At 35.5% G+C, this 144,179-nt stretch overlaps 1 protein-coding gene and 2 long non-coding RNA genes across 3 annotated transcripts; 1 reads left to right on the top strand and 2 right to left on the bottom strand.

Moving 5' to 3' along the window:
* Positions 1 to 48,037: 48,037 nt before the first annotated feature.
* Positions 48,038 to 48,754, top strand: LOC122489017 (60S ribosomal protein L39-like). Its single transcript, XM_043590530.1, has one exon. It carries the CDS (start codon positions 48,439 to 48,441, stop codon positions 48,592 to 48,594), a length of 156 nt encoding a protein of 51 aa, XP_043446465.1. The 5' UTR covers positions 48,038 to 48,438; the 3' UTR covers positions 48,595 to 48,754.
* A 1,021-nt stretch (positions 48,755 to 49,775) lies between these two features.
* On the bottom strand, positions 49,776 to 131,980 carry LOC122489933. Its single transcript, XR_006299045.1, has 3 exons — positions 131,834 to 131,980; positions 51,195 to 51,255; positions 49,776 to 49,900 (listed from the first exon to the last, which is right to left on the bottom strand). It is a non-coding gene; the product is annotated as an uncharacterized LOC122489933 (long non-coding RNA).
* LOC122489932 lies at positions 105,731 to 106,623 on the bottom strand. Its single transcript, XR_006299044.1, has 2 exons — positions 106,500 to 106,623; positions 105,731 to 106,279 (listed from the first exon to the last, which is right to left on the bottom strand). It is a non-coding gene; the product is annotated as an uncharacterized LOC122489932 (long non-coding RNA).
* Positions 131,981 to 144,179: the final 12,199 nt, after the last annotated feature.

Raw genomic sequence — 144,179 nt, 5'->3', positions numbered from 1 at the left:
CAAATTATTACTTGACTCTTTACAACAATATTCTTGTCCAAGTAATAAGAAATAGTAGGAAGAATTGGCTTTTTCTGGGTTCAAGGTCTTATTAAATAAAGGACACTTTCTTTTCTCTATAAAAGGAAAAAGAACAATTTTAGTATAAATCATAAATAATAAGGAGTCATGATTCAAAATTTAAAATAGAATTAATGATATAAAATTTTAAATTGTGAAGAATTGGTATATTCTTTTTTCATGGTCTATTTTTTTTTAGCCTCCCAGTGTTTAATGTCATGTAATTAAATAATTTTTCAGGCTTTCCCTTTCTTATCCACATTTGGACTAATGAGGATAATCCAAATTAGTATTTACATTTGGATACTGATTTAGTTCTTTGTTTTCTAGTTCTGAATTTTCCTATATACAGATCCAAAGTCTTAGTAATAAGAAATAAAATGTTTAGTGGAAACTCAGTTGAAGGTCATTTTGTCTTGTTCCATTATAGCAGAACCACAAAATACCACACTTGGTGAGATTTGACTTTCCATATAATTTTCTACCCAGTGATATAATTTCTTTATAATTTCCTTCTTTTCTGAGCCAGTTTCCTTATTAGCAAAGTGCCTATTTGGCAGTAATAAACTTGTCCTTTTTAAAATGTGGGAACTCCACCTACATTTCAGTTATCAGTGGATTTAGTACATAATGTATGGCAAAATGGCTGATGAGTCTGCAGTTTTGGACTTGTTTGACTCACCTAGTATTTGTCCAACTAAGAGACCTAAACAGGTGTGGGGAAATATAGTAGGTGTTGAAAGACATGCAGATAGAAAAAGGAAAAAATATCAAAAGCAAGGACAATAGGTGACAAACTTAAATTTTTCATGGTAGTGATTTACTGCATCCTGAAAGCTGGGCTCTTCAATGGTTTTCCTTTCTATGTGGAAATTATAAAGAGAAAGAATATGATATGCCAACAGTATGTCAAAAAATTGAGTTGAAAACAGAAGGTAATGAGACAAACTCATTTCATTTTCTATATAAAACAGCAAAGGAAGAGGAGGCTTCTCATCTTCTCCAAATGTCATCTTCTGTTATTTCCTTTTGGATGTTTTTTTCAAGGAAATCTAAACTTTTTTGCTCTGGATTTCTTTGTAGTTCTGAGTGTTACAGTTAAAATTTTTCATACTTTCTGGGAATTATCAGTGTAAACAAGATTTGAGTACCAGAAATTATAGACAGTAAACAGTGAATTGATGTGAGAAAAGGTATGAAAAGTATAATCTTTCGCACAAATGTAAATTATTCCATCTACATCTATATTTGATGATAATATTAAATACCTTTTGTCATTTACCTGAATATTATGATTTATTTTTTTCATGTTAAGGCTTTACAATTAAAAGAATTTCTAAGGCCTTCAATCTTTCTTACATTTTACAAATATTAAAATTGTACTTTTTGGAATGCAACTTTACTCCTTATCTGATGCAATGAATAAACCTGAATTTAATTCCCCAAGGTACAAGTGGAGAAAAATGGAGATAAGACATTTTTTCCTCATGTTTAACTGCTTTTTGAACTGTCTTGAAATATCCATGCTACATATCTGGTATTTAATAATTGCTATATAGCTTGATAACTATTTTTTACAGAAATCTGGCTTATTGGTTTTCAAAGAAGATTGTGTTTTTGAAATATTATGAACTTTGAATCCTTGAGATCAGATTACATGTGAATAGAAATAATAGTAAAAAAATTTAGAGAGGAAATGACACAGTAATATAGAAAAGTTATGTTTATTTTGGATTATGTTTTGTGCTTAGAGTTGAACAACATCATAATTGATATTCTAAGAACTACAGCAATTCCAACAAAATAATTGTCAAGACAGAGATTTATCTATTATTTATAATTTTATGGAGAATTCTTAAATTGGTTGCCTTTGTCACCTTATTTAATATAAAACATTGGCTATTTGCTCTCTCATCTCATTTCATTTAATATTATATTGTATTTCTCTGGGACTGGAAAAATAAATAAGTGAGAGGTTTATAATTTTTAAAACATGTAGTTTAGCAACTGAACTGCTGACTGTATATAGGTAACTAAATACAGATGGGAATAATGGTTCAATAATAACCATTGCAAAGAAAAGAGGTGATTGCCTAGCAGGAAAAGCTTAGGATATGTAGTGAAAAGACCTGAATTTACCAACGGATTTATAAGTAATTATCTATGACTTTTTCCAATTAGCTTCTCTGAGTCTTAGTTTTCTTATCTACAAAATGTGGCTTCGAATTTCTATTATTTCAAGTGTTTGCAAAAAAGAGGTAGTACATAAGCTACAATGCAACAGCCATAATAAAATAACCTTTTCCATAGATAGCTTACTGGATTATTGAATGAATCATGTTTAACAATATAGAGCTTTATAAACAGTAAAGCACTACACAAATACTATTTTTAAGATCAGAAAAAGGCAGCTAGGGAATGCTGAGAAAGTGCATTAGACTATAGGTTCAGACTGTAAACTCTAGTGAAGAGAATCATGACTCTAAACCTTGTTGAAGTACTATGAGAAAAGTACGGTGAGAGAATGAGGCACCTGTTCAAATAAGAAAGGGTTGGATATAATTGGGTATAATTTTGTAGGGTTAGTGTTTGATTTATGCCAGCATAATCATGTACCTTAAAAATTGCAGATTGCTTTCATAAACATGATTTAATTTAATTTGCTCAATCTTTGCATGGTGGGTATGTTTTAACCTATATGACGGGAGAAGAGACTGAGAGACCCACTGGTTAAATGCCTTAGCAAAGATCATAAAGCTAAATAATGTCAGGCCAGCATTAAAACCTTGGATTTTACCCTCTAAAGTAGTATAGTTTCAGCCATACTGTCAGTGATGGTTTGGGTATGGGATGATAAAGTAATGAATATGGAAAAAACTTTAAAATGCCTGGATCAAATATCTCTTTTTTGAATCCATTGTTTTCTGCCAAGAGAGCAATGAAGCCAGGAAACTCCTCCCTCAGTGGGACCTAGAGGATGAAACCATTTGAATCATATCTCAAACATTCAGCCCAATGAAAGCAACCATCAAGAGCTGACAAGTAACCACAGTTTTGAGAGTCCATGCAAGTAAGCTAATAAATCATGGTGTTTATTAAATGACATTAAAATGACATTAAGATCTAGCCCTTTGCCTATATGATTCCAAAGTTGCCAAATTTAAACATGATAAAGATGGTAACAAATAACAAAATACTCAGCACATCTAGGAAGGACAGGAAAAGCAATAGACCATTATTTCCCTCAAAAAAACTGTGCTATATTTACATTGGTAAATCCTATTTAGGAAAATATTACAAAGAAGTTTTTTGGATAAAGACAGATTTCAAGCTTCCTATTTTAGGAAGTATTTAATGCCATAAAATCATGGTTTAACAGAATAATTTGGATACCTTTAGAGGGTGTTGTATGTGCTTTGACCTGCATGTTAAAGTACTTGTATTCGAAGGCTTTAGATTTATTTTATACTTTTTATCTTTTCCATTTTTCATGTTTTTTTCATCTGTAAATATTCTTTGAATATTTATTGGCCATGTTCTAGTACATCAATTTATCACATTGAAAATTTATATTTGATAATTATTTATATAAAATAATAAATCACTTATCTAGTGTAGAAAATAATTTAAGTTAAAGAAGTGTGAAATAAATGATGGTGGCTAAAAGATGATCCAAATCTGTAGGCTCTGCTTCTTATGCTAGGATTTGGTAGACAGTAGAATCTCAGTAAATGTTATTTGAATGATTAAAAATAGATGGGGATTATCCCTGAGTCTTAGTTTTCTCATATATAGAAGAAAGATAAAAATACCTATAATAGTGTTGTTTCTAATGAGGAAATTTGTATATAATTTTTATAGTAGTGCCTGAAATACAACAGCTGCTTAAAATTGATAGGTGTTATATAAACATCAATTTCCTCTCCTAATTCTGTTTTTTTTTTGTTTGTTTCTTTTTGATTCATTTTAAGTGGAAATCTTTCTAGAGTACTGTTCAGACTTTTCTTAAATTGGAAGTATCTAAATTTTGATGTAGGAGACTAAGCACATAATAATAACATTTAGTGAGTTTTAACATGTTCTAAGACTCATAGTCATCATTCTCTTTTTAAATATGGGGGAACAAAAACTCAGATAAAGAAAACAACATCTGCAAAGCCATTTAATGATTAAATGGAGGAGCCAAGGTTTGAACCTAAGCATTTGGAACCCCCTAATTCCCATGCTTATCCCTAATGCCATAATATGAATTTCAAGTCCTATATTGGACTTGAACACAGAAAAACTATTAAAAATTACTAAATTTTTTTTTGGTCCTACACTGAATATTCTAAATAGACAGATACGATTGTGCTTTTACAAGTTCAGTCTGTGGTTCTTAATAATTTTTTGGTCTTATGTTTACTGACTGGCTCCTTGAGTCATTTTTCCCTTCATAATCCAAGAGAGTACTTTCATTTCACTCCACTCATATTCTGCAGGTTGAGAAATCATATAACCACATTTTTAAGAACTTTGGGTAAAACAAAATTAAATATGCCTGAGGAATTCTTCTCTCACCAAAAGGTATAATATTTAGAACCTGAGCTTCTGAGACAAATTTATTAATCCAACAAATGCACATTAAGCATTGGACACTAGGTGACATATATAAAAATGGGAGAAGACTTGTCCCTTAATTCATAGACCTTACAATCAAGTAATACAATGTGCAATATTATAAGTAGATAAAATTGTACAAAATGGGTCATGTGTTTAAATTTAAGAAACAAAACAGGTAAACATAGAGGAAGGGAGAGAAAATTTTTAAAAAACAGGGAGAAAACCATAAGAAACTCTTACAGACCAAGAACAAACTGAGGGTTGCTGGAGGGGAGGTGGGTGAGGGGATGGGCTAATTGGGTGATGGGCAGTAAGGAGGGAACTTACTGGGATGAGCCCTGGGGGTTATAGGTAAATGATGAATCACTGGGTTCTGCTCCAGAAACCAATACTATGCTATATGCTAACATGAATTTAAATACATAAATAAAAACTAATAAATCAGGGGGTACTCATTTTTGAGTGGAAGAGGAGGCAATATAAAAATTATGAGCTATTTGGAACAGAGTCAATATCAGTAAATATTCTTTAAGTTGGATTGAATACAGGAGTGAGCATTTTTTCCCAAGATTTTAAATGTCTTAAAGAATATAAAGAGGAGGGAATAAAGGGTAACAAATACATGGACAAAAATCAAATATTAGGAAAGCTTATGCTCTAAATAAATGTTTTTTAAATAAGCATGTTTTAACTCAACTCTTGAGTTGGGAATACAGAGGTGAAATGAGTTGTTTCTGTCTGTACCTCTCCCCTTACTCAATACCTCCTCCATTACATGCTTTGTTGAAACTGACTAGTAGCAATTTCAGTAGCATTGACTAATGTGGCAGATTGTATTTCCCAAAGATGGCTGCAATAATATTTCCCATCTCATATGCTCTTTAGCAAGGCAACAATGGAACACATTTCTGGACAGCAGAAGGCAGATGGAAGTGAAGGGATGACTAAACAGAATAAAAGAAACTATGGTCCAGATGACTCTATGTCAGGGCTGCAGGGAAGGAAGAACTTAATCTCCTAGTGAAAAACTTGAGGGTAAGGATTGCAGTTGAAATAAGAACAATTAAAGATGTTTTTCTAGAACTGTTTTTCTGGTCTTGCCTCTCCTCCTACCTGCCCATGTGTATGTACTAATGACAGTAAGTTGGGATTGAAGCGCATGCAAAAAATACAGCAAAGGGCTTTTTATAGAACAACTGAACAAAATTTCCAAAGAAGTGATAAGGTTGCCTGAGGTAGACTTCGGTGTTTAGATTAAAACTGTGTTTATGTTGACATCTGGGGACCCAAAACTCCAGGCAGACTTCTCATCTATACTCTCCAACTTGAAATGTGCCCTTTGACAGTCTCTGCCTAGTGACTGAGAGTTCTTTCTTCCTTCTCTTTCAACAAGGCATGTATAAATTCAACAGCGGAAGATACCATTCAACTACTTTGAATCATCAACCTATTATTTATTAGATACAGGTAGAGATACAGGTAGAGATCATTAGGCACGTGAGTCAAACCAGCAGCATGTAAGAGAAAGATCATAATTAACAAAACAAGACCCAGAGCAAGCAGAGATCATTTGGGGAACAGAAGAGAATATTAAAATTTATAATTTCTATTTTTAGAGAAATTCAGAAGTTATTATATTCATATAACCAGGAGAAAAATAATGAAAAAGAATGTTTAGAAAAAAACAGAAGGAGCTCATGGAAATTTAAAAAAAGTAAGGATTGCCAAAATATAGCTTAATGGAAGAGTTAGGAGATGGAATTGATGAATTCTTCCAATACATATGAAGAAAACAAAGAGAAAATATGAAAAAAAAAGAGAAATAGAGGAGTACTCCAATGGCCCAATGTCTGAACATCTTACTGGATAGGAGTCCCAGAAGACAACAAAAAACGTGAAAGGGAACAAATGATCTAAAGATAATAAAATGAAATTTCCCAGAGCTGAAGAACCAAAATGTCTTCTGATTGCAAATACTTACAATAGCCTGGCAATGTTACATGAAAATTCCACACAAAGAATAAAGGCAAGATTCCAATATTTACCAGAGTGATGACAAGGAGAAAGAATAGGAAGAGAAAATAGAGGCAAAAAAAAAAGGAGAAAGAGGAACCCTGTTTTGAACAGTGGGGGTAGTGGAGGGAGGCTTCTAAAGTTCTGAGGGGAAAAGATTTTGAGTTTATGATTCTGTACTCAACCAAAATTGTCAACTCAGTGTGAAAGCCAAATAGAAATATTTTGAGACATACAAGGATTGAGAAGCCTACCATCTATGGATTTTTTTCTCAAGAAATTATTTAAGATGTTACTCTAGTAAGTTGTGGGGGAAAAACATAGAAGTGGAAGATCTGAGATCCAAAAGAATCAAATTCAAGTACCAGGGAAGAGGAAGTGTTTGCATGTAAGCTGGGAAGACAGTTGAGAGCACAAGTAGTTCAGGTTGGAGAAGGGGACTAGTCTGTCTCCAGGAGAAAAAAAAATAGAGTTTCCATGCATCACATAACCAGATTAAAATAATGGAAACTCTAGAATATTGTGAAGACAGATTATTCTTTCACCAAGAGGGAAAAGAGCTGAAACTCTGGAAGAAAAAAAAATTGCATGAGTCTGTCATGGTTAAAATACAAAGAAAACTAGAATGTGGCAGAATATTGGAAAAGAAAATCCATAAAACCTTAGTTTGCAAGCATAATTTGTTCCGGAAACATGTTTGTAATCCAAAGCACTTGCATATCAAAGTGAATTTCAAGAACCATTGGCTCAGTTGCAATCATGTGACATTCGGCATCATGTTCTATTTGTATTGCAAGACACCACTCATTTATCAAGTTAAAGTTTATTCAAAATGTTTGCTCATCTTGCAGAACACTTGCAGAACAAGTTACTCATGACCCAAGGTTTTACTGTACACTTGATTTTGATGCTAGCAACATTCCTCCTTGAGTGGCACAGGGATTAGGGTACTGGACCTGTGAGGAAGTAGCATAATTCTAATATGTTACTTGGCTTTGAAATTTAAATGATTGTATAGACCTAGTAACAAAGCAACACATGTAGGTGTTCAACATTTAGAATAAGCCAATAGCCAGATATATGGATCATTTTCACTCATCTTTACATCACCCATGTCTAGCACAGTGACATGTTTCATGACAGAAGTCCAATATATATTTATCAAACTGACTCTGAGCAATGACATTATTTCCAAAATGAAAAAAAAAATCTAATTTATCAAAAGGCATTTTTCTTTAAGCAAAATTTATATACGGAAAATCTTAAAGTGATCTTAAAACATAAGTAAATATCACCCCCCAAAAAACATTTCCATGACTTCTAGTTACACTTAGAATCTAAGTTCTAAAACTTCTACACAAGAACCCGTATGACTGACCTTTTTTTTTTTTTAACTCTTATGTATAGGGTTTCACACTCCATTTTCAGCATCTCTCCTACTTGAAGGAGATTCCTTACCATTATCATGCATCCCTAACACTCTTTAACATTATTCTCTATTTCAGCTCAATGTTTGTTACATCATTCACTTTACTCATTACAGGTGTCTCAATTCTGCTTCTTAAAACTGGTGTTTGTTTCTCAATTACTGCTAGAATACAAGTTCAAGAGGCAAGAATGATCTCTGTCTTGGTCGCTGTTGTGTTATTGCTCTTTGTTTATTCTGGCTCTCACATGTTTGTTGACTCACTGAATAAACGCCCTGGTCTCTCCAGGTCCATGTGTGACTTGGGAAGGTAGGGTGACATATTTGTGTAAAAGAACTGAACAGAATTCCATCAATTATTGATCATTTAATATTTCTAGCAGGTTAGGCACCCAAGGCACGTGGTCATATGTGAGGCTGAAGGCTGAAACAGTACAAGTTTCAGTACACATGGAATCTACATTGTCAGCGACATCTTGATGAGTGTCTTAGCAATGTCTAAAATAATAACTTTGCTAAAGATCACAAAATTTGAAGGGATCTTGCTGCCTTTTGACAAAATTTCCTGAATTTGGACTGCCTTGTCGGCACAGGTGTAATACTTCGGCTCAGGCCCATGAAGAAGTGGCTTGGCTGTGACAGAGCATTGACTAATGAGGTTCCTCATATTTAAAAAGCCAAAACAGGTTATTAAGAATGATTTATGAAATGAGTAAAGAAAAGTGTGTGGAGTTCATGTACTTGAATTATAGCTGGACTCATTTTAATAAATATGCAAATCATCAGGATGCTACTCTGATACTATACTTCTTCTTTTATTGTACCCAAAATAGCTGAGAAAAAGAGTTTTAAAGAGGATAAAAACAGTGATCTCATTAGCACGATAACAAAGTGAATAACTAATAAAACAATAAAAACTGTCATTGAGTGTGTAAGGGACGTTGGGCACTGTGCTGAGCCATCAACATACGTTACTTCATTTAATTTTCCTAAAGAACTTCTGATCTCATCCCCATTGTACAGATGACACCCACATTCAGGTACATTAAATAACTTAACCAAAGTTACCAATTTAGTAAGTGATGGAGCCAAGCTTCAAGAGTGTGATGTTATAAAAGGTCAAAATCACAAGACAATGGAAAATCAAGGCAATTCAAATGAAGAGAGAGATAATCTTTTGTAAAGTATTTATTCTGTCTAGTCAAAATAATCTGAATTCACAGTTAAAAATTATAGTGTTTTTCATGGTTCCAAGAATAAATTAGCAAATTGTATGCTAAAGGCATTAAAAAAAGAGTGACATGGAGTTCAATGGATTTGATAATGAATTTTATAATGAGAAAGAAAATCCAAGAGCTTTAATAAATCCTTTTCCCTGATAGAACAAAGATTTTTTTTCTAAATCAAACACATAACAAATGCCTTTGCTGAATAGGAGTGTTATTATTAGAATAGGACTTAATGACATTAAATGCCTTGGCAAAAATTGTAAAGAAGTAACATTTGGATATGTTGTACTAAAATTCAAAGACTAAAGCAACCAAACTTTTGGTGATCAAACACTATTTTTAATGCTTAGTTCATAGGAAAAGCAAAAGAGTGTTCTATGTTTCATTGTTATTTTTTACAATTCAAAATAATTTGGATTATGCTGCAATGAGTAAAGTCAGCTTCCCAAGACTCCAATTATTTCTGGCTGTATAGGATATACTTGGAAATAACATAAAAAGTTCTTAGCTACCTTGTACCATGATCCCCAGTAATGCTATAGTTATCTAAAGTGACTGTTACTGATGCATAGGGCCACTTGTACCCCAATGTTCATAGCAGCACTCTCAGCAATAGCCAAATTATGGAAAGAGCCTAAATGTCCATCAACTGATGAATGGATAAAGAAATTGTGGTTTATATACACAATGGAATATTACGTGGCAATGAGAAAAAATGAAATATGGCCTTTTGTAGCAACGTGGATGGAACTGGAGAGTGTGATGCTAAGTGAAATAAGCCATACAGAGAAAGACAGATACCATATGGTTTCACTCTTATGTGGATCCTGAGAAACTTAACAGGAACCCATGGGGGAGGGGAAGGAAAAAAAAAAGAGGTTAGAATGGGAGAGAGCCAAAGCATAAGAGACTGTTAAAAACTGAGAACAAACTGAGGGTTGATGGGGGGTGGGAGGGAGGAGAGGGTGGGTGATGGGTATTGAGGAGGGCACCTTTTGGGATGAGCACTGGGTGTTGTATGGAAACCAATTTGTCAATAAATTTCATAAAAAAAAAATAGAAAAAAAAATAAAGTGACTGTTTAGTATAGCTGATCTCATAACAACTAGCTATTTCAATTTTTCAATAAATGAAGGACTCACAAGTCTTTTGTGTTATAAAAATCTAGCTTCATGATAGATAATATGCTAGCTATGGGTAAAATTTGAGAAGCACATAAATATATTTTTACCAAAAATGCCTTACAAAACATATGCATACATAGTACACACTCCCTGTTTCAATCATCAGTCACACAGCCTGGAAATCAGACTTTAGAGATTTGCTTCTGTATCACTCCCAAAGTCAAAACTTTCTGAAGTAATGTCAACCATGATTTGAAATAATGTCAGCCATGCCTGCATAGGGTTTCTAAGATATATATATATATATATATATATATATATATATATATATATATATCTTAGATATATAGATATATAGATATATATAGAGATATATAGATATAGATATATATGTGTATATATATATATATATATTTCTTAAAAATATTTGGGCTGAAAAATGTAAGGAATTATTACTATTTGTATTTTAGCAGTGAAATTAGTTGAGCTCTCTGACTGCAAAGAGCTCAGCATTGTTGGGGTCAACTTTTCCTTTGGTATTTAGTTAAGTGTTGTATTTGAGACAGAAACTGGATGGTGTCAGATGCATTGGGATGCTTAGTATATAGAAGCAAAGACTAAGAGGAGAAATGATAGTTAATTTCAAATACTATAAGTCTGAAGGAGAAAGAGTTGATATGCTATATGCTACTCAAGGCTAGAGAATTAGTGCTATCAGCTTAATGTTAAAGAGAAAAGGTTTGGGCTCAAAATAAAAGGTGTGTTTTATTAATCAGAGTTCACTAGTGGTGGATGATAATGCTTTGGCAGAAGGTAAGTTTTATCCTAAGTGTTCAAGAAGAGGCTAATTTGGTAGTTTCTCAAAAATGTTCTAGGAGGAGTTTCTTAACTTCAGAGATTTGGTTGGATCCACTAACTGTTAATATGCCTAATATTGTCCTAGAAAGGACCAGAACATGATACAAGGAAGACTTAAACAGTATGGATACACTATTGTCTCCCAGCCAAGGGGAGAGACCTCACCTATTTTCCAGGGGAATTTTTCCTGATTGGGAGCAATTTGATCATCAGATTTATACAGATAAAAAGAAAAGTTAAAATCTGACATTTAATGCATTCCATTTATTTATTCACCCATTCACCACTTCATCAATATAACAGTATTCTTGGAGTGCCCAATATGTGAAAACACTGTGATGACAGGAAGCTTGGAAAGAGTCCAGATGTAGCCTGAGTATTCATGGTATCTAGAAAAAGGCCACAGTGATAAGTCAATGGAGAGGAGAACTATAATGCGTTGGAGGCTGAAGGATGAGAAGGGCTGGTGATTTGGGAGAGATTCTATAAGAAAGAAATGTCACAGAACATTAGCCAATTTATTCTTTCCTCTCTCCCTTCTTCCTTCTCTCTCTTTCTCTTTTTTTTTCCTCTCTCCCTTCTCCCCTATATTCTGGCTTATGTCCAGTTGTAGCAATAACAGTTTTCATCAGTCTTTTCTTGTATACCAGCTGGTATGAACTATCTATTTTCCATGAACCCTGACTAACGGTAGCTTGGCTGTTCATTTATAATAGTACCTCTTTGGGGCGCCTGGGTGGCTCAGTCGGTTAAGCGTCCAACTTCAGCCAGGTCACGATCTCGCGGTCCGTGAGTTCGAGCCCCGCGTCCGGCTCTGGGCTGATGGCTCAGAGCCTGGAACCTGCTTCTGATTCTATGTCTCCCTCTCTCTCTGCCCCTGCCCCGTTCATGCTCTGTCTCTCTCTGTCTCAAAATAAATAAAACGTTAAAAAAATTATAATAGTACCTCTTTTCCATCTTATTAAAAACATTTATAGTAATATACCTCAAGATAGGATTTGGGTAAGGTTAATTGCTCTATTACTCAAAAAACCCACCACAGTAGTGGTTTACACAGAACAAATTCTCAATATTTGTTGAATATATTAATTAATGAATAAAGGGTACCAAATATTTACCATTTTTGTAATATTTTGTACTTTGATATATAGTGTCTCATCGAATGTCCTAATGCCCCTGTAAATTCTTCTTCTTTTTACTTTTAAATTTATTTTTATTATTTTATTGTGTGTGTGTATGATTTATTTTATTTCAAGCTAACATATAGTGTAATAATAATTTCAAGAGTAAGTTAATCTTTGCATAAATTAATTTTACTCTTTAACATAGATTTTTTTTGGGTGCCTGGGTGGCTCAGTTGGTTAAGCATCTGACTTAAGCTCAGGTCATGATCTCATGGCTCATAAGTTTGAGCCCTGCATCAGGCTGTGTGCTGATAGCTCAGAACCTGGAGCCTGCTTCAGATTCTGTGTCTCCCTCTGTCTCTGCTCCTATCCCACTCACTCCCTGTCTCTGTCTTTCTCTCAAAAATAAATAAACATTAAAAAATTAAAAAAAAAGAATTTTGCCCATAATAAGGTAAATGTATGCAGTCATGAATTGGGAATCATTCAATTTAAGGCTTAAATCCAGCCTTGAAGGACTTTGTAACAGGTCAGGAAGTATTAAATACATTTTACAATTTAGCAAAGTATGGCTTGGGTAGAATTGTATCTCATAGCAAATAGCCATAACTCTTTGGAATCTAACCTTTTTAACCTCGAAATCACTTCTTTTCCCATAATAAACTGTCTTAATGCCTTTTTGCTGAGGGCTTTGCTAATTGGGATGTCTGAGGAAGTTAGGATATAATGGATAAGCATATTCTCTCTTTTCCCAAGAATCACAGAGTATACCCCTCTGGTTTCCAAGTATGAAGCAGAGCTGGAAGTCTTCAATTTTCAGTCAACCTTGGTAGCACAGACATTCTGTAATCTTGACAGAAATAAAATTAAAAAAAAATTCTTAACAGAAAATTGAATGTTGTACGGAGTTTTAATAAAATGCGTTTTAAAAATACATATCACTTAGCTTTTCTGGGCTCAGTTTCCTTATTTGTAAAGAGAAGACAATTGGATTATATGGTATCTAAGTTCCTGCCAAGAGCAGGATTATTTCACTGTTATGAAGAAAGTTCTTACATTTTTTCCCAGCTATTAGTAGCTTTTCTTCTTTCTTTTCATCACTCTGATTGTAGACAATTTTCCAGCGTGATACATTCATATATGATGGCTGATAGGGATGGCTTCCAAAATACTTATAAGATTATACATCTTCCTATCTAATGACATTAATTTTGTTAACTGTTAGAAATTTTGGAGGAGGAGTTTTTAAAACCAAATGCATTAGTTACTCTACAGTCTGCTTCGTATTGGTGTGTCAATTTTAGGCGTTCATACTTATCTCTTTCTGAAGTGGACAGAAATTATATTCTCTTATTTGTATCTCTGAAACATATCACCTCATAGTGAAAGACATGTTGGTGATATCTTGCTGACAGGAAGAATGGTCTGTGTCAGCAGTAACAACCACGTTCCTTTTTCCTGACCCCACCATTTATCTGCTGGGTGCCACCTTTCATACCTTCTATAGGCTTGCTGGGGAAATTTTTAACTGACCACTGTGTCAATTTTCTCATGTGGTGAGGACATGCAGACTGCTACACTTGCCAAGTACAGAAAATGGCACTTGCAACAGCCCAGAAGTCACCTCTTCTGACTCCACGGTGGCCAGTGACACAGACCAAAACACGTGAGAACTGCTGCTTGTCCGGGGAAGATAGGCATTTTCTAAAGAAAGAAAACTATTTTGGAACTCCTGGATATGACAACCTTTTTTGTTCACACTCAGTAAACACATTAGCTGGATTCATCTGATTGTCAATTAGCAGTGCTTTTGCTGGGAATACTGGCATTGATGCTGTTTTTAGCACTGAAAACTCCTGTGGGAAAAATGAGGAATTTAGCGCTTTGTAGGTGTTATGATTCCCAAATGTCTGACAGCATTCTCAGGACCATTATAATTAACTTTTCAATCAGAAAAACTGACTTTTGCTGTTGGATTTCAAGAGGAGTTTCTTTTAAAAATAGTAAGGGCTTCTGTTGAATCTACTTTCTGAGGCAAATCACATCTCACATTATTGGGCACTTGGACTGAGGAGCTCATAGGGCAAATGAGGCCAAGGTCAGGAGGCTTCAGACATCATGGGACAAGTACCATGTTGTAAGAAATCATTCTCTCCTCAGTTATAGCCCACGCCTCTGGTCCTGACTTGCTCTCTCACCAGGAAATGATGTTTGTTCCTGACACAAGGCAGGCCATAAAAAAGATCATGAATGACAGTGAAAATCATCATAATACTGAAATAAAGCAGAGAGCTAGACTAAATATGGATTTGTAGCTTCCCCTTTATATTAAGTTGAGGCATACAAAATTGCCATTTTGTTACTCAAAAAGGTAAACTGATGGCAACTTCATATGAATTAAACTTACATTTTTTTTTCTGACTATAATACAGGAAAGAGAATTTAGAGAATCCTATAGTCAGCTAGTTGGATTCTTTTTCATGCAAACAACTTCCTCAGGCTAAATGATCAGATCTATAATATTTTTAATATGGGGTAATCTAAAATCAAATTTTAGTAGAAACAGGATGAAAAATCTGTTTAAAAAATCATTGGTCTTATTTAAACCCAGTTATTGGGGCCATACCATGTGGTTATTACTAACATTTAGAGTCAGGATGGAAGGGTTCAAATTGTAGCTCTGACAACACATTACCTTTCCCTTGAGCAGGTTACTTACTCCATCTGTGACTCAGTTGCCTTACATTTAAAACAGGAATGATAATAATACCCCTCTCATAAAAATGCTGGAAGGATTAAATGGGTTAATCCACATAAGACATTTCGGATGGCACTCAGGAAATGTTAGCTATTATAAATATAGCTAGCTACTTATAATTACCAATGCCAAACGACACTGTGAAAGAAATGAAATAGATAGGCAGATCTATGTTTTTTGAAATAGATTTTGAGTCTAGAGCAACAGAACCCAGGACTATATTTTAGTACAGACTAGTAGTGTTAAGTAAGCTCATGTGCTTGTTGGGTGATAACATTGTCAAAGATACTGAAACATTTCACATGGTGATCTTTAGAAGAGCCAAGAACTCCAGCAAGTTCTAAAGATAGATCATCAGTCTGCATAGAACTGATCTCTTGCTGGCTTACAGATCAAACGTGTAATGACCCCACAGTGAGCCTTTTAGAAGATAAGTAGGATTGTATGAGGACAATGTTATTGACTTCGGTGGTCATCATGTTCTAACTTGTATCCAATCTTTGATGTCTGAACTTTTGTCATACTGATTCCTGTCACCAGGAAAAAGGAGCCAGCTCTCTCTTCTGTTAAGAATTGTGTGAGGCTCAAGAAACACAGAACAACCAAGTTTTCATTTGAGCAGGGTGAGAGATAAATTCTCACTATGCCACTAGGGGATGAAATACCTGAGATAGCGGTGTTCATGGTTGGATGAGTGCTGAAAATACAGGGAGGCAGAATCCAAAAGCCAGGCAGATGTAAAGTGATATCTCATTGTGGTTTTAATTTGCATTTCTCTGATGATGAGTGATGTTGAACATACTTTTGTGTCTGTTTTACATCTGTATGGCTGCTTTGGAAAAATATCTGTTCAGGTCGTCTCCTCATTTTTAATTGGATTAATTGTTTTATTGGTATTGAATTGTATATGTTCTTTATATATTTTGGATATTAACTCTTTATCAGATATATCATTTGCAAATATCTTCTATTCATTAGGTTTTGTTTTCACTTTGTTGATGGTTTCCTTTACTGTGCGAAAGCTTTTTATTTTGGTGTAGTCCCAATAGTTTCATTTTGCTTAAATACAGAGAACAAACTGGTGGTTACCAGAGGGGAGGTGGGTGGGGGATGGATGAAACAGGTGAAGGGAATTAAGAGTACACTTATCTTGATGAGCACTGAGAAATGTATAGAATTGTTGAATCATTATATTGTACACCTGAAACTAACATAACACTGCCTGTTAATTATACTTGAATTAAAAAAAAATTTTTTTTAAAGACCAGACAGAATTATCAGGGCAGCAGGCCACTACCATTTCCTTTTTCCACTGAAAATTATGGAGGTCATGAACAAATGGTTACAGCTGTTAGAAAAATGGGTCCCTTTCATACCGTATTTATCAGTATGTCTGAAGCGAAAGGTCCCTGGTAATTGTTTTACTCTGATGATGTTAGGGGGAGTGGATGGTTGTGAAAATCCTGATAACCTCCCTAGTCTCTCTCACTGTTTCAAATGTTTGTTCTGACAGTTTCACACCCTAATTAATTATCTAATTATTCCTAGTTAAATCAAAGTAAAGTTAAATTACTGGAAAAGAAATACACAATTCAGCTAAGTCGTTTCACTTTAAATTCATAATATCTTTCAGATGGGCTCTTGATATTGCCTTATACTCCTATGAAATTTGCCTTTCTTTTAGGGTTTATAGAATCAGTTGTGATGAATTCCTTTTATCTTTGATTTTGGTAATTTATGTTTTTTCACCTTTTTTATTGATGAATCTAGTTAGGGGCTTCTCAATTTTATTGACCTTTACAAGGAGCTATCTGTTGGCCTTATTAGATTTCTCTGTTGTTCGCATTTTCTTATCTATATTATAGCTTGTGTCAGCTTATTTGGGTTTACCTTGTCCTTTTTTTTTTTTGTTTTTTTCTGACTTCCTAAGGAATCTCAGGTCACTGGTTTTTAAAGGTTCTCAAACCTTTTGGTCTCAGGACTAATTTGCATTTTTTAAAAACTATGGACAACACCAAAGAGCTTTTGATTTGTGAATTATATCTGTGACTATTAATATTATATACCATATAAAAATTAAAACAAATGTTATGTGTTAAAAAGGAAATAATACATGTTAACAAAGTAACATATTTATGAAAAATAACTATTTTCAAAAATAAAAATATCAATGAGGAGTGACATTGCTTTAAATTTCTGCAAAACTCTTCATATATATTGTCTGGCTTTATAGAAGATAGCTGGATTCTCATTCCTGCTTTTGTATTCAGTCTGTTGAAATACACTGTTTTGGTTGGAATTTATGAAGAAAATTCAGCCTCACACAAATATATAGTTGGAAAAGAGAGGATTTATTTTAATAGCTTCTTCAGATAATTATGGATATTCTCCTTTAATACTACCCCAAAACTCAACAAATGGTAGTTTTTCAAAAGTTAGGTGTAGTGTAGAATCCAAAACCATGTTTATTAACTTTTCATTCTTTCTTGTATTAAAATCTACTGACCTACCTTAAATTTAAATGGATCTTTAGATCTTTTGTGTGTGTGTGGTATGTGTGTATATGTATACATATAACACCATGCATTGGTTTTCAGAAGACTCAATTCATGGAGTTATGCAAATCTTCCAAAGATTGACACATTTTATACAATGTAAAAAGTCCCCCTTGTTAATATCACCACTGACCTCAGCTAAGTCTTTCAACATCTGGTATTTGGAATTGGTTAAATTCACTGTGGCACATAACTAGTTTCCCAACATTCTAAATTTTGTATGAAAGCTCAAATTCTTTATTACTAGCAACTCATAGTATCACTTGTTTTCCTTAAAGTGACAAGCTCACTTCCTTTACATTTGATAACATGTTTTCCAAACACCCAAGTCTGATTAATCATCCCTTGTCTGTCAGTCATTATTTAAGTAAGAACAATTGCATGAAAAATGCGGCTAGGTCATCTTACAACTCCACCACACAGGTGCTTTTCCTTAAGACTATCATTATATTTTGGTATGTGTCATATAGAATAATAAAAGCTGTGTACACCAGGGTTCATATTTAATAAAATTAATATTTCTACTGCCTTATTAATGATGTTCTTAAATGAAATTGGCATTTTTTTCCCTTGCTTCTAGTGATGGTGCAGAGTGTAATGACCACTATTAGAGTTTGGTGCCATTGCCTTGATTTGTCCTAAAACATCAGCAGTTTTACTCATTATTGCTTTTACACCATAAGTACAAATGTCAACCAAGTGAAAAAGACAAAAAATAGCATAGCATTATTATGAAAGTAGTTTTCTCAAAGTGTCTCAGATGATCCTATGTTTCTCGAAAATCTCTGGCCTACAGCAATAATAACAGGTACAAATATACACATTCGGTAATGCTTTTTCTACTAAAACTTTATTCTTTAATATACAGCATATTATTTTACTTACTGGATATTAATTTGGGGGGTACAATATAAGCAAGTGACAAATATCTAGAGAGAATTTAAGAACTTTTTTTTATAAGTCTTAATGGCTAATCTCCGTGTAAACTAACTTTATTAGCTATTTGCATTTATTAGAATGACAGTAACTGCCCTTCATTAAGCTATTAGTGTATGCCTGACACTCTGCTAAGTACTTTATATTTGCTAATTCACTTGACTTTCACAGTAATGATGTTATGATATGGGAATTATTATCTCTGTCAGATAGATGAATGCATGATAACTTCTCAGCAAAAATGTGCTGAATGCATGCAGTCACTGGTCTAAGTGACGAAGACTAAGTCAGTCTAAGACTTTTCTCTCCTATACTCACCTCCCTTACACTACTCAGTAAATAGTAGAACCAAGACTCAAACCTGGCTATCTCTGAAGGTTACTCTTGATACTTATGGAATTCTGTTAGGTATCCTGATAGAACAAATGTTCTACATTTACATCCTTAACGAATTAGTTCTAGAATTTAATTTTTCTGTATTTCTTGAGGCAGAGAAAGGTAGCTGCCATCTGAAAGATCCATTCCTCTTTAAGGGTCCCAAACCAATGTAGGCCAACACCATGCATGACATCGTAATCCCAGATAGAAACTTCCTTTATTAACTGTATCAGTCACCTTGCAGCTTACTTCTCTAATCATCCCCACTGATTATGTAGCTTAGTAAATATGTTTAATACAAATGATTAAGGATTTTTAAAGTTATATTTTTGTAACTAGAGGTTCACCTCAAAATTTTTTTATTAATCTTTCCCTTCTATTAGTTTATCCATACTTTGCACTGGACATTTTGCAACTTTCCCAGGTACTGTGAACACCACTAAAGGACATTTAGAACAGATTTAGAAAAGATTTTCTTCAGAGGCCTAAATGCACTTGCCAGTGTTGGGGGGGAATGCCATTAAAATTGTTTTGATTTTTGAAGTGCTTAAGGGTTCATAGGGAGAATTACTCAAAACATGCAGATAAAAATAAGATTTTATCCTAAACTACCTGAAAACGCTTTAGTAATATATTTTTTTCTCTTCTCCTTTTTCATATGGAAAAAAAATCCACACACAATGTATCTTTATCTTTTCTTCTTTCCTCTGATCAAAGTCCAAGACAGTTACAAAGAAATACTCCTCCCCAAATGAAAGAGCACAATTCTCAAAGAAAAGAACATAAAGCTTGACATCCATGTATCTCTCAGTAGACTGAAATTTATTTGAAACAGAATATGATAATGTGATTGAAAGTTCAACCTACTAAAACTAGTGACACTCCAATATTCCTTAATACCTAACTTTGGCATTTGGCTGATACCTATGAACTCACTATTTCAATAAAAACAAAACAAGATAAAACAAAAAACAAAACAAAAAAACGAGTTCAATTTCCTTGGTTGAGGCTTCACAAAAACTTAAGGTTTAACTGTGTTTCCTGCACATCTTTACTATGATATTTAATGAGATAAAAGTATGGTGCACTGTTGGGAAATAAACTAGGAAGAAGTCACATAAAAGCTGTTTGAAGTCTGAAAAATGTGGTACATTTGAGCCCATCAGAGAAAAGGTGACATTTTTTTTACTGCCCCATGAAAACTTCTGGTAGCGTAAGTCTGTTTCTTGTTATTTTGTGCCCATTATTTTTTAAGGCATTTTTGCTTTACTCTTCTTTCCTCTTCTGAAACAGATTACTACAAACATTACCTATCTTAAAACAGTTTTGCAATCCTCATGCCAGGGAGGTATTATTAAGGGCTGACAAGATCCTGAAGTTTATAGTTTAGCTTATTCCAAATATTCTTCACCAACAAGGCATTTAAATCTTTAGCACTTTGAATATAAAGAATTGTGTGTCTTTCCTTGTGATTGATCACATTCCTATTTGCTGTTGAAAAGGTATATTTTTTTTACTTGTCAGTCAAAAAAAATCCCTGATATATATGAGATTTATCTTATAATTGTCATCCTCTTGGAAAAATTAAAGCCTATAAATAAAATCAAGGTGAACATAAATCAAACCCAAGAATTTTAAACAGGTTTATTTTTTCAGGAGTATTAGTTTTTTAAAGGACATTGGTTTAATGATGAACTAAAACAACTCTAATTTACAGATTTTCAATCTATTTGTCAAAATCACTCAGGCTGATCCTGCACTCACTACTGGTCACTATTTATTTATTTAATTTTTTTTAATTTTTTTTTTTCAACGTTTATTTATTTTTGGGACAGAGAGAGACAGAGCATGAACGGGGGAGGGGCAGAGAGAGAGGGAGACACAGAATCGGAAACAGGCTCCAGGCTCCGAGCCATCAGCCCAGAGCCTGACGCGGGGCTCGAACTCACGGACCGCGAGATGGTGACCTGGCTGAAGTCGGACGTTTAACCGACTGCGCCACCCAGGCGCCCCTACTGGTCACTATTTAATTTCTTCTAAGATCATCAATGGGCCTTTGTAGGAGAGGTTTTATTTTTTATATTTTATAATATATTTATATTTTCTACAGGGTCTATTTTCTGAAAATATTTCTATATTTGCTATATATATTTCCTAGAATTTTATAATTGTGTTAAGATTTTCCCCTATACATTTCAATTTTTTTTTTAATCAGAAGGTTAAAATATCTGGTCAGAATTTAAAAGTTTATAACTATTTAATTGACCCTACCCTACTCAACTTTACTGTGTAAATAAAGCAAACACCTCATTCTGCATTTCACGTTGATAATTAGGCAAAGGAATCAATGATGGCTAGTGTATTATGAAAGGAAGTATGTTTAAAATAAATGAAAAAAATGCTTAGTTAGTCTGGAGAATATTTGGCTATCAGCATTCACCAAGACATGTAATGTGACTAAACTTAAATATAACCAAAGTTAATTTAGTAGCATGTTTTTATCTGAGGATAAACAACCATCAGGACACAGAGAGTCCTCTGATTTCTAAGAGATTTTAGTGTATCAAAATCATAAGGTATAGAGCTTTCACTTGCCTCAGGGAATGCATCAAAAATTTGTTTCATCAGACAGGAAGAATTCTGGATTTTTACCAAAAAGGTAATATTATTGCTATTTCAAACAGAAATTAAATTAATCCAAAATGGAAGAAACATTTTAATTTCATGGTTTAAAGTTCCATGAGGACTTAAGGAAATAAATAGGAAAAGAGAAAAGAATTAATAGTTTATCCAGAGTTCTGCACTTAACTTGCTATTGCCAATAACACTACTCAAAAAACAGCGTTAATGGGAATCTGGGATTATATAAATGAAATTAGTTATATATTAGAGTACAGACTAATCTAATATAATAAATACACCAATAACATAGCAGGTCAGACAAAAGGTAGATATATTTCATCATCACAAAGGTAAGTGGAAGATTCAAGGTAGGTAGGTGGCTCTGTCCCAGTGGGTCTTCCAGAAACCCAGGTTTCTTTTATCTTGCTCTATTACTTTTTAAGATGTTGATCTTATCCATATGGTAGAAGCTGGTTCATGGCTAAGTGCATTCTAGACACAGTGTGTGGTCTAAGAGAACAAACACTTGGTGGTGAGAAAGGAAACAAAGACTGAGCCAATATGGGGCACCTGGGTGGCTCAGCCAGTTGAATCCAACTCTTGATTTTGGCTCAGGTCAAGATCTCACAGTCATGGGATCAAGCTCTGCTTAAGATCTGCACTAAGCATGGAGTCTGCTTAAGATTCTCTCTCCCCGTCTCTGCCCCTCTGCCCCACTGGTGTTTTCACTCTCTAAAATTAAAAAAAAAAAAAAGATTGGGCCTATATGATTTAGGAGTATATGGATATAAAGGGGTGTATTAATAGAAAGAGAAAAAGAAGTGAGAGATTATGAACCATTTTAGGAAAAAAAGATTTATAGCAGAACTCTAAAAATAGGGTGATCTCATTAAATACTAGAAAAAGAAGACACTCTGGCACTTATCTTGAAGTTTGACTCAAGATTTGATAGTATGGTGTCTAAAGAAGAATGATAGTATGAGATGTCTAAAGAGGAAGATAGTGACATTTGTATGGTAGTTTTGTACATCACAGATCAGTAACTCAATATTAATGATGTGCAATGGCATTAGGTTGAATAGCTACTTTCTAATCACCAAGATGCCATATAGAATCCCACTGAGAAGGAAGGAGCGTGGACATGGATATACTTATATCTCTTATTGTTGAATTTCTGAGGGGCATGTTTTTTCCTAAGGATCTCCAAGAAGAATGAGCTGGGAAAAGAAGTATTCAGGCCCCAACAAATAGTAAGATTGAGCAGACAATGATTCTGTCAAGCAGAAATCACTGAACTTTTTTCTGAGAAGGGCCAGATAGTGAATATTTTAGGATTTGTGTGTCACACAGTTTCTGTCACAACCACTCCTTTCTGCCACTGTAGAGCACAAGTAGCGATAGGCAATATATAAAGAAATGAGCATAGTTGTGTTCCAATAAAACTTTATTTACAAATAAAAAGTGGAGGGCTGGATTAAGTCCCCAGGCAATACTTTATTGGCCTCTGTTCTAAAGCAATTAAGTGGAAGTAATTAAGTAAATTAGGCAAAGTTCTTTTGAATTGTAAGTTAGTAAAAGTTTATAAATAAATTACACTCCACTAGATATAAACTATTTGGAGAGATAGAGAATAACATAGGAATAGATTAAACAGTATTATTTACTAGACAATGAAGAAGATATTGATGCCCTTAGAAGGTGCAGATACTTCAGAACAGAAGATAATAAATGTTATTTTTGGGGGCACCTGGATGTCTCAGTTGGTTAAATGACCGACTTGGGCTCAGGTCATGATCTCATATATTTGTGAGTTCAAGCCCCGCATTGGGCCCTGTTCTAACAGCTCAGCTGAAGCTGGAGCCTGCTTCAGATTCTGTCTCCCTGTCTCTTTACCCCTCCCATTCCCTTGTTCATGCTCTGTCTATTGCTCTCAAAAATAATTAAACATTAAAAATGTTATTTTAATTACATATATAAATATTATTTCCTGTAAATATTTTGATCCTAAAACAGTATTGATAAATTAGCATGAGTTGTAAGAAAAAACTTCAGAACATTAAAAGTATATTTAAAGTAACTTTTAAAAACATGGACAAATGAGCAGTTATTGAGTACTTCATTCTAAGGGCTTCTTTCTTTCTTTCTTTCTTTCTTTCATTCATTCTTTTTTATAATTAATTTAGTCTGTCAGTCTAAAAAGAATTCATCCTGCATTTAGATAAACTTAATCTAAGTCTCATGCCAGACTTTCAAATACCTTCATAATCTGGAAAGTTTTATCAGGAAAAGGTATAGAATTTGAAGTAGAATAGCAACTGAAAGTTATTATTCCCTCCAAAGGATTTTAAACACTAAGTACAAGTAGTACAGTGCTTGTAAAGATTATAAAATAAATGCTATTTTAAAATATTACTTTAGAAAAGCATTTCCTATGTAACAATGCTTAAGGCCCAAACAATATTTTTTGTATAAGATGTAGCATCACCTATTTTTTCTCTTAGGTAGTAAAGGTCATCAGAAATAATTGCCTTCAGTACTTTGGAAATAGATGATCAAGTAAATAATAGCAGTTCACTCCAGTCTGAAAAGGGTAAAAACTTCTTCATTTGTGAAAGAGTATGATTGCCTGAGGGTTGTGCCCTAGGTGTGTTAACCATTTGGATTCTTGAAACTCCTGGGGAGTAGAACACTTGGGGCCAAATTTGCTTCTAACCAATGGCTTCATGTTAAGTATCTCTCCATACAAGTGTTCTCATCAGTTAAGAACCAAATGGGAAATCTTCAAAAAGTGAAATGGCATTGTGTGATGATAGCCTACAGTTGAGACACTTTACAGTTTATAAAATGTTTTAACCAAAATGATTGATCTTCATTCAGGTTTCTTACCACCCATGGAGGTAGATAAGGCAAACATGTGGTTCTTACTTTCTCAAGGAGAGCATAAACTCTAAAAGGTGAAGTTAGCTGCAGTCCACAGCTTTTAAGAAAGCTGAAACAAGGACAAAATCTCAAGTTTTCTGAGACTGCCTTGTTAGTCCATTTCTCTGTTTTAAGCCTCAACATTTGCACTCTAATACCTCCAAAGTCCATGCCCTCTTTTACTTCCCACTGAGAACTTTGAGATGAACTTTATATAGTTACTGGGGAAAGAATATCACAACTAAACACGTCAAAAAGTAAAACAGCACCTATACAATGGCTACCATTACAAATATCTACAATATCATTACAAGAAACTAGAGTTCTTGGCCCTCTAACTCTGCATATTAATTGTGTCCTTGGACAAATCAAACAACCCATCTGCACTCAGCTTCCTTATCTATTAGGGAAATGATTGTGCAAGATCCCTCCTACACACACAACTCAGAAATATTTGTAAAGGAATCCACCTTCTTAAAAAAAATCTTTCTGTGTTGCTCTCTCCTAGAATTGCTGGAATGAACTTCAGACTACAATATTTCAACTGCCAATTTTTTAACAGTTTGGACTGTGTAGCACTAACTTAAATCCACCTGTGGGAATAGAGTTGGAGGCAGTACACCATCTCAGCTTGCTCTGTTTGCGTTTTCAAAACCACTAAGGGAAGTCAGGCTGAAACTGGTTTTGGAAAAATACAGAAACTCTATATCAAACTTGACAAGAAAGATAACTCTATGCCATATTAATGACTTCTGATCATATTAGTAATTTCCTATTGCATTGTTTTGGGATTCAGTTGTGTTGGCACAAAATAAAAAACAATATGGTTACAATTTAATTTAATTTATTACCCTCTCCAACATGGGACACAGGTGCATGCGATTTGAATGTATTTAACTAGTACAGCTTAAAATTTACATAATTGACAAATTGCAGGCTTGATTAGACTGACATCAATAGGAGTGTCTGGCTAATCTGCATTTTCTGAATCTCTCCTGGGAGCCATCTTGCCTCTCTTATCTTCGTTCATTACCAGGCCCTGATTTTAGCTTGATGAATTTCCAAAGATAAAATGGTCAGTCTTACAATCAACAACATCAACCCCATGCCTCTTATTTCTTCTCTCCTCTACTCCTATTTTCTGAACTTTAAAAAGATGATTATAAAGGACACATAGTTCTCAAGAGTATCCAGCCCTGCTGCCCACAAACATATCTTTGGATCCAGCAGACAGGCCTGTGGTCAGTGCCTTTTTTGCCTTTCCTTTATAAGGTAGGGTTATCCAGTTCAATTCAGAGGTCACATGCTGAACTGCTGTTTCTCTTATTCCAGAAAGTAGCTTGCCATCCAAACACATAATTAAAGAGGGAAGAAGCATGTGTTCCAGAATGGTGATGCAATGTTTCGGGGAAGAGTCTTGTTAGTAAAATCAGTAGCACACCCACCTAGCCACTACCATATTTGTCTAACAGAGGCTATTTTTCTTCCTTTGTGAACATTTAAGGTCAAGTCTATTAACTGTTTCTATAAATGTAGTTTGAGTCCAAGATTTGTCCATATCAAAATTAATCATGCATATCGTAATGAATACAAAACTGTGTAAAATGCCAGAGAACTTGTGTGTCAGTTTCCATGGTGTAAAGAACTTGCCAATGACCTTTATCAAGTAATTAAATCTTTCTTTGCTTTAGAGTTCTGGACTCTAATCTGTAAAATAGAATGCATAACTCCTACTTACTTTACAGGGAATCATAATTAAAAATTTTTTTAATGAATCGTAAGCCTATTAGGAAAAAGTTCTCTATAAATACACAGTATCTTCCCACTAATTCACCTATAATTTGTCAATTTGAGCAGTTAATTTTTCTATGTTTAAATTGGATCTCCAGAAATGTTTCTAAAGTGCTTCATTTAAAGAAATGCCTTGACAATTTCCACTACCAATTACTTTTCTTCTTTGTATGTCTGTTGAAATTATAAAAGAACCGTAGAGACTGTTAATCAGAAATGGGCAAGAAATTCTGCCTTCTTTGTATTTAAATAGGGAGTGTGTTTTGGTACCTAAGCTTAGTTTTATTTATTGTGGAAGCTAAAAGCAATTTTTTAGAGAGGGACTTTTAAACCAATTACTGGTACACACATGAAATATTGTCTGTCTTCCCTTTACCTCCACATACAAAGCCATATGTCTTTTCTGGAAAGTATGGCATAAATAGGGAATATAGAAATATACCTCCTTTCCTGCACTTCCTAATTGCAGGGTTACATTAGCATTAGTAAGAAATTCTGTTTATTTTTAAAAATCTTTTTAATGTCTTATTTATTTTTTGAGAGAGAGAGAGAGACAGATAGAGACAGAGAGAGACAGAGAGACAGAACACTAGCAGGGAAGGAGCAGAGAGAGAGGGAGACACAATCCGAAGCAGGCTCCAGGCTCTGAGCTGTCAGCACAGAACCTAATGTGGGGTTCGAACCCATGAACCATGAGATTGTGACCTGAGCCAGAGTCGGATGCTTAACTGACTGAGCCACCCAGGTGCCCCAGAAATTCTGTTTATTTTTAATTTTGACTCCAAAGGAAAGCAAACCCTGGAGCAGATGAGTGACAGTTCAGGTCCAATTGGAAACTTTTGTGTGTGTCACTTTGTGAGAAATTTTGAGAGACTTTTCTGTACCAATCTTTCTGGTATAGGAGACCGGAGAGAAGACAGGAATGTGATGTGCTGATCTCTCATGCCATGTGTAGCCGTAAACACCCTGACCCTTGGAGAATCTAACTCTGGCAAGAGCATTCTGAATCTTACCATCTCCTTCCCTGTCTGCAGTGCTTCAAGAAGTTAAAGTAGTTTTTAAACAAATCCTGGGAGAATTAAGACCATCTAAACTTATTTTTCTAGACTTTTCTACACATGTACCAGGATGAACTCCCAGCAGACTAGACTTTTCTGAAGTGAATAGAACTTGTCATCTGCTGACAGAAGCTGAAGGACAGACTTTCACACCCTCTCTCTGCGTCTATACAGAGAAATTGTAGTTGGGAATTAATAACATCCATATGATTCTGTTCAAGTTTCTTTGGAAAGTATAAAAATGGATTTTGGACATTTCTGCATAAAAATCACCTTTGACATGTCACTGTTATGAAAGAGATGATTAGAGAGGAAAAATACTCAGGGAAGGGCATGAGCGGGATGGGGGGGGGGAATTGCATGGCTGATGTACCATTTCAGAGAAACCAGTTTCCCCAGAGAGTATCTTAACTTTCTACTTTATTTTGCTATGTAAATGTAGCCTCTGCAAGCTTTTATTCTTCTCCTTTCTCTTCTTTCTGCCCTCTGGAATGAAATTCTCATTTTTCTGTAGCTGAATTTCTGAATGTAGCAATTTGAGAATTTATTTTATATTCAATTTACTCAGCTAATCATACAGCTCTTCTTTATCTGGGTTTTCATTTTGGTAAATGTGAAGTAAACCATATTAAGATTCAAGGACAGGTATAATGGAGGGGCAACTTATCAATGTTTAACCATCTTCAAAAAAGGAGAACTTCCTGGCGTGTCTGGGTGGCTCAATCAATTAAGCGTCTGATTTTGGAATGATCTCGGAATTCGTGGATTTGAGCCCTGCATGAGGCTCTGTGCTGACAGCTCAGAGCCTGGAGCCTGCTTCAGATTCTGTGTCTCCCACTCTCTCTGCCCCTCCCATTCTCATGCCCATTCTATGCTCTGTCTCTCTCTCTCTCTCAAAAATGAATAAAAGTTTAAAAAAAAAAGAAAACTTCCTAAAAGTATTCTTTTCATTGCCTTCATCTGGCATTTTTCTTTTTATTAGGATAAAAGATTTGACAGAGATGAAAGACCCCCAACTTTACACAGAAATATATATCAACCAGGAAGAAGTCCGTAAGTGGAAACATTCCTACAATAGCTTTCTTTATTTCCATTTCTTTATCTAATGAATTTTCTCAGACACCTTAAAGATGGAATGGAAGAAAGGAAATATTCTTGGTAGGCAATTTAGATTATGGCTGCATTCAACAAGCAGATTGAAAAAATAAAGTCAACCCAGCTATTTTTTTTTCATCTGCAAGTTTGTGTCATGTAGACCAAATATTCAGATGACTAAGAAATATTCCATTGTTATTAAGATATTTGGCACCAAATTGAAGTAAAATTGGCACATAACTTATTGTTCAGACAATTTAAAGATGCTTTAGGTTTCTTTAAAGTTCCCAATGACCTTTCTGTACCACTGAGGACAAGCCATGTCCATATTTCCAATTCTGATCTAAACAGAAAATACATCTTTTATTTCTTTGAGACATATGGGTAGTTCTGTGTCATGTAGAGTAAAACATAATGCATATAATTGGTATCTTATTTCCAGGGAACACTAATAAACTCACATTTGCTTTGTCTTTCCAATCATTATAAACATTTTATTTTTATCACAAAAACAGTACATAATAATACAGAAAAGAAAAAATTTAAAATTACTTATAAGTTCCTGTTCTGCACCACTCAGAGACAGTCATCTGTTGCTGCTCCAGAGTGGTGGGAGATTCCATTCATGGGAATTGGGTTAAATGTTCATGGGAGGATTGAGGATTGGGCCTTGAATCTTCCTAGAAGAAGGAATATTTGAATAGAAGTCTTCTTTTAAAGCCTAGATTATTTACATAAAATGAAAACAAATCTGCATAGCAAAGGAAACAGTGAACAAAATGAAAAGGCAAAACAAAGAATGGGAGAAAATATTTGCAAATCGCATATACATACAACTCAGTAGCAAAAAACCAAATAACCTGATTAAAAAATGGGCAAGATAGGGTGCCTGGGTGTCTCAGTCAGTTAAGTGTCCAACTTTGGCTCACTCAGGTCATGATCTCACGGCTTCCATGAGCTTGAGCCCTGCGTCGGGCTCTGTGCTGACAGCTCAGAGCCTGGAGCCTGCTTCAGATTCTGTCTCCCTCTCTCTCTGCCCCTTCCCCACTTGTGCTCTGTCTCTTTCTCAAAAATAAATAAACATTTAAAAAATTTTTTTTAATGTGCAAGAAATTTATTGAATAGATACTTTCCCAAAGAAGATACAATGAAAAGGTGCTCAATATCATGAATCATGAGGGAAATGCAAATCAAAACCACAAAGATACCACATCAAGTGTGTTAGGATGGCTATTATCAAAAAGTCAAAAAGCAGCAGGTGTTGGCAAAGATGTGAAGAAACGGGAACTTTTATATACTGTTGGTAGGAATTTAATTAGTATAGGCATTATGGAAAACAGTATGGAACTTCCGCAAGAAAGTAAAAGTATAACTATAATATGATCCAGTAATCCCACTTCTAGGTGTATATCCAAAGGAAATAAAATCACTATTTCAAAGAGTTAATTGCAGCATTATTCATATTAGCGAAGATTCAAAAACAACCTAAATTTCTGATGATGGATGAATGAGTAAATAAAAATGTGGTGTGTATGTGTGTATATATCATATACATACATGATATATATGTGTGTGTGTATATCATATACATATATGATATATATGTATATGATGTATACTGTATACATATATATATATAATAAAATATAATTCCACCTTTAAAAAGGATATTCTGCCATTTGTGAAACCATGGATGAACCTGGAGGAAATAAGCTAGACAGAGAAAGACATATACCATATGATCTCATTTACATGTAAAATCTAAAACAGCCGAACGCATAGAATCAGAGTAGAATTCTGGTTACCATGAGCTGGGGGTGGCAGAATTGGAGAGATGTTTGTCAAAGAGTACAAACTTTTAGTGTAAGATGAGTAAGTTCTGGAGACCTAACATACAGCATAATGGCTACAATTAATAACAGTATGTTGTTTACTTGAAACTTGCTAAGAGAGTTCTCATCATGGGGGTAGAGGTAGGGGAAGCGTAGCTATGTGAGGAAATAGGTATATGAGTACGCTAATTACCTTGATTGTGGCAATCATTTCACAATATATGCATATACCAGAACCTGAAGTTGTTCTCCTTAAATATATACTATTTTTGACAATCATGCCTCAATAAAACTAGCATAAAAAGCCTAGTTTCTCCAAAGGTTTTGTGTTAAGAGATAAATTAAAAAATAAAACAATTTCATAGGAAACTTGTATGTTCCTGTCTGGGCTCAGGGTCAGCAGCCTCTCCTGGGGAAAATAAAACTCCCAGGCTGGGCGCCTGAGTGGCTCAGTTGGTTAAGCATCTGACTTCAGCTCAGGTCATGCTCTCCCAGTTCCTGGGTTTGAGCCCCACACTGGGCTTTGTGCTGACAGCTCAGAGCCTGGAGCCTGCTTCAAATTCTGTATCTTCCTCTCTCTGCCCCTCTCCTGCTTTCCCCCTCTCTCTCTCAAAAATAAATAAACATTAAAAAATTTAAAAAAAAATCCTGGGCTATTTTCCCCATGAAGTTGAGGTTTGAGATTCCACCCAAAGAGAAATCAACTAAAAAAATGAATATTTGTTTGGGTTATTTGGCAGAAACAAATACCCCACCAATTTTGGAAGGACTCTCCCATTGTAGAGTTGTTATCAAGAACTTCTGATATTAGGAAAATGAAGTGCAAGATAATATAAAAATGTATGTTTAGAATGATTAAGCATCAAAATAAGGAATCAAAACATAAAGAGAATAATAGCAAATAGCATCTGAGAAAGAACAAAATAGAAATTCTAGAAATGTTTTGTGTGTTTCCCAGAGACCTCTTAATATTGGAGACCCTGGAGATAGTTCTCTTCTGTATTCCCTCATGCTCTCTCTCTCTCTCTTTTTTTTTTTTTTGAAACTTGTAATTGAAGTATAGTTGACATGCATGTTATATTAGTTTCAGGTGTACAACATAGTGATACAGTAATTTTATACATTACAAAATGCTTACCACACTGTCACCATACAATGTTAGTACAGTATTATTGACCATATTCCCTATGCTGACTTTTTATCTCCATGCCTTATTTATTTTGTAACTGGAATTTTGTACCTCTTTATCTCCTTTACCAATTTTGCCCTTCCCCACCCTTCCTCCTCCTGGTAACACAAGTTTGTTCTCTATATTTATGAATCTTTCTGATTTTATTTGTTTGCTCATTTGAGTTTTTTTTTAATTACACATATGAGCAAATCATATGGTAATTGTCTTTCTCTGACTTATTTCATTTAGTACATAACCCTCTATGTACATACATGTTGTCATAAATTACAAGACTTCATTCTTTTTTATGGCTGAGTAATATCCCATTGTACATATATACTACATTTTTATTGATTCATCTATCAACGGACCCTTGGGTTGCTTCTATATCTTGGCTACTGTAAATAATGCTGTAATAAACATACGGGTGCATATATCTTTTCAAATTAGTGTTTTCATTTTCTTTGGGTAAATACCCATTGTATGGTATTTCTATTTTTTCATGTTTTGAAGAAACTCATACTGTGTTCCACAGTGGCTGTGCCAATTTACATTCCCACCAACAATGCACAAGGGTTCCTTTTTCTCTGCATCTTCGCCAACATTTGTTATTTCTTGTCTTTTTGATTTCAGCCATTCTGACAACTGTGAGGCAATATCTCATTGTAGTTTTGATTTGCATTTTCCTGATGATGAGTGATGTTGAACATCTTTTCATGTGTCTGTTTTTCATCTGCATGTTTTTGGAAAAATGTCTATCCAGGTCCTTTGTACATCTTTAATCAGATTATTTAAGGGTTTTTTTTTTTTTTTGGTGTTGTGTAAGTTTTTTATATATTTTGGATATTGACTTATTATATATGTGGTTTGGAAATATCTTGTCCCATTCAATAGGTTGTCTTTTTGTTTTGTTGATGGTTTCCTTTGCTGTGAAAACCCTTTTTATTTTGATGTATCCCCCATTTGTTTTTGTTTCTTTTACTTGAGGAGACTTAGCCAGAAAAGTATTGTTAAGATGGATGTCCAAGAGATTACTGCCTATGTTTTCTCTTAGGAGTTTTATAGTTTTAAATCTGACACCTTATGCTTTTAATGATCTCTCTAACCTAAACAGTTTCCTTCAGCAATCCATTTGAATATTTAATAGACCTCTCAAATTTAATATGTCCTTAACTGAACCAGATCTTATACCCAAATCTGTTTCACCCACAAATATCTCCATCTCAGTTAATGGTTCTACGCTTCCTCTCTTTTTGTAACTCCGTATCATCCAGTTGTCTCTGCTCTTACAATAGATCTAGAATTATGCCACTTCTCACCACCTTTATGCTCTCACTCTATTCTAACTCCCGATCATCATGACTCTCCTGGATTACTGGTCTCTTGGAATCCATCTTTGGGTCCTATAGAATGTACTCAATGTAGTGGTCAGAGGTAAACCAGATCTTGCTGTTCTTTGCTCAGAATCTTCCAGTGCCTGCCCATCTCACTCAGATTAAAATCCAAAGCTCCTTAAAGTTCCCACAAGGTTCTTCTAGTTTTGCCTCCCTTTACTTTCTCATCTGATCCTTGCTCCCTTACTCTTTGTTCTAGGCATGCTGGTCTCTCCGTTCCTCAAAACCCTGGGTCTTTGGATTAGCTATTTCTTTCTCCTGGAATCTCCTGCCCCAGGTTATCCTCATGGCTTCTCTCTCACTTTTTTCAGATCTTAGCTGACACTTAACCCCTTTGAGAGCCCTTTAGTAACCACCCTGTTTAAAATTGCTCCCCCTCCCCAACACTCAGTAACCCTTGTTCTTTATTTTTCTTTTCAGAAATTGATCCTTCTAATCTACTGTAATTTACTGATTTGTTTCTTGTCTCCCCAAAGAGAATACAAGTTCCATGTGAGTGTGGCTTTTGTAGGCTTTGTTCCCTGCTAATGGGATTTTAAACAACAACAACAACAACAACAACAACAAACAAAACCTTCATGGACTTGTTCCTGTATGTCTTAATGACATATTTCTCTGAATTCATGAGAACACAGAACTTTTATTTTATTTTATTTTATTTTATTTTATTTTATTTTATTTATTATTTTTTAAGTGTTTATTTATTTTGAGATAGAGAGTAAGGGAGGGACAGAGAGAGAAGGGGACAGAGGATCTGAAGCAAGCTCTGCACTGACAGCAGAAAGCCCAATTCAGGACTTGAACCCAAGAACCATGAGATCATGGCCTGAGCTGAAGTTGGATGCTTAACCAACTGAGCCACCCAGGCACCCCAAGAACACAGTATTTTAAGTAGAGTTTCTTATGCAGAGTTGCACTGAGAAAAAACATTTTCAAAAACATACTATGTGATTAGATAAAGGCTGATGAAAAGAGGAAAAGGAATAAAAAATGGTTGAATATTTTAAACTAGAGAACTGGAGCAGAGGGGTTTATTGATAAAGCCAGAAATACTAGCAATAGTTGTCACTTTGAATTAGAAGATGGCAAGTTTGTTCTTTATTTTGGAAAAATTGTCTTTTTTAGGCATTTAAAACAAAATGTCTTGTAAGCAATTTGGTTTTAGAGATGCAGTTAAATCTTAGATTGAAGATTTTCTCTTTTGGTTATCCTCAGATTAGTTATAAAAATTCTCAAGTTTAAGGGTAGTGTTTTAAAATTTTTTACATTTATGCATATTATAAAAACATTTGGACACTAGTGACTTTAGGAAAAATGAGTCTCTCACAATTCCTTCAAAACTAAGTTTTAAACACTTTCAGTTCAGCTTTTCCCTTGTCTGTTGTGAAATGCTTTTTATCACAGGACAAAGTACCAAAAATCTGATAGATTTTTTTTTAAATTTTTTTTTTCCAACGTTTATTTATTTTTTTTGGGACAGAGAGAGACAGAGCATGATCGGGGGGGTGGGGGGGCAGAGAGAGAGGGAGACACAGAATCGGAAACAGGCTCCAGGCTCTGAGCCATCAGCCCAGAGCCTGACGCGGGGCTCGAACTCACGGACCGCGAGATCGTGACCTGGCTGAAGTCGGATGCTTAACCGACTGCACCACCCAGGCGCCCCAAAAATCTGATAGATTTTTTAGTGGAAGTAATACTTATCCTCAATTAAAAAAAAAAGAAACGTTAAAGAAACAAAGAAATTATTTTTAAGGGAGATTTTAAGGTTGAGAATTTAAACTGTAAAGGCTTTATTGTTCTTCTGTTGATCTTTTTTACTTCAAAATATGGTCTTTGATTTTGTGCCAAAAGATTTCTATTTTTGCTTTACTAAGAAGTTGTCTGATGGATGATGATATTCTCCATACTCTGGCTAGTGATTCGTCTCGACATTGTCCTGGTGAATTTTATACAAATAATTTTACAAAGGTTTATTTTGTTTCTAACCACCTCCCATGGGAACTTGGGTTTGGCAGCCTTCTATTAGTGATTATAATATTTAGCTTAAGTTGAATCAGCACACAGGCTGCAATGTATTCTATTTAGAAATCCATTTGCAGGGGCATTAACAGAAAGTTTATGAGAGTATTGTCATGCTGTTTAAAGGAAGATAGGAGTGTCTTTAGCTGTGTGAATAAATAGAATTTGATTAGATTTCAAGCAGTGGTTTAAGGTTCACCATTTTCCTATGCATTTGACAAGGCAGCCAATATTTTAGTTTAAAAAAAAAAACTCAGGTGTTAATTTTTACAAACAAGTTAGAGGTGTATTCTTCTGGGTTAAATCTACATGAGGCAGAAATTTATCCTGAACTGGGTCAAAGGTCTTCTAACAGTATCCCCCTCCCACCTGCCCTTGGCGTGCCTTCGTGCTCCTGTCTTCTGAATATCAGTGGCTGAAGACTCAGACCATTGGCCTCTTCTCTTATCTTGTTATACACATTCCCTTTTTCTCTTATCCAGTCTTAAAGAAACTTAATAGTATTGGGACACCTGGGTGACTCAGTCAGTTAAGTGTTTGACTTCGGCTCAGGTCATGATCTCACGGTTCGTGGGTTCAAGCCCCGCATCAGGCTCTGTGCTGACAGCTTGGAACCTGGAGCCCGCTTCGGATTCTGTGCCTCCCTCTCTCTCTGCCCCTTCCCCACTCATGCTCTGTCTCTCTGTCTCTCAAAAATAAATAAACATTAGAAAAAATAAAAAGATATTTAAAAAAAGAAATTAAATAGTATCAGTGTACTGATGACACCAACATTTTTGTTTCCCATCCAGAACTCTCTGAACCCAGAAACATATATACAGTGACCTATATGCAATTAATTGCTCCTCTAGATATCCCATAGGCCTATGAAACTTACTATATCTAAAAGTTAGTTCCTAATGTTGAACACTCCTCACCCTCAATTCAGCTCCTCCTACAGGCTTCAACCGCATTAAATCCAGATACTGCAGTTTTGCCTTTCTCAGAATAATTATTAATAGCATCTGCTTTAACTTTCAAAAAGTTTCGTTAAGTCATGATATATTATATACTCACATTAGTTAATGATAACTGTTTCCCATGTTGCCTACACTCCCAAGGGATAGCTATACTGCCTTTCTTTCTTACATATCTCACATGTAGTTTATCAGAAAATCCTGTGGGCCTTATTGCAAATGATATACAGATGAAACCCACTTCTTACATGTCCCTTGTCACCACACTGATTCAAGCCAGTGTCATCTGTTACTTGGGTGATTGTTACGGTCTCTTACCCAGCCTTGTTGGTATGTAGAGTTCCCTACTAAAGTGTGTATCAGATGATGTTACTGTTCTGCTCTAGAACCTCAGCTAAGTGACTAACTTCTTATTACTACTTTCCAGACTTCCTGATGTCAACATTTTACATCCTGCTTGGACTTAGGAGAGGTAACCTCGTGTCCCAATTAAATTGCCTGTTGCTATACTCTTCTTACCTGTTTAGAACAGCTAAAACCTCTATCTTGCCCACTTGCCAAAACCAAACCCTGTTACCTGATTCCTGGTCAACAGGGCTATCAGACTGGACTTTAGTTCCTTATGGTGCATCTGTAACTGTGTCTCCTCTCTTCCTTTGCTCTTGCTTGCCCCAGCCATGTTAAGTAGGCCATGAATGGCCGTAATAATTCCCAGTATGCTCCATCTTGCTTTAAGTAACTGGGCCAGATCCCTTTAGTTGTTTAATTGAGAACATCAACACCTTCAAGTAGAAGAGAAAGACAAGTTCATTAGAAGGGTGGACTAATTTGATGACCAGTAGTAGGGATGTTCATGATATTTTACTCAAATGTGTCTATTGCCAAATTACCTATTCTTTGATTTGAAGAATATATTTAGACTTACATTTAGAATTCACGATATAATTTTATTTTCTTTTTTTAAAATTTTTTTGACGTTTATTTTTATTTTTGAGACAGAGAGACAGAGCATGAACGGGGGAGGGTCAGAGAGATGGAGACACAGAATCTGAAACAGGCTCCAGGCTCTGAGCTGTCAGCACAGAGCCCGACGCGGGGCTCGAACTCACAGACCGCGAGATCATGACCTGAGCCGAAGTCGGATGCTTAACCGACTGAGCCACCCAGGCACCCCAATAATTTTATTATTTTCAAACACTGACCTCCTTTTAGGTAAATATGTCTTGAGATGGCGAATTTCCACAAAGACTTTAAAGGAATTTTAAAAAGTTAACTTGGGAAGAAATACACAAATATTTCATCAGCATAGCCCTTGAGAAATATAGTCCTTTAAAAATGATAATAGGTAGTTTATTAACACCTCAAATTTTTATTCAAGCCCCTTACCCAGTACAACGTTTATGATGGCTTTTGCAGGAGTTGATGTCACATGCCTTTTTCTTAACCATGTCAAATTTTTGTTCTAACATTCAAAATGAAGTAAGAAATGGAAACATTTTGATATGCCTTTGTGTCTACACAATTACTTGCTGGAAATCAAGTGCCTCAGTCACTGATATTTTTGTTTTGTATCTTGCTAAATGCAAAATTACACTAAATGACTTCAAATTTAACTCAAATAGTTACTCTCTTATTCCTTTGTTAAGTGAGCAATTTGTAAAGATTTAAAAATAACCTAGAAAGTCCAATAACACAATGATAGGTCATAATCATCATTCTTGTATTAATTCTTACTGAAACCTACACTCCCTTTGCTTCTGTTTAACTATAAAGTCTACCTTTAGAAACTTACGGAGGCACTACTTAGGATCTTTGGTTTTTAACCAAAGTGGCTTAGTGCAATTCAGCCTTCTCTTTGCATCTAGTTTTCAGTTTTAAATTCTATTTTTAGTTTACTTTTGGGTCAGATATTTCCCATATAATTTGCTGTCACAAACACTTCTTTGTGGAAAAGATTAGGAACCATAAGCATGAGAACCTAATCCTTAGTTTCATGTTTTTATACAAGAAAGTGATGTTATAGAGTCATTTTAAGTCAATGTTGGAGGTCCATGAAAAATCACATAATCAATGCTGTATACAATTTTAAGTGTCTTGAGAAAGACAGTGTCTTCAAAGTTCTTAGTTAATATTTGAAAATATTCAATTGAATGAAAAAGTGAAGTATTGAACAAATACATGAATAAATGACACTTCTTTAAATTGCTTTTAATAAATGCATGCAAAAAATAGTTTAAAATGCAAAAAAAGTTTGTTGTTATTTTCAAAGACTAATTTATACTTTATTTTGTTTAGTTTTTTTCTCTCCAGTTTATTTAGTTTGCTTCAGTCTTCATATATTTTTAAATTAACTCTTAGTTTTAAAATAATTATAGATTCACATGCAGTTACAAGAAGTTATACAAAGAGATCTCATGCACTCTTTACTGTATTTTCCAATGGTAACATACTACAAAACTATAGTACTGTATCATAACCAAGATATTGATATTAATACAGTCAAAATACAAAACAGGTCACTAAAAAGATTCCTTATGTTCCCCTTTTATCACCACACTCACTTCTCTCCTCTCTTTGTTCCTTAATTTCTACAACCACTAATCTTCTCTCCAAATCTTCAATTTTGTCTTCTCATGAATATCATTAAAAAAAATTTTTTTGAGAGAGAGAGAGAGAGATAGAGTGTGAGTGGGGGAGAGGCAGAGAGAGAGGGGGGCAGAGAATCCCAAGCAGGCTCCATGCTGTCAGCACGGAGCCCAATGTAGGGCTCAAACACATAAACTGTGAGATCATAACCTGAGCCAAAACCAAGAGTTGGATGCTTAATTGACTGAACCTTTTAAGTGCCCCTCATGAATGTCATTTAAATGGAACTATATAGCATTTACCTTTTTGAAATTGGCTTTTTCCACTCATTAAATTCTCTGAATATTCATCCAGGTTCTTGTGTATATCAAAAGTTGTTGTTGTTGTTGTTGTTGTTGTTGTTTTCCAAGTCAAAACCACAATGAGATATCACCTCAACACCTGTCAGAATGACTAAACTCCAAAACAGGAGAAACAACAAGTGTTAGTGAGGATGTGGAGAAAATGAAACCCTCATGCACTGTTGATAGGAATTCAAACTGGTGGAATCATTGTAGAAAACAGTATGGAGGCTCCTCAAAAAATTAAAAATTGAACTACCATATGATTCAGTAATTCCACTGCTAGGCATTTACCCAAAGAATATGAAAACACTAATTCAAAAAAATATATGCACCCCTATGGTTATTGAAGCATTACTTACAATAGCCAAATTATGGAAACGGCCCAAGTGTCCATCAATAGATGAATAGATAAAGAAGATGTGGTACATATGTACAATTACTCAGCCATAAAGAGAGTGAATTCTGGACATTTGCAACGACATAGATGGATCTAGAGACTGTAATACTAAGTGAAATAAATTAGAGAAAGATAAATACCATATGATTTCACTCATATGTGAAGTTTAAGAAACAAAACAAAGGAAAAAAAAAGATAAACTAAAAAACAGACTCAACTGTAGAGAACAAACTGATGGTTACCAGAGGGAAGGTAGGTGGGGGGATGGGTGAAATAGGTGAAGGAAATTAATAGTATCTTAATAAGCTTATCTTTTTCAACGTTTATTTATTTTTGGGACAGAGAGAGACAGAGCATGAACGGGGGAGGCAGAGAGAGAGGGAGACACAGAATCGGAAACAGGCTCCAGGCTCTGAGCCATCAGCCCAGAGCCCGACGCGGGGCTCGAACTCACGGACCGCGAGATCGTGACCTGGCTGAAGTCGGACGCTTAACCGACTGCGCCACCCAGGCGCCCCTTAATAAGCTTATCTTAATAAGCACTGAGTAATGTATGGAATTGTTGCATCACTATACTGAACACCTGAAACTAATATAACACTGTATGTTAACTATTCTGGAATTTTAAAACAAAGTGATTTTTTATAGATGAGCAATATTCCATGTTTCATGTACCATAGCTTGTTAAGCCATTAATCTGTTGAAGGACATCTGGACAGTTTTTAGTTGCTGGTTATAATAAATAAAGTTTCAAGTAACATTCATGTGCAGGTTTTTGTGTGAACCTGGTTTCATCTTTTCCAAGATAAATAACCAGTAGTACAATTGCTAGGTTTATTAGTTGCATTTTAGGTTCTTAAAAACTTAAAAAAAAAAACCTGTCACACTGTTTTTCAGAGTAGCTGTACCATTTTATATTTCCAACTGCAATATACGCTAATTCAGTTTCTCCACATATTTGTCAGCATTTAGTGTTGTCACTATTTTTAAATTGTAGCCCTTTTGCTAAGTATATACTGATATCTCTTTGTGGTTTTAAATTGCATTTCCCTAATGAGTAATAATACTGAACATCTTTTAATGTACTTATCCACTACCTATATATCCTTTTTGATGAAATGTATGTTTACATTTTTTGTCCATCTTCTATTTGGATTTAGTTACATTTTATCTGTTAGATTTTGAGGGCTCTTTATATATTATAGATACAAGTCCTGTTAGATATATGGTTTGAAAATATTTTCTCTGGATCTGTAGCTTAGCTTTTTATAATCTTAACAGGATCTTTCCTAGATCAAATATTTTTGAAATTGATGTAACCCAATTTATCAATTTTTGCCTTTTTGGATTGGTGGGACACCTTGGTAGAGGTTTTTGTTTTTGTTTCCATTTGTTTGGCACCATTTACTGAAAAGGTTATCCTTTTATTGGTGGGTGAAATTGATGAAGGTGATCAAAATATGTAAATTTATTTGATTTTATTTCATCATTGGTTTCAGTTTTAAGCATATACATCATGTATTTTTATTAGAGTTATACTTAAGTATATAAATTTTTGAATGATTATAAATGGTACTGCATTTAAAATTTTAGTGTCTGGATGTTTATTATTACTGTGTAGAAATATAATTGATTTTTGTGTGCTTATCTTGTATCCTGAAATCTTGCTGAACTACTTTTTTAGTTCTAGAAAGTGTTTTGTGTATTCTTGGGATTATCTATGTAGACAATGATATCATAAGCATATCGGTCTGTTTTATTTCTTTCTTTTCAAGTTGTCCCCTGACTTTAATTCCCTTTTCTTGCATCATTGAATGCATAGAACTTCCAGCACTATGTTGAATAAAAGTGGTGAGAGCAGACATCTTTTATTGAATTTAATTCTATTTCTCTTTTTAGTTTATTGAGTTTACTTCAAAATTCAAATTGTTTTTAGTCTATAAGGGTTCTGACCAGTGATTTCTATTACACTTGTATTGTATGTTAACTTGCATACAAAGTTGCTCACCTGTAAAATGAACAAGCAAGCCTTCTATTCTTGTCTTTGAGTTCCTAAAGACAATATTAAGCATTAGTACAACAATATGACTTGAGAATCACCAATTGGAAATATCCTTGCCTTGGCAGAGACAATGCTAAATCTCTGTGTTGATACAGTAATAATATAATCGTCAAACAAGAAGATTCCAGTGGAGCTATAAGCAATTGTTTGTACCTCAACTGCTTCTACAAGCTGAGGCAGAAGAGAATAAGAAGAAATGCGATAAAACATAGAAGAGAATAACTGCAAAGCAAAGGTCTTCACTAGTAATGACAGGAAAATTTTTTAGGTTCCATAGAGCCTAGAAACTGTAATATAAAACAAGCTGAGGCCCAGAGATTATACATATTTGGCTCCACCAATAACTAGTATATGACCTGGGCATGTATCTTTGCCTACTGAAGTCTTTCTTGATGTCTTTAATTTTAATTTAAGGATAAAAATATCCACCTTAAAAAGTTAGTATAAGAATTAGACAAAATATAATGTTTCTATGGTATAATAGTCTTGCACATCGTAAGTAGTCAGTAACGGTTTTATTTTCCTCTTTCTCCCGTTGTTACGCTTACCTAAAGTGTTCCACAAAACCTATCTGATACTAAGGAACAGAAGGTAGCGTTTTATAGAAGGCACATTGCATCATGTGAAATGAAGATGGTAATGCTACATGTTGCATCTATAATTACAATCATTTGTTCACTGTAAAGTGCAAACACACATAGTTATTGATGTGGACATGTTTGTTTGAGACATTGTATTATATTTTAAAATATATAGAGTGAACATGTGCAGGGGCTGGTATTTCTTACATAGTATGGAAACAGTCTAACATGGAGGATGAGGAACCATAAGACAAGAGAAGGACCAGCTGGTAACTCAATTAGGTAATAACAGGAAACAATTGAAACCACAACAGGGCATATTTCCTAGTGACTTCTGTCTAAGGTTTACTGTAAAAAGAAAAATTGGTACTTTACTCCAGAACTGCATAAAATTATGCTTGATTAAATCTCTAGGTGACTATTCATTGTGCGGGTGTAGCTATATTGTTCCTGGATCTTGATAAATGGCAGTTATTGATAAAGAGAGATGTTTTGTTTTATTTTATTTTTATTTTAATTTTGAAAGCTTTATTAGTTGTTCTCTCTGTAAAGAGGAACTGTACCCTTTTAGGTGTGCCACTGATTATACAATTGTTCAAGAGCTGGTTTTATTAAAAACTGTGCCAGGGCATCTGGTTGGCTCAATTGGTTAAACATCTGACTCTTGATTTCAGCCCAGGTCATGGTCTCATGGTTCATGAGATGGAGCCCTGCATCAGGCTCTGGACTGAGCACAGGAGCATGCTTGGGATTCTCTCTGTCCCTCTCTGTCTGCACCTTCCCTGCTCACGCTCTCTCTCTCTCTCAAAATACATAAATAAGCTTAATTTTTTTTTCTAAAACAACAACAACAAAGAACCCCTATGCCATACAGGAAAGACTCAGAATTATTGAAAATAACAAAGAGGATTATAGCTGTGTAGTATCAGTGTGTTATAAAAAAGTATTCATATTTGATGGCTGAAATCACTGCTCCAAAAACATGGCTGAAAGGAGTGCATTTTTCTCGGTGGATTAATAACTGATCTTTGATGATTACCTCTTTCAAATTTAATAAAATATTTTTGAACATTCCTGTTAAAGAACTACATAGCAAATCAAGATGCTCCACCTGGCTGTTGCCCTTTTATTTGGCAGGAACTGATGAGCTGTGTAATTAGATAAGCGTTCCCACCATACCAGTGGTGCAGTAATGTTTTTCATCTTTTCCATTATTGTACATTTAACTATGAAGCATACACTCATTTGGTATTCTAAGCACTTTTGATTGATTTACAATGTCAGTAAAATTTACAGATTATGCATTCCAAAAAATAAGAGGGAATTAATGTCTTAGGAAAAGTTTTTAGCATAGCTCCTCTTGCCAACATTAATTTTTTTAGCATTAGTGCGTCTAAGTGTACAGAAGCAAGTAAACATGGATAGATGTAATCCAAATTAAATTGCTGAGAATATTATTTTCCATTTCATTTGCTCTGGGTTTATAAGTAATAGTTCTTGATGTATACTTTGAAGTATGTCCTGATTTTTATTAGAGATGTCAAAATAATGTTTAAAATGCTACATCAGATGCTGTCATATGACAACGTCTTTGGACATACTGTTCCCCGTCCTCCACAAAACACATGTACATTTAAAGCAAATGTGAATCCATACAAACAATAAAAGAAGTATAAAATGAATTTTGAAGATGGAATATAAAAGCTCTTCTTGGTATTTCATAAATTTTACATCGTCTAATAAGAAATAATCTAAGATTTTTCACAATCTATTTTAGCTTTACTTACAAATTTCATGTACCTTATTATAAAGGCTATTCAAACAACTGGGAAAGTAGATCTCTAAAATATAGTTGACTGAGAGATTTGACAGCTATATAAAATTCTTCCTACTGTTACTTAAATCACAATATGGATATATCAGTAGAGAAAATAGGTATTAAATGTAATGGTTATGTATTATTGAAAGTGAAAATCAATATTTTGAAGTCTGAGTTTAAATAAGCTCCACAGGACTTTATTTTATAAGATAATTGCTTTTAAGTTTTAGACCATTCTTTCATTTATGATTTATAAAAGGTGAATCTACTATTTTAGGAGCTAGGTGAGGTTTTAAAATAAATATTTAGAAGCTCCAAAAGGCATTTCGCTGTCAGGAAAGGAACCAGATTTTTAACTAACAAAAGAATCTATTTATAATCAAGTTCTGAGTATTTTTTTGTTCATGTTGCATTTTGCGTAAATGCAGACAGAATTGTTTCATGGAAATTCGGAAGTATGAGTGTGTGTCTGATACAAGACACGTAACTTGGCTTCTGAAAAAAATGAATATCCACATAATATTACGACACAGACATTCCTAATGTTGGAGTCAGTGAGCAGAGATTGTAAGGGACATGTGATTATGCCAAACTATGATCAAAGGTGATTTTTCTCTTTGGGTTTATAGCTGGCTGTTTATGTGACTCCTGAGAAGTCTAGATGAGAAGAGAATTTTCTTTGTTTTCTTTGTTGTTTTTATTTTGATTCATTTGAGTCATCATTTTGAATGCATTTTTCATCAGATCTTGACAAATCTCTTTGGGCTATCTTATGACTTTTGATTTTAGTATCTAAAGATTGAACTATTCATATTTTTCCTTTATAGATGTCCAAAGGGAAGAGCTACTAAAGCATTAGTTAATTAAGAAGCCACACTTCACTTACAAAGGATTATCAGGTATATTATGAGACTAGGCTCATGTTTAAGTGTTCTGATAAACTTTAGGGGATTCATAGAGCTTCTCCAAAGATTTTTGTGGTGGAGGGGTATTTAGGTTAGAAGGTGGAGACAGTGGGCAGTTATGATGTGGATCCCCTGTTTCAATCAATACAATTACACCTTTATCTCTTATTTTCCATGTGGACTTTCACTTAAGAAAAAGTTCCAATGAAATTTGTACTGGCTAAACTCAAAATTGCATGCTTTTTAAAATCAAACATTATTTAGAATTTAATTCAGTGCAATTCTTCAACAAATTTATCAATTTAAGTGTCTTCTATGTATCTAGCATTTTTTTCTGTGTATTTTAAATTATTCAGAGAAATAGAATCGTACAGTAGCTTCTATGATTTAGTTTCTTTAATTGAAATAAAATTAACATATAATATTACATTAATTTCAGGTGTATAACATGATTCACTATTTGTATATATTGTGAAATGCTCATCACAGTAAGTCTAGTTAACATTTCTCACAGTACTAGTTTTTTTCTTGTAATAAGAGCATTTAAGATCTATTCCCTTAACAATTCTCAAATGTACAATATAATGTTATTAACTATAGTCACCATACTGTACATTTCATCCCCATGACATTTAATTTATATCTGAATGTGTGTAGCTTTTGACTACCTTCACGCATCTGGCCTATTCCCTGGCCCCTGCCTCTGACAATCACTAGACTATTTTCTGTACTTAGGAGTTTGGCAGTTTTGCTTGTTTGTTTTCAGATTTTACATTTACTTTACATATAAGTGAAATCATATGGTATTTGTCTTTCTCTGTCTGACTTACTTCACTTGGTAAAATGACTTCAAGGTCCATCCATGTTGTCAGTTGGCAAGATTTTCTTTTTTATGGCTGAATAATACTCCATTGTATTTACATACCATATTGTCTTCATACATTCATGCATTGTTAGACACTTGCTTATATGTCTCGGCTATTGTTAAAAATGCTGCATAGAAAATGAGGGTGCATATATCTTTTTGAGTTAGTGTTTTTGTTTCCTTTGGATAAATATCTGGAAGTAAAATTGTTGAATCATATGATAGTTCCATTTTAAGTTTTTGAGGAATCTGCATAACTGTTTTTCATATTGGCTGCACCAGTTTACAGCCCTTACCCCTCACTGTAGATGAGCACAAAGTTTTCCTTATCTTCACTTCCTCGCCAACACAGTTATTTCTTGCCCCCCCTCCCCCTCCCCGTCTTTTGATAATAGTCATTCTGGGGGAGCCTGAGTGGCTTGGTCGGTTGAGCGCTTGACTTTAGCTCAGGTCATGATCTCACTGTTTGTGAGTTTGAGCCCCACATTGGGCTCTGTGCTGTCAGCTCAGAGCCTGGAGCCTGGTTCAGATTCTGTGTCTCCTTCTCTCTCTGCCCCTCCCCCACTTGTGCTCTGTCTCTCAAAAATAAATAAAAGTAAAAAAATTTAAAAAAAAAAGAATAAGAAAAAAAAAGAAAAAAAGTAACAAAAAAAGATAATAGTCATTCTGACAGGTGTGAGGTGACATCTCATTGTGGTTTTGATTTGCATTTTCCTGATGATTAGTGATGTCAAGCACCTTTTAATGTACCTGTTCACCATTTGTATATGTTATTTGGAAAAATACCTATTCAGATCCTCTGCCCATATCTCAATGGAATTGGTTGATTTTTGTTTGTTTTTGCCATTGAGTTGTATGAGTTCTTCAAATATTTTGGATATTAACCCCATATTGGATCTATGATTTGCAAATATTTTCTCCTATTCAGAATGCTGCTTTTTCATTTTGTTGATGTTTGCTGTGCAAAAGCCTTTAGTTTGATATAGTCTCACTTTTTATTTTTGCTTTTGTTGTCTTTGCTTTTGGAGTCAGATACAAAAAATCATTGCCAAGAATGATGTCAAGAAGCTCACTCCCTCTGTTTTCTTCTAAGAGTTTTATGGTTTGCAGGTCACGTTCAAGTCTTTAATCCATTTTGAGTTAGTTTTTGTGAATGGTATAAGATAGTGGTCCTCTTTTCTTTCTTCCTTTGTTTTTTTGTTTCTTTGTTTGTTTGTTTGTTTGTTTCTTTCTTTCTTTCTTTGGTTTAATTTGGTTCAGTTGGGTGGTTGGTTGGTCGGTTGGGGATTTTTTTGCATGTGACTGTCCACTTTTCCCAGCACCATTTATTGAAGAGACTATCTTTAGCCCCATTATATATTCTTGGCTGTTTTGTCATAAATTAGTTGATCATATATGCATGGCTTTACTTCTGGGCTCTATCTTGTTTCATTGATCTATATGTCTATTTTTAGGCCACTACCATAATGTTTTAATTACTATGGCTTTTTAATATAGTTTGAAATCAGGATGCGTGATGCCTCCAACCATGTTCTTTCTCAAGGTTGCTTTGGCTATTTGAGGTCTTTAATAATTTTCTTATGTTCAGTTTTTTAATGTTTATTTATTTTCAGAGAGAGAGTAGGGGAGGGGCAGAGAGAGAGAGAGAATCTTTAGCAGACTCTGCACTGTCAGCACAGAGCTCCATGTGGGGCTCAGTCTCATGGTTTGTGAGAATCAAGAATCAGAAAATTAAGTGACTGAGTCACCCAGTCATCTCATTTAATAATTTTGGGACTACATCAAAATAAAAAGCTCTTGTACATCAAAGGAAACCATCAACAAAACAAAACAAAAAAATCCTACTGAATGGGAGAAGATATTTGCAAATGATACATCTGATAAGAATTAATACCAAAATATATAAAGAACTTATACAACTCAACACCAAAAAACTAACAATCCAATTAAAAAATGGGCAGAGGACCTGAATAGACATTTTCCCAAGGAAGTCATATAGATGGCCAATAGACACATGAAAAGATGCTCAACATCACTAATCATCAGGAAAATGCAAATCAAAACAACAATGATATATTATCTTACACCAATTAGAAAGCTAAAATCAAAATGACAGGAAATAACAAGTGTTGATGAGGATGTTGAGAAAAGGGAGCCCTCATGCACTGTTGGTAGGAAGGTGAATTGGTGCAGCCACAGTGGAAAACAGTATGGAGCTTCCTCAAAAAATAAAAGTAGAAATAACATATAATTTAATAATTCCACTACTGGGTATTTACCCAAAGAAAATGAAAACACTAATTTGAAAATATATATGTACCCCTATGTTTTTTGCAGCATTATTTACAGTAGCCAAGATATAGAAGTAACCTACATGTCCATCAATACATGAATGGATAAAGAAAATGTGACATGTATACATATATACACAATGGAGTATTATGCAGCCATAAAAGGATCACATTGTGTCATTTGAGACAATGTGGATGGACCTAAAGGGTATTATGCTAAGTGAAATAAGTGAGACATAAAAAGACAAATACCATATTATTTCACTTATGAGTGGAATCTAAAAAAAAATGAATAAACAAAAAGCAGAATCAGATCTATTAATATAGAGAACAAACTGTGGTTGCCAGAAGGAAGAGGAGTAACATGTTGGGCAAAACAAGTAAGGGAGAGGGAGATACAGGCTTTCAGTTATGGAATGAATAATTCATGGAAATAAAAGGCAGAGTATAAGGAATCCAGTCAGTGATACTGTTAATAGCAGTGTAAGGTGGCAGATGTAGCTACACTTGAGGTGAACAGAGCATAATGTGCAAACCTGACAAATCACTAAGTCGATCATTGAAACTGCAATATTGTGTGTCAACTATACTCAAATAAATAAATAAATAAAAGTTCAGTCTTTGCTCTTCTCTGCCATCGTGGTGTATGTGGCTGACCGTTTCTCACCATGTCTTCTCACAAGTCTTTCAAGATCAAGCGATTCCTGGCCAAGAAACAAAAGCAGAATCGTCCCATTACCTGGTGGATTCAGATGAAAACTGGTAATAAAATCCGATACAACTCCAAGAGGCGGCTTTGGAGAAGAACGAAGCTGGGTCTGTAAGGGATCAAACATGAGATGGCACACGTTTATGCTTCCTGAAAGTCATGTGTTTCTACACCACCACATCCTTACTGCCTGACCAGTAGATCTGTTTTATCAGGAAATTGACTTTTCTCTGTTATGATGTTTCTGCACCTATAGGTTGGCTCAGTAATAAACATGTGAGACCTCTTGGTTGAGGAAAAAAAAGGTCTAACATGCCATTGGCAATTTAAAAGTTAAAAACATTATTTACAGGGGCGCCTGGGTGGCTCAGTTGGTTAAGCCTCTGACTTCAGCTCAGGTCATGATCTCGCAGGTTTGTGAGTTCGAGCCCCGCGTCGGGCTCTGTGCTGACAGCTCAGAGCCTGGAGCCTGCTTTGGACTCTGTGTCTCCCCCTCTCTCTCTCTACCCCTCCCCCACTTTCTCTTTGTCTCTCTGTCACTCTTAAAAATAACTGAACATTACAAAATTTATTTATTTATTTATTTATTTATTTATTTAATTTTAATTTTTTAAATGAAATTTATTGTCAAGTTGGTTTCCGTACAACACCCAGTGTTCATCCCAACAGGTGCCCTCCTCAATGCTCATCACCCACTTTCCCCTCCCTCCCACCCCCATCGACCCTCAGTTTATTCTCAGTTTTTAGGAGTCTCTTATGATTTGGCTCCCTCCCTAACTTTTTTTTTCCTTCCCCTCCCCCATGGTCTTCTGTTAAGTTTCTCAGGATCCACATAAGAGTGAAAACATATGGTATCTGTCTTTCTCTGTATGACTTATTTCACTTAGCATAACACTCTCCAGTTCCGTCCATGTTGCTACAAAAGGCCATATTTCATTCTTTCTCATTGCCAAGTAGTATTCCATTGTGTATATAAACCACAGTTTCTTTATCCATTCATCCGTTGATGGAGCACTGCTAGGAAAATTTTTTTAAATAAATTAAAAAAACACTATTTACAAACTATTTAAAAATAAATAATAATGAATGTGACCAAACTGATTCTCAGTTGAAGTTTTATAACTGTAAATGCTCAAAGGTAAAGAATGTAATCAATTAGAAAAATAACAAATATATGCAATAGCAAATTAAAAATAAAATAGTTATCAATAAATAAGCATTCATCAGAAAAATTAGGCATACTCAATAACCAACAAGGTGTGCTTTCAGAAAAATCAATGAAATGGAAAAGAGGGATCATTTTTGGAAGTCTATTTAATCAAAGAAAGGATACTGTAGAAATTGACATAAATGAGAATATCATAGTAGAATAGATGTATATTGAAAGAATCATCTGTCTCCGTGCTGCCTATAATCAAAAGCTAGATGGAGAGAAAATATAAGAAACAAATGATTTAATATAAGTGAGTCAAGTCTTTTAAATTAAAAAAATTAAATTGGTTTCTTTTTCTCAGCATCTTCTGATAGCAAATGATTCCAAAATTAAGAAATGGCTTCTGGTCAGAAATCATATTCAAGCCCAACACAAAGCCCTTGTGAAGACCTCAAAAAACTTTGAGATATTATCTCATAGATCCCTTCAAATACTCAAAAGATCCTATAAGTGCCTTAAGGACACAGTTTGAACACCCTTTCTGGTAAACATTAGGGCTTCTGAGAGTGTTAGGGGTGTTGTTCCTCCTGCAGGCTCACAGAGATCACAGGATGAAATTATTTACTTCAAAGAGATTTGTGAGTGGTATAATGGAGTGCATTACAAACTGACACAAAAAAGCCTATGATTTTTTTTTTTTTTAAGAATTATACCAACTTAGACTGAAAGGAACAGGGACAATACAAAAGGGAACGAGGGCTTTGAGTTCCTTAATTTCCATGGGCAGGAAAAAGACTTAAAACTGTATTCAACTGTACATTTAGGCTAAATTTTATTGAAAAGAAACAGTAAATACAGGGCCTTGATGGCAAGGCCAAGAGCCACAGTAAATAACTCCCAGGAAGTAGGACTGAGCTCCACTCAGGGAACTGGTAATATGTGCAGGCTGAATTTCAGAGTTGGTATGGACCATTAACTCCTTTTTGACTGGAAGTGTGTGTAATGATTATCTTTTGCCTTAAATTTGTCTCTTTATTTCAAAAATCATTAATTGAGTGGAATGTACTCAAACAGATATACCTGAGGAACTATATCTGAGCATCATTCATACTTCAATCTGATTTAATTGACAATTTCCTGGATTTTGAGCTTATTGTAATGAGATGGTATTTGTAGGTGTTGGAGAAGGGATGGATATTTTTATCATGTAGGAGGGATGTAAACTATGGCTGGAGAGTGAACTTTTGCAGACTGTATTTTCTCCAAATGGCCACATATTATGTTATCTATCATATGTTATATTATAATGCACTATATTGTGATGAGATGTGGTATTATACTTTGTTATACTGTGATGTTATATTATATTATATCCTATCACACAAGCCCTTCCCATGGAGTGATACTGATATTCTGACCATGATTGGGGAGGAGGGATCTACATTATTTCTCCTTGAATCTGGATAGGTCTGTGACTATGGTTGAAGTGACACTATGTGACTCCCATGACCATGTCATAAAGTCTCATAAAGCTTCTTCATAGTTCCTGTTGGAATACTTACTCTTGTATTGCCATGCTGTGAACAAGCCCAGGTCATATAGAGAGAAAGGAGAAGGAATACCCTAGTGACAAAAATATGGGGAAAAATAATGAATTATGTTTTTATAAAGAAATTTTAGAAAGTAGACCAAAGCATAGAATATTTAGGAGATGATGCCATCAAGAAAGAATATAGTACATGACATTTTCAATATGTGTGAATACTTTTTTTATGCAAACAGTTACAGGATTTCAATATCATGAATAGGAATAATATGTCAACAAATATGAGTTCAGTTATTCAATGGTAATTCAAATTATGCAGCCCAAGATCAGAGGCTCACAGTTGTTTTCTACAAGAGTAGGTAATAGAATCATTTTCCTTTCCTTCTAAACTGAGGCTCTACCCTGAATCACCTCAGAGCCTTTTTTTCTCAGCCTATACCATCTAATTCTTCCTTAGTGCTAACACAACCTCCCAATAAATAACACACAGAAATAAATGTTGATGAAAAGATGAATGAAACTCTTAGGAACATTGGTAGGGGCTCGCCTCTGTGCTAGGATTGACACAGTTAAATAACCAATGATTAATATATATGAGAAAGCACATTTCAACAGACTACATCAAAATATCCCATAATTTTAGTTGAATCTATTTTGGGTATTTTGTCTTTTTCTGTATTGACTGTTCATCTCTTTCAACTGTTTTGTTAACATAGGTTCACCAATTCATTACAACACAGTTTTCTTACCAAAAAAATCTTGTCAGAGGGACAGGCAGAGATTTCTTCTAAATCAACTTTATAAACTCATGCAAAGATTATTCACTTCCCTCTACCCAGATATACCTAGATACTAGATGGTAAATATCTTATGTGTTTTATATTTTCATACAAATTAAGTTTCTTTTAAAGTATCTATTTCATTACAGCTAAAAATAAGTAAATGAGTGATATAGTCATTAATGTTTATTAAAAGTAATTGATGAAATACTATGATGAATGAAAATGTCACTACAAAAAACTCAGATTATAAGATTTTAGCCTTATGATACTTAAGCCCTGTATATTAGTGAAATACTTTTATTTTAACCCATACCATATTAAAATGGTCAAGAAATGGAAACCCCAAATATAAAGGAAAATGTTTTATTTTTACTGCCTTTAAAGCTTTCTTTGAAGCAATTCTAGAATATAATAATTTATCTTCATAGGAATAATGATTTAGAAAGTTATAGAAGTGAAAAATCTCTCAAAATAGCAAAATAAATAGACTCTATAAATATAATATGGAAATAATCTACTCAGAGTGGGTGGGCTTTAAGCATGTAGTTTCCCCATGGCAAAATACCACTGCTTTGTTTTTTGCAGAAAACATAGAATTAAAAATGTTCAATAAATTGTTTTAAGATTTATTTTCATGTTGTAGAATGACAAAACAGATTAATAATTTCACCAGAACTGAGTAATAACTTGTGTTATGAGTTTAATCATAAAAAGAGTCAGTATAGTCTAGTGGCTGAGGCCCAGGTACTGGAGCCAGCCTTCTTGGATTCCAGTTCTGGCTCTGCTAGGTACCAGCTGAGGATTTGGGGCAAGTTATTAAACTCTGTAAATGGGATAACCACATGACGTACCTTAGAGTGTAGTCATGAAGATTAAATGTTAGTATATGTAAAACCCTTAAAATAGTATGTGACACATTGGAAGTGCCATTATTTGCTTTTTATACATTTTTTTAAAGTTTATTTATTTATTTGAGAGAGACAGAGACAGCATGAGTTGGGCAGGGGCAGAGAGAGAGGGAGAGAGAATCTCAAAAAGGCTCAGCACCATCAGCGCAGAGCCCGATCCAGGGCTTGAACTCATGAACTGTGACATCATGACCTGAGCTGAAGTTGGATGCCTAACCCACTGAGCCACCCAGGCACCCCTAGAGGTGTCATTTTGATGAATAAACTTTTTTTTTTTTGCTTATGATTATTGTAATATATTGAAACAAAATATAAGTACCGTTCAGTTGGCACATAGAAATCTCATTTCTATATATCCTCCAGAAAGATGTTAAGACTTTTATAGAGTTTTTCTTTTTAAATTTGTAATGCCTTTCCCCAGCTATAGCTACACCTATTCCTGTCTCTATCTCTGTGTCTCTATGTCTTTCTGTCTCTGTCTCTGTCTTTTTTTTCTCTTCATCTCTTTTCTGTCTCAACAGGGAGATATACTATAACCTCTTTTTTTTTTTCAACGTTTATTTATTTTTGGGACAGAGAGAGACAGAGCATGAACGGGGGAGGGGCAGAGAGAGAGGGAGACACAGAATGGGAAACAGGCTCCAGGCTCTGAGCCATCAGCCCAGAGCCTGACGCGGGGCTCGAACTCACGGACCGCGAGATCGTGACCTGGCTGAGCTCGGACGCTTAACCGACTGCGCCACCCAGGCGCCCCTATAACATCTTTTTTGTCTTAATTTATTATGGGCATGTATGCTCCATAGTCTTACATCTAAATATTTGTATATGGCCTTTAACTTGGTTGGCAATATGTTGGAAATGTTTTCTTAAATTTACTAGTTTATAATATTCTTGACATGCAGGTATTTTATAATGATTTTCTTAGTATATTCTTTAAGGAATGTGTAAAAAAGACTTTTGGCTGCCATAATTGTCCTCCAGATGTGGTGTTACTTTATCGTTTTTCCATTTCCTATGAGATATTTGGGGGGAAGCAATATGGTCAATTATTCCTAAAGATATTTAAATTGCTAAAGGTACACAACTTTGCAGTCTTGCATATGCAGTTGTGTGAAGCCACATATGAAAATGGGGGAGCCAGAGAGTATTCATGAGAAGGCTTTGGTCACCCTTTGTCAGGCTCTTCTCTACTGATGGTGAGTGGTGTTGCGAAAAATGTCAAAGTTTAAGCTACTCTTGTAAGGTGGCTGTGCTATAATTTATATGTATGTATGTGTGTGTGTGTACAGTTTTTCTTATGATACATATCTTTGAGTCAATTTTCTTTTTTTAAAGATTTTATTTTTAAGTCATCTATACACCCAATGTGGGGCTCAAACTTACAACCCTAAGATCAAGGGTTGCATATTCTACCGACTGAGCCAGTCAGGTGCCCCATGCATCAGTATTCTTAATTATCTCCTTGAGATGGTTATAAGACTTGTGTCAAAGGTTACAAATGTAAAGGATCTTGTATGTGGTTGATACCTGTTGTTTGGGCTGTGCAGCCTCTCCCAGCTGCTGCTTCTGGAAATTTCACTTCACCGGTTTCTAACATGCGATTTCCAAACGAACCTCCCATATGCTGATTTAACTCTGTTTCTAGAGCTACAGTTTGTTGGCTAGGGCCAGAGGCCCTCATTTCCACTCTGCAGAGCAAGTCAATGTGCGATGAAGGGGGAAATGAAGTTCACTTATGGAAACACAGATAGTGTCCTAATTGTAGTAGAGTTCCCAATTTCAGTGGTGCATGAGCTGTATCCTTGTCCTTTTTGTGGCCCGATTTTTTAACTCTTCCTTGGATATCAGGAGTTTCCCTCAGTCTCTCTCTTATTAAGGAAACTTGAAATGGAGTCATATTAGTAAACAGTTGTTCTGAAGCCTGTAACAATTAACTGCCACTAGAGCAGGAGATGAGGGCACTCTGATGGGAACTGGCTTTTTAATTCGCTCAGTTTAATAATCTGTAATTGTTTCAATTTGCATTTAATTACCAGCAAGGTGAGACTTTCTCCCACATGCTTATTAGACATTTATATATCTCTTTTATGTAGGCTGGTTCATATTTTTATTAAAATTCACATTTTTCTTTGTGTAGACTTATTCACATTTTTATATATAATTTCTAACATAAAATCAAGGTATAATTATTGTAGATAATTGCAGATCATTTATAAAATCTGGAAAAGTATAGAGAAAGGGTATTAGTATATGTCTTTCCAAATGTTTCTGTTCTAAGCCATGTCACTAGGCATCACAAAGTTGGGTTCATGCTGTACTTACTGAATTGTGATCTGCTTTGCCATCGACATGCACTTAGCCATTTTTCCCAGCACTAAGTCTTACTCTAAAGCATAATGTGTAAACTTTGCTTAAATAAACTCTCATTATTGGCCATTAGGCTCATTTGTACTTTTTATTCCAACTAAATATTATGCTCAGTAACCTTACACATAAATATTTGTAGATGACTTTTTTTGTTGTTTTTTATCTTAATTTCTTTATTGCGGTGAAATACAGAACATGATATTTACCATCTTCACTCTTTTCTGTGTACAGTTCAGTAGTACTAAGTACATGTTGTTGTACAGCCAATACCATCATCTCCAGAACTCTTTTCTTGCAAAACTCGGAATCCATAGGTATTAATAACTCTCTGTTCTCCTTTCCCTACAGCCCCTAACAACCACCATCCTACTTTCTGTCCTCGTAATTTTGACTATTCTAGGGTAACTCATGTAAGTGGTATCATACAGCATTTGTCTTTTCGTAACTGGTTTATTTCAGTTTCTTTCTAAGGCTGAAGAATATTTCATTGTGTGTATACATCACATTTTGTTTATCTGTTCTGTCAGTGGACACTTGTATTGCTTCTGTGTTTTAGCTATTGTGAAAATGCTGCTATGAACATAGGTGTATCTTGCCAAGACCCTGCTTGTGGTTCTTTTGGATATAAACTCAGGAGTAGAATTGTTGGATCTTATGGTAATTCTGTTTTTAATTTTTTGAAGAACCACCATACTGTTTCCCACAATGGTTACATTCCCACAACAGTGCATAGGATACTTGAAAATATACTGTTCAAAGGTCATTTCTCATTGCTCCTTGAATCCTCTCACTCCCACAGACCTGGTCTTTCTCCTGTACTGTGTATTGTCCCTGACACACAAACAATGTGTGTGTGAGAACCACATAAGTGTGTGGTCTGAGAACCACATAAATTTCTTATTAACTTTTCATCACATTTGCCAAGACTTCATCTCCATTTCTGCTTCTTCTGCCTTAGCCTAGGATCTCATTTTTTCTTACCTGAATTTCTTCGATGACTCCCTACAGATCTCTTACCTTTCGTTTCTCCTTTCTCTAATCTGCACATGATAGAGTAAGCAGCAGGATATATCAACTTAATGCTCTCCCTTCCCCATCCTCCAATATAATTTCCCAATTATAACATCTTTCTACCATGTCCATAGGCAGAGCATTGAGGATGGAAGCAACAACCCCCTGATGAACTGATAGTTTCTATTACATGGCTTGTGTTGTATAAGAATTGAGTACAAGATAGGGTCAGTAGTCTGCATGAAATGGTGGACAAAAAGCATTCATATTTGTTATTTCAATATTGAAGAGCAATTTGTGATGACTTTTTCAGTGCAAAAGAATACAAAGAAAAACAGTATTTAAAAATCAATTCTATAAATACGTTTGGAACACTTTCAGATAATTTGTGGGAGAGAGGGACATTTGTAACATGAAATGTTCACTATGTTTCCCTTCCTCTTTATATGCCATGGGAAACCCTACTTACTTTTTAGAGTAGTCTTTCAAAATGCAAATTTGATAATGCTACTCATTTGCTTTGAAATCTTTCAATGGCTTCCCATTGTCCCTGGGACAAAACGCCAACTACATATAACAGCAAGGAAAGTGCTCCAGGACTAGTCTCATGTCTTTTCATTTTACCATGTTCTGTGAGCATTAACTCTTTAACACCTTTTTGCAAGTCTTTGAATGATATAGATGATAGATAGATGATAGATGATAGATAGACAGATAGATAGATAGATAGATAGATAGATAGATAGATAGATATAACTCTGCTCTGCTCTGCCTTGTCCCTCTCTGGTTTTCCTTATGTACTTGTCTTCTAATCTTACCCAGAGAGTCCCTTCTAGAAGTGTCTCCTCAGTGCCTCACAGGCTGGAATTGGTGTAGCAGATGAACACAGTTTGGGAATTGAATACCACCTTTACTATTAATACAGAATCTTAGTTTTTTGGTCTCTGAAATTTGCACCTAATTGTCCAATTTAGGTCACTGGAACCCTAGGCAAAGACCTGTGTTTGGCAAACATTAGGTACTTTTGCAAGGAATGTGTGAATCAAGCGGTTTCTGTGTAAAGTTGGAGATTTTTGAGTAGTCTTTTATCATTTAATTCATTCTCCCCTTCAAAGTTTTTGAAAGTTTATGAAAACCCTATAGACTCCCAAGAAAAGTATTAACATCATACTCTAGGGAACAAATCCTCTTTGTTCATATGGAAACTATCTCTTCCTGACCTCTTTACTGAAACCTAATAAGGCAACATTACATCTGAGGCTGCTCTTTGTAAATCCATTTGGCTGCATAGTACAACCTAGAATGTTTTTATGGCTCACACTGAGAATGTTTTTACTGAATTTTTTTCCCCCTCCCTCCACCCGTTTTTACTGAATTCTTGTACAACACAAACCTTGTAATAAGTATTATCAGTTCATCAAGTGACTGCTGCTACATTCATGTTGTTGTTGTTGTTGTTTGGAACACATCATGGATGAGTTCTATATATGAGCTATAATTCTTTACTCCAGCACACTTAGAAAAAATAATGCTCAGAGTGATGGAGATCGGACTGTAGTTCAGTCTGCATAGGTTCAAAATTCAGTTCTGCCACTTACTAGCTTTTGACTGTATGCAAATCACTTTTATTTTCTAAGAATCCATTTCCTCCTACATAAAATAGAGATAATAACAGGATAGTAGGGGAGATTAAATAATATGGTTTGTATTAAATATTTAGTTCCAGTGCATGTTACTGAGTAATCAGCAATTGATACCAAGCTATTGTTTTACAATTAAATGTAAAAATCATTTTCCCCACTTAACTTAGCTTTACATATTTAACTAATGTACAACATCAAAAGTGAGATTTCAGTGACAGAGTTATTTCCATTTTTCTTTAGATCCAGACATTGCCATCTAAGTAGAGATAATTTTGGTTATTATTGTTAAACATATGTGTTGTTACTTGAGAACAATCTAACTTGACTTTTAATTCTCATTTACCTTTATTCCAGATTCAGGCATATATGTTTCATTTAAGAACAGCTAGGCAGGATTACTTTTGGTAGGTTTTTAAAAGAATTTCTCATGAAGAAAAAACAAAATAATGTCTGGACATTTGGTAAAATTCTAAGCCTACAAACACATATTTTAAACTTTTTTTTTTTTTTTCTGTAAGGAACTATAAAATTGCCACTCCCCCTCAATCCTCCCATTTCTCATGAATAAAGTATCAGTAACTTTCTTAAAATCTAATGCATTAAAGGCAGAGGAGGTGAATAATAAAGCACATAATGTAGTTAATTTAAAAAAAAAGAAAAAAGAAAAACAACATTAGGCTTTTCTTTTTCATTAGAGTTCCCATTCCCACCCCAAAAAAGTTCACACTATTATGCTTCCAGAAAATCATGAAGTCATGGGTTAAGATTTGGGGATCACATATCTTTAGCCCTGTTTGTATAAGAAAACATAATAAGGAATTGTGGGTGAAGAATATATACTCTGTAGAGAAGTACTTGTAGAGGCAGAGGGATCCCAAGAATTGTAACCTATAAGACCCTGGTTTGTGGATTGCATTCAGTGGGGAAAGTCTAAATGAAATCAATATAAAAATTTCTTTGAGACTTTTATTATTTTGATTAACTTCTTGTTTTTATCATATGTTTATGTTAACCACTAAAGTTTCACTTTCAAACTCAAAGTGACCACTCACAAAGCACTCACAGTGCTTTGAGTCTTAGGCACCAGTCCTTCTTGCTAGATCTATAAATGTTCTAACATCTCCCACATTTCTTCATTCTGTCTTCTGCTCAACTACCTTCATCATTCTCTTTCATTTTGATTTAACTATCTTGATAAAGTAGTACATATATTCCGTCTCCATTTTTTTTTGCTTCTCATTTTTACCTCACACCATTAGAATTTAATGTATTTTTTTGTCTTCATACTGAAATTGTTCTCTCAGAGAGTCAGTAAAATATCCTAAATATAATAACTAGTTAACTCATTATAATATAGTTGGTGGGTACATTCAAGTAGCTGTAGACTGGGAACTGTGTCTTTTCTTATTTTTTCAATTCAGATGCCTAGAACAGTATCTGGTACATGATAAACATTTAATAAATATTTATTGAATTAAATATTCAAACTTCTTGATAAATAATTCTGACACTCTGGAAAGAAAACAAAACTGAAATGATCTTTTTTAAATCCTCAACAGATCCTGTGGAGTAACTACTATTATCTCCATTAGTTAAGGACTAAAGAAACTTATTAAGAATAAATTAATATTTCTTGAGTGCATTTTTACAGGCATTACATTGTGGGATTAACATACACTATCTCATTTATCCTCTCAACCATCCTAGGTATTTAGAATTATGATTTTCATTTTACCATTAGAAACCTAAGACTCACGGTTTAATGTACTTAAATTCACACAAATTGTGAGCAGCCACAGTAGGATTCAAACCCACATCTGACTGATTCTAAAGTTGGTGTTCTTTCTACTCTTTTTTTTCAAACATATTTAATATCGTATGTCAGCAGCCTTCCAACTTGGGCATGAATATTCCTGGGGTCTCCAAACACCTGCCTAGGCATTCAATGGCACACACAGTTTTAGGTACTCAATTTCTAGTCAGGGTATCATATGGGTTCTACTTTCCACCTTTTACATCTACCATTCTTCCACTTTAAAAAGAAAGATATCCTGGGGCGCCTGGGTGGCTCAGTCGGTTAAGCGTATGCTTGGACTCAGGTCATGATCTCACCGCTCATGAGTTCGAGCCCTGCATGGGCTGTGTGCTGACAGCTCAGAGCCTGAAGCCTGCTTCAGATTCTGTGTTTCCCTTTCTCTCTGTCCCTCCGCCACGTGTGCTTTGTCTCTCTTGGTCTCTCAAAAATAAATAAATGTAAAACAAAAACAAAAACAAAAAAAAAAACTTTTAAAAAGAAAGACATCCTAATCCCTAATCTTGCCATGGAATATTGTCCCAGAGAGTTAAAAAAAAAAAAAAAAAAGGCAACTTCATGGTGACCAAAAGTCAGTTCATAATATCAGTGTCGAGGAGGTGTTATCAAGACACCATCTGTGTCTCAGTCATATATTTTTCATGGAAGAGGAGTTAAAAAGTTTCAAATTTAATTCTGATGAATCAGTGTTAAATCTTTAAGAAAAAGAAGTCAAACTAATAATTTATACTTAAAATTTATAACAGAATACTATTCTATATTTTCTTCAATATTTTTCCCACTTGTAAGCTACATTATTTATCATTTTTTCTTAACATGGGCGAAAGTCTTCTGCCCACTGTCACTCCTCACCACTTTTTTTGTTTATTAATTGATACTATATTTTGATTGATTCAATACAATGTCTGCGATGTAAGACTCAATAGCAGTGACTAATACACCTTTGGTAAGTCACACCCTGAAGTGGTCAAATACTTTCTCTTTTGTTTGCTATTTTCACAAAGTCCTTCTCATTCTAGCAACAAGTAATATTTATTCATGGGTGCATCAGCCAGTTGGAAAAAAGCTCCGTCTATATTATTAAACAATTTATTCCTCAGAATGTACTTTTATTGTAATAACTGTCAACATTTGGATTATACTTATATTGTTTTGGTCAATTATGTACAAATAATATTTGAAGAAACTGTTTTAATACTTAGACCCTGAAGTGACAGAAAGTTAAAAAAAGCATTCAAATGCATTTATATATATTTTTTATAGCAAAAAATGTAAGGGTGATTTTAAGGATAACAATATGTCAAAATAGGAAGTGATTATGTAGGGGAAGTAGAATGGAAATATGAATCTAAAGGGAAAAGGTAAGAAGTAAAACAGTAACTTAAAACAATTTGCTCATGTATCTTAAAAATGAATAATGATTGGCATTAAAACACTACAATATATGTTATATTGGATACATTAAAGGGATGAAGGAGTTTCATTTTAAAATATCTAATTTAAACTGCATCAGAAATCACCATATTTATAACTACTTAAACTTCGGAAACCTTGTTAACTTACAAATGTTCCAGGGGGTAGAAATGTTTTCAGAATTCCTTTAGGAGACATGTGAGCCAAAATTTTGAAGACAAGTTCGTGAAAGTGATAGAACGTGAGAGGGAGTGCCCTGAATATACACAGAAAACTCCGAAGTCTCTGGCAGCTTGTACTTTCCCGGAGGACTCACTAATCCTGTGGATTTGGGCAAATTACTTAACTTTTCTGGGTCTCTCTTTCCTCAGCTACAAAGTCAGTATAACCACGCCCACTTCACAGGTGGGTGGAAGAAGCGAGTTCATAATAATGCAGTTAGCAGTCTTCCCTCACAGAAACCTCTCAATTAAAAAAAATATATTGCTAGTATTTTTATTGATATTATTGTTATTGTCACATTTTAATGACCAGGCACTTAATGGCCCTGATATCAATTTGCAGTGAATTTGCCAGCACTTAGGAAGGGCGGGTCTGTGTCAGCTCTCCTATCCAAATTTCCTTTACTTAGTGAGGGCACAAATGTTCACATTTTGCTTGAGTGTGAATCTGTTTCTTGTTTAAAAATTTTCTGGCCTTTCCTGTAACTGCCTCTCCAGTGCTCTTCCTTCCCCTCCCCAAATATTGGCTCTAGGCCCACTCAAAGGTTTCTCTCTTCACTTTTGTCCAAAACTGTTGGTCTCAGCATGAACTCCTCTACCTTGTTGACTTCCTTCACCCCTCCCCACACCCAGCCCTGCTCCCCTCCAACACAGTTTAGTCTTCTTCCCACTGGGGCCAATAGAGCCCCATTCCACCTTAAGCAAACTGCTAATTCTTCTAGAGGAAGTCTATGCAAAATTATTTTGAGATTAAATGTTGTACATCGTATCATTTTAATTATTTGACATGTTAAAACTGTCAAAAGGAAATGCTGATAGGCTGAGTTATAAGTTGTTTTTCAGCAAAAATGCATTATGTCCGTAAAAGAGCAGGAAACCAGAAGAGGCTATTGTGTACTGAATTAACTTTCGGCAACTTTAGTTGTGAGCTACATATTATACTCAGTCATGTCTTAAAGCAGTAATGTCCAGAAATATGCTAAGGGATTGGTTAAGAGGGAGTCTTGAATTTCTAAGATGAAGGAAATTGTAGAAAATACAGCAACATCTTTCTTTTGCAGCTTTATTAATAACCTATTTGAAAATAAATTTATACCACTTTTTAAGTTCACAAGGACACTTGCAAAATGTTGTCAGAGAAATAGAGGAGATCGTTATCCCAGAAATATGAGATGAGAATTCTTTCCATTAAACATAAATGTAGGCATCTTTCTCCACTTGGCAATTTGACATGCCAATCCTTCTTCTCCAGCCCTTGACCATTAAATTCATATTTAATATATACAAATGGATATATATGCCATATATGTAAGTTATAAAGCATAATAATCATCATAATGATAATAAAACACTTTTGAATCCACCACCTAACTTTAAATGATAGAGTATTATTAATTCTGTGTTAGGTTCCTGTGCCCCACCCAACCTTTTCTACATTTTCCACCTTATTTCCTGCCACTTTCCATTTGCTTGAACCACAAATGATTTGTATAGCCTCATCCAAATGCTTCTACTGATCTTATTTTTTTTTTTATCTCTTCTCTTTCTTGTTCTTTATCTGTTTAAGTTGATCCCTTTCAACAAGGGCCAAGCAAACCCTAACTCTTCATTACAACAACATCCTATACCACACTTGGCTCAGATTTAATTCTTATGTCTGTAGCATTTACCTGCTACTTTCCTTCCTAAAATAGTAGCTTATCTTAGCTAATTATTGGGTGCTTTCTGTTCATTGGTTCAATAACTTATGGAGAACCCACCAGGTCTGTCATTGGTCTATGGTCTACGCAGTGAAGCAAGAGCGGAGCTGCACTGCTTAGAGGCATCATCTCAAACAGTCCTCCCAGTGATCTGTGTACTAACACTGGTGTTATCTGCAGCTTACAAGTGAGGACATTGAGGCTTGGAGAGACTAAGCAACTTGTTTGAGGTCACTGGTACATAAATAAGTGGGGACACTGAGATTGGCTTCAGAGCCCAAGTACTGCTAATCTGCTGTCCCCACTGCCAGACTTTTCACTGCCACGCTGGTGACCCCACTGGCTGAATATGCTTAGTACACATAGTCGTCCCTTGGTCTGCAGATAATTCCTAAGCCTCCTAAGTACAATCTGTTCTTGGTCAGAGTTCTCTAAAAACTTTTTTTTTTCTTTTTCTTCACAGGCAGCACTTTTCTTCCCATTTTGCTAGTTCCAACCTTTTGTTGAATGACTGCTTTAAAACTCTCACATTTTCTTTGATCCCTGTGGTCTAAATGGCTGCATTTTATAGACTCAGAGGCATTTAATGTCTGTTTAGGAAAATGCGAATAATCTCCAAATCCCTATTGCATTTCCCAAATTATTTACAGATTTCAGTTACTAACTGAACGGAAGGCCTTCATTCAAATATGAATAAAGGGAGCAATATGGCATTTATCAACATTTCATTTTTTCTTCTTGATTCTTTTTTATTTCCCAGCTGTTCCCATTGTCCTTTCTCTTACCTCCAGACCATGCCAGCCTTACCAATCTTGGCAGAGAAGGGATGTGTGTCCTAAGAGGAAAACTGAGCTTTCTCCTCTCATTTGCTTTAAATTTACCTACCCTATGCTCCTTTTCCTAAAACATTGGCCTTTCCATACTGAACTGATGGTGGGTGCTAGAGGGTTCAGAGATTTTCTCTTTGAGATACATTAGTACATTAAAAACATGTTACATTTATAACTTATTCTAAGAATAATACATTTTAACTAAAAACAAGTTTGGAAAATTTGAGAAGTACAATTTCCTTCCATCTTATCTTTCTATTTATTTTATTTTTACAAAATTAAGATCCATATTATTTACATAATGTTAAATTTTAATATTTTCTACTTAATATTTTTATTAAAAATGCCAAAAGAATATGAAAGGAAGAATCCTGTAAGAAAATATTAGGAAGTTTGGTCATGTAAAATTGAAATTCTTCAAATAGAAAAAATGCTATATAAAAACAAGTAAACATCAGAAAACATTTAAAATCTATGATAGATAAAAGAACTGTAAAACAAATAGACAAAGAGCTTCCACAAATAAAGATCAATGACCTAATTAAAAGCAATCAAAAAACACAATCAGTTCATAATAGAACAACACCCTAACAACATTACATATTTCCAGTCTTTTAAATCACTGTCTATCAGTTAGGCCTAAAAGATACATTATTATTTCACTGGTAACTCTCTAATGAGTATTAAGTCACTTTTACTACAACCTTTACAAAGAGAGTTGCAGTAATGACTGGAATTTTGGAATGAATATAGAGAAACTATGTTTTGGTGATAATTAATTTTCAATTATACCATGTGAGTGCTTATGCTGCCTCTTAGTCTGCAAGTTTCTTGATGTCAGGGACCATTTCTTTTTGTCTTCAGCATCTGGTTCAGAGCATGGGGATAGTACATGTCCAATACATATTTTTTAAGAAAGCCTGATGTTATCGAGGTTTTTAGAATCTCTAAAAATCTCTATTAGTATTATAAATTAAAGTGTGCATTAAAAAAATATTATCTAATGGTGTCACCATGGAAATAGTTGCTGTTTTACTCTTTGCTGAAGGGAATTTAATATCTATCTCAGCTTCAGCACATGAGGCCTAGGGGTGTGATTAGCAATATATGGGAGTAGGGCACAATCAACATGATGCTCCTTAAATTTATCAAATTAAATGTTTTGCTGAGTCATTGTAAGTGACCTGTAAAAGAAGAATTGGCAATAGGACACTTATGAAATAAGGCAGGGTAAAAAAAGAATGATGGAAAGAGGGAGAATGACCAGAAATTAATTTAAAAGTGGGAGTAAATTTAGCAAACTAAGCAAAAGGAAAGAACTAAAGTTGAGAAAGTAGAACTAATGAGTTGTACAATTTTGGCATCTATTCTGTTTTATGGACTCATTCAGTACATTCATGTCCCTTTGGGCCCAGATCCTGAGGTCACAGCTGTTCTTAGAAGCCATGTGGGTGGGAGCTGGGATGGTACCCAAATATGACAGCATTGACTAACGTGTGATTACCTCTGTGTCAAAGGTGATGGCTAGTGCTGAGGTGCTACCATTATGCTGCTGCAGCTTCCTAGGAAATTTGTGATCAGATTTTAGGATGATTTGGGCAACAAAGCATAACTCCCCACTCCTTTAAGTGTGGTCTGGACATAGTGACTTCTTTTCAAAACAATGTAAAGAGGGGGGAAAAGAGTAATTCTAAATGGAGAAACTCGACAGACTGTCTCAGCTGTATAATTAAAGTTAACATTCAAGGCGATAAGTCATGTTGATGGTATATACCCTTGATATGATATGGTAAGAATTGCACTTTACCCCTGTGTTATTCCTCATAATCCTGGTCTAACCATGGAAAATATATCAGACAAATCTCAGTGGAAGGGCTCTCTCAAAAATACCTGACCAGTACTTCTCAAAATGGTTAAGGTCACCAAAAACATGGAAGCAGGTGGTGGGATCTCCCATCACGGGGGATTGGCAGTCTTGCTGCTCAAATGGAGGATGGATTGGAACTCTGTTAAAAATCAAATTTGAAAAATGTGAAAAAAAATTTGAAACAAAAAATCAAAATTGGAGCCACTCCTATGAGTAGAAAATTTGCTAGCAATTTCAGAGTTGTGTTTGACTTTTTTTGAGATCTAGTATTATCTGATCTTAATTTTTATTTGTGCTTAAAAGATGTCTTTAAATATCACAAGTGTTGTCAAATACACTTTTTATTTTCTAGCCAAATTGTATTTTCAGATACTACATGATTCTGGAGGATAATATTAATTTTATTTGAACTGGCAATTTTTTGCCTTTATAAATAAAGCACAGGTAGAAGTTTGATTTTCTTAGAATATGTTTTCTGTTAATAAATAGTAAATGAAATGTAGTCAACAAATTTTCTAAAGAAAGAAACTTCTCATACATGTTCTTCCTCTCAGTGTGCCTCTGGGTGTGCTAAAAGCACTCCCTAATGAAAACTTGCAAAGTTTTCTTTTCATTCTGCAGTGTAATATGGAAGAGCCATTAATCAGGCTCTGTTGATTTAGTTACATGCACTGGCCACAGTGTAATTTATCACCACGAGCCTGTGCTATGGTCCCCTTTCCTGTGTTTCCTGGATGTTTCCTTGCCTGTGTCAGCATGGTGATTGATTTTTTAAAATTTTCTCTAGTGTAAAAGTAGTAGACACATGTTTTTGTTGCCTATGCTTTCATATTTTATGGACAATATTGAGCATGAACATGAAACTAACAAAAAATTGAAGAAAACATTGTTTTGCTAAAAATGTTGAGAAATGAGAAATACAATTTGTGACATAAACTATTAATATGTCATCATTGTCCTTGAAATTAAAGTCACCAATGAGAAAACCAAATCGCCATTTCTATACCTTTACTGCTATGTGTATGTTTAACAGAGAAGGAAGGTTAAATACAGATTTATCCCATTGGTTGTATTAACTCACCCAAAGCACATATATTTGTAGTTAATAATTTCTATCTCCTGGGATTTATATGTTAAGATGAAGATTCTGGAGTTCATTTTAAATTTGGTAAGATATGCTTTTGGAACTAAAAATAAAATCAATGCTATTTGATCGAAACATATAATGAATAACGAATTTAAATAAAACAATGGGACAAAAGCAGTTAAAAAAACTCCTCCATATGATCTTGTCACAAAAAAATAATAATAAGGTTTAAAAGTAGATAGTGGATTTTTTTGGTCAATAGAAAGAACATAAATGAAGCTCACAAAGTACAGAAACAATTTTGCCCAACATGTTAAGTACTCAGCATTATTGATATGCCACAAAAGCATAGACTTCCAAGATCTCTAGGACTGGAAAGAAACCCCAAGGTCAATCACTGTGTCATTGATTAAGCTCATGAAGGGCTTAAGACATGGCCATCCAGTTTTTGCTCGAACTCTTCCAGTGAAAAGGTTGGTTACTTGTTAGAGCAGTTCTTTCATCTTTAACAACATGATGGATAGAAATTCATTATGTTAAATAAAAATCTGTCTTCTTGCAATTCCCATCAGTTTTTCCTGGTTTTGCTTCATGTGGCTAAATCTCACAGCCACAACACAGTGAGGATCACATGGACTAATGAGTAAATTCCTGGGTATTTGTTTCTCTTTTCTTTCTTTAAGCACAGCTTTGATTACCTCATTCCCCAAAACAAACATTTCCAATGGCTGCCCCACTGCCAACAGAATGAAGACCAACTTCTTTGATTTCTACAAGTGATAGTGACCAATATCTATCCCAAACATCTGCATTATTTTTTTATTGCTATCTTCATTGAGACATTTATCTCTTTCTCCCTTGTGTGTTAGTTATTTATGTATATGTCAGCTCCCTCCTACTCTACTGTGACATCCTTAAGAGTAGGATCTGTGCTTGATATAATTTTGTATTCCTACATTCTCAACCTTACATGAAACATTGTAACTCTTCAGTAATAAAAGAATAAATCATGGCCTCACAAAATGGACATGCTCCAGATGGCTTTGAGAGAACAGAACACAATAGAACCATTCCTTCTCTTGTCCTTGACACTCAACTTCTACTAATGAAGCCTCAAGTTGTCTTTACTATTTTAACAGCTAAGTCATGCTGCAAGTTCATTCTGACCTTGTAGTCAACTCCAACTGCCAAATCCTTTCACATGAATTGCTGCTAATCCTGTAAGTATGAGGTTAAAAAAAATTTTTAACAGAAATTTAGAACTTCATGTTTCTAGGTCTTAAATTTCTCCTTGTTTTTTCTGGCCCATGCTGGCAGCTTGTTGAGAACTATTTTGAGTCCTGATTCCAACATCTCTCCTATTAATTCTATCATCTAGTCTTATATCATCTAAAACATTGGTAGTCATGTCTTCTCTTTCTTCATCCAAGTATTAACCAAATGTTGAACACTTGACTGGCCAATGGTGGAAGCATGAGCATGTTAGCAGAGAGAGAACACTATCCTTCCAGATGGCAACAGTCCAGTCATCAATGCTTGTTTGGTACAGTCAGTCAATCAGATATGACCACATATAATGACTATCACTAGGTTTAGGAATTTTTCGCTCTTTCACCGAGTATCAGAAGAGATTTTATTAAATGTCTTGCAAAAGTCACAATGAACTCCATAATAAATTATAGGGTTTTTTTTGTTGTTTTTTTTTTTAATTTTTTTTTTTCAACGTTTATTTATTTTTGGGACAGAGAGAGACAGAGCATGAACAGGGGAGGGGCAGAGAGAGAGGGAGACACAGAATCGGAAACAGGCTCCAGGCTCTGAGTCATCAGCCCAGAGCCTGACGCGGGGCTCGAACTCACGGACCGCGAGATCGTGACCTGGCTGAAGTCGGACGCTTAACCGACTGCGCCACCCAGGCGCCCCTATAGTTTTTAAAATATTTATTAAAGTCCTTTAAAGTAACATATTTGTTAAATACCTAGTGAGTTTGAAGCACTCTGCTAGCCATGGAACAAAACATACCTTTCTGAACACTGCCAGTTCCAGACATTAGTATCCTGATTTTAAAGATGAGAAACAAAGTCTCAGAATGGTAAAATACCCAAGAGATTTCACAGCTGGCAAGTGTCAGGACAAAGCTTCCTACCTAAAATCCAGCTAATGGAATACCAAGTCTATCCTTAATTCTTCTCTTTGCTATAGTTCTTACAACCAATCCATCAGCAGCAAGTCTTGCCAACCCCATCTCCAATATCTATTATCCAAATTCAATCTTTCCTTCTATCTCCATAATATTCTGGTCCTGGGGGACCATCATTTCTTCCCTGGATTCTATGATGGTTTTCTATCTGATCTCTCTGTTTGTCCTATTGCCCCTTATGGTCAATTCTTAAGAACAACCAGAATCATCTTTTAATCCTAAATCAGATTATGTCATTCCTCCACTTAAAAACTCTCCAATGGCCTCCACTGCACCAGCAAAAATTTTAAATGCATTTTATACGCCCTTAAAAAATTAGAATCTGATTATCCCTCAATTATTTGCTACATTGCTTTCCATTTCTCATATTGTGGCCACAGTGGGTTTTCTTGACATTCCTTACATATCACCAAGCTTACTTTTTCTTGCTAGAAAGTTATTCTAGCATATACTTGTACATCTGGTCTTATCTTACATCAAGGGCTCTGTTCACATATTCTCTCTTCAGTTCTTTCCCTCCCACGTATCTATTTGTTTCTTCCCAGCTCTTTGTTATTTTGGTGTGTTATTTTATTCACTTCTTGTGTGTTTAATTAAAATTATATTTATTGATATCTTAAAATTTTTTTAATTTATTTATTTTGAGAGAAAGCAAGCAGGGGAGGGGCAGAGAGGGAGAGAGAGAGAGAGAGAGAATCTCAAGCAAGTTCTGCACCATCAGTGCAGAGCCTGATGCGGAGCTTCAGCTCATGAACCATGAGATCATGACCTGAGCCTAAATCAAGAGTCGAATGTTTAATGAACTGAGCCATCCAGGTGCCCCTGTAGATATTTTTTTAATAAAAAACATTTTTTCCCTATTAAATATAAGCTCCATGAGGGTCAGAGACTTCTATTGTATTTTTCACTACTATATCCCCCAAACCTAGCTGATAGTAGACTCTTGGGAAATACTGCTTAAATCAATGAAATAATTTTCTGATTTCATAATACTAAAGAAAGGAGTCTTCTAAAAAATCAAGCATTTTCCTAGCCATTATATAGCAACTTAGATTAGAAAGAAAGGGAACAATTGAGTAGGGCAGAATTGAAAAAAAGAAAGGAAGAACACATTTCATACTAACGACTCAGGAATACAAATGAAAGTAAAAGCACATTGAGAAGGAATGTACTTTCACATCCTGACAGTATTTTTCAATTTATGATCTATCATTTCTGGCACACAAATTAGAGGAAATAAGTGCAAGGGAGAGTGATGCATACTAGGAGAAATGTAGGCAAAGGTGTTGGTGGATATTGCTTTATTTCTTATAAGAGAACATTTAAAATCTTTCTTCATTAAACTATGCAAATTTATCTATTAAGGTTGTATAACTTAACAGGCATTAATGTCAATGATAACTCTCAAGTGAATTTTTATTTAAGCTAACTAAAAAAAATCTACACTTAACAAAATCATGTTCTATAATTCCAGGAATTAAGGAGAAAATTACTTTTATTAGACATATAAAAGGCTTAAATATATGTAAATGTGCATAAATCTTAAACATAATTTTATAACCAATTATTTGGTAAGCTTATTTATATTACTGACTATATTATTATGTTTAAGAATTTATGTTGATAAAATAGTTTTACTTTCACTGGAAGGATTTTAGGGGAAAACTTGAACACTTTTTCCCAAATATATATTTTATTATTCAAAATCAAGTATAGAGATGTTTGCTTCCCAACATTTGCTCAGGTTATTGTCTTTTTTTCTTTTTTTTTTTCTTAAATGTCCTACCCTTCTTGGCAAAACTATATAAATACCCCAAGATCCAATTCAATGGAGAATTGATAGAATCTCCTTCTCTGTGGAGATTTTTTGATCCCTCTCCCAACATATATATAATGTCATGATCAGTTGTTCCCTCTCTGATATCCCCAAAGTCGTTTCCTATATCTCTATTGTAGCACTTATACTTCATTTTCATTCTCAAAGGATGTGTAATTTAATGTGAGATGACAAATTAACGACTTGTATTCCTCATGTTGTACTCTTCAGGATCTGTAACAGTCTAAAAAATGGTAGATTTTCAAGATTCCTTCTTCCCTCCCTTGTTTTTCTCCTTCCTTCCTTCCTTCTTCCTTCCTTCCTTCCTTCCTTCCTTCCTTCCTTCCTTCCTTCCTTCCTACTTTTCTTCAAATATTTATCCAACAAATACTTATCAAGTGCCTACTATTTACTAGTTACTATTTTTAGTGGTAAAAACATAGCTGTGATTAAGACAAACCTTCCTATATTCTAGTGAAGTAGAGAATATAAATGTCAAAAAATAATGTCAGCAGTGATAAGTGCTGAGCATAGGAAATAAATAAATAAAATAGGCTAAAAGAGTAAAAAAAATGACTGGGACAGAGGTTCCCATTTTTAGGGTCAGGGAAGGCTCTTTGGGAAGTTGCTATTTGAGTTTAAACCTCAATGGCAAGAAGAAACCAATTATATCAACTTCCTGGAGAAGAATCTTTCAGCTAGTAGACCAATGAGTGACAAATGCTAAGGGGAGAACAAATTTCATTTGTTTTAGGGATAAAGGGAAAATTGAAGGGATTCTTTTGGTATCAGTCAATATGGATTTCTGAGCAAAAATTATTTCTAAGGATAAAGTCATTTTACAATAACAAAGTGTCATTCATCAAGAGAACATAACAATCCTAAATGTGTAGATACCTAATATAGAATGTTCAAAATAAGTGAAGTACAAAATAATAATAATAATAATAATACAGCTAAAATGAAAAATAAATAAATCTATAATTGTATTGGAAAACTCTAACTCTTCTTTCTCAATAATAGATGAACATGTAGACAGAAAACCAACAAGGTTGGAAAAGACCTGAAAAACTACTAATTTTAACTACTTGACATTATCCACTCAACAACAGCAGAATACACTTTTTTTTTCAAGTGTCAATGGGACATTTACCAAGGTAAACCACATTCTGGTCCATAAGACAAGTCTTAATAGACTCCAAAGGATCCAAGTCATATAAACCATGTTCCTCACCAGCACTGAATTAAATTAGAAATCAATAACAAATATATATGGAAAATCCTAAGTATTTGTAAATTAAACAAAAAATTACTAAATAACCCATAAACCAAAAAAGATATTACAAAAGAAATTAGAGAATGTTCTGAATTAAATGAAAAATTTAAAAAATATTATGAGATGCAGCTAAATTAGTGTTTAGGAGGGAACTTTATAGCTTTAAACTTTATATTAGATATGAAGGAAGCATGATTAAAATTAATGACCTTAGCTTCCTCCTAAAGAAACTGAAAAAATGAAAAAATTCAATCCAAATTAAACAGAAAGGAGGAAATAAAAAAGATAATAGCAGATATCAATGAAGTAAAATTGAAGAAACAGTAAAAAATTAATAAAAATTAATGAGACAAAGTGTAGTTCTTTGAAAAGATCAATAAATTGATATATCTCAGGCCAAAGTAATCAAGAAGAGAGAGAGAAGATAACAAAATACCAGTATCAGGAATCAGGGAATGAACATCATTTCAGATCTTACAGACATTAAAAGGTGAGTAAGGGGAAATTTTTGCGAAGTTTATGACCATAGATTTGACAAATTATTTGAAATGGGAAATTTCCCTAAAATATAAAAGCTATCAAAACTGACTCAGGTGTATTCTTCTTTGGTTTTGGCTTTATTTTCTCCTATTGTAGAAGAGTTTCCATTACAGGGTGATGATGCTGAGTATTTGTGTTTCTCTTTTCTTTCTTTCATGAAATGAAACACAGCTTTTTGTATGTCCATATGAAAAGAAAAAAAAAAAGAAAGAAATCCCAGAGAAATTTTCTGATTAACTTTTCTTAGATCAGGTACCCAACCTTTGGCAATTACAATGGCCATTCCTAGACCATATATTTACTCTTTTGACCAGTAGGTTAATACAGTGATCGGCAGACTCTCAGAGACACATGGAGTAGGGGAGGGTGTCCCTCCCAAAGGGACTGATATTATCAAAAGAAAGGGGAGAGGTATGTTTGGTTGGCAAAACCAACATATGTTCCAAGATCTATAATTAAGGAACTTCTGTGGGAAAGTGTAGAAGACCACAGAGATCAAGTCTGAACAATATCAGTTTGAAATTGAGTGGTTTGTTTGGAAGTCAGACAAAAAGCATCTTACTTCTCTAGTGAACAAAATTGAAAAAGGAAGCCTACTTCCTTTGTCCATTATTGAGGTGTATGAGGGTGAGCCATAATAAAATGTCTCTGTTTTATTTATTACAGTAATAATTTGGACTGCAAGAAACCACACAAACAAGCAAATATGGCCCTTGAAACTTACATGGCCCCTGAAATAGATAAATGGTTATAAAAACATAATAATTGTACTGTGTATACAAGTATATACAAGTAAAATAATGGTTATAATACTACTGCCCCTTCTCATTTCTGCCATCTACTAATGCTTTGACCTGTTGTCACTGATTTTTAGTCCTTGATTCACTGCTACTTTCTCTAAATGCTACTACTATTTTAATTCTTGGCTATTTTAATAAATGTGACAGTAATCCCTTCAGTACCTCACATTGTGGATATCTGAGTAGGATCTGATGGATGCTGACTACAGCATCCACTGAATGTATTTCCTCAGTGTCACTTTAAAATATTGAAACCAGATAGGGAGTAAGCTTTTTTGTTACTGCCCATTCTGAAAATATCATTGCAGTATCCATGAGATGGCTTTTTGCCTTTCTCAGGTCTTAGAAGTTGTGCTTCTTTAAAGATGTTGAAAAGTTTCTAATATAATCTATAATCCATAACTCCTAATACAGGAAAAGAAACACATGCATTAATGTTGCATGAATAGGTTACAAGAAATTTTCATAATTTCTTTTTTTACAAGTGGTGACACGGAAGCTCAGAGATATAGTAGGTGACTTTATCTAGATGGGCTCTTCTCAATCTCAGCACTATAAACATTTGGGGCCAGGTGATTTTTTGTTGTAGGGAGCTTTCCAGCACACTGTAGGATGTTTAGTAGATTCCCTGGCCTATACCCACTAATGGCACACCACTGTCCCACTTGTGACAAGCAAAAATGTGTTGGTCATTGCCAAATGTCTTCCAGGGGTCTAAATCGCCCCTCAGTTGAGAACCACTGGTCTCGAAGCTGATACAGCAGTAACGAAAATGATCTTTAACTATTTATTAGTAGGGACTGAAATGTGTCTTATAAAAATTATTTCCTGAACATGAAATAAATTTGCGCTTGATCTTAGCCAAAAGGCCGAGAAGCGATAAACATGAAATAAATTTGATGTAAACATATGGACACAGAGACTACATATTTCTTAGCAACACTCCAGTGATATAAGCCTCTGAAAATAATGGCATGGTTCTGTAACCCAAAGGCCAATGCTCAATAACTTTGCCGAAGTCCTGGATCCAAATATGTGCGTATTTTCACTAAACAATAGAATGGCATCTTGAAACAAATTATTTAAAGCTTTGTACACTCAGTCCAATGACAAGTTAGATTCTCCCCAAGAATTAAAAAATGCATTTCCTGTCTGCAGTGAAGTGCACGGTGAAAGTCATCAGAGAAAATGCGAGGACTGGACCATTTAGCCCAGCCCAAATAAACAGTTTTATTTCCTCTCCTTTTCTGAAACAAATACAACTCAACCAAAAGTTTATCTTTCCTTTATTTGGAATTCTATTGTGGCACTCACATCACACAGAAAAAGTGAAATGTTAGTGAACAAGCATGCCTCAGTAGAGGAACATAAGGCATTTATTACAAACGAATTCCAAATAATTAGTGGAGGAGATCATGAAATGTGCAGAGGGGAAAAAGGGGGCTGAATTTCAAACAGGAGGGGGTCTGAGCCATTAATGGGTAATCTGCACGACTTTTGTTGATCCCCTGGGGCTCCTGTTACAGGTGGTTCATATTTCTAAGCAGTGAAGTATGTGAGATGAATGGAAAATTTCTCCTTAACATTTTCCACTTCCCAACCTTAGCATGAAAAGCCCTATACCAGATCAGGCAGCTGGTTTATTATAACTTCTAATTCAGAAACATATCACCATTCAGTATTCTCACTCTTTGCTACTCACCAGAGATTTTCCTTTCTGCATTTTTCTGGTATAGAATTTCTTTTGGAGAAAGTTTGCAGTTAACTTTTAATATGGACTAGAAGTATTATTTAGTTTCGAAAAGACTGGAGCACTTGAGTCAATGTCCATATATTTATTGGGTCTGAGAAGGGGATTTCATGTTTTAAAAAAATTACATATATTGTACATATGAAATGGCTCTAACCTCCAACAATAGTTGCAGGAAGACAAATTAGAAAAATATGGATTACTTTTCCTATAAATATCATATAAGTTTAAAAAGGAGGTAGACTGACAAATGTGCAAATACACGGAGAAAAAAACTAAAAACAAACCAAAACACAAGTGCTGTGTTGCCTGACCCTGAACTAAGGAAAGAAAATACTACACTGGCACTTTTATCTTTCATATTGAAATTATTCTTATATTTATTCCCGTGAGCCCCTGCCACAGTCTCTATTTCTAGTGAAGCTGGTCTTACTTCATTAAACTTCCAGCTCTCTTTCTCTCCCTGTGCCTTCTTCTTACTTCTCCTTCCTAAAGGCATTCCACTCACACTTTGCAACTTATCCTATACAGCATTCTTGATGTTAATTAATCAAAAGCTATTTCTGTCAGTTTCTAACTATATTTAAATCTACAGCCTTGCCCAGTTCTCTGGAGTTTTTAATGAGGTGCAGCCCTGGCTCTAGGCTTGGAATCATCAGAGACCTCAAGGAGGTGAGATGCAAATAGGACTTTAAAGATATGTGGGATATTTTATAAGAAAGGAGAAGGAATTGATACGTCTGTTTCTTATGTTGTTTGTCCTCTCCTCCCGTCTTGTGTTGGTAACATCCATTTTGAAACTTTTAAGCTTTTCATTAAAAACTGGAAAATGCAGTCAGGGCTTTCTTAGTGCTGTTAATACGTGATTGCTGTAGCAATTTGTTTGTGAACTATTATCCCCTCCTCCAATCCCCTTTCCTTCTAATGATTCATACTCCATTGCTACCAAAAGTCTTTTGCTGATATTCAGATTCTATTACGTCACTTGTCTACCTTGAAGATTTTATTGGTTCTTGTTTGTCTATAGTATAAAGTCCAAACTCCTTATCATAGGATGTAATTAAGGTTGTTCATGATTTGACCCCACTCTCTCTACAGCCACATTTTCTGCAACTTCTCAGCTCTTTCTCTGCACTCAAGGACCCAAATACTTGGCAGTTCCTCAAATACATCCAGACACAACATGCCTCAGATGTATTGCAGGTTCAGTTCCAGACCACTGCAATAAAGCAAATATCACACTAAAGCTAGTCAAATGAATTTTTTGGTTTCTCAGTGCACATAAAAGTTTCTATACTGTAGTCTATTAAGTTTGCAAGAGCATTATGTCTAAAAAGATAGTGTATATACCTTGATTTTAAAAATTACTTTGTTGCTAAAAAATTCTAACCATCATCTGAGTTTTTAGGGAGTTGCAATCACTGGTCGCAGATCACCATAACAAATATAATAACAATGAAAAAATTTGAAATATTGCGAGAATTACCAAAATGTGGCACAGAGACATAATGTGAGCAATGGTGTTGGAAAAATGGTACCAATGGATTTGCTCCATGCAGGGCCACCACAAACCTTGAATTCACAAAAAACACAATAATATCCGCAAAGCAAAATAAAGCGAAGCACAACAACAGAATGAGGTATGTCTGTATTTCCTATATCTTTATAATAGTAGCTAATGCTGTTCTAGGTACTGTATGTAGATTAAGTCATCCCCGGATCCACATAAGAATGAAAACATATGGTATCTGTCTTTCTCTGTATGACTTATTTCACTTAGCATAGCACTCTCCAGTTCCGTCCACGTTGCTACAAAAGGCCATATTTCATTCTTTCTCATTGAAGACCATGGGGGAGGGAAAGGAAAAAAAAAAGTTAGAGAGGGAGGGAGCCAAAACATAAGAGACTCCTAAAAACAGAACAAACTGAGGGTTGATGGGGGGTTGGGGGGGTGGGTGGGTGATGGGCATTGAAGAGGGCACCTGTTGGGATGAGCACTGGGTGTTGTATGGAAACCAGTTTGACAATAAATTTCATATTTAAAAAAAAGATAGCTATTATGAGAGTTCCTAAAAAGTTACCAATCTTAAATTGATTCAATCTTCAGTATTTTCATATTAAAAAAAAAAAGTCATCCCCATATGAGAGAACTGAGGAACAGAGTATTGAGTAACTCATAGAAGGTATGTGTTGACACTCAGTATGTGTCAAGGCAGAGTCAGGATTTGAACCCAGGCAGTCTAGTTCCAGAGTTAGCGATTTTCCTCGTCTTTCCATCTATGTTTTCCTGACACAGTTCAATTCATTTCTCAAGGTCTAGCTTTAGTTTCATTGTTTTCTTAGTTTTACTCTGATCCCCCTACCCCAGACTGGGTTAATTATTATCCTTTGGGCCACTACTGTTCTTTAAATATTCTTCAAAAATATAATTATAAGACTATAATGTATATACTTCAATTAATTATTTACATGATTCATCTTAATTTATATCAGATTCCAAATCTTATGTGTTTTTTAACTCAGTGTGCAGCACTATGTTTTACTTGATGAATAAATGAATGAATAAATGAAAAATATCTTAATGTTTATTTATATAAGCTATCTCTGCCCCCAACATGGGGTTCAAACTCATGACCCTAAGATCAAGAGCTATATACTCTACTGACTGAGACAGCCAGGTGCCCTGAATATCTTTTAATTTAGTTAATGGTAGGCACATTGCCCTTTGTTTAATTCAGTGCCATTTTACACCTTCTAGAATATCTGGGTGGTGGAATGATGGGTGATTTTAATTATTATTATTATTGTTGTTGTTGTTGCTTATCTGCAAGTAATCACACCTTTTCTAAATAAAAAGAAAACATGGATTACTTAGATCAATTTTAAAAATTGGGGAATCTAAGATAGTGATAATAAAACCTTGTGCATATAAAACAATATCTCAAATTTAAAAAGATGTTCTATTTCCTTTTTTTATTTTTTTAAAAAATTTTAATGTTTATTTATTTTTTGAGAAAGAGAGAGAGAGAGAGAGAGAGAGAGAGAGAGAACAAGAAGGGGAGGGGCAGAGGAAGAGGGAGACACAGAAACTGACACTCCAGGCTCCCAGCTATCAGCACAGAGCCTGATGCGGGACTCAAACCCACAAACTGTGAGATCATGACCTGAGTCGAAGTCAGACACTTAACCGATTGAGCCACCCAAGCACCCCTCCTTTTTTTTCCTGAATGATATACCTCAATCAAGGTGTATAAGATACTTAAATTAAGTGCACAGTAAAAATACCAAAATATTTCACTCTATTTTTAAAATACGTTGAATATTATGTTATGAAAGAGTTATACCTTTATCTTCTACATTAGGCCATCCATCTAGTCAAGAGCGGACTAGGAGTTCAGCTGAATTTCCCAGGTAATGGCAAGTTGGTGGACTTGACTGAGAAAGGTACTGGCTTTGAATTATGATGCAGTTTCAACAATGGTTCCCTGTTTCATCTTGCCCACTACGGGTGATTGTAGGATAAATAGTTTCTGGCTTAAAATGTATACAGCTTCATAGATCAAAGGCAACCCCTTTGAACTGCATCCAGAAACACCCTGGTAGCCAGTGCAAGCCACAGTGCACAGACGTTAATATGATCCATCTGGCAGAGACCCTTAAGCAGGGAAGCTGCTGCTGCATTTTGTAGTAGCTAAAATGATCCAGCGGCTTTCACAATAGCCCCTGCTCTATCACACTCTTACAATATGCTGGAAATCACAAAAATTATGGGTGAGACATTCTGAATAAAAAGGGAAATTGTAATGTCTGTGTAAATTGGTGAAAAAAGTTATTCTGGGTTTTTGTTGTATTGATTTGCAGGTATCACAGGATTTAACATTAAGCAGTGTGATACATGCTAGACATGTGTTAATGCACCAAAGAATGGCTTACAGTCTAAGAAAGAAACTGCATTTCTTTCTTGAGATTCATTTTTGGCATTTGGTATTAAAGGCAAAAAATATGTACCAAAGGTAGTTGATATCCACCACAGAAATTTAATTGCACAGTTTAAGTATTATGGCATTTCTAAGCTAATACAAAATAAATTATTACTCTTTTAGTAGATACCACCAGCACACAACGTGGGTGTTCAGAAATCAATTAAAAATAAAATGTGTCCTATTTTAGGGGGATTCCAGCTCCTCACTACAAAATACACACACACACACACACACACGCACACACACACACGCACACACGTGTATGCACTGTTCTCCTCAAAACCAGTTCCTCACTACAAAATACACACACACACACACACACACACACACACACATATGCGCACATGTGTATACACATTTTGGATTGTATAATATATTGTTTTCCTCAAAACCGAAGTGTCAAGCTTTTCTAAGTTAAAGCAGGATATTTCTAAATGGGAAAGGCAATATGTAAGCAAATACTTTAACAATACATTATTTATTTTTTGTAGAATTTTCTCAGGTAACATTTTCCCAACTTCTTTCCCCTTCTTTTTACCATGCTGCTAAAGAGGATTAGTAAATTTATCTGGTGGAGAAGAATTTTATACTGAACTATGAATTTTTAAATAAGTGGATATACAAGTCGATGCTCAAAATCAGAGAAGCAAGAAAAACAAAACAAAAAATATTAATGTATTTTTACTAGTTTGCAAAAAGCAGAAAAGAAAATAATGTCTTTAAAGATGTTGTGTGTTTTCTAACTTATCATATTTTAAAATAACCATTAAAGAAGAATGAAGAACTTTAGCACAAAGGCAGTTCTCAGTTGAAGGAGTGGGTGGAACCCATCAGAACTGTCAAACTGCCTCAGAATTTTCCCCAACTGTCCATGCCTTCACTTTGCTCACCACCCATTCCTTATTACCTGAAATGATGTGGACAACAGAGGTATTCTGGAAACTAGACAAAGGAAAGGGGATTCCTCATCCAAGAGCAAGAGGAGGAGAGTTGAAGAGTTTCTCACATTGGGTGTGCCCTGGGCACTGAGTACTATACTAGTATCTTCTCTGGTTTTCATCCCAATGCTTCTTTATGTTGTATCTTTTTCTTTACCCCAACCCAAACTTCAGGCCTAGGGTAGAATGAGACAAACTCTTAAGACGTTAACACTGATGCAGCTAAGTTTCCTAGAAGGAAATTGTTTAGTTAAGATCATGTTTACTGGAACAGGAACCTTTCTCTTTTTCTGTTGCTTCTGTCTAGAATGTTATTCCCTTTCTCTGTCTTCTAGTAAATTTCTGTTTATTCTTTAAAGGCTCACCTAAATGCACCTCCTTACTGAAACCTTCCCTTATTTTTTAAAGCCTAGTTAACCATTTCCTCCATTGAGTTTGTATTCACAATGTGGAAACTTAACATTCTGATACAGCCGTATAGATGTATACCTGTTCTCCTAAAGTGTGAGTACCTTGAAAGGAGGGTTTCTTCTTATTTGTGCGTCTTCAGTACCTGTCTGGGTCAGAGTAGAAACTCATTTGATAACTTGTTGTATTTACCTGTATGGAACAAATGTACTGACCTTCCCTGCTCATTTGTGTTTATATACAAATTCTCATGGATATTTTACTGTTGTTCACAGTTGAGTAATCTGGAGGAAGAATGAACAAATGCATCATTAACAGTATGGTTCCACTGTGGCGTTCAGTCGATAAACATGATCTTAGCACTAAGGTCACACTTGTGCCATTTTTTTAACCACATTCATTTCATACATACATATACGGTTCATATGGAGTGTACTTGGCATTGCTCTAAATATTAAGAACATTTCTGATAAGAAGGTTCCAAGGCAGTACCTTAACATTATAGCACAAGTATGATCGAATGACATTCATCCCAGTAAAACTCGGAAACTATTTAATAGAATTTCGCTTTTCAGCCAGCCCTTCATCCAAGAACTCTAGCAACTTTGGCCAAAGTATCAGATACCTCCTCAGCTCTACCTTTGGTTCTCTTGGTCTCACTGTTTTTGGGGTCCTAGGCTACCTGTTTCTCCTCAGCTGATGTTATGGTGACTAGTTCTGTGAGGGCTCCAGTCAACTTGCTTTTTATCTGTGGCTGGCAGGTATGAGGTGCTGTAGACATACTCAGAGCATGGGCACATGCAGCTTAGAAGTGCGGGGAAATTAATGGCATTGGGGCTATTCACCTTTGGCCAATGAGAGACAAGAAATATTGAAAAAGTCCTGTGAGGTGCTAGTTCATATGCAGACAAGTCTCTCCAAAGACAGTTCTGTAAGGTCAAACAGTAGTGTTAGCACATAATATTTTGTAACTGGCTACTTTTTTCTCTTAGGGAATCCAGGATAAGATACTCAATGAATGTTTCTTAAACATTTATTAGGAACTAGGTAGTATTATAAGTGTTTTAAAGGGTGTAACGTGAATAAGGCACACTCCTCTTAAGGACCAGATAATCAATTGGGTAGGAAAGTAGCATAGCTTGACATAGGTACATTCAAAATCATAATAGAAGGCAGTTATAATAGCCTATAGGGTTCCAGGGAGGAAGAAGATTATCAAGGGATTCAACCAGCTACTCCCATATATGGATCCTAATATGGGAGTCCTACACTTTCATTTCTTTTTTTCCTCTCCTTAGAGCTGTGTATTGCAAGCCAGCTATCTGAAGGTAAAAGGACTTTTTCTTTTCCAAATAACAAAGAAGTTTCCAGAGAGATAGGAAGCCATATTGTCATCTGGAGGAAAACAAAACAAAACAAAACAAAACAGTAAAGTAACAAACACAAATGTTGCATATTCTTCATAGATAAGGAGCTGTATGAGCACAGAAGGCGAGTAAAAGAAGATAAGACTTGGTCCTACCCTTGGTTTACTTACAGCCCAACACTCTTACGTAGGAATTCATTCAGTAATAGTGTTGTTTTGCTGCAGACTACTTTCCCACCAGGAGTCTGAAGTGTTCTTTTTGAGAAATGTGTTTTATGACATGCTTTCTCCTCCCTTTGTCACTGAAAATGACAATGCAGGCAAGTTTTTTCCCCCCAGAAAAGCTCTGCGTTAGGTTAATATCACCTTCTCTAAACAGTAAAATGATCATACAGGCTTAGAGATTGAGGAGAAGATTGTAGGGAGGGGGCGATACTGTGATTTTATTCAACCTATCCTGGATTCCACATGAGTGAACTTTAAAGGGAACAGTGAAATCAGAAAGAATTTAAAGCTTTTATTTATCAAATGTGAAAGAGACAAAATGTTCTGTTTAGACCAATGGCTCTTGCTGATAGGTAATCAAAATATCCAATCTAAAACATGAAAAAAAACATCCCCTGGTTTATTGCAGCTGTCTTAATGTAGTAGTTCTCCACCCCTCTCTTCCCTGCCTGGCTGCCAATGTACTCCACTGACTGTGGCACCCCTGGGATCGGAGGGGGTCAGGGATACAGGTGGAAGAGAGAACTCATCTTTCTGGACCATCATATGATTAATTATATGAAATGTTGCTATGGCAGCTCATAGCACATCTATTTTGGGGGTTAGACTTGTTCTTAAATATTTAAACATTTTTATTTAGAGCACTGGGAGTTTTATGAATGGGAATGATTAACCACATCTAAGCCCCTGTGTCTGTACCTAGAGGAACCAGAACCAGCTTTTCTGACTGTCACTGATAAAACACTAGTTCTGTGTCTCTTCAGTGGGAACTTGCAAACACTCTGACCCAGGTGGGACACATTGCTCAGAAAGACTTCCCATACCTGGTCCTGCCTGAAGGAGGAATTCACATGACAATGAGTTGGGTGAATGAGAGGATCCATCACCTCCATAATATCCTTGTAGCACTGGACCCTAAGGAATTTATTCTTAACTAGCAGCTAAGGTGTTCAGTTTAGACTTGGTCTAGAAAAAGAGGATGATGAAGGTGAGGAGGAGAGGAGAAAGAGGAAGTGGGGAGAGAGAGGGAAGCAGGAAAAGGAGGACGATTCTAGAAATCAATGCTATGCAAAGGTCAGCTCAGTACTTCTCAGGGTGACTTTCCCGTCTTCTGTATTCTGGTGACTGTCGAGATAAGCATCTTAGAATTATGCTCTGTTAGAAGTCAAGCAAAGGCCCAACCTTGGAGCCTGAAGTGCCTCCAAAATCCTCTGCCATTACCCCCTCATTAGTTGTATAAGGAAAGTCCATTCATTTTCCTGAACCTCAGTTTTCTCAACCCACAAAGTGGGATAACTACAGAATTATTGAGAGGATCAAATGCTATATTACTTATAAAAATGATTCACAATCCAAAAAGCATTGACTGCATGTAATTATAATAATAACATATTGGGAAAGATTCACATTGATGACTTTCATGCATTTGGTAAAAGCACTTTGAGGATATATTTCAACTTCCTAGAAAAATGCAATGACATGACATTGTCTTCCTGTGGTGTGTGACCTAAGAGACTTGGAGGCATTGCTCAAAATAAAGAATAATTCTTGCCACGAGATTGGGCCTCCAGGGTAGAAATCTAAAGGTATTTCCAAATTGAAGCTGATAGGTACTGGAAAGAGAAATTAATCCCATTTTAGATTTATAGCCCCATAATAACAATATTATGACTGAAGTACCAAAGTTTTGAAGGTGAAATGTTTATGCTCTTGAAATGCTTAATGATCTTTCCTGAATAAAATGGAAAGGGGAGCAGCTTAGAGAAAAATAACAAAATGTCCAAAAAGGGATGTGTTAAATATTTCTTGCAGGTGCAATGTTCATGATGTTTCCTGTCATTCATTCAAATATTTCTTATGGAGAAATAATCAGAGAATAAGAGATGACAGTGAAGAATAATAAATGACAATGGGATTCCCAGTCACAGCTTCTTTACTTTACCCTGGATCGGGAAGAAGTTGAATCTTTATTAAAGTTTACAGAGAAAGAAAATAGTATAGGAAATTTTTAAAAGGTATAACTGACACTTCTTTCTTTTAAGACTTCTTGAACAAGCCCAAGACTCAGAGATATTCATGCAGTCCCAAAGTGTTACATGTTTTTTTTTATTCAAATAGTTTTAAAGTGTTATGAATACTCTCATTTCCTATTGATTATACTTTTCTGAAGAGGTCTTGAGAGCATCAGCTAACCTCTTTTCTTGAGAGTTTTCTCTTACCCTCAAAAAAATCAGCCTGACCCACTGAAAGCCACAGCAGTCACCCCCTCTATGGTCAGGAGATCAGGGAGCAGCAGGAACATGGAAGCAGTCTTCTGTCAGTGTGGACTCAGAATAAGGCAAGCTAGTCTTACGTGTCTTTGTATCTTCCCTCAAGTCTTTTCAGAAGCAGCTTTGGTTGATAGTCAATTCAGATATCCAAACTAAAGTATGAAAAAGTCACCCACCTGGTTAATTGCGGCTGTCTTGATGTAGCTAGCATCACCATCCCTCTGTTCCCTACCTTTCTGCCAACACACCCCATTGGCTATTGCACCCTGGGATCTTAAGGATGCAGTTGGAAGAGAGAACTCATCTTTTGGGCCCATCTTATCCCACACCTCCCAGAAATAGTAGCCATATCACTCTGGCTGCCCATTCCCTCCTGCCCATCCTGTCTTTATCTACCCTGGGCTCTGGACTTACATTGTCCCCGCATCAGCTGTGACCTGGACTGCCTCCCACCCACTCCTGTATTCTCCCCTGTTCAGTAAACTGAAAAGTCAATCATTGCTTTTCAGCAATTTTTGAAAAAAATTATTGAAAAATTACTGGATAATTTTTTGCACTTGGACAAAGGAAATGTTAAGAGAAAGCTCCTTACTATGTAGGAATAAATCTTGCTTAGAAGAATTGCAGGAAGTTTGAGAGTTAGGAGAGATACTGAGTCCTTGAAGTGACACTTTTGGGTGACCATGGAGGCAGGAAGGGCTACCAGAGCCGGGAATTGGAGATAGATTGTGCATGTTCTGGCCTGTGCCACTTCGTCCAGTTTTATTTTTTATTTTTTTAAATTTTTTTTCAACGTTTATTTATTTTTTGGGACAGAGAGAGACAGAGCATGAACTGGGGAGGGGCAGAGAGAGAGGGAGACACAGAATCGGAAACAGGCTCCAGGCTCTGAGCCATCAGCCCAGAGCCCGACGCGGGGCTCGAACTCAGGGACCGCGAGATCGTGACCTGGCTGAAGTCGGACACTTAACCGACTGCGCCACCCAGGCGCCCCCACTTCGTCCAGTTTTAAAGGAGAGCTCTCTCTGGTGTGGGAAGGACTAAAAATGAGGAAGGAAAAAATATCAAATTTAACTTCCTATTTGTAGTCCCAGATCATATATGATGTGAACAGTGGTGGCTGATACACAGACCTCCTACACAGAAGTCTCAGGCCCAGAAAACAACCCTCCGGTGGATGGGCTGTAGTGGCCATTCTCAAAGATGGTCCCAGACCAGCAACATCAGCATCACCTGCAAAGCTGCGAGATGCAGATTCTTGGGCCTTAGCTCAGAACTCTTGTAGCAGAGACTTTGGGGATGGAGCCCAGCAATCTTGTGTTTTGATAAGGCTTCCAGGTTAGCCTGGGAATCATTGACAAAGAGGTAAAGCCCTGTACTTTGCATAGGAAGATATGGTGAAAATCACAGCTGCACCACAACTTATACTCTGAGTTGTTTTAGAAAGATTTTAAGGTGGCTGTCCTGATTTCGAATTGCCTTAGGTTACATTTTGAATCTCTTTATTTAGTTATAAAATAGGCTCATGATATCAGATGCAGAGCTGTGAGGGAATGTGAGGTAATATAGGCAAAAAGACGGACATTGAAAAGCAATATTGAAATGATAAATGTTTCCTTCGTAGCTTCCTTCCTTCCTTTCCCCTCTCTTTTCTTCCACTTCTCTCTCCCTTCCTTTCTCCATTCTTTGATTCATTTCATCTTCTCTTTTCCCCTTTCTTCCTTACTTCTGTGATTTTGCTATACATGTCTGTTACCTGTAGTTCCTTGGTTTTAAATTAACCCTAAACCCTCCAAGTATTGAATTTATACTCCATTAATGTATTCATGAAAAAAAATTTAATGTATTCAGTCTTCAAAATATGTTTATTCACAATAACCCTTAGCAAAGAATATTTTTAATTTTTTTAAATATTTTATTTATTCTTGGGGGGGAAGGCGCATGAGTGGGGGTGGGGGAGGGGCAGAGAGAGAGGGAAACACAGAATCTGAAACAGGCTCCAGGCTCTGAGCTGTCATCACAGAGCCCAACACGGGGCTCGAACTCACAAGCTGTGAGATTATAACCTGAGCCAAAGTTGGATACTCAACCGACTGAACTACCCAGGCGTCCCACCAAAGAATTTTTTTAATAAGCTTGAGTGTAAGTGAGTCAGAAATATTTGGATTAAATTGCCCTATTATCTTTTAAACAAAACATGGTTTTTAAATTATGGGAAACATTCCTTGGAAAAATAAATTTTAGGTTTGGGGGAAAGTGTTGGATGTTCCAATTCCAAACACTGCGGAGTTTATATCACTGTGCTTTTTTGATTTCAGAATACAAATAATATAAAAGAATATCCATAAACTGCTTTTTTGGTTTATGAAATAGGTAATGCCTGTTTGATACCTTAAAATTTAATGTTATGCCTAACCAAAAAAGAAGAGACAGAACAATGATAAATGAATCCCATATATAACTTATACATATATATGTGTATGTGTGTGTTTATATATAAAACACTACAATTTGACAATTAGTGTCTCACTTCACAAGCCTTTCTTTTCTTTCAGAAAGACACTGTAATATAAGGGAAAGAATATGTAGTTTGGAATTTAATAGGCTCTCATTTGAGTAGCAGCCATGCTTGTGGGCAACTAGCTTGTGGGGAAATTAATTTACCTTAATGACCATCAGTTTTCTCATAAATAATAAGGCTGGTAATATGACTCTATAAAACTATAGTAAAAATTAATTTAAAAGTATGTGAATTCTTGTGGCAGCCACATATTAATTTATAGCTTCCTTTTATAGTGATGCAAGTCGCTTCTCCCCCCATGAGTAAATGGAATAAATGTAGGTTCAGATACAATCCCAATATATTTCAGAGCAGTGGAGTCACACATATGAAATACAATTCCTGTATTAATAAATATTTATAGATTAGTTATGATTCCTAGTTAATAACAAAAATGTTGATAGAAAAAGGATAATACTGCTGAGAAAATTGGGACTTCCAATTCTATAAAATGCCAAGAAATTTACCTCTCTGAATAAACAAATTATTTAGTACAGTACAGACATCACTCATATACATTTCATGAATGAAGCAGTAATGACCCATTGGGATATTGCTTGCTCAGTTAGGTTACATTTTAAATTATTACATATACAGAAAAGAAAGTATTCAGTTTCAAAAATACATAAAGCAATAAAATCAGTTCTAAGTAATGCCATTAACTTATATTGATGTTGAATGCTTCACTGAACTGAGTTAAGGAGCTGCATCCAGTCATGTGAAAGAGATTTTCATTTTTAATTGTTAATGAGCAGTTGTAATCATGGCAAAGCAAGCTTGCTCCTCGTTTAATTGGCTCAAGTCTTGTTTGAGAAATGAAAGTACGACGTCTCTAATTCTATTCCTTATCCTTAGCTTGCCATTAAATTCTCAGCCCCTGAGACCTCTTCATCCTGAGTTTCCTGCCTCAACTTCTATACTCTCACCACCAGTTGAAATCCCCTATAGTCTTGAGAGACTCCTTCAAGAAATCCTTTTATCTCCTCACCCCCTTAAGTTGGGCAGAATGTCTCTGATCTTTGAATCCCCATGAATTTCATAAATGATGCTTTACTCTATTTTGTTTTGTAACTCCTTATGCCTGCTGCCCCGCGAGGCTTCTGAGGAATCTTTCTTTGGCGTCACCTGCAGTGTCTAGAACAGAGCCTCGCATAGTACCAGCTACGTGGAAGTGTGCAGGGTTAAACTGCTCTAGCAAAGTTGGGAGGTGTTGTGAGCAATATGACATGGTTGGGATAATTTCTAGAGCAAGAGCCAGATTCAGCTCACATGTTTGACTGAGTAAGCCATTTTGGCTATAAAGATAAAGCCACACATGCAAACAATTTGCTTCATCACAGATCTGTTTCATTTGTTCCATGTATATTTATGCAAAACCTACGCACTTCCTCCTCTATTTTATTTTTTTAATGTTAGGGCCAACTATACATTGGCCTGGGAAGTATATCTTTCATGTAATTTTTGTTCTGGTATGGACACACTGCTACTGATAGGTTACAAAAAAGGCAATTGATAAGATACAAACCATGAAATATGGCATTTTTAAAATGCTGAAATAGAACAATACCACTGTTAATGTGCACCCTTATTATTTTAGTTTTTTCATTTCTATACTTATGAGACAGTTCTAGAATGAAATACTTAATATGATAATCTAATATTTCTCACACTACACACATAGATGTTACTTCATTATGACACAAAGTTGAAATAGTTTGATGAGTAATGGTCTTCACAGAACAAATGTTGATTTGAATTGATCCCAGTTTATTATCTGAATAACTAAGTTTTCATTGCTTTCAACCAAGAAAGTCTGAATAAAATTCTTATCTAATGGCTATAAATTCCTCAAAAACATCATCAGAGAAATTCTCAAATTTGATGCAAGTATGTAGTTGAGTGATATTACTTAACCACTCATGAATGCAACCAAGCAGTAAAGAAAAAAAAAAAAACCTTTCCAGTTAGTGTTTTCATTTTCCTTGGGTAGGGGCACCTGGGTGGCTCAGTCGGTTAAGTGTCCGATTTTGGATCAGGTCATGGTCTCCCTGTGAGTGGGAGCCCCGCCCATCAGGCTCTGTGCTGACAGCTCATGGAGCCTGCTTCAGATTCTGTCTCCCTCGCTCTCTGGCCCTCCAGCACCTGCTCTGTCTCCATCTCTCTCTCTCTCTCTCTCTCTCTCTCTCTCTCTCTCTCTCTCTCTCTCTCCAAAATAGATAAATATTTTAAAAATGTTTTTAAATTATAGAAGGTGAATAAAAATTATTTTTATGTATGAATTGCATTTAATAAAATTACCACTCTTTTAAAATATCTTTTTTCTTTCTTTCTTTCTTTTCTTTTTTTTTTTTTTTTTAGTTTTTCTTTTAATTTTCCAGTCTCGGTTATCCTGATACTAAAGCATTATGATAATTAATTCCAGGAAGATACTGTGGGGTTTTAGATGAGATGCTCTTTTAAAAAGGTCTAACATAGAGAGAATTCTGAGTAGTAAAGGGGAGGGCTGTGACCTGATTTTTTATGCTACTAAAATATGGTTTGCTGCTGAGAGATTTACGAGAGTGAACAAGAGATCAAAGATTCCTTCTGAATGTTTGAGGTTCAGTAAACACCAAATTATTACTTTCCAAACAAATTTCTATTTTTAAAAAAGCCCTTAAGATTAGAAAGTGAAATTTAATCTATGTTTGAATTATTGTCATTTGTGTCAGCAAAACATTATTTTACAAAGCTAGTTCATGTTCTTGAAGCAATTTGGGTTGCAGTTTGGGGAAAGGAAAAAGGATGAAAGGAGAGACAACACTGAAATTTTTAAAATAATGTTTAATCTCAGTTTAACAAATGAAAACCAAAAAAAACCACCCATAATAATTTGGTATTATTCTTAATGTAATTCCTTTATTAAAAATGCAAATAATATTAACTACATTTTATACTACCTTATTTCACCAAGTGTAAATTTATCAACTAGGTGAAACTTTAAACATATGTTCTCCCTTTCTGTAAATTGATGATAAAATGCTAAGTATTTAGAGTTATATAAAGGAATTAGTCTTTATGTATTTCTTGAATACTTTGGAATCAGTGATAAAGACATATTGACTTGGGATAATAAACTTTAATTTTTGGTGTATTTGAGATATATTGATGAATATTTTTTCTTTTCTTAAAAAAATGTTTATTTATTTTGAGAGAGGGAGAGAGAGAGTGAGCAGGAAAAAGGCAGAGAAAGAGGGAGAGAGGATCCCAAGCCAATTCTGCACTGTCAGCACAGAGCCCCGCGCAGGTCTCCGTCCCACAAACCATGAGATCATGACCTGAGCTGTAAGAGTTAGACACTTAACCCACTAAGCCACCCGGGGTGCCCCTTGATGAATATTTTTTTCATTCCTCATCTTTATTTACCAGGTGAACAGCAATGTCTATGCATTTAACAACTGCAGAGATGTGATATTGGCATATCAACATAGATAGTTATGTTTTTATACTGCCTGCAAAATCAAGAACATCATTTCACCATCTAATTTTTTTAAAAAACTTTACTGAAACTAAACAGTGAATCACTCAGTGAATCAGTAACTTCAGTTAAATTAAGACTACTGGATATCTTGATGTACCTTGCTCTGCTTTATAACTGTTCTTGTTAGATAATGTCAGCCACATATATTATACCTATTTTAATACACATCTGGATGAGTGTTCTTTTTTTAAAAAAAATTTTTTTAACGTTTATTTATTTTTGGGACAGAGAGAGACAGAGCATGAACGGGGGAGGGGCAGAGAGAGAGGGGGACACAGAATCGGAAGCAGGCTCCAGGCTCTGAGTGGTCAGCACAGAGCCTGACACGGGGCTCGAACTCACGGACCGCGAGATTGTGACCTGAGCTGAAGTCGGATGCTTAACCGACTGAGCCACCCAGGAGCCCCTGGATGAGTATTTTTCTTACTAAGCAAAGGTCTTTTCTCTTTTCTTTTCTTTTCTTTTCTTTTCTTTTCTTTTCTTTTCTTTTCTTTTCTTTTCTTTTCCTCTTCTCTCTCTTTTCTTTTCTTTTCTTTTCTTCTCTTTTCTTTTTTTGGCAGGAAAACTGGACAGTTCTTTTGAAATAGCTGTTCTTCTGAGTTGGCACTACCACTTTGGATTTATGGCACCCAAAGTAAACACATGTGATCTTCATATTTTTACATTTCACTTCTCGAAATGTTACTGGGACTGCTGTCAAATTTGACTCACTCTGTAGTTGCAAATCTTAGAATTATTGATTTTCAAGAACCACAGTGAGAGTCAACTATAGAGCTGGGATTAGAACGATGGCATATCTTGGCTCCAGTCTGGCCCTCAGACCACATTATCTTCCTTGTAAGTTAATGAATTTACAAGAGTTTCATGAAAGTTCAGACTGAAACCAATAAAAGCAAGGAAATGCCAATTATATCAGTGGGTAATGTAGTACATGTGTCATATAACACATACTGTTTCCAGAAGACATTTTGTACATGATGAGCTGCAGGTTTCATCTCAGCCTTTGTTTTAAAACCATGTTCTGAATATAATAATGCATTTGATTTCATACTTAAATATTAGGAATTTAAGAAGTATTTAAAGTTTCCAGATTAGGGTAAGTAGCATGTGAATGATAATAAAATTATATTTTGTTAATGAAATATTTATATGCAGAATCAGTGGAGAGCCTTTAAACAAAAATGATGCTTGTGGCCCATCCTTTTATTAATTCAAAGAGAATCTCTTGTCAAGAAGCTTCCAAGGTGATTTTAAGGTTTGGAAAGCATTTGGTACACCTGATATGTCTTACTAGCTTGTTAAAGACTATTAAATAAGATACATTATTCACACACTTGGGTGACTCAGTTGGTTAAGTGCTTGACTTTTGATTTCAGCTCAGGTCATGGTCTCATGGTCATGAGAGAGAGCCCTGTGTTGGGCTCTGAAGTGAGTGTGGAGCCTCCTTGGGATTCTCTCTCTCTCTCTCTCTCTCTCTCTCTCTCTCTCTTTGCCCTTCCCCCACTTGTGCTCTCTTTCTCTCTCTCTCAAAATAAATAAATAAACATTGAAAAAAGATTTATTATTTATATTCAAAGAACTTATTGTAGTGTCCACATAGTAGTTGTTCAGTAAAAGTTCTTTATTGATTTTTATGGTATGTTGTTGAGAATACCTATGTTCTCTCAATGAGAACTGTGGCATACAAGACACAATTACTGTACAAATAAGTAGAATTCAAACAAGCATTGATCCTTAGAGTACTAACCCCACTTCAACCATGCCAGTATACTCAATGCTAGAGGGTCCAAACATTGAAATTACAGATTCGACCTTTGACCTTTAAAAATTCATTATCAGTTGGGCAGACAGTGCATTTTGATTAGAATGAGCTTGAATTAACTCAGGATTTGTGGTAATGAAGGTAACTATTCATGTTGTTTTCACTAGTATTTTATTTTATTTTATTTTATTTTATTTTTTATTTTATTTTATTTATTTTTTTATTTTTTGAAAGAGAGAGAGAGAGCACAAGCAGGGGAGAGGGAGAGGGAGAAAGAGAATATTAAGTAGGCTCCACACCAAGCACAGACCCTGACACTGGGCTCGATCTCACAAACCATGAGATCATGACCTGAGCCGAAGTCAAGAGTTACATGCTTAACTGACTGATCCACCAAGGCATCCCTCACTAGTTTTTTTTAAAACCCTTTAGATAATGATTCTTTTAAGATTTTTTAATTTATTTTAAATTGTTCTAGTAATACATTCCCATTACAAGTCAAATAATACTAAAAAGAATTATATCCTTTTCCCTATGACCAATCTATTTCCCTCCCCAGATGTGTACCCTTTCAGGCTCTTTCAGACCCTCTTCAATGCATTTACATACACATGGGTGTAATTTTGCTTTTGCTTAATTTATACATAAATTATAAAATATAGGCTATGCTCTGTAACTTGCTTTCTTCATTGTGTCATTGACAGTTCAGATGGAGCTACCTTATTCTTCTTAACTTCTGCATAGTATTCCATATATGCATAAGCTATAGTTTGTTTATTTAATTACTGTCTGATTGATGACCATTCGTGTTGTTACCATGGATTATAATTCTTAGGAAAAGGTAGCAAGAAGGCTGGTCAAAGTGTTAACATATTTTGCATGTAAAAATAGGAACAATGGAAAAGTTAAATGAGAACATCAAATTAGGTTAATATTTTTTCTTAAAATAATATAAAGTAAATCTCCTAGTAAGATTGTATGAGTCCATTATTTTAACTCACATGAAGCTAATAAAAACAGAACTTTGAAAAGTTCTGGGTCGGGGTGGAGTGACTGATGGCACTTGATTTCCCTAGTGGCTTTCAATGAGGAGTTTGCAAATGCATCCCATGTGTTACTTGCCTTTGAGGAAAACTGAAGATGGGCCTTTTTTCATTAACTCTGTAGTGATGAAGAAAAATCTTCACTAAATGACCTACTGTTTATTGTTGCCATTAACCCACTGTAAGTATTAAGTTTGGGGTTGTAAAACATGTAAAAGGGGAAAAATAGATACAGACTACACAATGAAAGAGTGTTACCAAAGTAAGTTTCAAGAGTATTTTCCATGACACAAAGTCATACTTCAACGTTTTCTTTCAAAAAACAATAGATATATTTTTTTTATTTTCTTTGTTTCAAATAGTTGTGTGCCAGGAATTTGCGGCAGTGCCTTGAGCTACAAACTAAACATCTTTTGAACTTCTTGACATTTCAAATTATTCATTTTTTCTCTCTCTTCTTCCCTCCCCCTGCTTCACAACCTCCTTTTCTCTGTTGCACTTCGTTTGTTATCATGATAGAAAACATAAGCAGTTTTGGGAGTGTCAGCTCCCAAATTATAATGTGTTCATCTGTTTTTTATCTTCTTGATATCCCTTCTTTGGGTGTATGTCTGACCCTCTCCAACACCACCTGAATTTGCTGGGATGGTAATTGTAGGAATCCCTCCCCCTTCATTCCCATCCCTCAGCCCACCCTATGGAAGTTGATGTGTTATTCAGGCTACACCATTCACACTTTCAATGTAGAGATCAGTGTCCTTAGGGGAGAGGAATGAAGGAAAGTAATTGGATTGGGGTCTCCCATCATGCGATCGTAGCACTCTAAAGAGATGGTCTCTGAGATCTTGATACTAGATCCAAAGATTTGGGTTCCTAGGTTTCCCAAAGTTTGTTTATCTTCTGTTAATGTCCTCAGTATCTTTCTGATAAATTTCGTTCTTTACTTAATAGAACCATGTCAGTTTTTTTTTTTGCACAGAACTCTTAATGATACATGAATTTTGCATTTTATAGACCAGGAACTGAAAGAAGAGTCTTGTTTATTTCTCCACTCTCATCCAAAAATTTTAGCAAAAGAACTCAGCTCGTCTTAGAGCAGGAAGAGATGACTGGATTTATCAACTGGGACCAAGGAGCGGAGTTACACTGCAACCATGTTGAAAAGAGAAAAATATACAAAATACCTGTCATCCACACCAAGTCTCCTTGCCTCTACCCTAGACCACCTAAACCTCCTCCTCTTTCACCATATTCCCAACACCACCACATACACATTGTTTCCCAACAAAAACTATTTAGTGTGTACTTCATCCTCTTGTCTTTTCTTCTGATTGGCATATCTACTTCCTTCCCATCTATCAAATTTACATCATCTTTGAGTCCTGTATTCCAATGAAGTTGTTCTTCACTCAACAGGCCATTTCATTGTCTCATTTATTTACCCTAACCTGTTAGCATCTTAGCTAACGTAGAAAACCAGAGACAAATAAAGATTTAGGAGTAGGATGCAAGTACAAAGTCAAATAAGAAAGGAACACATGGAAAGCAAGAGAAATAGAAATTTAGGATTTCTGACATCCAATTATACTGTTGTCTTGGTTACATGCTCTGAACTTTTAATTCCATTTGAGTCCATGCAAAGCTCTTTTGGCCCCAGTCATTCATTTCTTGGCTGTGGATGGATGGAGTGTCATTCTAAGTCCTATATTCTTCTTCTACTTGCAGGGCAGCTGCTGAAGACTTTACTGCCTTTACATGAACCCCAACTATTCTCCAGCTCATCTTAGGGCCCTTGAGTGTATATCAAAGGGGCCTTACTCTGCCCTCAAAGAAAGATAAGGTTTCTATGCTTCTCTTTATGGAAGAGAGATGGGGAGAGAACAGTGTTACAGTGCATACTTTACCAACTTTCAGGGAGACGAATATATTGGTTGGTAAGAAATTATGTCCAGTTCTTAATTCATTTCAACCTTATGTAATATTCCCCTCATTTTCTACTGCTTTCCTTATCTCTAGTTAAATGAGAGTGAGTCTAAGTTTCCATTAGCCTTGGTGTAGATTCTGAAAGCAAAACAGGAGAAGAAGTCACCATCTTTCTGGGGGCTATCAGGAAAATTGAATACTCAGTTGTGTACTCAGATGCTGAAGAAGCTGTTCCAGCTGAGGTTGGCTCATGTTTGCTCTTGTTGTGCTGCTATAGGTATTGGGGGCTGGGTGTTGGACTCTGCAATTCAGTGGGTTAGTTTCCTCTGGGCCCTGAGGCTACCTGATCTCACCCCATTCTCAGTCCTTTCTTCTCTTGACTAATCCAAGTTGAAGATTACAAAGTTGATCTTGTTTGCCTATCTCTTTTGTGATGCATAATGGCTTACATATGTTAAAGTAGAATATTTATGAATATAAAGCCACCTGGTTTCTCTAAAAATACTAGGAAGAATGCCTCATTTCCACCCCTGATTAGAATGCATAGCATGGCCTTTTTTGTTTGGGTTTTGTTTAGCCATAGTTCTGCTATAGTGACAAATTTTATGGGGTATTGTGTACCAGGCTAATGTTACATCTATCTCAAATAACCAATACTAAGAATATAAAGAAAAAGCAAGTAAAACTAAAACTTCTTAAAAGAGGAGAAATCCTCCAAGGAAAGGAAAATGAGATGTAAAATATTAATTCAGCACACAGATGCATCTAAAACCTCTCTCAGGAAAGTGGAAAACAGCAAACATCTGGGAGATTTCAGCTGTTGAAATAAAATTACAACCATTGGTTACAGAGACTTTTCTTGCCCCTTGCTTGTAAACAGCCAAATAAGTCCATGGAACAACATATAAATAGGAGAAATCATCAAATCCCAAACTAAATATCCCATGTCAGGATAAAAGACTAACTTTTGGGCAGAAAGTCAGAGAAGTACTGAAAAAACTCGTAAGTTTCCAAAGTTTGAGCTTTAGAATACAACTCATAAATCAGCCCCCACCTACTTCACTGATCTCATACCCTACCCCCCTCCCACGTGGGCCCCCCTGCTGCTGCATGAATTCACTAGCACTTCCCATTTGATGCTCCTTCTCCTGGTGGACTCTTTGTCCAAATACATACGTGACTTTCTCCCTGACTTCCTTCAGATGTCAGCTAAAATACCACTTCCTCACCTTAACCTGAAGTAGTTCTCCTTATAACGTTTACAATTTCCTAAGTTACTATACGTGTTTAGCTTCCCTTTCTAGAATGTTGGCCCCTGGAGGTTAAGGGCTCTGTTTTGTTCATTGTTAAATTCCCAGAACTTGCGACGGTGCCTGGCACATAGAAAACACACAGTAAGGTTTTTGAATGATAGAGTGAAAAGTCTAAAAGAAAAAATGAGAAAGACAGAGTGAGAGGTGCAAGATGCAACACCCAGATTTCTCTTTCAGCCTTGAGCCTGTCCAGGATCCCCTCAGCTGCAGACAGCCCCCTTGCCAAGGTCATGCCCTTTTGTGTGTGATCCACAGACAATGGCTGACTGAGACAGATGTATTAAGTCATGGCTGTTTCAATACAACACGGGAAAACTGATGAGCCATTTCAGTTCCAAAGCTCACATGAGGAGTTGGCTGGGGCTCCCGGGGCCCACATCACAGCTGCGTTTCTCTCTTGGGCAATCCTATGTCTCCCCTCCATCTCCACAGGTATGGATTCCAAAGACACTCCCTGAAAAAAAAACCCAAACACAAAGTCTACTTCCTGGAAAACCCAAAGTCCTACAAGATGGAAAAATGGGGAATATCTCTTCTTTACAAGCAACTGCTGTATTTCACAAAACTTCATTTCTACCTAAAAATAAATTTCTTGATTTGGCAGATATTTGTGGAGAAACTAGCATGTGCTTAGCACTGTTTTGTGATGATATAGCAAAGAAAACATGGACAAGTTTTATGAGTTCCATGATCCTTGTATTTTAGTATTATAGTAAGTAAGTAAACAAAGGAAGAGATAATTTGCTGTATTGATAAGAGATGTGAGGAAAGTAAAGTAGATTCTGGGCTAAGAGTGGTAAGTGAGGAGCTGCTTGTAACTGGTTCCGGGAGGAGTCTCTGGGGCAAACGCTTGAGGCTGAGATTGGATGGTGAGAGGAGTTAGGCATGCCTAAGGCTTGGAGAGGATCACTCATACGTATTCATCATGTGAGGACGATATGCCAGGCACTAATAAGGGTACCAGGGTGACAAAGATTGATCTGGCACAGCCCTGCCTCTGAGAAGGTCATGCTCTATTTCATAGTCAGAAATAATTCTAATGTTTTCAGGTAAGGGAATCTGGGTATTTATTGCTCTCTTGATTTGACTAATTATTAAGTCATCATTACCTGATAACAGCTTATATTGAGTACTTATGTGCCAAGTCTTCTTCTAAACAGTTTTCACATGCAGAAGCCTTATTAGGCCGTTATGTTGTTGTTTCTATTATTATTATTATTATTATTATTATTATTAGATGATTAAAACCAAGGCATAGAGTAAATAATTTCCCCAAATCATAGTTATCAGGCAGGAGAGGCAGAAACAAAACCCCAATAATCTGATGTCAAATCTAACACTCTTGACTTTTTGTGTTGTATTCAAATTGTCCCTTAGTGTGTTAGTAGATATTCCTTCCTATATGGAGTTCAGAATACGTATATGTAAAAAAATAATAATAATAAAGTAGATGTTTTCATTCTGAGCAACAAGTATTTTTCTATGCCAATATTCAGTTCAACTGTTTTGCAAATGGAAAGTAGTATAGTCCTCATTAAAATAATGTATAACTCAATGATACCATGTGTTTTTTACATTGTTTCTATTAACAATCTCAGAAACTTGAAACCATCATAATCAGTTATTCCTGAAGGCACAAAAGAGATTTTCCTAGATTTTATTCCATCTCTAAAACTTGAGGATGGAGCAAAAAATTGAGCAGTATTTGCCAGGATAAAAACCAAAGTACAAGAAAACATAAAATGCACCATTTTTAAATTTAAAAGTAGAGTACACAACACATAGTGAAATATATGTACAAATGTTCACTTAATCCACAGGGAAGCGAAATGTTCTCATGGTCATGGTTCATGGTTCTCCAGTGTCAGAGTGACTGGTATAATTTTCCATTGGATGAGATACTGTATCATTTGCAATTTAAAGAGCGGTTTTTACATTTTCATCCTCACTCATCACTGATTGAATCACATGGCAACTGGACACTAAAGTTTCAGTCTCATTAACAAACATTTGCTTGCTTCCCCTATGCCTGCCTGAAATCTATTGCTAGAGGAAAGACGCATCAAGCTATGGCAGCCTGCATCTGATGTTTTTAAAAGTAGGGGTAATAAAAACAGCAAATTTGGTGATTATATGCCAAGAGCATTTCTGTTATACAACAACAACTTACAAAGTGTGTATTATTTTAGAGATGATGAGACTGGGGCTTGGAGAGGTGAAGTACATTGCCTTGGGTCACACAGCTATTAAATTACAGAGGATTCAAACCCAAACTGCTTTAAATCTTGCACTCATAAATACTATCTTAAATTGAGGTAACACTAAGTGCATATGTGAATACTCATTAGCAGCTATTATATTTTTCAACTATTATTTCTGCCTTTGGCTTAATGGACAATCTCTGTCAAGAATAAATCTAGTAGGGTTTGCCCAGTTATAATAATACATCAGAGTTGTGGCAATTTATCTTCCTATCACCACTCAAGTGGGATTTTATTTTTTATTATTATTTTTTTATTTTTCAATATATGAAATTTATTGTCAAATTGGTTTCCATACAACACCCAGTGCTCATCCCAAAAGGTGCCCTCCTCAATACGCATCACCCACCCTCCCCTCCCTCCCACCCCCCATCAACCCTCAGTTTGTTCTCAGTTTTTAAGACTCTCTTATGCTTTGGCTCTCTCCCACTCTAACCTCTTTTTTTTTTTTTCCTTCCCCTCCTCCATGGGTTTCTGTTAGGTTTCTCAGGATCCACATAAGAGTGAAAACATATGGTATCTGTCTTTCTCTGTATGGCTCATTTCACTTAGCATCACACTCTCCAGTTCCATCCATGTTGCTACAAAGGGCCATATTTCGTTCTTTCTCATTGCCATGTAGTACTCCATTGTGTATATAAACCACAATTTCTTTATCCATTCATCAGTTGATGGACATTTCAGCTCTTTCCATAATTTGGCTATTGTTGAGAGTGCTGCTATCAACATTGGGGTACAAGTGCCCCTATGCATCAGTACTCCTGTATCCCTTGGGTAAATTCCTAGCAGTGCTATTGCTGGGTCATAGGGTAGGTCTATTTTTAATTTTCTGAGGAACCTCCACACTGCTTTCCAGAGTGGCTGCACCAATTTGCATTCCCACCAACAGTGCAAGAGGGTTCCCGTTTCTCCACATCCTCTCCAGCATCTATAGTCTCCTGATTTGTTCATTTTGGCCACTCTGACTGGCGTGAGGTGATATCTGAGTGTGGTTTTGATTTGTATTTCCCTGATAAGGAGCGACGTTGAGCATCTTTTCATGTGCCTGTTGGCCATCCGGATGTCTTCTTTTTTTTTTTTTTTTTTTTTCAACGTTTATTTATTTTTGGGACAGAGAGAGACAGAGCATGAATGGGGGAGGGGCAGAGAGAGAGGGAGACACAGAATCGGAAACAGGCTCCAGGCTCTGAGCCATCAGCCCAGAGCCCGACGCGGGGCTTGAACTCGCCGACCGCGAGATCGTGACCTGGCTGAAGCCGGACGCCCAACCGACTGCGCCACCCAGGCGCCCCACGGATGTCTTCTTTAGAGAAGTGTCTATTCATGTTTTCTGCCCATTTCTTCTCTGGATTATTTGTTTTTCGGGTGTGGAGTTTGGTGAGCTCTTTATAGATTTTGGATACTAGCCCTTTGTCCGATATGTCATTTGCAAATATCTTTTCCCATTCCGTTGGTTGCCTTTTAGTTTTGTTGGTTGTTTCCTTTGCTGTGCAGAAGCTTTTTATCTTCATAAGGTCCCAGTAATTCATTTTTGCTTTTAATTCCCTTGCCTTTGGGGATGTGTTGAGTAAGAGATTGCTACGGCTGAGGTTAGAGAAGTCTTTTCCTGCTTTCTCCTCTAGGGTTTTGATGGTTTCCTGTCTCCCATTCAGGTCCTTTATCCATTTTGAGTTTATTTTTGTGAATGGTGTGAGAAAGTGGTCTAGTTTCAACCTTCTGCATGTTGCTGTCCAGTTCTCCTAGCACCATTTGTTAAAGAGACTGTCTTTTTTCCATTGGATGTTCTTTCCTGCTTTGTCAAAGATTAGTTGGCCATACGTTTGTGGATCTAGTTCTGGGGTTTCTATTCTATTTCATTGGTCTATGTGTCTGTCAAGCGGGATTTTAAATTCTAAGAACTGGGCCATTCTTTCTATCTGGGTCTTTTAGAAATCTCCCCATACTGGGTTTATGTTGCATGATTTAATTAGTAATTGGCTTAACTGCCTATGCACTTCTATTTTAATTTTATGTCATTTTTGGTACACATCTTTTAATCATGATTATATCCTTGACATATTATTCTGCAAGACCAAATATTTTAGCTACCTTATTCTAAAACAACTTTATTTAGATATAATTCATATATCATATAAACCACTGGCTTTTAGTATATAATTTACTGGCTTTCAAAGTACACAAGTCACTGGCTCTTACTATATTCAGAGTCATGCATCCATTACCACAATCAGCTTTAAAACGTTTTCTTTACCCCAAAAAGTAATCTGTACTCCTTAATAGTCATTCCCTAACTTCCCCACACCCTCAGTCCAAGGCAACCATGAATCTGCTTTTTGTTTGCATGTATTTGCTTGTCTGCACATTTCACATAAATGTGTTTTTTGGTGACTGCCTTCTTTCATTTAGCACCGTGCTTTCAAGGTTCATATGTGTTGTAGCATATATCAATACTTTATTTTCTTTTATTGCCAAATATTATTCCACCTTATGTGTGTGTGTGTGTGTGTGTGTGTGTGTGTGTGTGTATAGCTAGATCAAATGGTAACTCTATGTTTAACTTTTTGAGTAACTACCAGACCATGTTCCAAACTAGATGCACAATTTTACTTTCCCACAAGCAGTATATGAGGTTTTTAATTACTCCACATTCTTGTCAACACTTGTTATTATCTGTCTTTTTGATTATAGCCATCTTCATAGGTGTGAAGTGGTATCTCATTGTGGTTTTGATTTTCATTTCTTTGTTAAAACATAACCTCCTAAGATGATAAAAGTACTTATTAAAAGAAGTTCAAAATGTCGTTGTAAGTGGCAACTAACCATTACAAACTAAAGAAAAAATTGCACAGTGGAAAATGTAGCCATATTTCTACATTTTATTTATTTTTATTTTTAAAATATTGTTTGTTTATTTTGAGACAGAGAGAGCATGTGCACACATGCACAATAGGGAAAAGGCAGACAGAGAGAGAAAAAGAAAGAGAGAATCTCAAGCAGGCTCCACACTATCAGCACAGAGCCCCTTGCAGGGCTCAATCCCACAAACCAGGAGATCATGATCTGGGCTGAAATTGGATGTTTAACCAACTGAACCACCCAGGCACCCCCAAAATCGACCTTTTAAAAATCAGAATGGAAAATATTAGAGTAGAAGATTTATATCTGAAATACAGTCAAGCCCAAAGAAACAAATACCACATGGTAAACTGGAGTGATAATGATGATAATTCTCTGAATGAACCACATGCTAATCATTCATTAGTTCGTATAAGACACTTTGCCAGAAAGATTACAAAGGACACTGTCAAATAAATTGTGATAATAATTCCAAGCAAACTTGACCTTGGTAAATGTTTTGAATTTATATTACTCTGGCAAATCAGCAGTATCACTCTATTGTTCATTTATTCCTGTTATGTCTTCCCACTCTGTATAAGATAGTATATGTATAATGTACATGTGGTAAATGTAAGATAAATGTATTGCAAAGCTGAGAACTGGCAAGAACTTTGCCAGGGAGCATTTGAAATAAAAAGTAAGGAACAATCATAAAGGAATGAGCTTTAAGTATTGGTAAAGTGTCCACCAAACAGCACTGGACCCAACAGTAAACTTCTTTTCATTTTTTTCCCTAAAACCCTAGAGGCTTATAATAGGACACTCATACGCATTAATTGGCTCATCCAGTCTTTGTTTATGCCTGGTATCCTGGTGTTGTCATTAGTATCTTTCATTTTCACTCTCAAAAGGCTCAGAAGAAAGATGCTAAAATATATTTTCACCCTACTTATAAAGGACCTCCTATTGCAATGAGAGATATATGAAGGAGATACAGCCCCTTTCAAGAATTAAGCAGCTCTTCAAACCAGGGCTCTGTTTCAGATGGGACGACTAAAGAACTAAGGAGAGAAAAACTGCTGATGCCCTCTCCTGAATGCTGTCAGATTTTTCCCAGAATGGGCTTCCTTTGCGTGTCTCTGACTCTATTCGAGGTGTGCTTGGAAACACAGGTGCAGCCACCTGATAGGTAGCATGGAGGTGGTACATGGGAGCATAGCCATCCTAACTGGATCACTGACTCCTGTATGTTGAAACTTATTTCCAAGCTCTGCCTATCATAATTGAAGACATTGTTAATATCTACCTACCTCTATCAAGATCTGCTCAAAACTGTGGCTGGGCCCAGATATATGGATAAGTCAGTGGATTGGGCTCTAAAGAACTAGAATGGCTCAAGTAGCAGCTGACCTTGTTCTTTCCTCCTCAGGACACTAGAAAAGCACTTACTTAGAAGGGGTTTTCTGGTGGGCAGAACACTGATTTTTCTTTTCCCTAATCAGTGGGGATTAGAACTAATGGGTCCAGGGGCACCTGGGTGGCTCAGTCAGTTGAGCTTCTGACTTCAGGTCAGGTCAGGATCTCGCAGTTCACGAGTTCAAGCCTCGCATGAGACTCTGTGCTGACATCTCAGAGCCTGGAGCCTGTTTTGGATTCTGAGTCTCCCTCTCTCTCTGCCCCTCCCCGACTTGCACTCCGTCTCTTTCTCAAAAAATAAATAAACATAAAAAAAAAAAACTAATGGATCCATAGGACTGCTTCTTGATCATATTTAGTGGCAAGTTCCTAGTTGTAATTTTGAACACCTTTCAACATTTCCTCTAAAAAGTGAGTCTTCTAAAAGTTGAGGCACATGAATCAAATGGAGAATTTACATTTTAGAGCTTTGCTGTCTGCTGCTTAGATAATTGGCTAGAGCCCATTATATGTCACAAATTTAGTCACCTGGTATACAAACAGAAAATAATTGTACATATTTTAACTTCACTTTGAGTTTCCTTCATGGGTTGCATTTGCTAATTTCAGACATGACCCTGAACAATTACAGAGAATTTGTCTAATAAAGAAGTTATTCCATAAGGAAAAACAAGCATATTAAGAATCCCATCTCTCTCTAAATTTTCACCTGTGTGAAGTTAAACAGAGTCCTCCATATATTTGACTTTGGATTTAGTAAAACTCATCTTTTAGGAGTAATATCAAATAGGAAAAATAGGACTTCTCTTTCTCAGTCAATGTGCTTTTAAAACCATGAGTGATTGTGTACCACATGAAATGGATAGTTGGTATTGCTACTCTTTCTGGAATGACATAGGCACACTCTTTGATGACATTTTTTTCACTAATGGGGCAAGATTTTCCAAATATATACTAAGTTTTCACCTGTTATTTTAAGAAAAAGTCAGAGCTTTAATGGTGGAAAAACGCTTCTGCCTGTATATTAGAGAGCTACTGTCTGAATGTGAAAATGGATTTCTTCAACCCTGGTGTCAAGTCCCAGAAAACGGCAAATGCTCTGCTTTTATGGAAAATTGTATCTTGTATTCTAAATTTTAAATTTTCCTGGCAAACCATTTGTGCTTAAAAACAAAACAACAAGCTAATCAGTGAAATGTCTTACTTTCTCAGAGTGAATATTCTGCATTGGTTGTCGCTGTTGTTTCTATAAATGTATGTATGATCCAATCTCTCTTTGTTTTTCTCTTTTACTCTCCTTTACCCTTTCTCTCTCTTTTTCCCTAAAATTTAGAACCGATCAAATCTAAAGTCAATTTATTAACTACCAGACTTATAGGAAGCAGTTTATAAATAGCCCACAGATATTGGTTAATCACATAGTAAATGTCTCAGTTTGGGATGCCTGAGGATTGGAAAAGTTCACTGTAGTAGAGAGAATGCAGGAAGAACTGGGAGCATTTTCATACTGGGTTATTCTGATTTTACCAGTCACCTGCAAGTGGATAGCATCTAAATGGGTCTAAAACTTCTCACAGTATGTGGTTTAAAAAAAAAGGCCACAGAACATAAATGCAACCACATAGATGGCAAATAGAGCATTAAACTTAATTCTGAGGTGAAGAGAAAAATGAAGCAGAAAGAGTCATGCTTTCCAAACCTTCTGATCAAATAATGGAAAGAGAAGGGGTCATCAAATAAGATCCTGGAAACAGAAGATGCTGAGTGTGAACTATTTTGAAATCCGATACAAACCCCATATACAAGTACAGAGAACAAGTATCTGTGTGTTCTGTTGAATGGTAGTGTGGTTTCGGGATTTGCTCCAGTTGCTGCAGTCAGCTTCTCTGGGATCTATCCTGACTTTGTGACAAGAGGACATCTCTGTGGAGGCTAGCACTATGCCCTCAGCACGGGTTTCTGTCTTCAGTCCCCAAATCACTTTCAGTGCCATGTACATCCTGAGCACAGCACAACACTTATGAAAGCTCTTTTCTCTGGTGTTTTTGTTATGTTATTACCATTGACATCTTAGTGCTGGTGGATTCTGCTTCCTTAGAACACTAGTTTGACTCATGGAAAAGTGTTGGGGGTATGAGTAGCAGAGAAAACAAGCCATGTTCTGAAACCCTATATGCTCTCATGGTCTCAAGTTAAAGTCAAAGTTGGGTTTTCAGTGCTTTTAGTTTTTTTCCAATTTTAGAAGATGGGAGATGTCAGGACAAAATTTGAGTATGATGATTGGAAATATTTTCCAAAGTGATTTGTTTTACTACCGGTTAACACTAAGGTTCTTATTTTGATGTATATTTTTAATATTCTCATATATTTTGTATGAGCTTGTGTTATCCAAAAAACAACAACAGTAAAATACCTGGGACCGTTGTAATAATCAAAAGTATCAACCTGACAACTTCCTGCCTTAAATAAGAAGATAGAATGTTCGGGATTCCATCCCATAAATATTTGAATCCTTTGCTTGAGTAGGACACACTGCACTAAAATGCTACAAAGAATGCAACTATAAACCCATTTGAAAGTAGCATTTAGATGTGATCTAATAGTTGTAGATACACCTTATGTCTTGGGCACAGATACAAACCAACCATGCCTCAGTTCTTAATAATGAAAAAATGAAATAATGAAAAATAATGAAAAAATGAAACAATTAAAAAACTCATTTTCATTGAGTTGACTGTTTCATCCTAATTGCCATAAAGCTAAAGATTACATATAATATGGATATATTTCTTTTAGTTGTTGATCCAAAAGTTGGTATTGGTGGGAGACATTTTAAAGCAAAATGAGTTGATTTTATATATCATACATTTTTGAGAACAAATCAAGCTTCTGTAACAATCCACAAATAGTTTCAACCTTCTGTTAAAAAGAGAAGAACAAAATAACCTTAATTTAGTATTTCCTCTTTCATTTTTTTAACTTAAAACTACATGTGAGCATTTCCTTCTCCTAAAACTTTATATCAGCTATTTCTCAACTTGCCTTGCTATATGGATTTCATACTTTTGTCATTAATCATATTTGTCACATATTTCCCCCAATGGATGGACAACTTTACAGATTGATTTCCACCTCCAAAGTGTTAAATTTCTTTCTATTCCCAGGGTTTAGTTCATGGTGGTGCTCACTGAAAAACACCTGTCAAAATTTTGGGCAAATTGATTGATCTTTTTGGATCTCAACCTTCTCATCTGTAAAACAAAAACAAAAAACAGGAAGATCAAGATAGATGATATATACATTCCTGGAAGCTTTAAATAAGTATAATATAACACGTGACTCATGTAAACATAGATAACAAACATGAGTATTTACTATTCTGAGAGGTAGTCAATTATAGAATTTAGTCAGTAGATGGCACTGTTTATTGTGGTATTAGCATTAAGAAAGCAATCACAGAATGCCAATTACCTTGCCTGATCAGGATGGAGGTAAGAGAGAAGGAGGCTCTGTTCTTACTGAAGAGAAGACATAGATTCCTTAGAGGTTAGAATGACCTTGAGAAGGAATCCAGCCCATTTTCCTGGCTAATTAGACTTATAAAAGGAAAATTCTATTTCAGGTATTTTTCAGAGTGGTGGATATTTTTAACACACTTCGTCTATCCCTTTCAAATTTGAAGCATTTAAGAAATCTTCTATCCAAATAGCGTCTTTTCTTTCATGTCTCTGTATTCAGTCCTGAGTGGAATTGGAAACAATTCTTCCCATTATTTTCCTGTAAAATCCCTCCAGGTCTATAGAGAGTACTTTATGCATGTACTTTTTTTTTTTTCTTGGAGTCTTCAGTTCTGGGAAACACTATCAAATTTATGAGAAATGACCATTCATATTCTCATACATGAATTCTACTATTAGGATACTATGTCACATTTTAATGTGTGACTATATTAGCTCACATGTACAGTCTGGAGTTTATACAGTATTTAATTATTAAATAATGGAAATATGTAAATATTTATAGTATACAACAGATATACATAGCATTTCCATTAGCCAGAACCAAATCAAACCTTTTGGATTAATTAATAGAGTGAAAATAAATAATACAATTCATAACTATTAGGTACAGAATGTTGCTATCAACTCTCATATTTTCATCTCTCTCCCATTTTTCTATGTAATTTTCATGAATTTGAAATTTCTAAGTGAAAATAAATTAGAAGTTAAAGTGCTATGTAAGTAAATTCTATCAAATAAATATTCAGAATAGTTTTATTGTAAGTTCAGAGAGTTAACTATCTTGGACCATAAGATCTCATTCCTTTTTCTTTTAGCATTTCAAGGAAATATTAGTGCACTTAAGTTTTTTGTAATTCTGTTTCTCCCTACTATATTTTAAGCCTCTTAAAATCAGAGAATATTTATTTCCCATGAATTCCAAGAGCCTTACACAGTACTTGCTTAATAAAGGTATGCAGTTGGTGCTTAATAAATGTTGGTAGAATGAATATTTTCACCCAAGTAAATTCAATAATTCAGGAGAATTATCAACTGCATTCAAAATATAGCTTCAATAACTATCATGTCGACACTTATTTCCCCTGTGATAAGTCTACTTATCATAAAGCTACTTAAAAATAATCCTATTTAGAAATATATATTAAATAATTATCCTTTCTCACCTTCTGATTATTATGAATATGTACATTATATCATATAATTCTGTACAAATGCTTTTTTTTCAGACAAAGAATCATTATAAGCCTTTCCTTTGTTCTCTTACAATTATAAGCTTATGTACTGTTTTTAAATTATTTTGAAAACATTGAGTATTTGATTATTTTCTTTGATTCATTTTGTTTGGGGATTTTATATTTTTGTACTTTTTTACTGCTTGGAAAGTATTTTTAAACTTTAATGTTTATTAATTATAGGATGGTATATGCACTGTAATTTTATTCTATACAATACCTTGGATTATGTCACACAGGAGCCTTAGTCAGAAAATTAGCCTTTTTGATTAATAACGACATTTACTATTTGAAGAAATTACTTGGTATCGTGTAATATCGTTTGGTGTCCTATGAATACATTAAAATAAATAGACTTAGGCCTTTTGGTGAAATATACGGATGGAAATAAATGCATGAAAAGGTGTTAAAAATCATTAGCATTAGGGAAATGCAGTTTAAGACCCTGATGAGATATAACCACACATCTATTTGTACAGTTACAGTAAAAATAGTGACAATACCAAATGCAGGAGGGGAAACTGGATCTTGCACAATTACTAGTGAGAATGTACAGCCAGTCCGGAAAGCAGCTTAGTTTTCTTAAAAACTAATACTCTTATCATACAACCAGCACTGGCAGTTCTGCATATTTGTTCTAATAAAAAGGAATGAACTATTCATAATGCAACAATTTGGATGAATCTTGAGGGCATCATGCTAAGTGAAAAGAAGAAGAAGGAGAAGAAGAAGAAGAAACCCCAATCTCTAAGTATCACATACTGTATGATTCCATTTATATAACATTCTTGAGATGACAAAATTATAGAGGTGGAGAACAAATTAGTGGTTGTCAGAGATTATGGATGGTGGCAGAAGGGTGCTATAAAAGGATAGCAAGAGAAAGAGATCTTTGTGGTGAAGGCATAGTTCTGTGTCTTGATGATGGTGGTCATTACACAAATCTACACATGTGATTAAATGTTATAGAACTACACACACATTGTGCTCAAGTCAATTTTTCTGGTTTTCATATTATACTACAGTTATGTAAGTTATAACCATTGGGGGAACTGAGTGAAGGGTACATGATACTTCTCTATTCTATCTTTGCAACTTCCTGTTTCTCTATAACTTTTCAAAATCAAAAGCTTTAAAAAGTCATTTCCCATCTTATCTTAAATTTCAGAACAGACAATATTTTTCCTTTCTTTACTCAATGTAATTTTTAATTATCTTACACTTTACACTTATTCTGGTGGATTTGTTTCAAACTTGCTAGATTAAGCTATTATCACAATTTCTTCTTCTCTTTAGGTTTTTTAATTTTTTTTTGTTTTTTTGTTTTTTGAGGGGGAGAGAGAGAGAGAGAGAATGTGAGCAGGGAAGGGGTAGAGAGAAAAGGAGACACAGATTCCGAAGCAGGCTCCAGGCTCTGAGGTGTCAGCACAGAGCCCTACATGGGGCCTGAACTGACAATCCGTGAGATCATGATCTGAACTGAAGTCAGACACTTAACTGCCTGAGCCACCCAGGAGCCCCTCTTCTTCTCTTTAAATGGTGGTAAAGATTAAGGTATGTAGGAGAAATTTTGCAAGTTTTCTACTCAACAGCAAGGATGGTTAGTATACAGAATAAGACAAAGTTCACTGGGAAAGACATATACTCATGTAAGAGTGTTCATTTTTAAGATAAAAATTTTAATTTCTTTTTTAAAAATATTTATTCTTGAGAGAAAGAGAGGGAGAAAGAGAGAGCAAGTGGGGGAGGGACAGAGAGAGGGAGAGAATCTGAAGCAGGCTCCAGGCTCTGAACTGTCAGCACAGAGCCTGATGCAGGGCTCAAACCCATCAACTGTGAGATCATGACCTGAGCCAAAGTCGGATGCTTAAGCGACTGAGCCACCCAGGTGCCCCTAAGATAAACATTTTAAATGTTTATCTACTATTAGCTGAAGGAGTGAGGACTTCTTCTTCTTCTTCTTCTTCTTCTTCTTCTTTTGGGGGGAACTATAGATCACTGCTTTTGGCAATTGTAATGAAAGCAGTACCAAACCAGAACTTCCTTTCCATTTTATCTTATGTATTTAAATGTGAACAGCAAAAAAAAACTATTAGGAATAAATCTTCCATTTATCCCCAATCAAATGATGTACTACGCAATGAAATGCTTTGCATTTTCATTTGGTGCACAGATGTGTCTGGAAATAACCTGACTTGAAATTTGGGATGTCTAGGCATGAATTATTTTCTGCCTCGTAAGTGTGACACAGAGAGTATGAATTTTAACTACTGAGTCTACTGCTATAAGATCCTTTAAAGCACTACTATGAAGGACTTTGAAATAAAGTGAGAGACTTATCTGGCACTCTTAGATACATGGCTTAGGCTTTAAGTTTGGAAAACACTATCAATTATGTCATAAAACCTGTAATAATTTGTAGTTATTCCTTACTATCATCCTTAACTTGTCAAAGTGGTCCTGGAAATCACTCACAGAAACTAAAATAACATTAATATTTCCAGCCCAAATTCTAATACCTGGTTTATTAAACTTTTTTGTTCATGAACATTTGGCCTAAAAATAGGTTTTATATTTCTCTTCAAACATGTATAAAATAACTTCATAAGCTTAGATGTAAAAAACAACAACAACTATGTCTTACAAGCCTTTTGCAAAACCCGTTGATGCTCTTTTCTATATGTCGATGTAATTTTTTTATATTTTCACTTTTATCTTCTAATTGTCAATACATAATTTCAGAAGTACCTTTATATATGAAGAAATATTTCTTCTTCTTGCTTCAGGTCTATTATACACTTTGCATCAGGCCAAAGGTGCTTAATTGCATTTGTACATGTCTAGACCTTAGTCTTCATTTCCATCATATTCTGTGTTGTTTTTTTTTAAATTTCTTGAATATTTATTTTTGAGAAAGAGACAGAATATGAGTGGGGGAGGGGCAGAGAGAGAGGGAGACACAGAATTTGAAGCAGACTCCAGGCTCTGAGCTGCCCACACAGAGCCCAATGTGGGGCTCAAAGTCACAAACTGTGAGATCATGACCTGAGCTGAAGTCGGACGATCCACCGACTGAGCCACCCAGTGCCCCTCATATTCTGTGTTTTTTTGATAAGCTTCATGAGGACAAAGCTCAGGAGCACTGTCCGCAGCCCTGAATGTGAAGTGAACTGTGTAGTAGGTGCTGAAGATAATTTTGGTAGTTATAATTCTCTACTTAAGATTTTAATTTATTTCAATTGAATACTTGCAAAGGAATTGAATTTACTTTAATGAACTTCTTTTAAGGGTGCTTTGCTGGCTAAGTTGGTGGATCATGCGACTCTTGATCTCGGGGTTGTGAGTTGGAACCCCACATCGGGGGTAGAGTTAACTTAAAAATATTCTTCCAGAAGTATCAGTCCCATACATGAAAGGAGCAGTATGATAGTGTGCAACAATATTCTACTAGTGACCAAGATGACCTAAGAAGCACAGCCAGGAGACCAGTGTGGCTTAGCTTAACTCACTGTTGGTTCAGCCTTCCTCACTGTAACTCCCGGTCACCAGCTCTGTGCACTGCAACAATCTGTGCTCCACCTCCACTCCGCCTTGTAGACTGGAAAAAATCTGCACTTGGTACTATGGTTCTATAAAATGGGAAGTGTGTTCCTCAACTTTTCAACACATGTCCCTTTCAGTAGGTATAAAAAACCTCATTCCCTTTTTTGAAGTTAATTAAAATAGCCAAATAAATTAAGTGTGATCACACACACACACACACAAACTCAAATGTCATTAACTACTGAACATGTTTCAACTTTATCCATCACCATTACTCATTGATTCTGATATAGATATAGATATAGATATAGATATAGATATAGAAAAGTTAGAGTCACAGGAAGTTGCAAAGATAGAATAGAGAAGTGTCATGTACCCTTCACTCAGTTCCCCCAATGGTTATACCTTACATAACTGTATAATACTGTAGTATAATACAGTTAGGTGTCCGACTTCAGCTCAGGTCATGATCTTGAGGTTTGTGAGTTCAAGCCCCACATCAGGCTCTGTACTGACAGCTGGTAACCTGTAGCCAGCTTCAGATTCTGTGTCTCCCTCTCTCTGCCCCTTCCCTGCTCATGATCTTTCTCTCTCTCTCTCTCTCTCTCTCTCTCAAGAATAAATAAACAATTTTTTAAAATCTGTTAGAGCTAATAAATTCAGTAAAGCTACAGGATACAAAATCAATACGCAAAAATCTATTGCATTTCTTTACACTGATACCAAACCATAAGAAAAAGAAATTAAGAAAACAATTCATTTATACTTGCTTTAACAAGAATAAAATACCTAGGAATAAGCTTATCTAACAAAGGAGAAGACCTGTGTATTGAAAATTATAAGACATTATTGAAAGAAATTGAGGAATACACAAATAATGGGAAAGATATTGCATGCTCATGGAATAGAAGAATTAATATTGTTAAAATATCCACACTACCAAAGAAATCTATAGATTTAATGCACTCCCTATCAGTATTTCAATGCTATGTTTCACAGAAATAGAACAAATAATCTTAAAATTTTTGTGAAACCACAAAGTATTTGAATAGCCAAAGAAGTCTTATGAAAAAAGAGCAATGCAGGAGACATCATACTCCCTGATTTAGAACTATATTACAACCCATAATAATAATTAAAAAAAAACCCAATATTAGCATAAAAACAGGCACACAGATCAGTGGAAAAGAATAGAAAGCCCAGGTGTAAACTCATGTATATACGGTCAATTAATTCATGATAACAGATGCAATAATGTATAATGATGAAAAGACAGTCTTCTCAGTAAATGATGTTGGAAAAATTGGACAGCCACATGTGAAAGAATGAAATTGGACTGTTACCCATTTCAAAAGTTAACTCATGTATTAAAAACATGAATGTAAGACCTGAAACTATAAAAATCCTGGAAGAAAACATAGGTGAAAAGCCCCTTTGACATAGGTTTTGGCAGTGATATTTTTGGATCTGCTGAAAACAAAAGCAATAAAAGTAAAAATAAACAAGTGGGCCTACTTGAAACTAAAAGGCGTCTGGGCAGCAAAGAAAGCCATCAACAAAAATAAAAAGGCAACCTAGTGAATGATAGAAAATAATTGCACATCATAAATCTGATAAGGGGTTAATATCCAAAATATACAAAGAACTCAGAGTAGCAAAAAAGTCAATAATCTGACTTAAAAATGGATAGAAAATCTAAATAGACAGTGTTCCTAAGAAGACATACAGATGGCCAATGGGTGCATGAAAAGATGCTCAACCTCAGGAATCATCAAGGACGGCCAAATCAAAATCACAATGAAATATCGCATCATACCTATTAGAATGGCTAGTATCAAAAGACAAGAAATGCCAAGTATTGGTGAAGATATGGAGAAAGGAGAAACCTTGTGCACTGTTGGTGGGAATGTAAACTGGTGCAACCACTATGGAAAAAAGTATGGAGTTTTCTCAAAAAATTAAAAATAGAGCTACCATTTATCCAGCAATCCCCCTTCTGGATAGTTATGCAAAGAAAACAAAAATGTTAATTTGAAAAGATATATGCACCCCATGTTCAATGAAGCATTATTTGCATTAGCCAAGAAATAGAAACAATCTAAGTATCTATCAATGGATGAATGGATAAAGAAGATGTGGTATATATATACGTGTATAATATACATATATAATGTACTATTATTCAGTCATAAAAAAGAAAGAAATCTTGCCATTTGTGACAACACAGATGGACCTTAAGGGCATTATGCTAAGTGAAATAAGTCTGATAAAGACAAATACCGTAAAAAAAAAAAGACAAATACTGTATATCTCCTATATGTGGAATCTGGGGTGGGGGGGACCAGATTTATAGATAGAGAAAACAGATTGGTGTATGTAAAAGGTGGGGTGGGGGTGGGGAAAATGGGTGAACTATTTTTTTAGATTAAATAAATTTAAAATAAAAATTTTCAAAAATCCATATAATTTTCTAAGTGTATAACATATTCTTTCAAGAATTCAGCGAGATTGCTGTTTCTAAAAGCTCTTAAACTCTGAAATATAAGAAGACTACTTCTCAGCATTGAAACGCTCAGCATTGAAACTCAAAGGCCACCTAGGTACAACATGATGAGTAGATGTATGATAATCTCTTATGTCAAATCTGAAGTACACTTTTCCCAGCCATATTAAGTCTGTTAGAAAAAAACTTTCAAGTGATCTGGCAACTTAAAGTGAAACATATGCTTTGATATTATGTTATTTTTCTTAGGAGTAAGTAATGCCATGTTGCAAGAAGGTGGGTTTTCATACTGCATTTCTAATTACACTCCTGAAAAAGTTATTCCATACATATTATGCAAGAATCTAACCTCAAAAGAAAAAAAAATCCAATTTAAGAAAGCTGGATAACATTTACATGGTTATGCATTTCACCACACCCCATACCTTCTTATTTCCTCCTTCCTCTAATTTAGAGCATGTGCTTTCTTTATTCATTTTTGGCTTAAAATTTTATGACTTAATAATAATTTGATAAATTTACTTAGAAGAAGAAATTTATCTAATGACTCATGTAACGAATGCTTACAAAATAAAAGTGTGCATTTTATACCGTCTAAGTGTTTCCAGAGTTACTTAGTCTTGTCCCAAATGATGCTATAAGCTTTGAAATAAAGCAGAAGGCAGAACTTCTGTGGTTTGTGACCCTTTCCAAACTATAGTTTATAGTCATTGCATGTGAATAAATAACTATACATTATTATAATTTTTTCTTGTAACAAAGTTATGAATGAGCCCAAACACAGAATTGTGAGTCCATTTCTCTATAATACAAGAAAAATAAGAATTCTTAGAGAATAAAGTTGTGTATAATCTGTTCCTCCATTCTATAATCTGTTCCTCCTCTCTCCTCCTCTCCCTTCCTCTCTCTGTTTCTCTCACTTTGTTTCTTTCTTTCCTGATTCAGCTGTGGCAGGACCAAATCCTGGAGGGGGGCTGGCCATGTATAAAATTTCTCATTGTGTATCTTAGTGTTCCAAGGAATCTTAACTTTTAAAAGTAGGTTAGAACTGCTGCTCACTATCGTAGGATTTTTGGGAGCTTTCCTTTTGGAGCTCGTCAATTCTAAGACACTTATATATTTTTAATACTAACAAATCTCGAATTGGGATGTATCCTACAATGATGCTACTTAGTATTTTGTTATAGTTTAATTGGTAGGTTTTCTTCCCCCATGCTTTACAACTGACAGCATCCTGAGTTTTGGTGAAATATTGTAGTTGAGATGGAAAAATTGATTTGACTCATTAATTCATTTACATTTATGTTTCTAGTAATCTTTTGTAGTCTGCTCTGTATCTTTCCCTGGTCTCAGCCCATTGTACCTCACCCCTGGGGCCACAGTTTTCCTGCCTATAGATTAAAGAAGGTACATCAAGTGGTTTACAAGGCTGCTGTCATCTTGAATGTGTTCTGATTTACTTCTTACTGCCTAGTTGATATCTTTGCCTTCCTGAAGCAGAAAATCACTCAAGACTACAGTGGATCTCTCCATTTCCTTAACTGAATAAAAACAAAAGATAGCAATACAGATTGCAGTGGGGGTTGGTGGTAATAATTAAAGAGTAAGCTCTCACTTGAGTGAAAGAGCTTTTATCAGGAGGCACCTTATAATTGCTTAAAGTTAGGTCTGATAGTTTTTTTTTAAAAATTTGTTTTTAATGTTTATTTATTTTTGAGAGAGAGAGAGAGAGAAACAACACGAGCAGAGGAAGAGCAGAGAGAGAGGGAGACAGAATCTGAAGCAGGCTCCAGGCTCTGAGCTGTCAGGCCCCAGGCTCTGAACTCATGAACTGTGAGATCATGACCTGAGCAGAAGTTGGACGCTTAACCAACAGAACCACCCAGGTGCCCCTAGGTCTCATAGTTTTAAAGTCTACCTGATCCAGAATTCTGGAAAGACCTGTGGGACTTTGTGAAGAAGGTAAAAGTTATTCCATTATTTTTCTGATCAGTGAAAAAAATGTCAAAGAGGCTGACAGTCTTCTTAGTGTCTTTGAGACTTAGTGTCTTTGAGACAGTGTTCCTTAGTGTCTTTGAGAGAACCAGACACTTGAGGATGAAGAGGGTAAGGACTAGTGACAATGTAGTTCTACCCCATATTCAGGTAACAGACTGCTCTTTATAGGGACTGTTGCCAATTTTTAGTACTCAAGCCAGAAACCTTGATTTCCCCCCTCCTTCTTCATGACTCCTCCCATCAAATCAATACAAAATTCTATTGATTCTAATTAATAAATATCTCCCAAAGCTTCCTGCTTTTCTCTATCACCATGGTCACTATCTTTATTCAGACTACATCATCTCGCTCCTGGTTTATTGCAACAACTTTCCAAATAGTTTCCATTTGTCTAGTCTTGCCTTTTCTTGTTCATTGCAAGGAGGCAATCCTATCTGAAAGCTTTTAAAGTCTGAAGAATATCTAAAGTACTTCCTGCTACAGAATGCAAAGCCACGTAGGTGCAATTTGATGAGCAGAATCTCTAATGCCCTTTGGTTTTATAAAGTTTAATGATTATTGCCATTAGAAAAAAATCCAGTTCTATTTTTTTCTTTTCAACAGTGCTTCCAACTTTTTTCATATTATGACACATCACAAATCATAATATTTAGTGACTTACAGGGATAAATTGGAGAGGGTGTTGGGGAGTCTACATTGATCTTGATTTTTAAAAAAATGACATTTTTAGGTCATATAATTACAGTAAAAAGTAAAATACAGAGTGTTAGGAAAGAAACTAAATAGTTTTGTGTTATACTTTCAAATAAAACATTTTTAAGTTTTTTCCAGCTAAGGAATTTGAATTTGCAAACGTGGATATAACTTTTATTTTAGAACTTGTGTTTGAAGTGTCTTCACCAAATTTCTAATCAAAAACTTAAATGACCACCTCTCTGAAATCTTGATAGTTACCAATCTGTAAAGAACTTTGATCTCATAAAAAGTAGCAAATGATAGAAGTGTATTAATCACTCTTTTTATATTTGATGGAAACTCCTTTGTCACCATTAACCAGAATTTGAATAACTTGAACTACTTAAATGGTCCTTAAAAATGCAATCTTTTCTGCATCTAACAGCTCTCATTTTGTCTCTTTCTTTCTTTCTGTTCTTTCAATGACCAGTATCATCTCAACATTTTGATGGTAATGCAGAGATTTCAAAATTTCAAAATAGTGATGAAACTTTTCCTCAAGTATAACTGGTATTGCTCTAACAGAATATACTGAGAACAGTTCCCCAGAGAGACAGAACCAACAGGAGAGAGAGAAATAGAGACAGAAACAGAGATAGAGAGAGATTTTTATTATGACTGGAGGTTTGGGTGAGTCTAAAATCTGATAGGGAAGGACAGCAGGCTGGAAACTCAGGAAATAGTTGCAATTCAAGTCCTGTAGAACCAGGAGGACAATCTGATAGAGAATTCTTTCTTGCTAGAGTAGATTGACATTTTCTATTCAAGCCTTCAACTGATTGGATGAGGCCCACCCACCTAATGGTGGACAATCTGAATGTAATTCCATCCAAAGATACCCTCACAGAGACATTCAGAATGATATTTGACCAGATATCTTGGCACATAGGCCAAGAAAAGTCAACATTAACTATCACATACACAGTTTTAATAATTCTTAGGATTCAAATTATAACTAACTAAATATCTCTAATTAACCATTTACCTTTCCCAAAGGAAAATTTTTCTTTGTGAGTACACATTACTATAATATTTATATGGTCTTTGCAAGTTTTGATTAAAATTAAGTACTCCAAATTTTTACTTAAGTAACCTTTTTAGAGGAGCCAATAACTTGCATTTCATTTTACTTTTGTTATTGCTCATGAGTATCAAATACAATCCAGGTCTAATCAGTACAGAGTGAAGTAAATAATTCTCTAATGGAGTAAAATATGCACAAAATTGAGGATTACAGTAGGACTTATGGCTAGACCCTGCTTACCAATGTGATTGAAGTTCATAGAGGTTAATTAAGGTACAGCAGTGTAGAGCCAGAGGGACAAACCACAGGGATGAGGAACACAGGCTCTGCAGTCACAATATTGGAACCGAAGCTTTTCTGAAGCTTAAGTTTCTTGCCTTACAAGCCTGATTGTTATAAAGAGTAAAGGAGAAAAAATAAATAAAACACAGTTCTCACATAGTGGCTGTTGCAGAGTAAGTGTTCAACAAATAGAAGCTACTGTAATTTTTGTTTTTATTTATTTTTTATTTTGTTTATAGTTATGTTATCCTAAAGAAGGAGCTGGGGATTTGAGTTTAGGACTTATTTTTTTTTTTTTTTTTTGCTAAAACTCCTATTCAATAAACTATTTCTCAACCTGTTATTTTTGTAGAACTGGCCAGGGACTAAATACCCAAGGAGAATAAAAAGGGAAGAAAATGGAAAAAATAAATCCTAAAAAAATGAATTGTCAATCACCTCATAAAAGCTTCTTATCACCAAGATAAGAGCGAGTGGAGACATTTCCCCAGATTGCTATCAAAACACAGCGACAGCATTTGTATTCAATGTGCCAGAAAATGGAAATCTTCTTTCCCGTTTACTTACTTGTATTCATCTCTAAAATTATGGGGGGGAAGTATTAGTGGATCCCTTCTTGAAAGGCTGACATGAATATTTAAGCCCCTATCAACACTAGCTGCAGTTCAGAATCCCCCACATTCCATCCGCTGATGAAGAAGTCATCAGCAGCACTAAGTGACTCTTTTCTCCTCTCCAACCATTTCTTTTATTGGCCTATTTAGATTTTTTTTTTTAATCACAAGTGCTGAGTTTTTTTGAGGGCAAGACCTATCATATTTTGCTCCAATCTGGTTGTGGTTACAGTGGTTCCTGCTCCTGTTGCTGAAATTGCATTTCTGATCATTCAAATTAGGCCTCTGGAAATGGCTCCTTCTGACCACGCTAGTGGTTATTTCATATTTCAATCTGAGAGATATAACTATCTGCTCTCTTCAAAACCAACAACCAAAATAAAATCACATTTATTTCCTTTCTTTTAGGTGTTTCTGGAATATTCTGGGAACTGTGGAGAAACGAAACATGAAATATAAGACAAAGCCCCTTCTCTCGAAGGGCTTTATTCTAGAACACAGTGATAGCATACATATATGCTTAAGGACAAATATGTCCCTACACTCATCAGATATATTTTACTTACAAGATGCGGAGCATTACGGTAGAGACTTTAAACAACAAAAAGCTGTGTTATATATGTTTCCTGTTGTTGAAGCCTTAGAATTGAATAGGGTCACTCATTTAAGAAAATGATACATACTCTGAGTCTTACATTATAGGTTCAATGACAATCAGCAATGACTGTGGGGGAAAAAAATCTCATATGGAAGGAGACAGGGTAAGAAAGGACAAAGCAGAAGCAGGGAGCTCTTAGTCATGTAGCTTTGCTATAACACAGAGTAAGAATTAAAATCATTAGAGATAAGTCTACAAACATAAATTGATAACTACTACAAAAGGTATTGAGTTTGAATATGGGAGAATGTTTAAAGTGTTTTTTTATTTTTTTTAACGTTTTTTTTTTTTTTGAGACAGAGAGAGACAGAGCATGAATGGGGGAGGGGCAGAGAGAGAGGGAGACACAGAATTGGAAGCAGGCCCAGGCTCTGAGCCATCAGCCCAGAGCCCGACGCGGGGCTCGAACTCACGGACCGCGAGATCATGACCTGAGCTGAAGTCGTCCTCCCAACCGACTGAGCCACCCAGGAGCCCCTAAAGTGTTGTTTTAAAAAGAATTATCATAATCAAATAAATACTCCAGGCACGTTTATAGAAAGATTAATGTATCATTAGTGACAACAAAATATTGGGAGTAGAGATTTGGAATGAGATGTTCTTCAGTCTGTTAAATTGCCTGAGTGTGAATGCTTACAGTCAAACTAGTAAGGTGATATTGAGAATTTAGAAAAGGACATGAGTGTGTTAGATATTTTGAATATAGATCCTCTAAGACCCAGTGACTTTTAAAAGTGAGAACAAAAAATTATCTCTGATATTTTGAGAATGATCAAAATAAATGACCCGGACAATAAAAAGTTGGAGGATTTGCGCAGAAGTTGGGGGTAGTGATATGTGGATAAGAGCAGGGAAAGGAAGAATTGAGATTAATAGCTGGTCATTCAGCAGGTAGGTAGGAACAGAAAAGTAGATCTGAGGAGAGAAGTCAGTAGAAAACAGAAATTTAAGCCTCATCTATATGGAAGTGATTACTGAAGTCAGGAACACTGATGACATCACTGGGAAAAGAAGTGTCAGGGAACAAAGGGAACTTACATTTGTTGACCACTTTTCATATATCAGATACTGGGGTTGGTGTTTCACAGTATTGCATTTATCTAGTGTAAAAAAACCTTGGAAAATGTCCAAGAAGCGGTGCGGAAGAAAGAAAAAAAAATACCATGCAAGGAGAAAGAAGAGTGGGAGGAGAAATGAATAAAGGAAAAAAATCCATATGCTGTCATACTCTCTAAGCAAAAGGAATGGAGAGAGGTGGAGGTCAAACTATTTTGTCAAATACTGAATGGGAAAGAAGGAGAGGGGGACATTGAAGATGAAACCAGAGAAAGGGTTGATTTGTAATGATCATTGAGTTTCATGACATAAGTGTGGGGGAAAAAACAAGATATCAAGGCATGAAGATCAAGTTTGTAAAATGTTCAGGGCAGCACATCACAAAGATTAGTGTTTTTTCCTTTTTTTTTTTTTTTTTTTTTTTTTTTTTGCCCTTAGCACTACAGAAAAAAATACAATTTCCTGTTCTTTATTCCTTGCATCTTCTTCCTTGTGGTCTTTTGCTTAAATTCCTTCCATTCTTGTCTCTGTGAAAGAGATGGCTCTACGTACACTGGAATTTTCAGTATATGTTTATAAAGCCCAATTTACAAAACTATTACTAGAAATACACCAGTGAATTATTTTCCTTCCTGATGGCTTTGTGCATTTTCTCACTGTCAGGTACTATTGCTTTGTGTATACTACCTAATTTAATTTCTAAATGACCTTATTGTGTTATTGTTATATCGTTATTTTTATTTGTCAGTGAGGCACACAGAGGCACAGATAGATTAACTAACTTTTCTGATAGAAAGAAACTCTCCAAATAGAAATTAGAGGCATCTTTTATGCATGGATTATATGTCTTTTGCATGTGTGATTTAAATAGATAAATATTTAACTGCAGACCCATGATCTTAATTGCCATTTTATGCTTGTTTCTATTTGTTTCCAACAAACCTAATGAATACTATTCATATATGCCCCACATAAGGAAGATACAGGGGTCTTCTTTATACTGGGAATGAATACCTTCAAAAGTGAATAAAATTCAAACAGATGAATGAAATAAATTTACAAAAGCAGTATTTTAGGAAAACAAAATATAAGTTATTTTAATTCAATATGAGGAAAATTAAGTTAAGACAATTGCTAATTCTTATATTGTAAGCTTTTTGGTATATTTTATTGTAATAATTGAGGTGTTGGGTTTTACATGAGACACTCAAAGGTATTTTAGTTTCTCCTTTTATGTGTTTATTTCAAAGGTTTTGTCATCTCATATTTTTCTTAGTGGGTATATTTTATATTGATATTTTAAACATTACTGAGGTTTTCTTTCTGAAATTTTGTAATTTATTAGGTTCTAGATTTTTATACCTTTTCTTTATTGCTTCTATTGCAAAACTATTATAAAACTTGCTAAGTAAAAATAATGCTATAATAAGGGTGGAGTGAATCTATTTTTTTTATAAAAATCTTTCCAAGTTGTTCTCTTCATTTTTGTTTTAATATTCAGCTGCAGAAACTAAATAAACAAATCCCCTCTAGGGATGATAAGAATGTAAACACACTCTTTCTCTCTGTCTCTGTCTCTGTCTCTGTCTGTCTGTCTGTCTGTCTGTCTCTCTCTCTCTCTCACACACACACACACACACACACACACACATCATGTTCATCTCCTTATGAGACACATTTAGGATATTAGGCAGGTGCATAAAGGTCTTAAAGACAACTATTTATTTTCTCACTCTAGTCTTAGTGAGTAAGGCAAAGCTCTCTCTTATTTTGTTTCTAGAATACTCAAGTGTTCCAAAAGTTCAATCATCCAGATATTTGATCTAATTATTCAGATGTTTATCAGCTTTATGTGACAAAACTGGCCCAAATTGACTTGAGCTGTTATTTTAATGCATGGCAGTTTAGACTGAGGAAAGTATTAAATGTATCCCATCCACATGGCCTTAATGGAAAAATAAAAACTGGTACTTATATTTTCCCATTAAATCCTGTGGTCATGCCTATTCACTTTGGTAAATTGAACTCAATAAAATTTGTTAGAGAGGTTCTGCCCCAAGACTCTAAAGACCTAGTCTGCAGGGATATCTTTGAGTGTTTATTTAGCTATTTAAATTTTTTTGAGTCTAAATTGATAATCACATTTTATATTTGCCTTACTTATCTAGGTTTAAAGCTGAAAATATCACTTTATTTCCTTAAAATAAATTGCTTTCAAAATAAAATTAATACTATTTCTTAGACTACCAAATGTTACCTAATGGTGCATAGAATGATAACGTAAAGAAAGGACAAGTTTTAGAAAGAAACACATCTGGTTTTGAATCCTAGCTCTGCTATTATGGATAACTCTATCTTGAATAAGTTAGTTAATTTCCCAAATCTTCAATTTACTCCCCTGTACATGTAAGTGTTATTATAAAGATTAGCTATAATGAATATAAAATGCCTGGCACTTTATAACTCGTAGCTTTTATGATTTTCTTAAGTTCTCAGAGTAAGTGCATCTCTTTAAGATGGAATGCATCCTATGTGGAATTTTAACTTTATTAGTGCTTGTGATCCTTCCTCAATCTTAAATGTGCTACTATTTGAGGGCAATATGCACTCATTCATTCAACAAACATTCTTCTGATACCTACTATATTGCTGGTCCTGTCTCTGCATAGGAATATAGTGAGGAACAAATGGATATAGTCTCTGTACAATTAGGGTTTGAAACTAATTGGGAAGAGGAAATAAACAAGTAACAATCAGAGATTGGGGGGTGCCTGCATGACTCCGTCGGTTGAGCATCTGACTCCGATTTCAGCTCAGGTCTGACTCTTGATTCGGCTTGGTTGTGGGATAGAGCCCTGTGTTGGTCATTAATGGTGAACATGGAGTCTGCTTAAGATTCTCTCTCTCTGCCCCTCTCCCCCACTGTCTCTCTCTGTCTCTCTCTCTGTCTCTCTCTAAAAAAGAATAAGATTTTGAAATATACTACTGAAAAAAGTGTAGGTACTGGAAGAAAGTAGAACTGAGTTGTATTAGATTACTCAGCAAGTTTCTGAGTAAGTGCCATTGAACCCGATTCCTGAAGGATAGGTATGGTTAATAGGTAAATTATAGAGCAAATGGAAATTCCAGGCAGAGAAAATCAATGTGTAAAAAAGTCTTGTGTCTGGAAAGAGGTTTCTGTGTTGAGAAACTGAAACAAGATTGGTGGCATTGCAAAGTTGGGACAAGGAGTGGCATGATCAGAGGGGAGCCTGGAGTAATGGAAGAGAAAGGCCATCAAAGGCATTTTAGAGTAACTCTTGAACTCGATCTTGAAAGGATTGAAATGAACGAATGCTTTATTTAGCCTCTCCTTCCACATCTTTCACCAAATCCATATGAAAGCTAAAAACCAACTTTTTACATGTGTAATGCTCAAAACCAAGAAAAGACTCTCAGGGAACTAGAACATATAAAGAAATCCTGAAAGAAAAAGAATGCAAAATGTGCAAGAGAACTTCTGTCACTGAATGTGAGAAGGAGTAAGCCTGCTTCATCACCTCAGTCATAGATATTACAGCCCACAGGCATGGGCAACCAACAAGTTGGTTAGCTGGAGCACCACAAAGGGGACTATGTAAAGCAAACACCGATAGCCCTACAGAGTAAAGTGGGCAAATTCATAATCACAGTGAGAGGCTGAACATCCTTCTCACAGAAACCAAGAAACCACCCACTAATAAGAAGGGGTATGGAGGGGTTGTGTAATGCACTTAACCAGCCTGACTGAGTAGCTGTACAAAGAAGCCTGTACCATGCATGCAAAACTAATATCATTTTCAAGCACACAGACTACAGCCACAAAAATTTATCATGCGTTACACCACAATGAAAATGTCAGCAAATTCCATAAAGGTGATATTATATAGGCTGCATTTACTTATTCATCAACAATTACAAGAAATTCAGCTACTCAAAAAATCTCCATATATGAGGAAATTAAACACATACGTGTGTACAAACACATACACACAACCAAATAACTATGAGGTTAAAGTGCAAATCAATATGGAACTTGTAAACTATTCAGAGCTAAATAAATAAGTGAAGTGTTATATAACAAATCTACTGGAATATGAAGCAAAATTGAGAAGAAAATGTATGAACTTAAGTGTATCTATCTATCTATCTATCTATTTATTTTTATATTTGAGAGATAGAGAAAGAAAGAGACAGAAGGGGTGTGAGCAGGGTAGGGGCAGAGAGATGGAAACAGAATCTGAAGCAGGCTATAGGTTACCAGCTGTCAGCATAGAGCCTCAAACTCACGAACTGTGAGATCTGACTGAGCCGAAGTTGGACGCTTAACTGATTGAGCCACCCAGGTGCTCCAAGTGTATCTATTTAAAAAGAGTATTAAAAATAAATAATCTATGCTTTTAAGACAAGAATCTAGGAAAACAGAGCAAAATGAACAGAATAGAAAAAAGGATTAGTGTAAATGAAAGCATAAACCAACTAACTAGAAAATAAAAAATGAAAAATTGAATAAAAACAAAAAATAGTATTTTGAAAACATTAATATGATACTTTAGTAAATATGATCAAGATAAAAAGGTACAGATAATTGTAGACATGAAAAGGGAAACAAGGACAATACATAACAGATTGAAAAATTATAGGAAAAAAAAATCAACTTCAGAGCAATAAATTTGTAAATCTAGATTAAATAGATAATTAATTTTTAAAAATATGTACACCAAAAACTGTAGAAATTTTTGGAAAGAAATTGAGGAAAGCACAAAGAAAAACATCCTATGCTCACGAATTTGAAGAACAAATATTGTTAAAATGTCTATACTACCCAGAGCAATCTACACATTCAATGTACTCCCTGGCAAAACAACTCCAGCATTCTTCACAGAGCTAGAAAAAACAATTCCAAAATTTGTATGGAATCAGAAAAAAAAACCTGAATAGCCAAAGTAATGTTGAAAAAGAAAACCAAACCTGGAGATATCACAATTCCAGACTTCAAGCTGTAATACAATGCTGTAATTATCAAGACAGTATGGTACTGACACAAAAACAGACACACTGATCAATGGAACAAAATACAGAACCCAGAAATGGACCCAGAAATGTATGGCCAACCAATCTTTGACAAAGCAGGAAAGAGTATCTAATGGAAAAAAGACAGTCTCTTCAGCAAATAGTGTTAAGAAACCTGGGCAGAGACATGCAGAAGAATGAAACTGGACCACTTTCTTACACCATACACAAGAATGAATTCAAAATGGAAGAAAGCCATAAATGTGAAACAGGAAGCCATCAAAATCCTAGAGGAGAAAGCAGGCAGGAACTTCTGACCTCAGCTGCAGCAACTTCTTGACATGTCCCCAGAGGCAAGGGAAATAAAAGCAAAAATGAACTATTGGGACCTCATCAAGATAAAAAACTTCTACACAGCAAAGGAAACAATCAACAAAACTAAAAGGCAACCAATGGAATGGGAGAAGATATTTGCAAATGACATATCAGATAAAGGGTTAGTATCCAAAATCTATAAAGAACTTATCAAACTCAACACCCAAAAAACAAATAATCCAGTGAATAAATGGACAGAAGACACGAATAAACTTTTCCAAGGAAGACATCCAGATGGCTAACAGACACATGAAAAGATGTTCAATGTCACTCAACACCAGAGAAATACAAATCAAAACCACAATGAGATACCACCTCATACCTGTCAGAATGGCTAAAATTAATAACTCAGGAAACAACAGATGTTGGCAAGGATGAGGAGAAAAGGGAATACTTTTGCACCGTTGGTGCGAATGCAAACTGGTGTAGCCACTCTGGAAACAGCATGGAGGTTCCTCAAATAATTGAAAATAGAATTATCCTACGACCCAGCAACTGCACTACTAGGTGTTTATCCAAAGGATACAAAATGCTGATGCAAAGGGGCACATGCACCCCAGTGTTTATAGCAGTGCTATCGACAATAGCCAAATTATGGAAAAAGCCCAAATGTCCAACGTCTGATGAATATATATTACATATATATATATATGTATATATATATATATATATATATACACACACACACATATATACACACATATGTATATCATATACTCGGCAATCAAAAAGAATGATATCTTGCTATTTGCAACAACGTGGATGGAGCTAGAGGATATTATGCTAAGTGACATAAGTCAGGCAGAGAAAGACAGACATCATATGATTTCACTCATGTGTGGAATTTAAGAAACAAATGAACCTAGGGGAAGGGAAGGAAAAATAATATAAAAATAGAGAGGGAGGCAAACCATGAGACTCTTAAATACAGAAAACAGACTGAGGGTTGTTGTAGAGGAGGTGGGTGAGGGGATGAGTAAAGGGTGATGGGAATTAAGAAGGACACTTGTTGGGATGAGCACTGGGTGTTATATGTAAGTGATTGATCATTGAGTTCTACTCCTGATTCCAGTACTACATTGTATGTTAACTAACTGGAATGAATAAATAAATTAAAAAATTAAAAAAAATTTTTTTGAATGTTTGTACTTTCATGGTCTATTATAACTCAAAAAAGTTTATAATTAATAATAATTAAAAACGTATTCTCCAGGAAAATTTTTTAAAAGGAGAGGAAAAAAATTTTTTAAAAATTTAAAAAGGAGAGGACAGGAGCTAAAATGTTCCAGGCAAGTGAAAGCAACAGAGGCACACATGTACACACACACATGCACACTCACACACACATGCACAGTGTTTCCTTTCGGGCATGTTTCAGAACTGTACTGTATTCTGTGCCTTGCAAGTAAGTTATCAGGGACAGAGGGTAGGAGTTGAAACCTCTGCCAAGGAAGAGGTAGAAGAAGCAGTAGTTGTTCATAGTGAGCAAGGGGGCTTGACAGAAAAAATAAGCAGTATAATATTATCTATTAATAATATTTTTCATCAAAGAAGCCTCTGAATTCTAAGCAGATATATTTTGTACTTTCTGTGCAGGCCCAAATCTCAGAATCTAGGCTATGAGAATGTTTAATTTGAAGACCCTGAGAGTCCAAGGTAAACAAGAATGACCTTTAATCGCTCCCTCCTGCCCCAGTAGGTGCTCCGAATTAAAAAATAATTCTAATAATAGTTTATGTGATTTTGGGTTCTATACAATCTTTCTCAAAGTATTTATTTTCCTGGTCTGTGCCACTCTAACAACTAATTGTAATGTTTTAGAAAAATGCACACAGTCTTCAAAATCATAGGAACTACCATTAAGAATAGAGAGTGGAAAAGGACAGGAGACCATCTGGTTTCTTTTCCCCACTCTTAAATAAATGCTCTCTTATGGTGTGTGAATTTTATCTATTTGTTATTTACACTTTTTAAAGGACAAATAAGCTTTTGTTTCTACCATCAGGGCTGGGATGATACATCTAGATCACCTGTGACTCTAACTGCCCTTTCCATGGGAGTGGGTTAAGGTCACTTAACGTATTGATGGCCTGGTAATGCCATTATGCGGTCTTGTTTTCCTCCCTTCAATTTTAATTTTTAAATGCTATGTCCTTTTTACAAAGTGTTATTTCAAAAATACAAGACATAGGGGCGCCTGGGTGGCTCAGTAGGTTAGAAGTCCTACTTCGGCTTAGGCCATGATCTCACAGTTTGTGGGTTCGAGCCCCACTTTGGGCTCTGTGCTGATGGCTTGGAGCCTGGAGTCTGCTTTGGATTCTGTGTCTCCCTCTCTCTCTGCTCCTCCCCTGCTTGCTCTCTCTCTCCCTCTCTCAAAATAATAAATAAAAACATTTAAAAACACAAGACATAAATAAAATAGTAAATATGATGAAAAGTCATGTTAGAAACATATACAACTTAGTCTGATCAGCCTGCCTTAACAGGGCATCACAGATTGGGTGGCCTAAACAATACGAATTTATTTTCTCATGGTTCTGGAGGCTACAAAGCAAAGATCAAAGTGTCAGCAAAGCTAGTTTCATCTGAGGTCTCTCTTCCTGGCTTGTAGGTAGCAATCTTCCGTGTTCCATGGTCTTTCCTCTGTACCCGTCTGTGACCAAATATTCTCTTCCTATAAGGACACTTGTTAATGTTGGATAAGTGCCCACTTTAATGACCCCAGATTAAGTTAATTACCTCTTTAAAGGCCCTATCTCTAAATAGAATCACTGGGGGTTAGGATTTCCATATGAATATTTTGGACAGGGACTCTATTCAGCCCATAGCAGGGGATTTTAGTGAACTATACATTTAAATGGGGGGAAAAGAAAAATGTGGCATAAACATAGCTAATAAGACCATTGTGTGAAGGAATAAAAGAAAAATGGTTTGAGAACCCTTTAAAATGCCTACGAACTTGGCCAATTAGTCAAACAGTTGAAATTAATTTCTATCTCCCATACCATAACTTCAGAGTACTTTGTTGTTTCCTGTAGTTGTATTAATTGAGTTAATTGTGTGAGGATCTGTTAGAAAATACCTTGCACATAATAAGGACTTAGTATTAGTGCTCGATATCCTCATTGTTAGCTCGCATTCATCTGTCTGCCTTTAGTGAAATAAGGTATTCATGTGACCGGCTCCACAATCATGATTTCCTCAAAGGTAGAGATTTGCTTCCTTTTCTGTCAACACACAGTGCAGCCACACAGTGCTTGACCCATAGAATGTGGTAAACCAATGTTAAACTTCACAGGAAAAATAAAAACAAGAATTTACCATTTCTTAATCTTTTTTTTCCTTAAAGGCTGGACTATATAAATGTTCCAATACATGCTGAATGACATACAAATAATATTTACTTAAGTAAACAATTTTTTTGAAACAACAGAAGAAAACCCATTTGCTGAGGCATTTTAGAGGCTCATGAGAAAAATAAGAAGGAGCTAATTTTAAACCATAAAGAATTCCAATTTGGTAGTGTTTGTAAAATGCTTTGAAGACACAGAGTAGTGCATGTGGCTTTTTTTTTTTTTTGAACTTGGCAAAAAGGAAAAGGACATTGAATACATAGAACCAGATGGAGTGTGAAAAACATGAAGAAACAAGTGAAAACTAAATCATGAAAAATACAGTTTTTTGGAAATAATGGACATTTTTGTTGTCATCTGGAATAAACAAAGTTCCAAGTTCACAAAAAGAAGAAAATTATTTTTAAAATGTACAATTTGTAAATGTATTTTTATTTTTTGTTGTCATCTGGAATAAACAAAGCTGAGTCCACTAATAGAAAAATATTGTTTTTAAAAATGTACAATTGGTAAATGTATTTTTATTTTGAAGATGTTTAATTAGGAAGATATTAATAGTTTTATCATTTTACTTTCTTCCAGAAAATAAAAAGGGGGTGTCTCTGTCTTCATGGGCTAAACAGGAAAGCTCTCCTTGACCTGCATGCCTCATCCTTGTGTGTGAGACTTGTATTTTGGTGTGGGCTGCAGGTACTGTAGGCACTGTGGGTGGCTTCTTCATCACAGGTTGTTTCTATTGTCTTGTGTTTTGTTTCCCTGCTTCATAGAACTCTATTACAAAACACTTACCTTTATTGGTGCAATTCACTAGTCATTTTTGTGCTGCCATTCCAACAATTCACATTCATATTGCAGTTTTTTAAGTAATTCAAAGTGTGTATTTTGGAAGAAGTCTGGCATGGTTTGAAGAGCTCTGAATTAGGACTTGGCTGGGAATAAGGTTCTGCCTGGCTAGGCATTAGATATAAGACAATAGGCAAATCATTTAATTTCTCTAATCCTCTCTTTTCTTATTTGAAAGGTGAAGGAAATATTTATTCTTGCTAGCCAATGTACTTGTAATGAGGATTGTATGTGAAAATGTATATAAAAATGCTTCTTAAATGAAATGTGGCTTATTTCTATTTGTTTAGCAGGACTCGTAATTGGCTTTTCTCAGATTGCCAGCTCCCACACTTTAGATCCTATCAATGGCAAGAGATACCTGTTCTCTGCATATACTGCTCAGAGAAATTTTAGCAAGCAACCTTTATTCTTGATAAGTTTGGCTGCATGATAGGAGTTGGTGTATGATAAGACATAAGCAAAATTCAGAGTTGAAAGAACATTCAAGAATATCTAATTACGTTTCCATTATAATTTTCAAATCAGGGGCTAAAGCCCAGAGATGGTTAATAATTTCCTTAAGATCAGTGTGCTCTGATATTTAATTTAATGCTTACTATGTCTCATGCATGATGTTACTGGAAAAAAATCACTAGGTTATGTTTACCTGGAGTACAGGGCCTTGTCTCAATTTTTTTAGATCAGGGTTCAGCAAATGAAAAATGGACTATGACCTGTTTTTGTAAATAAAGTTTTTTTTGGAACATAGCCACACCTATTTCTCTAAGTATTGTCTATGGCTGCTGTCACAAAGCAGACACCATATGGCCTACAAAGCCTAAAATATTTACTGTTGGGACTCACAGAAAAAATTTGTCAAGCTCTGTTTTATGATGACATGATTACTTTTTATAAAAGTTCTTTTAGGGGCGCCTGGGTGGCTCAGTCGGTTGAGCGTCAGGCTTCAGCTCAGGTCATGATCTCACGGTCCGTGAGTTTGAGCCCCGCGTCGGGTTCTGTGCTGACCACTCAGAGCCTGGAGCCTGTTTCGGATTCTGTGTCTCCCTCTCTCTCTGACCCTCCCCTGTTCATGCTCTGTCTGTCTCTGTCTCAAAAATAAATAAACATTAAAAACAATTTAAAAAAAAGTTCTTTTAGGATACCTTAAAGAAAGTGATACTTACTTGTTAGAAGAAACTTAAATTTTAGGAGTGTACAAAGTGAAATGTAAGAGAGAAAACTTTTCATTCATTTTGGATTCTTTTTCTCTCACCTTTGGATCCTAGCACAACCACCTGGCACAGAGTAAGTGGTCATCAATGAATATTTGTCAAGGGAAGGAAGGAAGGAGGGAGATTAGAAAGGAGAGGCAGGAACAGGAAGGCTAGGTGACAGGCAGAAGGTCAAATTGGTTGAATTTAAGGTTAGTTCAGTCATGATGATGAGAAAAAAAAAAACCTGATTTTTTTCCGACCTTCACCTTGTTCTGAAACTTGATATCCATTTCTGCCACAGTGTGAGTATTTTGAAGAAGATAATAGATTTTATCTTTAAGCACTACTTTTTCTTTCATTCTAACATTGGAGACATGCTATGCAAGAAGCAGATTTGGCAAGGGGTGTGGTTCTGGGCTACTACCTATACATAAGAAAATAAATCTCATAAATGCTAATTTGCTTTGGCAAAAGGAAAAGAGTTTGTTTCCCTCTTTTTGAGCAAGAAAATATGAACCTCATGGTTTGCACGTAGAATGGGGCTTCTGAGACAGAGAAAAAATTTCACATTAAGCAATAGATTTTCCCATAATAAACAAGAGAAAGCAATGGATACTTCTGGAATACTCTCCACCCTTATTTCCTAGAGGATTACAGACCAAGGGTTGCCTTGGCAGGCACTTAACCACACTGTTTTACTGAAAGATTGCTCTCAGGTCACTAAACACAAATTACACATGCTTCTGTCATGCTATTTTAAAAGCAGGTTATTATAAAACAGTGCTGACCTATGAATGCTCAAGAGAAATGTGTCATGAGAAAGTAACCATAGGAAGTTTACCTATTTCCTTCTTATATTCCCAGTTCTTCTCGTCACTTTTGCCTGGTGAGGTAATACAATACAGAAACCTTCGGCTTATTGTTTTAAGCAGAGTTCATCTAGTATGTTTTGGGTTCCTGGGTGGTGAATTGCTCAAAGACCTCCCATGGGTAGCAAACCTTTGCATTGTAATCTCATTACACAACAGTGAAGATCTGTGGAATGAGGTTTTTTTTTTTTTTTTGCCCCCTCGCTGCAGTTTGTTTCTACCACATAACAATGTGATACAGAGTGAAGCTGGCACAAGTCTCTGTATGTGATATTAACTTGGAACTGCTTTTTGGTCGTCATCATTGACCATGTCACCACTTTGTCACCTGCCTCCTAGATTTTGTCAGCTCTAGCTGGGTGTCTCAGATCACTTTCATCCCTGTGGAATGTGCCTGCACCATTGGCATGAGGGCCAGTCCACTCAGACCCCCACACAAGGCTATCACCGCTGAATGGGTTGTTTTACTTGTGTTCTCCAGATTTGTGAGATTAATACAAAGCCCTCCCCTCCGATGGGGGGATGGGGAGAACTCCCAAGAATGTCAGAGGAGGAAGCACTCCTTCTAGCTATTTGCTTGTGAGATTGATTTTATGAAATAAAATATGTAGTGGCCCCTTTACCCACAGCCTTTTCTCTCTCCAGTATGGTGGCTGAGTTTTCCTCAGCCTGTTTTTTTTTTCATTCAACAAAGAAAAAAAAATGTTTATTGAGCCCCAGAACTCCAGTTCTCAGCATCTGTTTACACTCATAGAATGACTGAGTATGTGTGAAAAGAAAATGGCAGAAACCAAGAGGATAAGTAAGGAATGGCCCCGTTCCTAAACTCTTTTGAGGATATTTGATTTCTTTTCTCCTTTATTCCCCTCTTCCTTAGTTTCTCCCTGCCTCTTCAACTTTACTCTTTGTCCACAAAATGTTGCCATTTGGTGTTCAAGTATTTATTTTAATACTTAAATGTTTCAGCCAGTAGTTCTTCAATAGCCCCCATATTGTCTCTGCACTTTAAATATACAATGGACACAGCGTAAACAGTAAGATTCATTTTTATCTACATTCATAATCACAGATTTTTGTATATGCTTTAGAGTAATAACACCCCAAAATGGAAACTTTTAAAATGTTTTATTCATTTCGTTAAAACCATTGGGTCATATCACAAAACGTGACTGAACAAAGAAACATGGAGAGGCAATATGGGGAAGAAAGGACTCAGAATTCTGATGGAGGACTGATAAGGAGAATAAAAATGATAATGTTAATATCTTATACATTTCCCTTCTCTATTTAAAAGAATTTTAAATAAGCAGGCTAGCCTGTAGCATCATTCTTCCAGGCTTCTTGCTCTGTTCCTGTTTAACTGCATCAAAACCTGTCTGTAAGACCCCCACTGGGAGAGGGAAAACATTCCCTTTGCTGGCAGGTGGTCTTTTTGCAAGCACTTTCCAATTGAAAACATATGCTCCTGGGTGTGAGGAGGCTTCTGGTAAGTAGGGGGAGCTCCTGCCAGGGAATGATTGAATTATATAGGCAAATTCAAGATAAACTTGTTTAGTCCTCCCTTTCTTTCCAAAATAAAGGTGAAGGTTTTTGATATCATGTAGAAACTCTCTATTGTACTCACCTTCACCTACGAGTTGAAAGTCTTCCTTAACTGTCTTACAACATAATTCAGCACTTAAATCCTCTTTCTTATCAGTCTTAAACTAGTCTTAAACTAAGCAAGACCCCCTTACTTCTCCTTCCTTTTCCAGGTCCTTGCCACAAAAGACCAGTTAGGCTACCAGCAACATGGGATTGGTGTTCTTAGGGATGAGATCCCTTCCTCAGACCTGAGATTTCTGCACAGTTAATTGAAGAGAGGAGAGTTGCCAAAAAAAAAATCTTTTGATGAAGAACCAAAAGAAGATCCCTCCTCCATATTCAAAGTGGAAGAAAAAGTCTTTTGGCAAAGATATTTTAAAATGATAAATTTGATCCAGGAAGGGCAATATGTAAATGACCATTTGATAAGGAGTCAATGAAAAAAGTTCAAGAAAATAACCAAAATGAAATATATCTTGATAAAACATCTTTTACTCACTTCAGACATTTATTATGTCCCTTTCCCTGTCTGGCATATTTTGATAAAGGCTCAATATGGCTAAAACTCTGAAAACTTTGTGTTATATTGCCTAGCATGAAGAAAGTTAGCTTGTCTCATGAAAATTAGAATGTAATTGAATTTTGTAAACTACGAAGCCCATAACAACGTTTTCCACAATATCTCAAACTTTAAAAATAATTGAGGATTGCACAGAAGCCAGTGAATAACTCCATAATGTGGACAAATGTTCTTTACTGCAACCCGAAAGCACTTTATAAATAGTACTGTATTTCAGTGAAAAGAAGAGGTCAAACTAATGCGATTAAGCAAATGGTTATTTAGTTAAGATTTGCTGCATCAATATACAACTGCTTTCCCCATGTCAATGCTTTGTATGAAATTTTTATTACTTGAAAGATCAGAGGTTTCTTTATTGGCTCAGAGAAAGTAGTATCACCCTTTTGTTCTTCCCTGACAAGAGATTTTCAAATATTTGCTACATAAAGTGAATCTAAACATGTTAAAGGAGCAAATCATGCTGCTTAGCTTGAAAATATTGAAAGTGAGGCATATTCCTCTCATTTTCTTTTTAGCAGAAATATCTTGTGCTGTACTTAAAAACCAATGGTTTATGCGTGAACTCGTTTACAATACATGTAGTGTTATGCGTGTACATTAGCATTCCTAGGAGCTGCATGAGTAACCCAGGAAAAGGGGTCAAGAAAATATTGGACTGTCCTTCAGTTATTACAGACTAGTTAGAAACTGGAAAACAAGCTAATTCTGATTTTAAAAATAACATAATAATACTTTGTTTTTATATAGCGCTTTTCAGACATGACTTCATTATTTAACAGAACATTCTTCTGAGCGTAGGTAGCAAGAGCTTTCTTCAGTTTATAGAGGCATAAACTTGGGCATAAAAAGATTAATTGATTTCTGCTGGGCAGAGAAAATCCATGCTGAAGGAAAAGAGAGACCAAGTTTCTACAAAGGACTCCAGGGCCTGCTGTTTCTCCAGTAAATAGAAATCACATCATCATTAACCTTTGTAACAAGTTCTTAGAGTCTTTGCCACAACACCAATATGAACCACCTTCATGGCGTTGATTAAAAAGGTTTCCGGGTTTTGTTTATTGTTTTATGCTGACACACTACACTCACATACCATACAGTCATGGATTGAGCAACGGGTTGCTTACATGGTAATAGAGAAAAGATGAAAATCAGTAATGACACTCAAATCTTAATTCAAGAGTGCACAAAGAGTACAACTAAGAATTGTCATTACGTACTCTCAGCAAGTACTACTTAAGGCCAAAAAAATCACATAATTAGAGGAATTTTAGAAGCCCATGATTTTAAGAAAATTCCAAACATAATTATAATACTCTTATTAAAAAAATCTCTCTGAAATTGCTTTACTTATGTCATTTTCCCAGTCTGAATGTGCTTTCTCCACTGTCACTAGTCTTTTTTCAGTTCATTCGTTCATTCATTCATTCAAAAAGTATTTACCCAGTGCCTGTATTTTGCCTAGGAACTTTGCTTGCTATTGCAAATCTGAAGGTAACTAAGTTAGGCATGATTCTTAGTCCCGAGGAATTTATAAACTATAATCACAAACATTAATTTCTACAATGACCAAACAGATATCATATAGAAAAAAACTAGTTTTATCAGGGAGAAAAACAGAAAGTAGAGATCATAGAAAACATGGGCCCCTGTGAAGAAGAATCTATGAATTTTTCAAGAGCAGCTCAAGTTTTTGGGTTTTGTTGTTGTTGTTGTTTTGCTTTATGAATTGTGAAATTATTTACAATTAAAGCAAAAATTTTTGTGAAATGTATGTGTAAACTGCTGTGTTCTCTCACAGATGTTATAGGAGTTAAGAGCAGATTTTCTGGCCTCAAATACCTATTCTACCACTTCTGAGATTTGTAATTATTTTACTTCTCTGGGCTTTACTTTTCTCCACTATGAACCAAGATGAAAGTAGTACGTACCTCATTAGGTTTTGTGAGCATTGAATGAGTTAATTTGTGTATCAAGCTTAGAGCAGAGCCTGGTCCATAGTAATCACTCATTTAATGTTTACTATTATGATAGTCTTGTGGGAAAGACATGCTGAAACAACTACAGGAAAAGTGTTGTAATTACCCTGATAGAGGAGTTACAGAGGGCTGTGGAAATGCTAAGCAAGAGTGTCTGACTTCAGTGTGTGGAGTAGGGTGTGTGTTTGGTAGGAGGCTGTAATATGGAAGTCGGGGTTATCTTCTCTGAGGAAATTATACTGGAACACAGTAGAATTCAGCCTGTCACACTGTAGGTTCTAAAAGCAATTCAGTCTGGTATACCCCAACTTGCAAGGGAGAGAATAGGGAGAGTAGAGACTGAGAGCATAGGCAGGTGCCAGGTCACAGATGGCCTTTTAAATGTAAAGAGGCTTGAACTTTATGTTGGCAATAATGAGAAATCACTGAAGTACAAGGGCAACACAATCAATTCACACTTTTGTAAGTTCACCTTGGCTGAAACGTGGAGAATATGGAGGTCAATGATTGAGACATGGGTGATCAGTTAGGAGGCTTTGGTGAGAATCCAGGTGAAAACATTGGCATTAATTAGAGCGGTGTTAGTGGTGATGGAAAGGAGTAGGTGGATATAAAAAATATTTATCGGGTAAACCTGATGTTTGATCGGTTTCTGGAGCTGAGGGAAAGAATGTCTCCCAGGATTTGGGGTTTGTTTTGTTTCAGTGATGCTGGTGGCATTATTTGTGATTGGGATTAGCACAAGGTAATAGATTCGGTCTGGGGAAGAAGAAGTGTCAGCTTTTGACATGATGACTTTGAGGTGCATGGGAGATAGAAACATGGGCAGTTGGATGTGTGGCTACGGAGTTCAGCCTTGGTGTATATCCTCTATAAAATCTTCCATTATCACTTCAGTGGGAAGTCATATTTAGATTCCAGATGCCTCTTCAGGTCTAGAAATTTGAGCAGTGATCTTGATTTATCTCACAATGTCTTGATTTATAATTAAAAACAACAATGACCAAAAAAAAACTACCTAGTTTTTCAGTGGCTTATAGTCTAAGAGCTCAAATTTATAAAGTAAATTTAAAAGCAGTGATCTTTTCTGAATTTGTAAGATATTTTCCTTAATTCTGCTCCAGGAAGATATTACACTCATTTGCATATACCCGTCATACTTCTTAGCATTCAGCACTTCCTTGGTGTTATGAAATCCAACTTCTGTTTTTATAAACAGCAGGTGTTTGACTGGGGAGATGATTCCTATGCTTTTATGTCCAGAGCTCTAATGAGTGTTCTAGGTTTTCAGATATGATAACCTTTCATTCAACAGGCATTATTCTAGGTGCTAGAGATTGAGCAGTGAACAAAACAGATAAACGTATTTTTGCTTGGAGAGATTACAATCAGTGGAGAACACAGTAAAGAAAGGATAATAAAACATACTAAAACATCCAACGTATATTGGATGGCTATGAGTTATTTGGAGAAAAATTAAAGCTGAGAAGATGGAAAGGAAATGATTGTAGAGAGGTGTTTTCAATTTTCAGTGAGGTAGTTGGGGGGAAGTTTCACTAGAAACATGACATTTAAGAACGAAGAAAATGAGGGATGAAACCAAGCCACTACATGGAGCAAGAATGTGTCCAGAGAGGATACAGAAAGTACAAAGGTCCTGGGTAGTCATGTCTCCACTCCACAGAGGCCAATGTGACTAGAGTAGAGTAAGCAAGAGGGAAAGCTGTAGTAGATGAAGCTGGAAAAGGAAGGAGGTGGAGTTTCCAGATTGTTTGAGTCTTTTAGGCCATCACAGGAAGAAACTCATGGAAGATTTTAGGCAGAGGAGTGAAATGTTCTGATTTGTATTTTTTTTTTTAAATTTAACATTTATTTATTTTTTGAGAGACAGAGACAGAACACGAGTGGCGGAGGGGCAGAGAGAGAGAGAGAGGGAGTCACAGATTCCAAATTGCACTCCAGGGTCCGAGCTGTCTGCACAGAGCCTGGTGCAGGGCTCAAATCCATGAACTGCAAGATCATGACCTGGGCTGAAGTCGGATGCCTAACCGACTGAGCCACCCGGGTGCCCCATGAGTTGTATTTTTAAATGATCACTCTGGTTATGTTAAAAAAAATAGGTGGTCAAGGATTGAAATCGGAGAAAGGAAAATTGGAATAATTCAAGATAAAATCAATGGAAGTTATGATGTGGTGGTTAATTGTAGGAGGCTTGAAATAGGACTGAAATGTGTTGTTCAAGTAAGAGATGTATCTGGATGGTGCTAACCTCTAGTCAAGGCATGAAATAACAGTTGGCGCTTGAATGACATAGGTTTGAATTGCATGAGTCCACTTACGTGCTACTTACAGATTTTTTTCAATAAATATACATACAGTACTGTAAAAATATTTTCTTTTCCTAAAATTTTAATAACCCTTTCTTTTCTCTAGATTACTTTAAGAGTATAGTATATAATTCATATAATATTCAAATATATGTTAATCAACTGTTTATGTCATTAGTAAGGCTTCTGGTCAACAGTAAGATCTTCATAATTAAGTTTCAGAGAAGTCAAAAGTTATACATAGGTTTATGAGTACCCAGGGAGTCAGTACCCCCTAACCTCCACATTTTCTAAGAGTCAACTGTATACTGAATAATAGTGTTGTTTTGTAACCATGAGTCCAGGTCAAGTTTCAGGATGGTTTTTATCAGCTTGTTGGCATCATTTATTTTGTTTATAGACAGCAGTGAGCTTGATGACTGTATTTGGTATCAGTGAGACCTCAAGTGGGCTCTGACACCTAGCAAAAAATATGCCTGCATGACCAGCAAGATATAAAAAGTACCAGTCAAAAATCCATTTTGGGCTCCCTGGTTTCAGTGTGTTCCATGCAGTGCACGTATCCCTGGTTCCTGATCTTTGAGAGAAAACAATAGGACCCTGAAGAGGGAAAGCCGTTGAAGCCTGGGCTCAGCCTCTCTAGACCCTTGCTATGAGACAGCTTTTGTCTAGAATGCATCCTTACGCTAATGCTGTTGCCTTATTACATTCTTTTCCAACAATAAACCTTACAAATATAGGCACTTTCATTTTGACTTCTGAGAGTCTTCTTTAATGGTTGGACCCTGTCTAACTCTTACCATTAGTGCAGGGACTTAGGCAAGGGTGGTAGCAATGGAAGCAGGGAGTCAGTCAGTTGGATCCTGGATAACATTTAAAAGAAGAATTGACATGATTTTCTGATAGATTGGATGTGGCATGTGAGAAGCAGAGCAGAGTCAAAGATTACTCTGATATTTTCATCGGAGGCAAATGGTAAGAATGAAGACTGAGGTGGAGCCAAATCCATGTCCTTTTAATAGAAAAAGGAAGGAAATTAATTGAAGTCATTGAACATAGGCAACTGTTCTGGAAAAAAACTGATATAAACAAAGCAGAGAAAAGAGGACTTTGTTGAAAAAAGAACAAAATTACAAATATTTAAGATATCTAAGGATATAGGCATAAAAGGGAAATTATTTTGTTTTTAAATGTTTGAAAAGTTTTTCAGAGAAACACTTTCCTTCCTCCATACTAGCTATTTAAATTTTATCTAACACAAAAATCATGGGAGTAAACACCAATGTAACATTTAATTCCCTTGTGGGACTTGTCTTATAAACCATACCATTCTATCTCTAAGATATTTTCATTCTGCAATGATATTTCACTTAAAACAAAAGCATAATAAAATCAAAAGTTTAAATATAGACAAAATGTAGAATATTGACTCAGTTTGCTATCTGGAATATTATATTTAAGCAAAATATTATTTCCTGTGATTCTGGACTTAATATTAATCTTAGAAATATGTGGATTTTATATAAGTCCAAGAAAAGATCATTATTCTAAGCTAAAATGAATTAAACCTGCCACTAATGTTGCTATTGGCCTTTAATATTTATTCTGCTCTGTATTTACATTTCATCTGGAAGCCTTTTGCAGAAAATCTGGAATGATTATTACTTGGTTACAAAGTGAGAAACTTTGGAAACACCCTTAACATCTATGTAGTAGATGCTGAATAAATGTTTGTTAAGTGGATGAATATATACAGGAATAAATATATAAGTAAATGAAGATTCACATGAATGGTTTATAAGTATATGAATTTATAATTGCATATATAATGCAAAAAATGTTTTATGTTGTGTCAACAGAGAGGAAGTCATGAATCTTTTGTGATTCTCTTCATTTGTTGATAGGAACCATACTGAGGCCTATTTGCAGAATCAAGGTAGTGGAAGAGAGCATCATTGTTGACCTTTAGAGGATAAACTGAGGTCTGGAATACAAGGGCAGAGTGGGGGGCATGGCTCACAGCTAACATAGGTGGTTTCAATGTTCGATGACTCTGTGTTCAGGGGGGCATCCTATACCCTGAAATGGAGATTGGGTAGAATTGCCTCATTGGAGAAAAGGGTGGAGCTAATTTCTTTCCTTTTCTGTGTGATGAACTCATGACCTCCCTCTCTTTCCTACACACACACACACACACACACTACCGCCCAAGGCATCCATGAATTGAAAGATTTATATGAGCTCTCACAAAGGATGTGACTGTTCTCAAGGGTGTTTTCAGACAAGCAGTTTCTCCACCCACTCATCTCCCAAAGTCATTCCTTAACCAGGTAGTTAATTGATGTGTGGGATTGAGACAAATACTATACAGTCATTTTAGAAAGATTAACTTCAGAATTATTTAGTAAAGGAAAAGCAAATAATTCCAAATTCCTATGTCCTTACATGTATGTATAGATATATAATAAATAGATAAACAAGAGATGACAGATAGACGATAGCTAGGTGATAGATAGATAGATGATAGAGCAAATATAGACAAGGCTTCCAACACAATTTCTTTTTTACTTTCAAGCTATTTAAAAAATTTCTTTCTACTTCCTCTTTCCCTACTTAACATGTGCTAATTCTCACAGGATTTTTTTAAAAAATAAAGAGTATATAGTAGTGCAGTTTGGTAGAAATTAATCAAAGAAATAAGCTCTTCTAAAAGCCAAACTGCCATACTATCAAACAGTACAAGAAATGGGGATTTCCATTCAAATAGTTGCAAAATATTCTTTGATACTTCAGACTGCTTACTGATGATGGTAGGCATGTCCCTTCTTTTCTAATGAAAAGAAAATTAAATTTTAAAAGAAGACAGTTTGTTGTTTGTCTTTAGACAATAGACACTAGACACAAGGAAAGTAATGAAACAAATGCAAAGAGGAAAGATGTGTGTCACAATTTCTCAAGTTTTTCCCACAGATCTCTTAGTCCAACCAGATGCTCTGAGCAGTGTGCTCCATGGCAGAACACATTTCTGCAGCACTCCATATGCTGTCCTCTCTAGGGGATGCACAATACTTATTAAAATAGTAAAGGCACCAAAATCCTGAAATAAAGAAATCTTTTTAGCTTCCCTTACTCCAGTGTTTCCAAAATTTATGAGTCCACAAAGGCTTTTTAAATGTAACACACATCAAGATCCTGCAGAGCTAGCAGTGTGGAATATGGTTGGTGTCTGCCTATACAATGCAAACATACTCAACTTTACAGAGAGCCAGGCCCCAGGGAAATGGAATCACTTAGAGGTAATCAAAGCCTTCATAGAAAAACATAACATTTTGATACTCAGAGCATGGAAAAAAGAAAATATATAGCCTGGGAACCATGCATTGCACCACTTAGGGATAGTGGGGATTAGAAAGAATTAAGAAGAAGCCAAGAGTCTGAGAAGAAAAGCCTAATAATTAAATCCACTAGACTGTATTTCTAATTAATTCTTCTGGTGGTATTGGACAAACTTTCTAAGATGAGGAATACTAAGGGCACTGTATTTTTTATTAAACCAGTATCTTCTGAATTCTGTGATCCATTTGCTTTTGGAAAACCCCACTTCCCCGGGGTTCTGATGGGTCGTGGAGGTTTTCAAATGCTCATAAAAAGACTCATAGGCTTCTTGGACATCAAATTCTCTTACAAAACAGTAATTTGTCAAATAAGTGCCAATGAAACAGATGGATTACATTTTCCTCACAATGTGCACAAATTAAGAAATTAAAGAGAAAAAGTACTTGGTAAGACCAGCTTTGTATTTTGCTGGACCTAAAACATCTAGAAAAATGGTCTGAGATGTTTGGCTAAAGCCCAGTGCCACCAGGCATGTCTGGCTCCAGACACCAGCCTCATTGACTGAAATATTCTATTAAGCAAACAGATGGGTGAGTGGTTTGTCACTGACTTCTCTGAAAAAAAATGAAACAAAAACTGCAGTATTCCTGGAAGGATAAAATATGTGTGCTTCATACTTTTACAGAGGTAGGTTGAGATCCATCTCAGAAGAGTTCAAAGATAACAAAAGCTGAGGGAATTAAGTTTTTAAAAAGATTTATTGTATCAGTATGCGATAATTGAGAAAATACCTAAAGAAACAGGTAAACAAGAAAAATTGGGAGTGTAAGTTTTGTGAATAGCTAGAATTTCTGCCACTATGAATATAGTTACTGGGATATTTTTCAGAACAATATGTAATTTTGTGAAACATCGTTATGTGTATGCTTTTTTTAAATAAATAAACTTTACTTTTTAGGGAAGTTTTAGGTTTACTGCAAAATTGAGTGGAAAATCAAAAGTTCTCCTATACTCTCTGTTCCCCCTACACACACACACACACACACACACACACACACACACACACTACTCCTCACTATCAACATCCCGCATCAGAGTTACAATCAATTAATCTGCAATGGACACATCATTATGACCCAAAGTCCATAGTTTACATTAGGGTTCACTTTTTAAATGTTTGTTTATTTATTTTGAGAGTGAGAGCAGGGGTGGGGCAGAGAGAGAGACAGGGAATACCAAGCAAGCTCTGCTCTATCAGCTCAAACTCACAAACTGTAAGATCATGACCTGAGCCGAAACTAAGAGCTGGATGCTTAACCTACTGAGGCACCCAGGCATGGGTTCACTTTTTATGTGCTTTTAGTAAGGAGAGACCTTGATGTTACAGATTATTCACTTGTCAACAAATAATGCTGCCTAAAACATATTATTGGTGCATGTTTGGAGGTAAAGAACCGTAGAACTGGGCTTTTGCTTGTTTTGAAAGAAATAATTTATAATCACATATTTAGTTTATTTGGTTTCAAGAAGTAAAATGTAAGAAAATGTTTTTTATACTTAACTCTAATGTTCATCACAAGAAACAGATTAACAAATGACCTTTCTTTCTTTCTTTCTTTCTTTCTTTCTCTTAGCAAATACAGTTTCTATTTTGCAATGTAGAAATAATATTTTTTCCTTGACCTATTTGTTCTTAACACAACTACCTTTGGAAAGATATTTAACAGAAAGTCAGATTTGCTTATAAAATCATTATATGGCTATGCTTTGCATATAAAATCATTATAATAGAAAAATGAAACCCATATTCATTTCTAATAAACCTATTTTTGTAAGTGCTTCCTTTTCAATATCATGTTGAAACCTTGAGTGCACCAACCATGTTTCTTCACTTTTATAGGGACTCTGAGATATACTCATGGAACAAATTTGATGTTGAGGTTCTGACTCCAAAGATTGATTTTCTGTTTCTTGAACTACCAGCACCTCTTGATCCATTCACTGAGCAGACTAAAATCCCCAGGGACGGTGTTAGAAACCCCAAGATCAATTTGGATTCTGAGAATGTTCTGCTTAAGGCCTGATACACACATTTCTGGTATTAACTTTCATACAAATATATCTCTTTCTTTCAGACATATTCCTGAGGAAGGTGACCAGAGCATGACCTTACTTTCAACCCAAAGAAACATTATTATATTCAACAATGCCCAGAAATTCTGGATGTAATGACTTTTAAACAGTTGATTGAGCTAGGAATTCACTCAGGTGGAGCATCTTATCTGGAACCCAAGTTTTCCGTACATGATAGTACTTTGGGTTTTAGTACTAATTTAATTCTCTATATGAGCTTCCCAGTAAGAATAAATGCAAATATTTTAGTATTTTTCACATCAGAGAATATATATTTTTAAAAAAAGAACAAAATTAAATTGAACTGCAATCCCCAGCTATCCACTGAAAACTGCTCTGCTGTTTTCTTTTTTTTTTTTCCCTCTTTTTTCTCTCTCTATTT

Source organism: Prionailurus bengalensis, chromosome B2, assembly GCF_016509475.1.
Source record: "Prionailurus bengalensis isolate Pbe53 chromosome B2, Fcat_Pben_1.1_paternal_pri, whole genome shotgun sequence".
Taxonomy (NCBI): domain Eukaryota; kingdom Metazoa; phylum Chordata; class Mammalia; order Carnivora; family Felidae; genus Prionailurus; species Prionailurus bengalensis.
The sequence above is the reverse complement of the archived record's forward strand: the minus strand, read 5'-3'. Positions and strand labels throughout refer to the sequence as shown.

Coding starts and splice junctions, on each gene's coding strand:
- LOC122489017 (XM_043590530.1), top strand. CDS start 48,439: ATGTCTTCTCACAAGTCTTTCAAGATCAAGCGATTCCTGGCCAAGAAA.